Consider the following 144,179-nt stretch of genomic DNA (forward strand, 5'->3'; position numbering starts at 1 on the left):
CTGTCGCCTGAGGCAGTCAGCAGGCCTTCCTCTGTGGCCCCTGGGCCCAGCCACCACCACCTCAGCACTCAGTGCAGGGTGTGCAGGGGGCTCGCTGGGACAGTCACTACAGCCAGCCCCCTCCTGGGCAGAAAACTGGGAACCTGGGTCCCAGGACAGAGTTCCCGGTGGGAGTGGCCCCCTCCCGCTCCTGCGACTCAACGCTCTGTTTTTTCTGGAGATGAAAACGGGAACCTAGAAGGAGCACGTGGGCGGCAGCAGGCCTTTCCAAAAACAGGGTAGAGAACGTGGGCAAACCACTTAGAGTGGCCACCCAGGGCTGAGAGGGGATTTCATCTGTTTTCAGGTGAACAAGCCTTGGAGCTGCTGACCCCTGTGGGCCCCAATTCATACTAAATTCCCCTTTACCCCAGATCCACTTAATACCCAAGTTTTAATGAGATTATTGAACCATTAACAAAGCACTTCTGAGCACCACCCACCTGTCTGCTTCCTGGGTGGGCAACTGCCCTAGACTGGACTGTTATAAATAAATCTGCTGGGCCGCCCGGCTGAGGTAAAACCTGACAGGCTTGGGGTGGGGGCGGCAGGGCATGAAATACTCTAACCCAGATTCATGGGGAAAAAACGTACCACTAGGTAAAACTACTACAAAATCACTGAATGGCAGGCTTGAAATGGGTGAATTTTATGATCCTATAAAGTTTTTTTTAATCTGATATGCTTCCTGCCCTTTAAATTTAGGAATTACAAGCATGAGATAAAAACAAACAGGTGCATATTTCACAAAAAGTCAGAATTATTTGTTGAAACAGGACATTTTACACCAGAATGACCTTAGCTTGCAAAACCCTCACTGCTTGGACCTTCACCCCTACTCCCCCTGGAGCGGCCCGGTGTCCTGAAACCTTTGAAAGCCCTGGCATTCACAGCTCAAGCTTTCGATTTAGACCAAAGACCCACAAGGAATGCTAACCATGTCCCGAATGACTAAGAACAAAAACTGCAGCCAGCGAGTCAGTGGCTCATTCGATAGTAAATCAAACACCTGACACGTGTCGGTCATGGAAACACAGAGATCAGGTGTCCTTCCTTCGCCTGGGCCTGACAAAACGTGGCACAGCATCGCTTAGAGCAAAACAAATTTTTTAGGAGTGAGATCTGGAGGCTGAAGCCACGTGACACCCAGGTTCCAGGGGCTGGATTGAAAATATGTAAAAAAGCATAACTCTGTGGCTACTGTAGCTGCCGAGTCATTTCATCTCACCATGTCCACCTGTCGACGTGAATACGTCTCTTCCACTGTCCGGGAGGCATGCCCTCTTAGTGACGGACACTCGCGGTCCATGCGGCCCTTTCAGGGGCCTGACTGAGCAGGCCGTGGTTCGGGATTGTGTGGCTCAGCGGCAGGAATCAGCCGTACTGAACACAACAGAGGCCACTTTCCTGGGAAAACACCAGCAAGGATTTGTTTGCTGAAATGAACACCTACTCACCACCTTGGGAAGTCCCAGAAGTGGAGTACGGACAGAGACGCACGCATGGCCTGGAGCGAGGGCTGCACGTGACAAAGGCCAGGAGCCAGACCCACCGTGGTCAGATGGCTGGCGCAGTTGTACGGTGGGGGTCCCAGGATACCGTGTGTGGGTGTGCGGTAGTGATAAGGGACTCAAGGGTTAGAAAATTCTAGTTTAAAGTAAGAAGTTAAGAGCCTAGTAAGTAATGTATATGTTACAGCTTTTGTTTCAGAAACTACAGATAAGGCCCGTCCTGGCTCCTGGTAAAGCAGCTGACCTCCGGGGGCACTGCTAGAGATGACCACTTGGGGACAAGTGGAGGCATCCAGGCCTTTGTGTTCCAGGGAGAGGCAGATGACCACCCTCCCCTGGGAACAGCTAACAGGACAGGAATGTTGCAGCTCTGTCACCTAATCCTCCCTGAATTTCAAATCCCTTCACCACACCTTGTTTATTCCCGTTATAAAAACCTTGGCCTGGAAAGAAAAGACCAGATGGTCTTTTAGGATATGAACCACCATTTTCTCAGATGGCTGGCCACCTGCATAAAGCGCCCAGAAAGACTCAGTCGCTGTCTCTGCTTATTGGGTTTGGTATTGACAGGCAGCCAGAATGCCGGTGTCTCTTCCGGTTTCTGTGGGAACAGGAAGTTCAGAGCTGGGAGACATGCCTGGTGGTAGCTGGACCTGATTCGATCTGCTAAGGACCAATGCAAATTTGTCTTTGGCCTACCTTCTTCTAATCTTTTAAATAAAAGAATTTCGGAGGACAGCTGATAATTTTTAAAAAGGCAAATGTTATATCTGTCTTTCAAAAAGTTAATTCTAAACTTTTAGCTATGTGGACACACTCGACCGGAAAGGGCTATAACAATATAGGAAGATATTTGTCATCATGTTGGTCCATGGGGGAGGGAGTTTCCTTCTCTAGGAAGTCGGATCTGAAGATGCCAGCCCCCAGGTCCCCAGCCACCACGGCTGCTGGCTGGCACGTGGGCACACGGCCTAGGCTCTCCAACTGGAGGGCGCTGCCCAGACTCTGCACTGGAAGCTCTTGACTCAGAGGTGCATGGAGTGCACATAATCTATTCTAGAGGGAGGTCCCGCACCCCTTCACCATGCTCCCCTGCAGTCCCACACTTCAGAAGCTGGGCCTGTCCAGTCTGTGCCTTCCTATGCTCCTCTCCGCCTCTAGATGGCGCATGGCAGACTTCTGTGGAGGGATATAGGTGAAGGTCAGTCTTGAAATTTCTTGGAAAACTCTTGCCTCCCTCATACAGTAACCCTTCTGTCTTCTGCCTCGAATGCCAATGTGGCATCTAGGGCTGCAGCAACCTTCTTTCGACCTTGATGGGACCACTGTGAAGATTAAAGCCAACAAGCTCATGGGAATAGAGCAGAGGGGGAAAGCCAGGGTCCCTGGCAGGTTTTTTTTAGATGGCTGAATCCATGCTTGCAACACCTGACTTCCAGATATGTGAAAAATAAGCATTTATTTTTAAACGATTATTGCCAGGTTTTCTGTTCTTCAAAACTGTGTCCATTCCGAACGAATGCTGTGTCCAGCATGGTGTGGTCAGCGGTGTGAACCAGCACGTCCTGGCCAGTATGGGGCTAGTGTTGTCAGACCAGTTCTGCAGCATTATTTCTGGTCACTCCTCCTTCTGAAGTCCTGAAGATTTTATGAGCTACGTAACATGTATTTTAGTACATTCCTTTTCTGCTTAAATTCACCAAAGTTAAAAAAAAAAAAAGATGATGTCATTTAGACTAGGAGAGAACACTGTGAAGATAAAGGCAGAGACTGGGTAAAAAATTAACCAAAGTTTTTTTCTGTTGCTTGCCATCAAGAATCCCAAGAAATCCAGAAACTGACCCCAGGGGTGGTGAGGATTTGAGATTGATTATGTGGTCTGGTTGGATCTAAGGACAATAAAAATTCAGGCAGTATTAAGACAGTTCAGGACACTAATGACCCTGTGGTCACTTGCCGTGAACGTCACCTGCACAGTGAAGTTAGGGCATCAGGAAACCAAGAAAACAGCATGGGGCACCAAGAACCCATGACTGTGGGTGGAGGGGTCACAGATGAGAGTGGTGGAAAGCTTAGGAAGGGAATGGCAGCCTCCTGAAAGGCTTGAGGACTTCTGCAACCACAGCTAAACCAACAGGGAGGTCCGTGGGTTCCTGATCACAGTGTCTGCTCACTTCACAACCTGCTCCTGTCCCATCGACCATTAGGGGACTGACTGGAAACTGAGCATCAGTGACTCTGAGTGGGGACCTAGGGGAATGAGGATGCAGACAGCACACAGCTTCCCTGCTCCCTGGTTAGAGACACTGCTCCCCCCTTGCTTCAAGACCCATAGTGTTTTGACCTCAGGAAGTCACTTTGCAAGGAGGAATGCCAGTCCCTTTGTGCCTCTTTCTTCTGTCTTGAGACTAAAACCCTAGGTAGATACTAACATGTCCTTCATGTTGCAAAACCAAATCTTTGACGAAGGAGATTCTATTCCAAAGGAATGGTAATATTTTTCTCTTTATCTTGGTAAAAGCCTTGGGAACACTCATGGGAACCAATCCTGAGGCTGCTTCACCAGAGAGAGAGGAACAGGACGCTTCCTTCCCAAGACAGTGTAACTCGGTGGAGTGAATCCTGGTGACCCACACCAAGAGAGGTCAAGCTGCCTGAATTTCTTTAACATCACGTAGGAGCAGGAATCCAAGGAACTAGGAACGTCGGTGTGGACATATTGTGCATGACCCACTTGCCAATTCCCTAACCCCGGCCCCCGAGAGGGACCTTTCATCAAGGCACTGAGAAATACATTGGTGAGGGAAGGGCCACCACCTCTCATGAGCACTTTCATGGCTATTTTACATACGGTGCTGTGGCTGACGTTAACCAGACCCCAGGATCCCAGCTGTCAAGGATCCCCGCCAGCGGGCGCAACCACCAGGAGAGGGGAGACCATATCAGCTGAAGTTATGGAAACCACACCCACGTCCAGGGCTTGTCTGGGGATCAGACTGGCCCGCCATTCAGGTATCTTTGACGGAAAGGGATCGATCCTGAGCGCCTAGGACCAAAACAGATGGGCAGCCCTGTGTGGTCTATATAATAGCCCATGTGACGGAAGCAAACTGAAAGTTCTGTAAGTCAACAACAGACAATCTGGTGCCCATACCAATTCTTAGAAGGAGCTTGAATGCCACAGGAGTGACAGATGCCTATAACACGCCCATAATGGTCCAGTTGATGTAGAAGATGCACAGTCATGGAGAGTGGCCACAGGTCATCATAAACTTAATAAGGTGGTGACATCAGTTTAGCCCCTTAAGGAGAACGATTTTTTTTCTCATTCCTAGTAAACAAAAAACCCCAAAAGCTGCTTGGTCCCGTCTGGCAAGGATGCTTTCCACCTCGCTTCAGAGTTACGGCAGCTCTGGTGCCACACATCGTTTCTATCCTGAGGAAACGCCTAAACGAGTGGGGTGACTGACAACATGCAAGGGTGCTCTGTAAGGGCACCTGTAAGTGCACAGGTGGTGCACCTCGCCTAAGCCTGAGTGGGTGGGGGCTGGCCTGGCCCGAGACTTCCTGGAGGAAGTGACACCCTTACAGCAGAGGGCTTGTTGGGTTTTTGGAGGACAGGGTGGAGAGAGTTTTCTTGGCACAGGGAGTTAAGAGGTGTTAACTCTCCCGTTAAGAGAGTTCAGCAGACAAGCTAGGGTAGGAGTTTGGACTTGATCCTCAGAACAAGGGGAAGGTGAGAGGAATGTAAGCCGAGGAATGGCATGGCCAGATTTGTTCTTTAGAAAGAACATTCCAGCCGCTCTGTGCAGAATGGATTGAGGGGGTCAAAATCGGAGATGGGGAGACTAATTCTATATTTTCTCTTTAAACAGTGATAGGGAGAAAAGGAAAGGGTAGTGGAACTAGAAAAGGAACTTGACACGAAAGGTACACTTGCCCCTGATGAAGCACCGGAAGCACTTTGGTAGTGTGTAAACACTAAATAAATAGGAGGAAAAGCAGGGCTGGATTCGGGCTCTGAGGGGCCCCTGTTAGGAAACAGACCACACAGTTAGGTGGGGAGCGGAATACAGGCATACCCCTTTGTCGGGCTTCACGGGTTTTGCGGTTTTTTTTACTATCTGAAGGCAAGACCCTCCGCCAGCAAAAAGATTAGCACTCACTTTATTGTGGTGGTCTGGAACCAAACTGGCAGTATTTCTAAGGTCGGCTTGTAGTAACTTGAGAAGAAACTAAATCACAAGAAATTACCCGCGCTTTGAAGAATCGGGTCCCTCTCTTCTGTATACGGGAACTCCTCGTCTAGACCTGTTTACAGAGGCAGCGGGGCATCCCCTCCTAGCGCAGCGCGCCCTACACCACCCGCGCCCCCAGGATAAGGCTAGAGAGGCGTTCTGAGACAAAAACTTAAGTCCCCTTCACTGCCTCCTGAGCAGCCACTCGCTCAGCCACAGCAGATGTGGGGCTTGCTGGTCAGGCGGAGAGACAGCCGTACTGGGCGGGTTGGATCGCAATGGGAGGCAGGGCCAGAGAGCGGTGCTACTTCTCTCGGAAGTCCTGCGGCTGCTGCGGCCCCCCACCGCCCTACGCTCCCGGGCACCCACTGCACTACTGAGAGGTGAGAGGCGCAACGTCCCCACCGCACGCACTGTGTGCTAGGGCGCACTGCGTGGGGCGCGCGGCGCGGGTCTCCGAGAACAAACGGGCGCCACCGGATCCTTCCTTCCTTCCCAGTTAACAAACTTGACCTCAAAAACAAAAACCGTCTTTGGCATTTCTAGATTTAGAAATAAGCGTCACCCCAGCATGAGCAGGCACGGAGTCATAACGTTTTATTTTTAAAAGAAAAAAAGACATAAAATTTGTTGTTTTTGAAGTAAAAGAATTAACTTCTGCTAAACTAACCATCGGAAAGTGCGAGGCGCGGAGCTCTACCCCAAGAGGGGCATGGGCGGGCAAGCGGTCTTGAGGGTCTTCACTGGCTGGGGGCGCGGCACCTGGGGCTTTGGGGGCGCGCGGGGTGGAAACCAGCAAGGCACAGGGCGGAGCACCTGGGGTAGCGCGGGCGGAGTCGCGCATCGTGGAGGGTCCGGGCTCGGCACCTGTGGGCGCGCAGGGCGGAGACGCGCATGCGGGGCGGGGGCGCAGCACCTGGGGGCGCGCGTGGCAGAGAAGCGCAGTGGCGGAGAGGCGCCGGTGGGCTCCAGAGGCCGAACGTGGGGACGAACGTGGGGCGGGGCACGCAGTGTGGGGCGCTGTGGTGGGCGCACAGGGCTGGCCTTGGAGCGAGCGCACAGTGCGGGGCGCGCGCGTGGAGCGGAGGCGCGCAGGGCGTGCGGGGGCGCGCGCGGGGCGGAGGTGCGGCGCCGCCAATCCCAGACAAAGGCCGCCCCGTAAATCATGTGGTGCCGGGAGGAAGTCGACTTGTTTTCTTTCCTCCAGCTGCCGGCCGGGCGGAGCGATGCGCGGAGACCCCCGTGGGGTCGGCCAGCCCTGATGAGGCCCGAGTCCCCGGCCGCGCCGCAGCGCCCTCGGCCCGATGGCGGCTCCGCGCTGGGACCCACTCCGAAACGACTCGCTGCCGCCCACGCTGACCCCGGCAGTGCCCCCCTACGTGAAGCTCGGCCTCACCAGCGTCTACACCGCCTTCTACTCACTGCTCTTCGTGTTCATCTACTTGCAGCTCTGGCTGGTGCTGCGCTACGGCCACAAACGACTCAGCTACCAGAGCGTCTTCCTCTTCCTCTGCCTCTTCTGGGCCTCCCTGCGGACCGTCCTCTTTTCCTTCTACTTCAGGGACTTTGTGGCGGCTAACGCGCTTAGTCCCTTCGTCTTCTGGCTGCTTTACTGCTTCCCCGTGTGCCTCCAGTTCTTCACCCTCACACTCATGAACTTGTATTTCACGCAGGTGAGTTGGGCGGGCCGGAGACATCTGGCGAGGGCTCACCTGGCAAGTCGCCCCGCACAGCGCTTGGTGCGGGGGTGGGGGCGATGGCAGCGCGGGGGCCAGTCGCGGAACCCCAGGGGCTGAGAGTGCGGGGTCGGGGAGGCACTGGTTCTGGGTCGTCTGAGCCTGCCCTACCTACCTTCAGGCGTTCTCAGGGAACGCCCTCTCATCCCCAAAAGAAGCCAAGGAGGACAGTGAGGGCCGGAAGGCCACCTGTGAGTATGTGCTCTTAGTGAAGCACCATCCAGTGGGTGCCTGGCGCGCAGCATCTTCGTTCACACATCAGAAGAAGTACTAGCAGGTGTGTCCTCTGGGAGATGAACTCTAGAATTTTCCCTCCACCCTCTCACCCCAGCCTGGAAAGGTCATCTGTACTTTTGGACCAGACTGGCTTTTTTGAGGGTGGCAGGTGGGACCGTGCTTGCTTGGGTGACGTTTAGAACCTCCAGGCCAGGAGCCCCACGGACTTAGGACTTACTAACTCACTTCCAGGAGTGCCGAAGAGCAGTCCTGGGTGACGCCCGGCGGCATCAGGCCCCAAGCACAAGCTTACACGTTTGCTGGGGCCCCTTTACAGGAGTCATTTTATGGGGAGCATTGTTAATAAGCTAATGGGAGAACATACATTAGTGAAAGCAGAGTAATTGTAAAGTAGTTCGCAAATGCCGCGTTAAGCGTTGTGTAAAGTTTAATCACACCCACCACCACCGTCGGTGCCATCTCTGATTCTCACTAGCTTTCCAAGCCCCGAAATGTCCGTTCCACCAGGACTGCACTCGGGGAAGGCCCAGGCATGTCACCTGCTGGGGTCATTTACGAGCTGTCTACTGGGCAGAGGCTCGGTGCAGACAAGCACTCCATTCCTTTTAACAGTGTGTATTTCTCTAAAGAAAATGTCATTGATTAAAGAAGATAAGAAAGAGTAGAAAAAAGATTGATTGCTCCGGTGTAGTAGGAGCCCGTGACTAAAAATTTGGAGGAAATACTTACCACTAAAAAATAGCCTATGTACTACTTAGAAGCTATTATAGCAAAATGGATCAACCCCAGAGGTCTCCGTGTACTTCCAGTGGGCAAACGATGTGTGTTATGTCTCCAAACACTACTCTTAAGCCCCCAAACAGTTCAGGCAGCCAGCTCCTCTGCAGACCCTCTGGCTTCTTAATTGGCTCGAAAGGAGTGGTTTCAACACGACACAAAGTCAGGTGGGTTGATGTTACTTCCAGAACTGTGACAAGGGTCGTATTGCGCATGGAGGTCCTCATTGCTGTCCCTTTGTGAGGCTGCCCTGGTAATCACATGCAAAGTCTGTGGGATTAGGGGCAGGTGCTGCACGTTTTTTTCCCCCTCACCATCTGCTGGTTGGGAGTAAACGCTGAGCAAGGGAAAGAGTGACCCGGCAGACAGCCACTCCAGCCCAGAGGCCTGTGGCCACGTCCCTGCCTTCTTTGTGTCTCAGAATCTTTTGTCCCCTTTCTAGGGCGGCTGGCAGGAGCCAGTAGTACCTGAGAGCTGGCATCTCGGACCTGGCAGGGCAAAGCCATTCCCTGGCCACCTGACTAAACTGATGCTCTGGGGAGTCACAGATGGGCCCCCCTTTGGCTCCCAGCTCTGGCACCGCTCTGTCCTGCCCCTCCCCCGACGTCTGCTCCGAGACTGACGCAGGTTTTCAATACACTGGAAGTGTCAGGGGAGCTGAGGAGTCACTGCTGCAGGGGTGAGGGGGCACGTGGCATCTCAGAGCAAGGAACTCAGATTGTGGAGTGGGGGTGGGGTGCAGAAGCAGCCACCCTTTAAGCAGCAGGTGCCGCGTGGTGGGCACAGTTCTAAGGGGTGTGTCTTAATTTTTCTTCCCAGCAACCCTGTGAGGAAAGTACTGACAGGGACCCCATTTCATAGAGGCGGGTCAGACAGGTCAGATGACTCGCTCAAGGTCACAGGGTGAGTGCACGGTGGAGCCATGGTTGCCCATGTTTGCGACATCTGACTGTGAGGCTTATTCCTCATGGTACAGTATTCGAAACCCCTCCCTGTGGAAAACACGCCCTCAGCTAAAATGATTCCCGGTTCTTCCGGAGGCGACTGCCCGGGTGGGGACAAAAAGTGCTCACGACCCAGTTCAGCAGCAACTCCAGGGGTTTGGGGGGGGCAGCTAGGCTTTGGAAGACCTGAGTGGAACCTGGGTCCTCAGAGACAAGGCAGGTTTGCGCCAGCTGCTGAGGCCAGAGGAGAGGGCCTGGAATGAACTGGAAGGGGGTCCCGAGAGGTGAAGGAAGGCTCTTTTCTGTGGCTGTGATGCCCTTTATGCTTCCCAGCGCCTGGCCCTGCCTGCTGACCTCCCCGACTGCCCCACAGGAGGGAGGGTCTCAGCACACACTCCTGAGGTCTGGGGGCCACCCCATGCCCACACGGCAGCCTGAGTGGCACTGCCTGGGGTGGCCGTGCTGCTGCAGTCAGGTCCGGCCAGGTCTGAGGGCTGGGGTGTGTCCTGTGCCCTTGGCCTCTCTCGTTGTCATCTTTGGAATCCGGCTCTTCTGGGGCTGGCCCAGGGAGGGGCAGGCTTGTCTTGTGTGACCCTGTGCCTGTCCACCTCCGGGTCTTGCTCTGCCTGTGTGAGACTCTGCCAGGTGGCTGTGTCCACGTCATGGGGTCACCTTCGTCCTGGCTTCCTCCCTCTGCTCTGTCCCAGTCCTTTCCCTTCTTCCATCCCAGTCCCTTCTTCAGGTGGGACACACAGGTGACGGGCTGCTCCCCACCCACTGCCTCCCTGAGGCCTCCACCTGCCCCGTTTCATTCCCTGCCTGTCCGGGGGCCCTGCTACCTGCAGATCCCAAGTTGCTGGGACCCTCAGACCTGCAGGCACAGGCTGGCCTCTGCCAGGACACTCTCCCCACGGCCACTTCACTCTGGTGTCTGCATCTGCGAGAATCTGTCGGGAGCGGGGCTGGACTCCTTTCTTCCTCACCCCTGAGTAAGGTGCTGTGTCCTCAGTGACCTGGGGTGAGGGCTGGCCTCACCCCGAGCACTGCGCTCCTGGGCACAGGCCGATGACTTCTCTGCTGTCCTCCTTCTCCGACCTCTTCCTCCTCCGACCCTCTGATGGGCTATAAAGGGGCAGGTGCTGGCAGCTGAACTGGTTCTGCCCACTCTCAGCGGCTCTGTGTGTGTGTGTGTGTGTGTGTGTGTGTGTGCTGGGGGGGACACATCTGGCCTGAAGGCTCGAAGCTCTCCTGGGGACTCAGAGCATGGAGGGCCTGGCAGTGCTGGGAGGTCCCCAGCTCCCTCCTGCCCCAGCAGCAGCAGCAGCAGCAGCAGCATCGTGTTCATGGGCCTCTTGGTGGGGTTTCCAGTGGGGCAGGACCCTGAGGCCTAAGTGTTGTGGCGCCTGCTGCCACCCAGCCGGGCAGCTCCTGGGCAAGCAGGTCTGTCTGCAGAGCTGGGCGGAGGGCCGTGGGTGGCAGGTTGGGATGTGGTGGAGGGCCTGGTGACCCCTGCTGTTTTCAGAATGGCCTCAGGCCATCGGGTTCCTGAGTTGGGTTGAGTGGAGCGAGACCCTGCGACAGAGCCCTGTAGTGCGAGGCAGGAAAGGGGAAGTGAACCCTCTGGCCGGGGAGGTGGTGTGACCGATGGATGCTGACGCAGGAGCCCGCACCGCACTGTGCCTCAGAGGGCGACTGGGGAGCCACAAGGGGGTCCTCGTGGGGTCCAGGAGGCATGGGGGGCCTGGTGCATGGGAGGTGTTGGCGCTCTCCGCGAGGCCTGGGTTACGGCGTGCCCCCGAAGACCTGTGACTCAGGAGGCAGCCTTGGAGGGGACGGAGCAGGCACCCTGTGGGCAGAGCCGGGTCCAAATCCAGGCCTGGCCCCCAGGGCACCAGCCTTCCATGCCAGGAAAATGGCAGCTGTGCAGCTCATGGTGGGCGGGGCAGCCGAAGGGGATGCTGCCCCCTCTGCTCTGCTCTGCCCCCTCAGGCAGGCCGCGCCTCCCAGGCCTCAGAGCCTGGACCCAGGCTCCTGAGGGCCAGGCCCCGGTGCTTTGCCCGTACCAGCCCACATGTCAGCTACTTGACTTGTCCAGCAGGCTGCAGCTGACGTGAGTGACCTGGCTGGGACGCTGGCCTTGCCTTAGGGCCTTAGGGAGAACATGTGGGTAGCAGCTGCTCCCAGTGCAGCCCCTCACATCTCAAGCCGAACGCACCTGGAGGCCAGCACATGAGCCTCTGGGCCTGGAGGATTCTAGAGACGGCCCAGCTCATGAGCCCGGCGGGAGGGCAGAGCCCAGCTGGGCTGGCACCCTGCTGCCCACACACCCTGACTCGACAGGCACCGGGGCCCTCACCCTGCTCATTGGGAACCTGGTGGCACCGGACTGCGAAGCCACAGCCCTCCACCCACCAGGAAAGGGGTGTGGGGTCTCGCTGTGGCTCATTTCATCAGGGGTGTTCACCAGACCCCTGTGGTGTGCCCCAGTTGGGGAGCTGGGCAGGGGGAGGCCCTGGGCCTCTTGGGGATTATGGAGACAGAGGCTTAGAAACTCACGGGGCTTGCCAGTCCCCAGGTGCCGACTTCAGAGCTGAGGCCCATGGTCGGTCACTCTGTCCAGCGAATGGGCTTGGCCTCGCCTGTGCACTGCACACTGGCCCTGGTCACTCGGTGGCCTCACAGCCACCAGAGCTGTGTACACAGGGTGGGCAAAAGTAGGTGTACAGCTATTTGTGTGGAAAAGAACACAATAATCAGTCAATAACAACACAAGGATACACTCTGTTTACGCACTCAGTGCCGTGAACCCACCTTTGCCCCACTCTGTGTGCGCACCTGTGAGCGCCCGTGTGAGCCCTGGTGTGTGGCTGTGTGAGCACGCGTGCATGCACCAGGCACATGCCTGTGTGAATTCCTGTGAGCATGGGTGTGACTGCCTGCATACACGTGTGTGAGCGCAGCGGCACATGGGACCAGACACGTTCCCTAGCAGCGCCCTGTCTGCCGTCCCCACTGGCACCCCCAGGAAGCAGCAGCAGCGGCTCCCTAACTCCGACGCACAGCCCGCTTTCCTGGACCTCTGTCCTCTCTGCGCGCGGTTGCTGCTGCAGTGCCTGAGGGGCCCCTGCGGACCTCCGGTGATCAGATGTCTTGAATGCCTTCAGTGCTCCTGGGGACATTGAGACTCTCACGGCGTGACCGAAATGCAGCCTTGCTGACCACAAGGTCTGACTTCCCAGCAGCAGAGGCCAAGCTGGCGTGGCCACGCCATCCTCGTGCCGGGTCCCGCCGGCCCCAAGGAGGCCTGCACTGGGACCCACACTCGCCGGTACCTGCTGGGGTTTGCTCCCAGGCCTGCCCCACAAGCAGGACTAGCGGGAGGGGACGAGCCCTGGGCTAAGGCGGGCTGCGTGCCTGGAGTCGGGGGTTGTTGGGGCTGTGCCCACTGGCAGAGGCCTGTCCCCGCAGGGTGCCCACCACCCAAAGCCGCCAGTCCCAGGAGGGGCTCATCTGGAGGTGACCAGAGAACACGACAGAATGGAAGCCTGCTCCTCCAAAACATCACGAAGATCTTAGGGTTTTAAAACATGTCAGGTGATCCCCAGATTGGCTTTGCCTGTCACCTGGCTCACTGTCACCAGTGAGAGGGGACAGCCCCTTCCTGGTGTGCGGGGCCGCCTGCGCCCCGACAGGCCAGCCTCCTCCAGACAGAAGGTGCCGCAGCAGACAGGTCGGACAGCCCGGCACAGTCCGGCCGTGCAGGGGTCCGTGCGGGCTGCCGGTCTTTCACTTTATATTTAATCCTGTGGCTGGAGTCGAGAGGACAAAGTGCGCTCGTTCCACTGGGCTGGTTTCCTCCAACGGGTGCGTGGGCCTCACAAAGGACACCTGGTCGAGTCGGCTCAGGGTGTCAGGCCTGGGGAGCCATGTACAGCCCTGCTGCATATTTGTGTAACCTCTCCTTAAAAATACAAAAACCGTAAAGTTCACAGCGTGTACAGAAGCAGGCTGCAGGCTGGGCTTGGTCCTCAGGACAAGGAAGCACAGGCCCGGCGCCTGTCTGGAGCTGCCCCTGCCTTTGCTCTGTGATCTGTGCTGGGCGAGTTGGAAACCGGCTTCGGCCTCTGGTCTCGTCCTTAGAGCACCGGTCACGCGGGGAGCACATCTGACCCGTCACCCAGCCCCCATGTCTGGGGTCAGAGACGGTTTCCGTGCTGAAGGGCCACTCGCTATTGGGAAGGACAGGTGCAGGCTGAAACGAGGTGCCACGGGCCACCTGCCCCCGCCCCCCAGCACACAAAGGGAACCTCTCCCCTTGGGAACCAGCGGCTGGGGACATGCAGACCAGGGTGGGCTGGGCGTTTGGGGCCGGACCAAAGCACCGCCCGCCCCCCCCCTCCCAGTGGCAGACACTTGGTAAGCTCTGCAGCCAGCAGAACACCTGATAGATGTCTACATGTGACGAGACCAGCTCCCAGGTGGCACCCTGCCTCCCACTCCACTCTGCCTGCTTCCCACACCTCCCCCAGAGAGTGTCAGGGGCCGTGTTGCCCATCATGCGATGTGACCTGGGGCAGAAAGGGAGAGGCTCAGGCAGCGAGTGAGCCCGGGTCCGGACTGCCCTCCTGTCCTGATGAGACGCACACACCTGTCCCTGCAGAGGTCCTGGTCCTGGCTTTCACACAGTGACACAGGTTTCCCCAGAACAGGGACGTTCATTGCATCCACTCAACAAGCATGTCTTTAAAATTGGGGTAAAACTCTCATCATATAAAGTTAACCTTTTAATATGAACAACTTAGTGGCATTTAGTACACTCCATTATTTTGCAACTATCACTTCTGTTCAGTTCCAGAACGTTTTCGTCAGCCATAACAGATGGCACCCTGCACCCCCCAGAGCCCTCTCTCCCCACCCCCCTCGCCCCAGCCCCTGGCAGCCACCAGCCTGTTGTCTCTGGATTCGCTTTTCCCATCAAGGGGACCACACCTCGCGTGGCTGTAGCGTGTGTCCGCTGTCACTTGGCGTCGTGCCTCGAGGTCCTTCTGTGTTGTACTGCAGGTCCTTCCTTTTCAAGGCTGGGCAGCATTTCCGTGTTGTGTGAAACGCAGCTCGTTCACTCGTCCGCCTCTCCACGGACATTCAGGCTGCTTCCCACGTGGTTTTACGCGCCTTCGCTCTCTGGACGCTGTGCAGACCGGGCTGAGGTCAGGCTTCTGCCCTCATGGCACTTGGCGTCAAACAGGCAGGACAGAGTATATAAATAACGTGTGCTTTGTGCTGTTGGCCTCTGTTACTTGGTGTCAGTCCCTGCCGTGGTGATGGGCGCTGTGGGATGTTTCTAGTTGCAGGTTGGGGGCTTAATTCACCCTCCACTCCTGTGCGCATCTCCCTCTAGGATACTCGTTTTAAAAACAACCAGCGACTTCTGCTGCTGTATCAGCAGGAGTCAAATCCATTTGCCCTGGCTGGTTCGTGGCAGCTCCCTGGGGTCCAGACCAACGTGAGGACGGACGGGTGGTGCCTGGGTTGGCGCGGGTTGACGCCCACTGTCGCCCATCAGGTCTGCCCCTCCTCCACAGCAGCGCACCTTTCACGGATTTGATGGCAAATGCCGTCCCCACCCAAGGCCCCTCTGCTTCGGGTGGCGCTTTCTCAGTTCCTTTTGTTATTTCTGATGGGATGTGGTTTCTCTCTGACCATCCCAGCCCCTGTCCCTAAGGGCCCTGCCCTGTGTCCACAGCGAGTTGGGGGCAGCCCAGGGGCAGACCACCAGAGAGCATTTTCTGTCACCACTCTGGAGGAGGTGTGATGGCTGGCAGGACACCGGGAGGGTTTTTGGGGAGCATCTTCCGACTCGGCCTCAGCAAGCTTGAGTAGCTGCAGCAGCCGACACCCGTTCCTCAATTTCGGAGGCTGGACGGGCGGGGTCGGGGCGTCAGCAGGGCTGGGTTGTGGAGCGCGCCGCTTCCTCTTTGCAGACGGCTGCCCTCCCCTGCTGTCCTCACGCACTGGGACAGAGGCAGGGACAGACAGACAGACAGCTTCCAGCAAGGGCTGGAATTCCAGGCGACCCAGTATTCTCACTTCAGAGGCAGAAAGTTATTTAGGGGGAAAAACAGAGGACTATTCCATGTAACTTTGTGGTTTTTGCGTAATTTAGCACAAAGATCAGGGTGGGCAGTGAGATGACGCCCGTCAAGGGGTCGGGGGCCCTTCCTTCCTGGAGTCTGCACTTGGCTGGCTTGCTCCGCTGTGACACCTCGCTTAAGCCCATTTGGAACAACTGGAGGCAGGGTCCTGGCTGGTAAACCAAAGCGCATTTGTGGTAGGAGCGGCATCAGAAACAAAATAAAGATAATGGTACCGTTGGCCACAGCCCTGGCTGCTCATGAGACCCAGAGGCTGATCCACACGGTCATAGTCCACTCAGGCCAGCGGGCGGGCAGGCACTCACCCCTCAGAGTCAGTGGGGTGGCAGGGGCAGCTCGGGGTCTATGTGACCTGGCTGCTGCCAGGCTGCTGGGCTGTGTCTGCCGGGCATCAGAACTGGAGACTGCCCTCTCAGAAGGCCCTTCCTGGCGTAAGGTTTTCAAAGGAGAGGTGCCTTAGAGAACAAGGTGCTAACCTTTGACCTCACAGATGGACATGGAAGTCAGGGGCAGACAGAGTTCATCAGGGGCAGGTTTGTAGCCGTCTAGCCAGCCACAGCCCCAAATCCAGATGCTCAGATGATAACGTGGAAAAGCAGGAAAAGTGAGACCAGCGGTCTGTGTCTTTCGGTTCGTTTTGGGAGCCTTCACAGGGAGGGGTGTGGCCCTCTGCCCCTCCCGGGCTTCCCAGTGCAGGCCCAGCCCAGGGCAGCCCAGCTGGTGAGCGCACTGAGGGATGGAGGCTCTGGGAGCCATGGAGGGTGGAGGAGAGAGGGGAACTGGAAGCAGGAGGGGCCGTAGGAGGGGAAGCGGTGGAGATGGGTTCACCTATGGGGCCTCTGACGCTTCACCATTTACTGAGTGAGCACAGAGTAGGGTAGACAGGTGGGATGAGTTCCCACTTCGTGGGGCTCCCAGTCTTACTGGGGGTGACACACATGTATAACACATGCATGCACATGGGTATGTGCATGTGTGTACTCACACGTGCTAAAGGGGGGCTTCCCGGGGCTGGGTCAGCTGGGTGACAGGACACTGTAGCTCTCTGGGGCGCTGGGGAAGCCGAGGATATCCTGGGGACGCTGGCCTTCACGGAAGCCCAGAGGAGGGACAATGTCAGCGTCATTGCTGGTCTGAGGCCACACATGAGGAAGTGCCCCCTAAGTTCCCGTGGCTCCGGTGGTTCCATGTTCTGAGGGTCAGCGTGAGACCAGGAAGTGAGTAGGACGCGCTCCATGAACCGTATGCTTGCCAGGCTCCAACACAGGAGCTGGCATGGTGAGGACCTGACACCCTGGACACAGCCCATGTGGCTTTAGGCTGCTGCACACAGAGTCCCGTGGCCGGGACCACACGGACTCCGGTGGCTTTAAGAACATGGACAGTCTGCAGACAGAACCCGCTGCCTCAGAGTGGACCAGAGGAGCTGCACACGGGGAGGAGCCCGCGTGTGGGTTTAGACGGGTGACGGTCGCCGGGATGCCAGGACACCAGGCCCCCTGGTTCGAGTAACTTCTGCATTCTGTCAGGAAGTGGGCAGTACAGAGCGGCCACGGGAGCAAATGGCAAATGTGTCAGTGGGGCCAACTTTCTGAGTGTGGAGGCTCCTTTTATGGTCAAGAAAGCATCTGTGCTCGCGGTTTAGAGTTACGGTTTGAGAACATACACGAGGCGACTGGCAGGGACAAGGGCACCAGACATGGCATCCACATGTCCGGGTCCACCTCACCCCCACAAAACCCATCCACTTTGCAGATGAGGACCTGGGGGCCCAGAGTGGTTAAGGGATGGCCCCACAGTCACAGCTGGTCACTGGTGGAGCCAGGATTCAAAGCCAGGCATGTGAGCTCCCAAGTCCACATTCTTTTGTCCCTGGGCCATGGGCAGATGCAGCCGTGGCCTGCGTATGGTGGGGCTTCACGACTCAGTGTGCAGTGCACGGCCTGGAGCTGGCATTCAGCACCCACACGTGGTGAACACATCATATCATGACGGGTGAGCAGACAAGTTGCAGGCGGGTCTGGTAACAGGCAAGATGGGACGAGATGCGGTCTGTGAATGCACACGTACGTGGCGGGAGAGTGAGCCTGCCTGGTGTGGCAGCACTGGGTTCAGGTCCTGGGGACCTCGGCAGAGCAGCGAGCACTGGAGCCCCGGGGAGGCGTGCTGGGGGCTTTGGTGGTGCCCAGTGTGGCAGTGTTATGCTTTGACCGAGCTGCGTGGCAGGTACGTGAGTATTTGCCATGTTATTTCTTTGTGTAGACTTGACATATTTTATAATAAAGTTTAGTCCTACCATAAATTTGCAACAGACAAATGAATTTGCACATGTACTAATTTACAAACTGTGTGTGTGTCTGAGATACTGGTTTCTTTTTTTCTTATGCTACTCGGTATTCTTTTTATTGTATTAGTTATAGGGAAATGCCCTCCACATCACCTGATCTGTTTTTCCCCGCATCTTCCCACTTCTCTCTGGCAACCCTTGGCTTGTTCTCTGGATCTGTGAATTGGTTTCTGTTCTCTGTTTATTCATTTGTGTTTTTAGATTCCACATCTAAGTGAAATCATACGGTATTTGTCTTTCTCTGTCTGACTTATTTCACTTGGCGTATCCCCTCTAGGTCCATTCATGTTCTCGCAAATGGTAAGATGCTCTTCTTCTTTTGTGGCTGAGTGATAGTCCGTTGTGTACTTGCAGTGCACCTTCCTTACCCACTAGTCCATTGCTGGGCATGTAGGCTGCCTGCATATCTTGTATGTAAATACTGGTTTCTTTAGACTCTGGCCTGTGCTTGACACAGTTTCAGACTGGCTCTGTTATTCCTGGGGTCTCCCTGGGGGCCTCAAGCCCCAGGCTGAACTGTGGCACATGGGATCAGGGGTCTGGCTTCAGGGTCCAAAGCCTCTCTAGGTGGGAGGACTGCGAAGTGGCTAAGGGAGCAGCCCTTCAGGGAGTGGCGCCCCAGGAACGGGGACACGGAGACACGGGCTGCATTTTGTTGGGGTATTTGTAAAGCAAAATATCTACACAGAGGTTTTGAATAAAGTCCATGGATGCACAGTGCTTCATTTGGTTGTCACACACTGCCTCTGGGGACAGAAGTTACTCTTGTTAGTTTGCTGAATGCACAAGGGTCGCTGCCCTGCCCACAAAGAATACTCTGGGGCATTTCTGTCAGCAGCAGCCGACATGACATTAGAAAAATGTCAGACCACGAATGCCAGCTTCAGTAGTAGGAGGAAAAGACAGGAGGTCAGGGTTGGGAACAGAGATGGTGACATCCCGGGACTGTGATTTATTGGGGCAGGGGGGCAGAAGTCAGCAGCTGCTTCTAGCTCCTTCTGCTCAAGTGCGTCACATACTGCTCCCTGGGCCTCCTGCGTCATCTGAAGGGTGGTGTGCAGGGCCTGGGGTCACGGAGGGCTCTGAGCCTGCCCACAGGTGGCCGGGCCCTCGGAGCAGGGAGCAGAGCAGGAACTGGCAGGCTCTGCGGCCTCACCTCAGGCCTTCCTGGAGCTCAGACCTGAAGAGTCAGGAAAGGGAGAGAGTCACCGAGGGAGTCACGTCGAGTCACCAGACTTTGCTTTCATTGGCATTTTTCTAGGTAGGATCTGAAGTGGAAGAAAGGATGCTGGGAACCTAAAGGGCTTTGTGATCTGGAGAAGTGCCTCACTGCTGTGAGACAGTGGGGGTTCCCACAGAAACTGCTGCTTTTCCCCGATGTCATCTTTAGTCCCACTCCCTGCCCATGCTCTCATCCCTTCACTGCCACGTGGGACCCTGGGAAAACTGCTGTTTTCGCAGACAGTGTAGGTGTGGAAGGGAGGGGAGGGGAGAGAGGAGCCTGGACCCTGCCTCACTCACTGTGGGTTCCTGGTCACGTTTCCCTAACAAGCAGCTAGGCCTCTTCTTCCACCTCAGGGTTCTAGCCCGACCTCACCGTCCAGAATCCATGGCCACCTTCTGCTGCTGCCCCCTCCTTCTGGCCTCAGTGTCCAGCCCGTCTGCCTCCCACATGGAGCCCCTCCACCGTACCCCTGCTTCCACTTGTCCCTCTGCTCTGCCATGTTGGGGCCTGGGCTCCTCCGCACAGTGGGTCCCTCAAACCTAAAAACAAGGTCCAGCCCTGGCCAGATGGCTCATTCATTTGGAATGTTGACTCGTACACTAAAAAGGTGGGTTTGATCCCCGGTCAGGACACATACCTAGTTTGTGGGTTCGATCCCTGGTTGAGGTACATATGAGAGTCAGCTGATCGCTATCTCTCTCTCCCTCCCTCCCTCTCTCTCTAAAATCAATAAAACCATATCCTCTGGTGAGGATTAAAGGGAAAAAAAGAAGTAGGTCCAGTGCCCTTGAAGAACCTTTCATTTCGCAAACACATTTTTTAAGTATTTTTTATTAATTATCCTATTAGTTTTCCCAGTTTTCCCCCTTTATTCCCCCCTGCCCTGCCTTCCCAATCCTCCAGCATTGCCCCCCACCCCAGTTCATGTCCAGGGGTTATACATATAAGTTCTCTGTTTCCCATACCATTTTATCTCTCCTCATCTATTTTATGCCTCCTAATTATACTTCTTCCCTGTATTCCCCCCCCATTTCTCCCTTCCCCCTCCAAACTGAAATCCCTCTGTGTGATGTCCATTTCTCTGATTCTGTTCCTGTTCTGGTGGTTTTCTTAGTTTTTGTTTTTGCTGTTTTTCTTTTCTTTTTTTGTTCATTTGTTGATAGTTGTGAGTTTGTTGTCATTTTACTGTTTATATTTTTCCTTAGATAAGTCCCTTTAACGTTCATATAACAAGGGCTTGGTGATGATGAACTCCTTTAACTTGACCTTATCTGAGAAGCATTTTATCTGTCCTTCCATTCTAAATGAAAGCTTTGCTGGATAGATCAATCTTGGTTGTAGGTCTTTGGATTTCATGACTTCAAATACTTCTTTCCACCCCTTCTTGGCTGCAAGATTTCTTTTGAGAAATCAGCTGATATCCTAATAGGTACCCCTTTGTGGGTAACTGTCTTCTTCTTTTAGGATTCTCTCTTTATATTAATCTTGGGCGTAACTTAATGATGATGTGCTTTGGTGTGCTCTTTGGGTCCAACTTCTTTGGGACCCTCTGAAGCTTCCTGGACTTCCTGAAAGTCTATTTCCTTCACCAGATTGGGGGAGTTTTCCTTCATTATTTGTTCAAATAATGAAGGAAATTTGTTCCCTCATTATCTGTTCTTCTCCTTCTGGAACCCATGTAATTCAGATATTGGAATGTTTCAGGTTGTGCCAGAGTTTGTAAGACTGTCTTCACTTTTTTGAATTCTTGTTTCTTCATTTTGTTCTGGATGGATGTTTATTTTTTAAACCTTTTGTTCCAAATCGTTGCTTTGAATCCTGGTTGCCTTCCTGTCACTGTTGGTTCCCTGAATATTTTGCTTTATTTTGCTTTGGGTATCCTTTATTTGTTTTTTTATTTTTCGACCAAGCTCAGTCAGATCTGTGAGCATTTCGATTACCAGGGCTTTAAATTCTCCATCAGATAGGTTGGCAATCTCCTCCTCACTTAGTTTTCTTTCTGAGGTTTTGCTCTATCATTTGGGCCATATTTCTTTGTCTTGGTGCACCTGAGAAGTTGTAAGGGGGTGGGACCTTAGGTGTTCACCCGGGCGGGCAACCTGCCCTCTTTGCTTCCCTGCAGTGCTGCCTGTGGGGGAGGGGTCAGAGAGGGAGCAGTGTAGTTGGTCTCTAGAGCACTCTTCAACAAACCCTTGTGTGAGACTGGGAGTTTCCTTCACAGTGGCAACCCCTGCCATAGTCCACAGACAGCTCTGAGTCTCAGTTTCCCTGAGTTTCCCCTCAGTTTCCGTGTCAGCCGTACAGCCCGCTGTACAGGTCCGCAGCATTGCTGCAGTCGGACCATGTGGTCTACTGTCTTACCAGTCTGGTTGTTCTGGTTGATTTTTTTTCTTTAATTCCTTGGTTGTTGGAGTTCCATGCAGTTTTATTTTCTGGTGCTTTGGTTGTTTATTGATTTTAGATTGATTGTTATCCTCCTTTTCGTTGTACGAGGAAGGGAAGGGTTTCTACCTAGGCCTCCATCTTGGCCGGAACTCTTGCAAACACATTTTTAAAGCACAGCTGATGTTCTGGAAGTGACATAGCACACCCACTTCATCCTGCCACCAGTCTGCATGGGCTCTCTTCTCCTCCATTGGCAAGCTGCCAGGTTCATGCTGTTGACCCCGAGGCAGCATGGACACCCTGACTGTCCTCCACCAAGGCCTCTTTCTGCTGGGGTCTTTGGGGCTTGACCACCAGGCCCTCCCCTGCTGCTGGCTGGTTCCTTGCCTTCCTCTCTCCTTTATAGCATTCAGACCTGATTCACATTCTTTCCAGTTCCCCACCTACGTGTGCTGTGTTCACTGTCACGGTCACCTATTGGGCCCCAGGTACCCTCTTATCCACCTCCCCTCACCTTCTCAAACCTCCTCACACCTCCTCTTTCCTCCCCTTATTTCCTCACACCGTCTCACACTACCCATCACCTCTTCAACCTCTCTCACCTCTCCACACCTCTTCACACCTCCTGACACATCCTCACACCTCCCCTCACTGCCTCACACCCCCCACCTTCTCATACCACAACTCACCCCTCCCCTCACTTCTTCACACATCCCCTCGCCTCCTCACACTTCCCAACACATCACATTTCCCCTGACCTCTATGCACCTCCCTACATATCCTCACATCTCCCCTCACCTCCACACAACTCCTCACATCTCCCCACACATCCACACATCTCCCCATACTTCTCCTCACTCCCTCACACCTACTTGCACCTCTCCTCACGTCCTCACACCTCCCCTCAGCTCCTCACACCTCCCCTCAGCTCCTCACATCGCCATACACCTCACACCACACCACACCTCCTCACATTTCCTCACACCTTCCCTCCTCCTACTTCCACACACCTCTTCACACCGTCACACACCTCCTCACACCTCTCCATACCTCCCTTTATTTCCCCTCACCTCAGCTCCTCATACTCCTTATACACCTCATATATCCCAACACATCTTCACATGTCCTCTCACTTCTACACACCCCACACCTCACCTCCTTACATCTCCTCACCTGTCCCTACACCAACTCACGTCTCACACCTCTCCTCAAATTCTCAAACCTCCCCACAGCTCTTCATACTTACACACACTTCACACCACACCTCATCTCCTTACACCTCCTCACACTACCTCACACCACACTTCACACCTCCTCACACTTCCCAATACATCTCACATCTCCTTTCACTTCCACACATCCCCTCATTCCTACCCACACCTCCTTACACGTCCCCTTACCTCCTCACACCACGTCACAGCTCCACTCTGCTCAGACTGCTGGCATGTCTGTGTCTGTCTGTGAGTTTCTTGAGGGCATGGACCAGCTTTTCTTTATGTTCACAATTCTGGAACCCAGATTTAGCGCTCATTCCAGTTGCACTGTCGTGAACACCACCAGTCTGAATGTGGAACCATTGCATTTTTATCTGGCTGGGCATGCTCCCTCAAGTGCTCCCTCACAGAGTCCTGGTCTCCCTCCACTCCTAGTCTGTGGGCCTGGCTTTCTGCCTGCAGGCCGAGTCCCTGCTGGGATCGGCGGGAGCTGGCACAGACTGCAGGAGGTAGGTAGGCCGATGAGAGGTCCCAGGCCTTGGCCTGGGAGGTTTAGCTGCAGTTCTGGGCCCTCATCAGTGTTAGTGAAGTCTCTTGTCGCCCAGATGGGGGTGGGGTGGGGTGGGCAGGCAAGTTTGGATTTTTTTAACACTTGGTTCAGACATTTACGCCCTTAAATTAGTGAGGACAGAAATTGTACTATAATTAATGTATGTATACTGGTGTATACCTCAGTTTAATATGCCAGAAACTTAAATAAAACTTTTAAGAACTTTAAAGATTAGCTTGAAGCGTAAACAAAGTGTTTCCAAGCACAGCATGAATACACCCAGTTGGATTCAAAGCATGTAATTGTCAGGAACGACCGAGGGTGGATAGAACTTTTACAAATCAGGGTCAAGGTTTGTTTACAGGTTGTCACCTTTGCTCTCAGTGTAGAGAGGATGGAATGATTATTGACTGCCTGATTGTTCCTTTACCTGTGACAACTGTCTTCCTCTGGGCAGGCAGGGATGTGATGGTAATTTGAGTTTGAGTTTTGTGGGGCTTCCCCATCTTTTATGGCACAAGTCATTCTACAGGGTGGGGCTGTGGGTCCTTTTTGGGTTTGCCAACCCCATGGACCCCTCATGCTTGATTGGAGCTCATGTTCACAGGGTAAACACTCAGCATCATTTGAAAGTTTTCATCGCTTCTCATTTGTTGTGGTTATTTTATTATTGCAGTGTCTATTAGAACTACATTGTCATTGTCTAATAGTAGTGACAGTTGTCATTGTCACTACTATTAGAGCTGTAGGGAGCATTCCGTTGGTTCTTGGTGCCCCAGGGCAGTGTTCCCCGGCTGCGTTCCCAGGAACACTCACTACTGGGAAGACCTACAGTGGCCGAATCAGTTTGGAAGCTGCTGCAGCACCATGTTTTGCTTGAAGGTTCACAGCATATGAGCCTTTCACAGGCTCTGGGAGTCGCTGCCAGGAAGAAAAACTGTTTGGCCACGTAGCTCTCCGTAGGCTTGATCACAACACTTATTTCCAGTAACATTTAAAATTTCCAGTTCTGTGGGCACACTATGAGAAGCCTTGCCTCTGAATGATCTCTTACAGGTGGAATTGTTGAGGCAAAGTGTCTGATTGCTTATAGGGCTGGAGTACTGGACCAATTATTGGATGGTGCTGGCTGGAACCGCTGTCCTTTGCAGTGTTCCAGGAGGGTGCTCTGGGGTGCTCTTGACTCCATTCAGCCCACCCAGCACCACCAAACCAGTGGATGGAGCTGCAGGGGTGGGGCTGTGGGAAGTCTAGCAGCGTCTTGTTTTGTTTATAAAGGAAGATGGTTGGAGGAGGGGGGCTACACTTCCAGTTGGGAGTGTCATCTACATTCGCAGCTCTTGGCTAGATTGGTATGTCATCCTGCGGGTTCCACATCCCAGAGACACCCAGCATTGGCCAAGTGGTGGGAGTGAGCTGGGAGCCGAGTAGCCTTCAGCTGACCCTGATACAATCACACACTCATGCTGACCTCTGGTGACCAGGAGCTGCCTGGGCCATCTGGAGCAGCATGTGGCCGAGAAGGGTTGACATCATCACGAGGCTGAGTCTGCGAACTACAGATCAGCTCCGTGAGCTCCCGTGCTCCACGGCTGGAGCCTGCTGGCCGGCCTCTGCTGGTTCTTCCTCTGTCCACGTCTCATCCCTCCACAGCGACTGTGAGCCCATGGAAGGCAGAACCGGTCATATTTTCCTTTGGTTCCTGACAGCACCTTGCACAGAGCTGAGTCCGTGGGTGGGGGATGCTGTGGGTGGTGGCAGGGTTGCTGGGACAGGCTGTGGCTTGTCAGAGTGACTTGTAAGTGACCTGAGTCCCCCTGAGTGTGGCAGAATATTAAACAATAGTTGCGTATTTCCTTGACATGGTCAAACACTTTTAAAAATCCTGTGGTTTCTTCTGCTTTGATGTCTGTGACGACTTTTCTTGGTTACTGAAAGTGATAGCCCTGAACACCAATCAGCAGGAGGGCATATCTCTGAGAGCTTTGTCTGCGGGGCACGAGTTGGTATTAGATTTGTGACAGCACCTTGGAGTCGTGTGTGTCTCTCCTTGGTCCTGAGAGACGCAGAAAGTGATGGGAGCAGCCCGCTGTCAGACAAAGCTGCCTCACGACTCTCAGAAAGTAAGGGCCCTGAATTCATGTCATCCGTTTGTCTGACTAGATATTTTCATTTATTTATGGTGCCATCCCTGCCTCCTACCTGCTTCTCAAAAGGACTTAGGACAGAGATAAAACTCATGTCTGAGTTTGGAATGCTCCTCTGGGAAGCTCTGAAAACGATTTTTTTGAAAGGGGAGGTGGGCGTGCTTTTTGTAAGGTCTGTAGGAAGCTGTGGTTCCTGCCCCAGGCGGGGATTCTGCGGGTCCTCCCTGGGGGTACCCGACTGATAGGTGTGCGTGCGTGCGCGCGCCCGGGTGGGCTGCCCAGGCCCCTCGAGCTCTTCATCTGTGGTCAGCCCCATCCTGCCTCTCTCAGTTTCGTCTTGCACAGTGTGTCCTGGAATCGGCCTGCAGAGTTAGTTAGGCAGAGGGTCTCTACCCCAGTGGCCGCTGCACCAGCAGGTCTGGCTGGACACTTGGGATCCACTGGGTGATTTCTAGGGTTACTTTCCAGGATCCATGCAGGAAACTGATTTCTCATTGCTTCCTCCTCAGACAAGGGGGCAACAATATCTGACCCCCATGTACTCCCAGGGTCCCAGAGCGGTTGTCCCTTCCTCAGCTCTCACCAGAACCAGGCTCCTGCTCCCCACCGTGTTTCTCATTGTCCTTCACGCCCTACGGGGAAATTCCCCCTCAGGCAACATCTTTCTCCCCTTCGATATTTGCAGGTTGAGCAGATCCTGAGGAGTTTTAAGAGAGGGGCCTCCAGCCGAGGTCTTGTTTAGGAACTCCACACAGAAGGCTTTGCTAGAAGGTTCTCACCAGATCTCCTCTGAGAAAGTGGCCCATTCTCTGTCCTTCCAAACCTTTCTCTCCTTCCAAACCTTTCTCTCCTTCTCCCAGTGCCTGCCCCCCACCAGGACCCAGGATGGCGAATGCCTGAGCATATGCTCTGCCACTCCACTGCCCCCCGGCCCCCAGCCAGCCCTCCATTCTGTGACCACCTGGGCAGACCAGCCCTCTTGGCTGGGGCTAGAGCCGACACCTGCCTGTGGTCCCTTCTCCACCTTCTCAAGGCTCCACCAGGTGGTTGCTGCACCTGTGCAACCTGCCGAAGATCTGGAGGACTTCCAACACGCGTTTTTCCTACAGACCACCGTCTAGTTTGACATGTCTGTGGTCCAGGGGCAGTTTGCCTGTGCAGCAAAGCTGGAGGCCTGGGGACGTGCACAGTTGGTCAAACTGGGTTAATTTGGTGCTTGGGAAACTCCCGATAACATGGGAGGAGGGGGTGGGGTTTATCTCTGGGACAAGTACGGATTTGCACATAAACCTTAAAGTTATAGAAGACCCTTCCTTTTTTTTAAACATCGTAACAATTTAACTGCCTTTATTTTAAAATTGTATGCACTGCCTAAAAAGCATTTAGCTTAGCAAACTTCCTCATCTGGCGCCCAGGGAGAGGGGGAGGGGAGTCCAGAGCGTGATGTGAGTGCCTCAGGGTCAGCCTATTGCGTCCCCAAACCACTGTGTTTTTCTGTCATTGCAGGTGATTTTCAAAGCCAAGTCAAAGTATTCTCCAGAATTACTCAAGTACCGGTAAGTACCGGGGCATTCTCCTGAGAAAGCAGGTGAAAGGCTCACACGTGAGCTGTCCCCACAGGCGACAGGTGGCTGAACTTTCTGGGTCCCACAGCACGCCCACCTGGTTTAGGAACGAGAGGCCTGTGCCTCTTGAAACCCAAGAGGAAGGGGAGAGGAGCACACCCGAAGCCCACGTGGGCCCTGAGCGTGTGGGAGGCAGAGGGTCCCTGACGCCCGATGGGCCTGGCACCCCTCCTGTCTTCTCCCCACCCTCCTGCGGTGCAGCTGTGGTAGAGCCTGCCCGCTGCATTCCACCTGGTGGCCTGGCCCCAAGAGTAGCCACCACCTGCATATGGGCTCTGTTCTCCAGAGTTGCAGGGCCTGGGTATGGCAGTGGTCACCCCAGCACCATCCGGCAAATACAGTTTTGACCATTAAGCACTCAGCTGGGTACCCTGAGGCAGGGCGGTAGGCTGGGTCTTGGTGGGGCGGGTGGTAAACACTGAGGGTAAAGGTGTCCTTAACAGCAGAAAAACTTGCAGAGTCAGGCCAAGTGCCATCAGTGATGTGTTGCGTGCATGGGCATCTGTGCTGCGGCCTCTGGGCACTGGGGGGTTATGGGAATGTGGTGGAGGAAGTGAGGTCTGTGCCAGGGTGAACAGGAGGGGCTTGCAGTCCAGAAGGGAAGGCCTGCATGCCGGTGTATGCAGAGGGCTGTGGCTCTTCCCAAGTGTGCACAGTGCTCCGTGACCCCCAGGGGAGAACTGGGGGCTGAGAGAGGTCGGACTCGGGCAGAGGGGAGGGGAGGCCAGGCGTCTGGGGACGTGAGGCAGGTGCAGCATGAGGGACAGAGTCTTGATGTCCCTGCCTGAGAGACCTGCACACCGAGGGCAAACGTTTGAGGAAAGGCGACTTTAGCCACTTACCTCCTTGAATCAAAATGAAAATTTTATTATTTTGTTACTTAAAAATATGCAAAAAGGTATACACATTATATTTTATTTAAATATAAGGTCTATCCAGGAGGTGTCCAGCCATGTAACATGAAAAATAGAGACATTTATTGAAGAAGATAGAAGATACATGAAACGTTGTACGTAGGACAATGACACCTCAGTCCCCTTCAGAGTAGGCACCTTGGGACCTCACACAGTTCTCCCAGTCGCCATCAGCTGCCCCATCATGTTTTCCTGGATCTCATCAGTGGTCTGAAATCTCTTCCCTTTCAAAGGTGATTTTAGTTTTGGCAAAATCCAGAAGTGTCAGGGCCCCAAATCTGGGCTGTTGAGGGGCTGAGCCACCTGGGTAATTTGATTTTTGGCCAAAAAAACTCAGCAGGAGAAGTGATGCATGAGCAAGCACATTGTTGTGGTGATAAAGCTGCCAATCACCAGGTGTCCACAGCTGCGGCTTCCTGAATCATCTGAATAGTTTCCGAGGAGGAATATTCAAGCTCAACGCAAAATTTGATGCAGATTCATTGCTGTACTCTCAGTCATTTTGAATGTGACGGCCACACAGTGCACATGCTCACTCAATGGCATCTACCGCCCCCACTGACTAGTACAGTGAAGTTGTCATTGTTCACGCATGTGCAGTCTGGTCTACTCTCCCTGGCTGCCAGGTTACACTAATGTCACCCAAACCATTCATTATATTAACAATGGCTGGACTTATCTCAGACTGACCTTGTATATATCTTAAACTTATAAAGACTTTAGTTAAAATTCTGAAGGTGTATATTTTATTTCCCATTTTATATCCAAAGAAACTGAAGTTCAGAAAATTGCGTAACAGGATCGGCCAAGGTCCGAGGAAGGAGACTCGTGGTGTGGTGTTGTTTTTCTCTGATCTTGGCGCCGCCTTCGCTGCCTTTCGGGTTGTTTGGTTCATGTTTCTGCCATCCAGCTTGGCTGGTGACGCTGGTCCAGGGCAGGAGTTGAAAGGGTCCAGGTATATGGTCCTCCCATGTCTGATTGTAGGTAGCCTTTCCTCTGAGTCCTTAATCTCATCCTCTCCCTCCCTCCGCCCGCCAGCAGTCCCCACCCCACCCCGGGTGGGCTGGGAGCAGAGAGTGAGTGAAGGGTGGGTTGGGGGAGAATATTCTGGTTGGGTTACAGAGCCTACCTTGTCTTGGGTGCTTGGTTGAGTTTGGGGTGACTCAGTGTGGGAGCTTCCAGAAGAAAACTGAAAGTGCAGGTCAGAAAGAAGGATTTACCTATTTTATACCTCTGCTCTTGAGGGATGGGTTTTTCAGGTGAGAAGCGGGGGCGCTGGGCAGACTTGCTCCTGGAACCGGGTGGGATTGGAGAGGCAGGCTGCGTTGTCGGGGTGGGGTGGCGGCTTTCACTGGGAGGGGTTTGCAGAGCGGGAGGGGAAGTCAAATGGAGTCAGCTGGTGGAGGTGAGGAGTGTGGGCTGAGAAGGGCGTCTGGAAGCCAGGAGGCTGAGGTCCTAGAGTGAGAAGCCTGTCAACTCAGATCAGACCATTCAGTCACCAGGTGCTGAGAACCCCTGAAAGTTCTCCATTTCTCTCAGGCAGGTGCCACTGCAGCATTTCACTCAGGAGAGGCCCTTTGACACATTGGCTTCCCATCCCACGCTACTGCAGCAGCCCCACTGTGTTTGTGAGGCTGATGTAGCCAGCCCCGCCCCGCCCACTTTCTCACTCACGCAGCCGCGAGCTCCCGTGTCGGGCAGATGCTGCCCATTTGAATTGTATTTGCTCTTCGACTTTCTCAGTCTGTGTGTTAGAATCGTTGGCTTAGGAAATACGAACACGGGGCACAGGAGTGCACGAGAGTACTTTGACTTTAAACATTTTTAGCTGTTTTTTCTCCATCGTTGATTTCTTTTTTAAATAAAAAATATAACAAGCCATGCTTTGCTTTTCCCTTTCTGTAAGAAGTCGAAGGTGTTAGAACTTCATCAGTGCCGTCCCCTCACGTTGGGAGGTGGTGAGGCGCTGGCCAAGCTGGAGAGCAAGAGCGAGGGCGAGGGGTGCTGCCTGAGGACTCGCCTCGCTCTGCGCTTGCTGACCTGCCGGGAGCTGCTGCTTCTGCCCTCACAAGCAAGTGCTCATCCCAGATGCCAGCCCCCACTTATTTTCTGTTTCTTTTTACGTGTAATTTATTGATTATGCTATTCCAGTTGTCCCACTTTCCCCCTTCATTCCCCTCTGCACAGCACCTCCCCTCACCAGCATTTCTCCCCCAGTTCATGTCCATGGGTCGTACATACAAGTTCTTTGGCTTCTCCATTCCCACTGGTTTTCTTATCTGTCTCTTCTGTCATCATGGGCTGTTTATTCTGACCCTGTAGTTTGGGTTGAAAAGAAGTCATTTTTAGGCACAAAATACCATTCCCATGGAAACAGCCCTGCTGTTCAGCCCTGCCTGCTCTGATCCCCAGTGGTAAACTCTCCACCCTCCAAATCTCCCCTTTTCTTCTGGAGCCACAGGCCAAGGGGGAAGCGTTATGCTGTATAAGGTACTTTTTTCACTATGAAAGTTGTATAAGTTCACTAGAAAAAATTACGAGACAGAAAGAGAAGTTGCGAATTTACACATGTGGAAAGAAGTAGTAGAGCACGTCTACGGACCGCTCCTCCCAGCATGTTCCCTCGGGGAACGAAGTGATGTGTTTCTTTGTGGGTTCTCAGTGTACGGCTTCCAGGACAGAGCTGGTGTTTTTTCTTTCTCAGTTTTGGTTCCTCAGTTTTATCTTACCGACAGGTCATTAGTACTTTTTCCATGTTGTTTCCATAAGAGGGCAGCAGGCTTTTCTGTAGTAGGTGGTTCTTTAGGCGCCAAGAGTTGGATTTGATAGAAGTCCAGGGGTGGGAAGGTTTCAGGGAGAAAAACGGGCTTGTGTAGACAGGGAGATGGGGACAGCGGGACAGGTTTGGGGACAGTGAGGAGACTGGTTTAATTAGCATGCTGTGCACCCATCGGTTGGTCTGGCTGTGGACTGCAGGGGGTGGGCAGGCATCAATCAGGGCACTGTGGCGTTAGTTCTGGTCAGAGGACACGAGGCCCAGCCGTGGTGGTGAGAATGGGAGAGGGGCAGAGTCGGGGGAGCGGGAGTAAGGAGCCTGTGCAGTTTGACCAGTGATTGAAGGTGTGTGGGGGAGTGAGTGTCTGTAGTGTGTGTGTGTGTGTGTGAATGTTTGTGAGTGTGAAAGTATGTTTAATGTGTGTTCGTGTGTTTGTAAACTGAGTGTGTCTTAGTGTGTATGTTTGTATGTGGAAGTGTGTGAGTGAATGTGAGTATGAATGTGTGTGAATGTGTGTGCATATGTGTTAGTGTGTATGTTCGTGGAAGTGTTTGTGGATGTGAGAATATGTGTGTCTGTGAGCGTGCATGCGTGTTGGAATGTTAGTGTGTTTGCCCGTGTGTGTGCTTGAGTGTGTTAGTGTGTTTTTATGTGGGCGTGTGTGCGAGTGTGTTTGTGAGAGTGAATGTGTGTGTATGTCTGTGACTGTGGGCAAAGAAGCAAGCTCTCTGCAGTCCGAAGCATCAAGGTGGAGATTGTTCACGGTGGGACTGTGGTGGTTCTGAACGCTGGGGGCGGATCATTAGGGAGGAAGCGTGGACATGGAGGTGACCCCAGTGGCAGGCTGGTTGGCACGAGAGTCTGGACGAAGGACAGAGGCGGTGGCCTGAGGTGGCCTTTAGAGCTTGGTTATGCAGAAGCTGTCTCTGAAGAAAGAGGGTGTGGAAGAGAGAGCCCAGGACGTCATTGTCACTTCGGGGAAAGAAGAGGAAGAGGAAGCAGGGGCTCCCCAGGGCCAGGTCAGAAGAGGAGGGGGGCCTGAGGAAGGTTGGGGAGAGGGTGCTCTAAGATTATACCTTTGAGTTAGTGAGTTGGTCATGGGGCCTGGGAGAATGGGGTTGGCATCAGGCCCAGAACCCCTATGAGGAAGTAATTTTCTGGAATTTGCTGTCGACAAAAGGAGGGGCTCTGTGGGGTGAGGACAGAGGGGACAGCAAGAGGTGCAGAGCCCCCAATCCTCGGGCAGGTCTCTGAGGAGGGAAGGAGCGTCATCCACCTCTCACAGCTGAGGACGTGTGGCCCAGCCTGCCGGCAGCCTCGCTCTGATTGTATCCGGCCCCTATCTCCCTGGTCACACCAGGCCAGTGAGGGTGAAGGCCGAGGCTGGGTGATGAGTCACCGCCTATGACAGTCCGAGCTGGGAAGGGCACGGGGGCCACCACAAAGCAGTGGTGGAGCCACTGTGGGGGCAGGGCACGCCTGTTCCCTGGCGCAGCACTGCCCCGGGCCCTGCGTTGACCGCACACCGCTTTCATAGCAGAGGACGAAGACTAAGAACTTCTGTCCACGGTGGCACCTCAGGCCACCCCACGGGCAGCTGTTGGGAAGGCCCGGCGTCCGGAGGGCACTTCCTCCAGAGGCCGTGCCGTTGTGCAGGTGGGAGTGCCCCACATCCACCACAGAGGCACAGCAGATGGTGATAAATCCATGAAAATGGGCTTTCGAGGAACCAGGAGGCAGATTTTCTGTGACTCCCAAAGACCTGCCTTTCTCCCTGTCTCCCTGCCCCCGACTTCCCCACTTGAGACAATGTGGTTTAGAACAGAGGACAGTGCCGGGCCAGCTGCCCATGGGCGCTCTCCCCGGCTGGCTCTCTTGGCAGCCCAGCACGTGGCCCCACCTCATGTCTGTACGTCTGTCTGGGAGGAAGTGAAAGCTTGGCCTGTCAGGGACCTGGCCCATGGTGCCACAGGAATTTCCTAGTTCCCTGGCCCTGACCTACCCTCTTCCCTAAGCCCCACCATGGGGGGAAGATTTCAGGAAGAGAAGAAATACTCCCTTGTCAGAGGGACAGTGTTCCATGTGGCCAGGGTCCTGGTCTTAGCAACGGGAAAGCAAGGGACATAGTCCAGGGCCTGAAGACGAGGGTGGGCGGTGTATTGAGCACTTGCCGTGGGCCCAGCCTGACGTTTTGGCACAGGGGACACAGTGCGGGGGCGGAGGGCCTTCCTGAGCTCAATCTGCTCGGGGAGATGGTGGCACCCAGAACTGAACAGCCATACCGGTGTGCACTCCGTGATGGGGACCGCAGTGGACAGTATGGAGGGCCAGCTGGGGGTGGGGTGACGTGGGCACTCCACCCAGAGGGACCGGCAGGGACATGACAGTTGGTGAGAGTGAGGTGGATTAGAAGGGCCTTGACCAGTGATCCCATGCTATGTTTATTTTTCCAACAAAATTTGTTGCTGCTTGAAAAGCTTTCAGTGTGTAACTGCACATGGAAGTGCGTCTGTGAGACGGCCGAGCCCTGCCCGTCACCGTCCCTGCAGCACCGCTGGGCCCTGGCCCTCCCCCACCTCTCTCAGCTCCTTTTGTGGCATCGCCTGCCCAGGTCTCGCTGGTCACACTCCGTTCTCGGCTCCGGGCCATCGCCTCCTGACTGGAGTCCCGTCATCCTGTCCCGCTCCACTGTCCCTCTGCGTACCCACCCGTGGGCTGCCAGCCCCTGCAGCTTCTCTCCCACCCCATCTGCCCCTGCAGGCTGTCCAGCCCCAGCAGGGCTGTGGTGGGAACAGCCTCCATCCTCTGACTCCATCTTGAAGGATGAGCTGCTCCAGTTCAAGTTGTTTCCCCGAAAGGGCCGGGCTTGTGGTGGCTGCTGGAAAGAAGAGGGACCCGCCTCCCAATTCTGATGCAGACGCACGTCTTCACCTGGACTCACTCGTGTTTCCAGAGCCCCTGCTAGCACGGGGTGACGGGGGTGTGGGGAGCTGACAGAAAGCGCCAAACCTCCACCTCCCTGGGGAGGGCGCGGGTCAGCCCGTCCACATGCTTCCGTGTCAGGGGGACCCTCGTCTGTGAAGCTAAAGCACAGGGACCAGGAAGGCACAGGCAGAGGTGTGCCTGTGTGCATGTGTGTGCATGCATGTGCACACATGTACACACATGTGCCTGTAAGGGGTACAGGAGGCCGGAAAGGCTTCATGGAAGAAGTGATATTCGAGCTGCAATCTGAAGGATGAGGAATAAGGCCCAAAAAGTTCCTTTGACAGAATGTTCTGAAAAATCAGGTGAGGGACTTTGCTAGTGAACAGGAAATTATTATTGCGTTCAAGTTAGCTGGGGGGCCATGGGGTTGATTACAAGGCCCTGTCACCCGCAAGCAGGAACCCAAACTGTAGCTGCTCCTCCATCTCCTCTGTCTCTGTTTTTCTGTCCATTTCTCTGTGCCTGTCCCCCGTACCCTTCACACGGGCTCCTGTCACTGGTGTCTGAGCTGGTACTCAAACCCAGGTCTTTGTGTCCTGGTCTGTGACAGCTTTAGAAACACCGTCACTGTCTGGCACCAAAACCACTTCTGGCTGATGGTCTTTTGCCTTTGGATTTGCGAATGTTCAGCTTGCACCAGCCTGGTTTTGAGCCCAGCAAGCCTGTCTCTCGTTGGTGTGCCTGTTAAGCAGTGTCCACCTGAAGGAAGTGCGAGGTGGACAGGCTGTGGGCTGTGGTGTTAGCAGGTCTGAGAAGTCTTCATAGAGACCTTACACAGGTCACTGAAGAAGTGTGTGGCTCTGAGAAGCTATGAGTTCACAGTGGCTAGAGACCAGGACGGCCGGCAGCATCTGCCCTGGGCAAGCTGGTGTGAGGGCTCCCCGCTACAAGTGAGTGCCCCCCGACTCCCACTTCTTCAGTTACCTTTTAAAATAAACATGACCTCAGCCACCAAAGACTGCGTGCAGGGTATAATTTAGTGTATTTTCGGTTGTTGGCACCAAGGCTCACACAGGCTGACTTTGCCCCAAGTCCCCGGAGCCCAGGATGATGACTGGCTCACTGGAACCCTCTCTGCAGTCCAGCCTGCCCTCCAGACTCCGGACGCTTGGACGCAGTGAGCGCCGGGCGTTCACGCCCCGTTCAATCTTTAGTCTGCCCAGCAACAGGGCAGGTGAGGCTCCGAGAGCTGATGTACTTTCCTGAGGGCATGAGAGGTGGTCAGCCTGCAATTGGAGTCCTCGCCAGCCACCTGCACAGCCTGCCTGTGAAGTGTTTGTTAACGTTGGTGGGTTCCGCACCTAGCAGGTCACCAAAGAAGGTCTGCTTTTTTCTGGATTGATCCAGACCGTGCAGCCACATGCGTGTCGTGGTGCCTCACACGCCGCTCTCGCCGCTTCCAGGTTACCCCTCTACCTGGCCTCGCTCCTCATCAGCCTCGTGTTCCTCTTGGTGAATCTCACCTGTGCCGTGCTGGTGAGGACGGGCAGCTGGGAGAGGAAAGCCATCGTCTCCGTGCGCGTGGCCATCAACGACACGCTCTTCGTGCTGTGTGCCGTCTCGCTCTCCGTCTGCCTCTACAAAATCTCCAAGATGTCCTTGGCCAACATTTACTTGGAGTCCAAGGTAAGGTGGAAACGTGACCGAGAGCCCTCCATTCGGCGTGTTCTAAAAATAGTATCCCGGTTTGCAAACAGACTCAACAGACACCTTTCACAGCTGACCTTCAAATGACCAGGCACACTGGTGGCCAGAACCCAGCAGCACGGGGGTCGAGGAACTTTTCATGCAAGAAGCATTCCATCTGGGCGGCTCTGTGTATCGGAGGGAGGAATTATTCCCTGGTTTGTAGATACGGTGGTTTAACCGCATTTTAAAGGACAGGTGGGGAGATTCTGCTAAAATGTTACTAGAAACACACATCAGTGTTCACTGGGTTCCAGGCACTTTTCTGAGCGCAGGACAAGTGTCACCTCACAACTGGGTGAGTCCATCTTCTCTCCACCTTGTGGATGAGGAAGCTGAGGCACACAAGTCACTAGGCCCCCCCCAGGCGTGTAGCTGTAGGGGCCAGCATCTCCCCGGCCTCCTGGCTGCAGGTCTGCCCTCCCCATCCCGGGTTGCACCGCAGTGGAGACTTGGGTGCAGGTTCTTGTGGATGGGCAAGGCCCTTGAGGGTCTCCAAGGAAGAGGGTCTCCAAGGCAGAGGGAGCTGGCCCTGGAGTTCAGGACGCCTTTGCTGTCGCTGACTGTTCAGGGAGGGAGTCAGACAAGGGCCACACAACCCAGGTGTTCTTTCCTGTCCCAGGATGCAGAGGAGCTGGCAGGCTACTCAGGCTGGGGGCCCAGCACCCCCACCAGTCTGACCCCTGCTCTCCCTCCATTGAGAAGCCTAGTGGAGTGTGGGGGGTGGGGAGCAGATGCTGGGTGTTCCCGGGCTGTGGGACCCCCACCCTCGTCACTCAGCCTCTGGCTTGGTTTTTGCACGAGGACAAGGGTTGAGTGGTCTCTGGTGCCTGTGTTCCTGGAATTCCGTGGCTGAGTGTCCTTGGCTGTCCCTGGGTCCGCCTCCTCTGTGCTGGCCCATCTGGCTGTGGGGCAGCTCTGACTCCCTCAGTGTCTTCAGTGACTGGTTGGTTCAAACCTGTGCTTCTAATGTCAAAATACAAGCCTTAATCAGAGCCCTCTCTGAACTGGCTGAACTCTTGCAAAATCCTGGCAAGAAGTAAGTGTGGCAGACTAGTTTTCCATCTATAAATTTTGATGAGTTTTCATCTTGATTTTGCCTTAATTTTCTGTTAATTGTATTATGTACCACCTAGGGGCCATACACAGCTTTTAACAACAGAATTGTGGTTTTAAGAGGAGGGTTAAGTTTCACATTGTCAGTTACCATTGAGGTCACTTCCATGGCAAACAAGCTAACAAACCTCTGCTGTCAGAACTGAATAGCTTGGGTTGAGTTACTGACTTCCAAATGCAAAACTCAGAAACGAATTTCAGTTTTCTTTACCTGTTTCCAGCTGGGGGTCCTCTAACTGACTTTGGAAATGGACAGTTAATGGACAGTTCATAATCTGGGTCACGGTCACTGATTCCCACCTGCTCCAAGTCCAGAGTCCATCGGAACCCCCTCCTCCCAGCCTGGAAGGTGCTGGGTTTTGAGGAAGCACTCGCTGCCCAGGGCTGCAGGCATCTGCTCGGCTCCCTCTAGGCTGCTGTGCCCCCCGAGCGTATCTGGTTGTCCTTAGATCAGAGGTGGGCACTGGGCTCCCAGGCCCCCCTCGGAGCTGTGTAGTGGCCCTTGGAGACTGCACAAAGAAGCATTCTGACCTTCTTGTTCTTACCAGCCCGGCCTTGGGCACGTGGCCCACATTTTAGACCCATTGGAGGAACCCCCTAATCAAAGCCCAGGCTTCTCTGTGCAGATAGTTTGAGATTTCAGAAGGACTGCGGCATGTGGGTCTGAGGCCTGGGGGTGAGGGTCCTGACGGGCCCTGGGTGGGCACAGGGTGTTTGGGGAGGAGGCCCGTGTCTGCACCAGAGCGGGCGTGCCCCTCACGGCTGTCACTCTTCCAGGGCTCCTCCGTGTGTCAGGTGACCACCGTCGGTGTGACCGTCATCCTGCTGTACACCTCCCGAGCCTGCTACAACCTGTTCACCCTGTCCTTCTCTCAGAGCAGGAGCGTCCACTCCTTTGATTACGACTGGTACAATGTGTCAGACCAGGTCAGTGGGCATGCAAGGTGTCACCGGCACGGCCCCTCTTTGCTTCGTGGCACCTAAGGTGGCAGAGCGTTTGAAGCTCTTTGCTGTTAAAGAGCTGGGTCACCTTCAGAGTCACTCACCTGTGAGGTATCTGCCTCCTTGTCTGTGAAACGGGATCGTAGCACCTGCTGCTCCAGCACAACTGCGATGCACACGTGTGCGCGCACACACATACATCCTTTCTCCTTTGCACCTTCTGGGGGCTCCTGTTAAGCTGCTTAAACATTTTTAAGTGCTTACATATAAATGTAAATGCTCTTACTGAAGGGTGAAATTCACACAGGTAAAACATTATATTTAGGTTTCAGAAAATACATGAAACTACAGAGTTATAAGAATCTTTTTTTTTGATGGAGTGGGGACACTAATGGCATTTGTGAAAGTCCAGAGGAAAGTGCTCGAGGACATGAAAGTGTTGGCAAAAGCTCATTTTACCCGTGGTCTCAATGGGATACTCTATCTCTTCTTAACATATTCAGATGGTCATAAATTATAAAGCAAAAGTACAAAGGTAGTGAAATATTAACTGGCAACCATGTTCACAGAAGCTCAGAATAAAAAGGAATGAGAACGAGCTGGCGTTCTCTCATTTGACAAGCACCGATTCCCCTCTCCCGTCCTGGACAGAGAGCTGGGCCTGCGGAAGTGAGCAGAACCCCTCCCTGCAGAGAGCTGATGTCCCCAAGGAGACATACAGACACCGTTACCATAAGGAAGTAGAACTTGTAGAAGAGAGTCTATTGGATTGTATTGCAAAGGCTTCTTCGCTTTTCCTGGAAAAACACTGACTCCCCACTGCTACACGTCCACTTCTGAAATCCCCAGCAGCGCTCAGAACCTGGACTGGGTTAGGGCTGTGGGGGAGAGAAGGAAATGACCGAGATGGGTTAAACCTGTGAGGACAAGCTGTCTTCAGAAAAGGCCCAGTGAGGTGCTATAATTAGAAAGGATTAAAACAGCAACCAGCCCCCTTCCCCCCCGCCCCCACCAACAGCAGACGCAGGACGAGGGCACTGTGGCAAGGCGCTGATGAAGGTGTACCCAGTGTTGAGAGTATCACGTATGTAAAAATGTAAACTTTAAACATGATACTCATAATACAGAAAGGATCGTTATTGTAGTAAAATATAAAATTTACCTTTTTAACAACTTACTGGCCGTAGCGTGGTGACATTGCTGTGCAGCCATCAACACTGTCCCCTCCAGAAATTTCTCGCCTTCCCAAACTGAAACTCTCAACCAATTACAGAACAGATTTGGTTTTAACAAAATTATTATTTCAATTTTGAGCTTATAACAAATAAAAGCTTATAACAAACTTAAAATATGGTTACAATTTCTAAACTTGTGTTCTTTTTAGTGGACATTTTTACAGACATCTAGGCTGTGTAGGGCAGCCAGTGGAATTCGAGAGCAAGGCTGGGCTGCAGTCGCACGTGCCGTCCGGGAGAATGGCGTGTTGAGACGTGTCACAGGTGGAACTCGAGGTGCAGGTTTTCTGAAGAGTCCATGACTTGTTTTGGTTACCATACATAAATACGCCGTGACAGCGAAGGACCCAGAACCAGCTTAGGTGACCGGCCCCCTACAGCGGGGTCTTGGCGCGCTGGTTTTAAACTGACGGCCTTGCTGGTCAAGTGGCCGAGACACCCCCTGCGCTTCCCCTGCATGCCTTCCGCCCGCCCGCAGGGACAGAGCGTCCACCCGAGGCTGCTCGGCCACCGCTCTGGTCCAGAAGCTTGATGTCCTGGACACAGACTGTTTTCTAGAGGTTCTCACCTGCACAGAGCTTTGAAGAGTAAAGAATGGGACAAGGCTAGTGTGAAGACGTTTGTACACTGGCACGCTTACCCTAGGATGACTCTTACATACTTCCCTTAAGAATTTGGCACAAGACGACACATTCTCATTATTTAGCTGGTGGAGAAAAGACAGTCAACTTTTATCTGGGACTCAATGTGGACGTGAGGAAGAATTTGGAAGGGGAAGTAATGAAACACCAGAGAGTGGCAGGAGCACCTGTGGTTGGGACCATTAGTAGTGGGTTGGCCAAAAAGTGTGTTTGGTTTTTTCTGTACTAAGATGGCTCTAGTAGCACTTAGTTGTCTTTAACTTCATTGGGAACAATTTTATTAGATTGTGTTGTGTCAGCTGTCGTATCAGTGTATGTTTAAAAAAAGGTAATCAAAATTGGTGAATGTTTGTGTAGCCATTTTAATATTAAAGATTGAAGAAAAGAGGCAACATTTTCAGCCTATTATGCTTTATTATTTTTAAATATATTTTTATTTTATTGATTATGCCATTACATTTGTTCTATTTCCCCCTTCATTCACCTCCACCCTGTACACCCCTCCCCCACCATTCCCCCCTTTAGTTCATGAACACGTGTCTCAAGTTCTTTAGATTCTATATTTCCCCTACTATTCTTGCCCTCCCCCTATCTATTTTCTACCTACCATCTATGCTACTTATTTTCTGTACCTTCTCCCCCCTTCTCTTCCTCCCACTCCCCTGTTGCTAACCCTCCATGAGATCTTCATTTCTATGGTTCTGCTCCTGATCTAGCTGTCCTCTTAGTTTGCTTTTGTTTTAGGTGTGGTTCTTAAAACTGTGAGTTTGCTGTCCTTTCACTGTTCATCTTTTTTATCTCCTTTTTCTTAGATAAGTCCCTTTAACATTTCATATAATAAGGGCTTGGTGATGATGAACTCCTTGAATTTGATCTTACCTGAGAAGCACTTTATCTGCCCTTCCATTCTAAACGAAAGGATAGAGCAATCTTGGATGTAGGTCTTTGGTTTTCATGACTTGGAATACTTCTTTCCAGCCCCTTCTTGCCTGTAAGGTCTCTTTTGAGAAATCCGCTGACAATCTGATGGGAGCTCCTTTGTAGGTGACTATCCCCTTATCTCTTGCTGCTTCTAGGATTCTCTCCTTCATTTTAATTTTGGCTAATGGAATTATGAGGTGCCTTGGTTTGTTCCTCCTTGGGTCCAACTTCTTTGGGACTCTCTGAGCTTCCTGGATTTCCTGGAAGTCTATTTCCTTTGCCAGAATGGGGAAGTTCTCTTTTATTATTTATTCAAATAAGGTTTCTACTCGTGACTCTTCCTCTTCCCCTTCTGGTACCCCTATAATTCAGATGTTGGAGAATTTAAAGATGTCCTGGAGGTTCCTTAGCCTCTCCTCATTTTTTTGAATTCTTGTTTCTTCATATTTTTCTGTTTGGTCATTTTTTCCTTCCTTCTGGTCTGCTCCCTTGATTTGAGTACCAGTTTCCTTTCCATTACTATTGGTTTCCTGTGCATTTCCATTCATTTCAATTAGTTTAGCCTTCATATGTCCCTCTAATTTGTGACTAAAATCAACCAGTTCTGTGAGCATCCTGATCACCAGTGTTTTGAACTGTGTGTGCGTCTGAAAGTTTGGCTATTTCTTCATCGATTAGATTTATTGGCTCTGGGGCTCTGAGTTGTTCTTGAGCCATGTTTTGATCTGTTTGTGCCTGTTACATATGAGGAGAGGCGCCTTAAATGTTCACCAGGGCGGGGCCACCCGGGTCGCTGGTTTGTGATGCTGTACGCGGGGGCAGGGTCAGAGAGGGAGCAACGGCAGTCCTCTCAGCTCGCCCAGTCTGCCTCACCGCTCGCCCCCGCCTGTTTATCTGGGCGCAAATGTGTGAGCCCGCCACCCTGCACCAGGGCCTGCGAGATCTGTCTCAATGCGTGTCTCTTCACTGGTTTATCTGCGCACAAATGCACAACCGCAGACAGCCAGCTGCGCCACACCTTGCTTGGGTCCGCCCGTAGCTACCCCACACCTGGGATCCGCGCCCTCGGCTGCCTGCACGCCGCCCTGGGCGGGGGATAGTCTTTGCCCGACCTGCTCCGCTGCTGGCTTCCTCCCTCTCACTGGTTTAGCTGAGCAGTTTGTTGTTTTCAGACTCCGTATTGTTTTTGTAGTTTGGTTGCATTTATTGTTGTTTTTAGATTTGGTTGTGCGAGGAAGCAAAGTGTTTCCACCTACGCCTTCATCTTGGCGGAAGTCTGTCTGCTTTATTATTTTGAGTAAGATAAAAATGCAACTGAAATGCAAAAATAAAAAGGTTTCTGCAGTGTATGGAGGTGGTGCTATGACTGATCGAACGTGTCAAACGTGGTTTGTGAAGTTTTGTGCTGGAGCTTTCTAGCTGGTTGATGCTCCATGGTCGGGCAAACCAGCTGAAGTTGATCGTGATTAAATGGAGACATTAATTGAGAGCAATCAACATTCCACCACGTGGGAGACAGCTGACACATTCAAAATACCCAAATCAAAAAGTTGTTGGTGAAAATAAAAAACGTGTCTTATTTTACAGAAAAAACTAAACAGATTTTTTGGCCCAACCCTGTGTTGCCTGGCTTCAGCCTGCACATTTTAGGGGAATGGATCGCACTAGATCGGAGGTGCTCTCAGTTCGAGGTAGGAGGAACGCGTCCAGCCGAGTCCCTCCGCCCTCAGCCCTGACCCTGCCGCCTCTCTCCCCACAGGCAGACCTGAAGAACCAGCTGGGAGATGCCGGCTACGTGGTATTCGGAGTCGTCCTTTTCGTGTGGGAGCTCCTGCCTACCACCTTAGTCGTCTACTTTTTCCGAGTTAGGAATCCTGCAAGGGACCTTGTGAGTAAACCATTTTATACTTACAGAGGATACTGCCTGATTCTAATCACAAACACACACGGTCGGAATTTTTTTCTTCGATTTTTTTGTTCAAGAGCCTCTTCCGTCCTGTTGTGATAGAAAAAGTTCCCATATTTAATTGAAACTGTTATCCGCCCTGGCTGGCGTAGCTCAGTGGATTGAGCACGGGCCTGCAAACCACAGGATTGTGGTTCGATTCCCAGTCAGGGCACATGCCTGGGCTGCAGGGCAATTCCTAGCAGGGGACGCAGGAGAGGCAACCATACATTGATAGTTCTTTCCCACTCTCCTTCCCTTCCCCTCTAAAGATAAATAAAATCTTAAAAAAAAAAGAAAAGAATCTGTTATCCCCCTTGATTCTTTTTTGAGAAAATGTGTTTTACAATGTAGTTGCATATTTACAATGAAATTGTAAATGAAAGTGAGTCGCATCTCAGGGCCTAGAGAGAGTGATTAACTACTTTTCCTAATGCAACAACAGCCTTGATAGTATTTGAGCCTTGACTTGCCAGGAACTGAATCTATAAGCTTCTATTTTAGCAAAGGAAAATGGGAAATTCAGTTCTTTATTCCTATCTCCTGCCGAATGGGATGATAGGGAATTAAAAACATTGTGGGAAAAAATACTGCTAAAGCCACTCCCCTAGTCTGGTCACATTTCTACTCACCGACTTTACATAAATGTGTTTATGAGGGCAGAGAGAAAATGCAAAACCCAGCAGTGAGGATGCCCAGGAAGCTTTGCTCCATAAATTATTCCAGGCACACTAACTAGTGGTAGAATTTTGAATCACTGGTGTAGGAAACCCATGGGAAAGTATAACGAAACGTAATTTTTTGTCCAATGTGAGCAAAATGTGAGTGGTAAGGAAAGCAAATATGTAATAACCAGTCTGTGGTGCTTTGTTTTGTGTTTTTCTTATTCATCTCTGCATAGTCACTAATGAGCCAGGAATAGAAGAAGGTAAGTGAGACTGGAGTGGGCAGGTGGTGGGCCGGCCTTGAGAGACAATGGGCCCCTCTTTAAATGTTTGGTAAAATTCATCTGCGAATGTCTAGGGCAACATTTTCTAGATCGGAAGACCTGTTCTTGCCCTTTCATTTTCATTATCTGACCTTGGTGTGCTTTAGGAACACTCAGAGGCTTCTGTCCCATCAGACCCTAAACACTTCCTCATTGGATCAGTAGATTGTTTTCCACAGTGTGCAAACATTTTGATGTTGTTAATGTTTTCTATCCACCGGCATGGTATATGCTTCCATTTATTTGTATCTTCAATTTCTTTCTTCAGTGTGTTACAGTTTTCTGGGTACAGGTTTTTGGTTAACTGTATTCCTAGGTACCTTGTCTTTGATGCAATTATAAAGGATATTGTTTTCTTAATTTCTCTTTTTGATAGTTTATTATTGGTATATAAAAATGCAACCTATATCTGAATATGAATTTTGCATCCTGCTACTTTGTTGAATTTATCAGTTCTGAAGTTTTTGGTGGAATATTTAGGGTTCTCTCTATATAGTATCACATCATCTTCAAATACTGAGTTTTACTTCTTCCTTTCCAATTTGCCTTTTCTTTTTTTTTTGTCTAATTGCTGTGGCTAGGATTCCCAGTACTATGTTAAATAAGAGAGGTGAAAGTGGACATCCCTGTCTTATTCCCTATCTCGGGGAAAAACACTTTCAGCTTTTTCCCATTGAATGTGATGTTGGCTGTGGGTTTGTCATACATGGCCTTTATTATGTTGGGGTATGATCCTTCCCTCTATTCCCACTTTGCTGGGAGTTTTAATCATAAATGGATGTTGGATTTTGTCAAATGATTTTTTGTATCATTGATATGATCATATGATTTACCATATTTTGCCGTGTATAATGTGCACTTTTTTGGCCCAAATTTTTGAGGGAAAAATAACGATGTGCTTTATATGTGGGTAGTACTAATTCTCTATTTATATAAATGTTCTTAATTCTTTTATTTGTACTCACGTGTTGAAACTGTAACTTGAGGAAGCAATAACGATATCTGTATGCAAAATAATGCCCTTGAATACGATCGTCAGTTTTGTTTCTAAACAGAAATAAATAATTGAATTTAAAAATTAAAATGAAAGATTTTTTTTTCTGAAAGTTTGGGCCAAAAATGTGGGTGTGCACTATACACTGAAGCGCATTATACATGGCAAAATACGGTATATGCTTGCTTTTTGTTTATGTTGTTATCATGTTAATTGACTTGGAAAGAGTGTACCAACCTTGCCTCCCAGAAATAAATTCCATTTGATTATGGTGTATGATCTTATAATGTATTATTGCTGGATTCATTCTGATAATATTTTGCTGAAGATTTTTGCATCTATGTTCATCAGGATATTGGCCTACAATTTTCTTTCTTTGTAACGTCCTTGTCTGGTTTTGCTATCAGGGTGACAGTGGCCTCTTAAAATGAGCCTGGGAGCCTTCCCTCCTCCAGAAATTTTTGGAGTAGTTTTAGTAGATAGGTATTAATTCTTTGAATGTTTGGTAAAACTCCTGTGAAGCCATCTGGTCCAGGACTTTTGTTGGTTGGGAGTTTTTGATTACTGCTTCAGTTTCGTTAGCAGTCACCAGTCTGTTCAGATTTTCTGTTTCTAATTCAGCCTTGGAAGATTTTATGTTTCTAGGAATTTATCCATGTTATTTTATTGCCATATAATTGTAGTATTTTCTGACAGTCCTTTTGTTTCTGACAATCCTTTGTTTCTACAACTAATATCCTTAGTTGTAGGACTTCTTATCCCTAGTCTTCAGGTGGCCCTCAGTGATGGTGGTTCTGCAGTTTTGTTCAGGGGTTCCCAAGCCCCAGGCCTCAGACTGGCACTGTTCCATGGCCTTTTAGGAACCAGGCTGCACAGCAGGTGGTGAGCTGTGAGTGAGCAAAGGTTCTGTTCCCCTTCCCAGCACCCACTACAGTCTGTGGAAAAACTGTCATCCACAAAACCGGTCCCTGGTGCCAAAAAGGTTGGGGACCGCTAGTGGTAATTTTGATGTGTTTTGATGAGAGGAGGTGAGGTCAGCATTTACCTACTCCACCATCTTGACTCTGCCTCCTTTTTACGCTCATTCTTAGATCAGGAAACTGAGGCTTGAGGCAGCATGGCAAGTAGGAGACAGAGCCAGGATTCTAACCGAGTCGGTCTGGCTCTTAAGTCCATGATTTTAATTATTGCACTACCCTGTGGCTTTCCTTGGCATAGTAAGGTTTGGAAAAGAAACTAAATTCCTAACACAGTAAGTCCTCAATTAAGGTTTCAGATAGCTTCTGGGACTTTTTACATGGAACGATGTATAACAAACCCATTTTAACCACTGGCTGCCTGACATAAACCAAAGGGAACCTCCTGTGGCCTCTCAGCAACATTATGATGAAACGTCATTGCAGGACCTGCTGTACACATGTCTTGATAATAATGCTGTTACTGTACATCTGTACTGCTTGGAGGAAAGTCGTCTAATATCTTTGGGGGAAATTTACAACTTAACTCATGCTCATCAATCTTAAAAGGGCACACTACAGGTGTGCTTTTAGGGAAAAGACACCACAGGTGGGGCATTTCTGTAGAATGTGATTTACTGTTTGTGTCCATAATTCAGCAGGTGCAAACCAGCCTCTACACTTGACGTTGTACTCAAAGTGTGGCTGTGCTGTCCCATCAGATTACCAAGGTGCTAGGTGTATAGTTCTCAGGCCCTGTCCTGGCCCCAGGTCAGCATCTCTGGGGTAGAGTTTGAGAATCTCTCGCCATAATTTTTTTGTGTATAAATAGCGTGATATAATTCCCATACCATACAATTCACCCATTAAATATGTACAATTCAGTGGGTTTTTGTATATTCAGATATGTACAACCATAGCCAGTTTTTAGAACATTTTTATCACCTCACAAAGAAACCTTGTACCCTTTATATAGCACTCCCCTCAATCTACTTTCTGTCTATGGATTTCCCATTTGTAACTTTCATGAAAATGGGGTCATGTCATGTGTAATTTTCTATGACTGGCTTCTTTCACTTGGCATAATGTTTCAGAGTTCATCCATGATGTAGCATGTATCAGGACTTTATTCCTTTTCATGGCCGAGTAATATTCCACTATACAACTATACTGTCTCTTGTTAGCCCTTCATCCATTGATCGACACTTGGGTTGTCTCCATGTTTTGACTTGTGAATAATGGTGCTGTGAACATTCATGTGCTAGTTTCTGCCTGAACACATCTTCATTTCTCTTGGGAATATAGCTCAGAGTATAGTTGCTGAAAATAATGTTTAACTCTTTGACAAGGTGCCAGACTCCTCCCCACAGAGGGTGTACCACTTCACACTCAGTGGTAGTGTGTTCTGGGTCCTGCACATCCTCTCCAGCACCTATTACCTGACACTTTGCTGTTAAATGTCCTGATGGCCATGCAGGGCTATCTTACATGGCTTTCCCTGGTGACCAAAGATGCCATGCACCTTTCCATGTGCTCAGTGGCTTTCTTGAAGAAATGTCTCTTCAGCTCCTTTGCTCATTTTTAAATTGAGTCATCTGTTTTTGAGTTGTAAGAGTTCTTCACATTATTTCAGATGTGACTCCTTGTCAGGTATATGATTTGCAAACATTTTCTCCTATTTTGTGGGCTGTCATTTAAATTTCTTGGTGGTGTCCTTCGAAGCACAAAAGTTTTAAATTTTGATGAAGTCCAACTGACTTGTTTTTTCTTTTGTTGCTCATGCTTTTTATCTCATAGCTAAGAATTCTTAGCCAGATTCTAGGTCATGAAGATTTGCCCCTGTGTTTTCTTGTAAGAGTTTTGTGGTTTTTACTCTTACATTAAGGTCTTTGGTCCATTTTGAGTTACTTTTTATAAGAGGTAAGGTCCAACTTCATTCTTTTGCATAGGTATTCCTGATCTGCTACAATAGTAAATTATAAGGTATCACACCTTGTGTAAGTTCTACTTTGCTCCCCACATTTGGTGGATTTGTCGTAGAGAAGCAGGGATTCACATATGGATACCTTCCATAACAACTTGGGTTCATTCTCTGTTGGTTAACTTTTAAATGGGCCACTGTGCATATACAAGGATGTCAGACAACTGCTGGTTTCTATGCCACACTTGGTTTGCCATATCGTATAGTCCTGACCTACCTACTCGGAACCAGTCTTTTGAAATTCTTTGAGAGGTAAACTCGGCTTGGGAACAGAAACAGGATGAAATAATTAGAGAGGCAGGGTATGGAAGGCAATAAGGAACATTTTCAGAATTATTTCACCATCATTATTTCATTATTTTAAATTGTAAATGCTCGCTTTATTATACAGGTTTAGATCCAAAGTGGGACTGTCTGGTCTGGCTGGTTTAGGCATTGTCTGTTTTTTCATTAAGGGATTGATACTTGGAGAATTCATTGTTGTCAGCAGAGATCTGAAAGATTTTGTCCACACTAAGTAAAGAAATAGAGCCTCTTATAATAAAAGCGAGTGAAACGGACACGACCGTGGACAGAGGGCCTCTGTCTGGAGGAGCAGAGCATCCTGTGTCTCCCGCAAGAGGTCTTGTTGTTCTTTGCCTGGTGGGATGCCCAGTGTGTGAACATGCACTAACCTAGCAGCTATCTTTCTAGACCAGTCCTGGGATGGTCCCCAGCCATGGATTCAGCCCCAGATCCTACTTCTTTGACAACCCCCGAAGATATGACAGTGATGATGATCTTGCCTGGAACATTGCCCCCCAGGGACTCCAGGGAAGGTAAGCCCCTCCCCCGTGTGAGAGGCATGGTGAGGGCTGCCCCAGTGAAATGGACTGCAGCAGGAAAAACCGCCTGCACGGGAGCCCTGAAACCAGGGCTGAGTGAGAAACCTGCACGCGAGGCAACCTGTAGCCAGAGCACAGCCCCTCCCACAGTCATGTACTTCTTACCTGGGCCAGGTCACAGGCACATTCTGCAGACAGGAGGGTGGCAGCCCCTGGGGCTCCTGTCTCCTTTCCTCAGCCACACACCACTGCCCAGTAATTGTCATGTCCCTCTTCCAAACTGTGCCTCTGGGACTTTGAGGCCCCTAGGATGAGGAGGGGAGGACAACTGCCAACCCAGTGCTTGGTGTCCCCAGGACCTCGCACTGTTCTTGTGGAAGGGAAGCTTCAGGCCACTTAGAAGTAAAAGCTGATTGTAGGCAGTCCTTTATGGGTTTAAAGACCTATCATTAACATTTTATGTAAAACCCTTCCTGTCCCCTCCTTCCAGGAGGAAATGAAAAAGAAGATGTAGAAGCCCTGAGAAAACCATAAAAGAGCTCTGAAGAAAAGGGCCAGTGTTTTAGGGACTGGGGAGTGGAGTGAGAACCTGGGAGAACACACTGCTTCCTAAGTGGGCCGGGTAGCAGAAGGCCTGGTCAGATGGAACAAAAAATGGTGCTTGGGCAAAAGCAAAGCAGACCCATCCAAGATGTAGGGGATATGGGTCATCCGGAAGTGAGTCCATAATGGAGAGCCCATGTCCAAAGTTGTCCTGACCTTCTTCCTGTAACACTGTTCCCTTACCCAGTCACCCGGCTGCACTTCCTGCTTGCCATGTATGTTCCTCTGTGTGCACCCTCACCTGCCAGGAGCAGCAGAGCTGAGCGAGTCCTCACTACCTACGTGGAGGAAAAAAAAGACCCCTGTCCCTCCACAGAAGGAAATAACAACAATTGCACATTATCGAGTGCTCATTGTATATTAAAATACTGTTCTAAGCATTTTATAGGTATTAACTTAAAAAAGCCCGACAAGATAGTCACAGGTGATAAAACTGAAAGTTACCTGTCCAAAGGCACAACAGTTAGAGAACCATTTGCCCTCTGTGTTGGGATTCAGATGCGGTTTGTTGCTAACATTTTGTTATACACTGTGATTGGTTTATGGTCCAGTAACACTGTACTGGTGAGCTCTGAAGAGCTCAGTAGACTGTTGTGAGTGGACTTCTAGCTACTGCACAAAGCACTGTCTGGTGGAAAAATGGGCGACAAGAAGCTGCCTTTAAAAACCTTGAAATTGCCAGGAGTTCACACAGAATCCCAGTGCTATTTACCTAAAGCAGACATGTCATTGGTAATAAGCACAGTGTTTCACTGAAATACCTCTTTCTTTTTAAGTTTTGCTCCAGACTACTATGACTGGGGACACCAAGCCAACAGCTTCCTGGTTCCAGCAGGAACTCTGCCACCAGACTCAAGTTTGGATCCTGACAAGCCCAGCCATGGGCAGCACCAGTGAACGGTTTCGTGGACAATTCCTCGGGTGGAAAACTTCAGGAAGACTAACTTAATGACAGCTCACTCTTTAGGGCACTTTTCCTTAAGAAGTAGGACTTGATTTTTATTTGTTATAGGTTTCTAAGGGCTCCACAGGACTAAGCAATAACTTAGAATCTAAATTTTAGATTGACAAAACCTTAGTTTAGTACTAAAAAGGGAGCCTGGCTGCCTATTTCAGTGGGTATAATTTAAACTTCAAAAATTCCATACTTTTATAAAAATGTATTTTATATAACTTAAATAGTAGTGCTAAAATATAGCAGGGGGTTTTGAGAATGTTACTGCAATGTTACAGTTTGCACAGACTTTTATGCATAACTCACTTTAAAAGTAAACAGTATATGGTCTGAGGGCTTTTTTAGGCTTTTGGACTAAAGCATTCCTCGAATCCTTACCTCTTCACTCGGATCCTGGCCTCCGCGCTGGCAGCCTCTATGCACGGCTCCAGTGGCGAGGGTGACACTCTAGCAGAATGTCAACAGGCCAAGTATGAGCTCCCTGGCTCCTTACGGTTTAAGACCCAGATAGTTGGTCCCTCCAAGAAAACCAATTTTGCCAAAAGTCTGGTACTCTTCAGGAGGGCGCTAGTGGGTACACTCAGATGATGATGTCGAAGGTGTTGGTAGTGCTGACTCACACCCGTAAACCTCCTCCGCTCCCCTCAGAGGTGTACAGCCTTTCTTCAGCTCTGTGAAGCGGAATTACCTCAGGACCACAGCAGGGGCGCGCCTTTCCCGCGCACGGAACGCCCCTGCCGCTGCAGGAACTCCAAGGGGCTCTCATAGGGGGTCAGTAAGAAAGACCCCGGGGCCCTTGAGCCGGAAGGCAGCATGGAACCCTAACTGGTTCCCTTAATCTCCACCCACATTTAAAACAACACCCTTTATTTTTCAGTAGCTGGCTCCGCGGCGCTTCACGTGGGAGAAGCGCGGGCTCCCTCACGTGACTTCCGCCTCCACCACGTGAAGGGCACTCCGGGTTGGCTGCTGCTGTGTTCTCTAATTGGAGAGCAACACCAGGAAATACTAGTTCTCCAACCACAAGTGCCATTCCAAAATCTCACATATATGCTCGTATTCTGCAGTTGTAAAACTGCCTGTGATAGGAGATTGTGGCTCTTTACGGAGGCTACACAGAAACGAGGTGCGAAAGGAAGTGGTGTTGGCAGAGGGGCAGACTCTGCTCTGACCGGAGTCTCGCCGCTTGGGGAGGTGAAAGGAACTCGGTCTTGCCCGAAAGTCCCGCCTCCACGAGGAAACCCCGTTTTGCCCTTCAGGAATAATTCATCTCTGGGCACTGATTGCACAGACACCAAGCCCACCTTCTCTCATCTCGAAGGGATTTACAACTGGATCTATCTCCAGTTTTAAACAGGCCACGACTGGGTTTTCATTTGTGCAGAGCATCTCTTCCCTGCATTTAACCCTCTTTCTCGCCTTTCAGTTTGTGGAAGAGTCATACATCATGTAAAATAGTTACTTCAGGGGAAGTTCTGCACTGAAGCAAATTTGCACTGATTATTCAGGTCACCCTAAGATAGAAGTTGTTAATAGCTCTAAGAACACCCCTGCCATTTGTCACCCATCTTTGTGACTGATCCTTAGGGGAATTTACAAGCAGAGCTGGCATATGCTTGGAGCTCCTTTAAATCAGGCTTTTGGGACATGCTGCCCATTCAAGGATAGAGATGTTTTTAAAGAATACAGTGATTAAAATATCACTAAAACTATGTAGTTATTACATCTATCCTATGATACTTTATTATTCTGTTATTACTGGCAAGAAAATTGAAATACCTAGCATTTACTGGTAAAAACCATAATCTGTTTTTGTGATGAAGCTACTAGTATTTATTTGAACTATTCTTTTTTCATTAGAAAGGATAAAAATGTTCTAAGTGCCCATTTTTCTCTTTTTAAAAATAACGCTAAAGCACATCTAGAGTATTAAACACATCTAGAATATTAAAAACTATGTATCAAACTATTTTTCTCTTGTAATACATGGTCATATACACCCTGTGAATATGGGGCAGATTTGGATGGAAAGGAAAACCAAAACTTCCTTTAGTTTCTTGTGCTGCTAAGTACACTAACAAACAAAGCAACTCCTTACGTGGAATGGTTAAAGGCTAAGAAAAGGCAAGGAATGGCGATTTCCGTCCTGAAAGCACCCAAATGTCTTGATTTTTAAGGACACATGAGGAAATTAAAGGGAAGAATGTACGGAGAAGAGCCAGTATCCTCGTGCATTTTGTACCATCACCCATCTCTCCTGATTCCCCACGAATTCCAACGCCTGTCAGGTTTCTGAGCAGCTGTTGGAATTCTGTGGAACAGCCAACTGCAGAGTGGACATCTTCAACTCTTTCTCATTTTTACAATTAACCCATTTAATTGAGCTGATGATTAAAATGTCCAGGGTGTGTTACCCACAGGGCTGTGGACTCTTAAATTTTATCTTACAATATACACAGCAGTCACAGGACACTTCCCACTTGGGCATGTCAGGCACGTGGTTAACTGCAAGTTACCATGTTCAGCTGCAAAGGTCAGGCAGTCTCTAGGACACTGTCAGGGGTTTCCTGTTTTACAGAAATCCCCAAGAACTGCTTTCAGTGGCCTTGAGCGCTCAACCCCTACTGAGAGGAGAGGACTAAGCATTAGTGCACCCAAGAGTGAGAAGTGCTTTGAGAAAAGGGTTCCCACTTATAGTTAGTTACCCAATGGATATCACTACAATATTGTTTTTATTTTTGACGATAAAGGTGAACTTACATTAGAAATAAATGGATCTAAATATTTGAAACTTTATCAAGATTTCCAGTGGAAGAGACTTGGTTAAAAAAAAACACCTTGCGCCCCTTCAGACTGCAGCATGGTAAAATGTAGACTCATGGGATCTGACTGAAAACACAGCTAATACACATTTCCATCTTTCACTCCACATGAGGGAGAATTTTACTTATCAAAAACATTTCTAACTGTGCATAGGGCTACTTCAGACCTCTCACAGTCCACAGGGAGGAGCTTTTGGAAAGCTTCAGGCAAACAGTGGAATTCTCATCAAAGACTATCAATGAGCCCTGGCTGGCGTAGCTCAGTGGATTGAGCGCGGGCCTGCGAACCAGAGTATCGCGGTTCGATTCCCAGTTAGGGCACATGCCTGGGTTGCAGGCCAGTTCCCGGCAGGGGACGCATGAGAGGAAACCACACATTGATATTTCTCTCCCACTCTTTCTCCTTCCCTTCCCCTCTCTTGAAAAATAAATAAAGAAAATATTTAAAAAAAAAAAAAAAAAGACTATCAATGAGCTGATTAAGTGAGGAAACATTTATTTAGAAAGGGACACCGAGGACGAGGGAGTGGAATTCAGTTATTGTCTACCAAGTGCATATTATATGATGGACACCGGGCTTGGGACTTGCCATGTGCCCCGGGTCCAGTCTGCAAACTCAGCAATACCCTGAGGGCAGCCCTCCTCTTGGCCCTTAGCAGAGATGTGGGAAAAGCCCTTGCACCAAATACCTTGAAATCCTCTGTTGCTTTCCCATACCTGTCCCCAGCTCCTCTGGGCCTGGGCACTGATGGCATCCATCCAGTGTGGAGTTCTGAGACTTGCTGCCCAGGTCATCTAGTTGGGCTTCAGAGTCCTCAGATCCAAATGCAGTGACTCAGCAAACCCTAAGGGTGTCTGCCCAGTTCCCCCAAAGCTGGACTCCTTGGCCTGTGGCTGGGGCCTGTCCTTTGTTTTCCTGGAAATAATTACACCTTGCCAATGTTAATCCTGTAGCCTGCAAACCTGGCCTGCCCTTTGGACCTTGGCTGCTCTACCACTCAGAACATTAGACCCTGTCTCCAGGACAGATCTTCTGCCGCCGAACTTGAATGTGGTCAGAACAGGAGCCCCGAGGGCTGCTCTCTTCAGCTAGATCTGTGGCCTTCCTTGGCTCTGAGCCTCAATTTCCCAGGAACCTGGTCCCCTACAACACAGCTCCTCCATCTCTTTACAATTCCAAGTCAAGGTGGTCCTGGAGGGCATTAACTAAGGTATAAAAGGGCATATTTAGGATAAACTGACCAGGACCATCTGGTGTCAAGTACTCTTGGTGAGTTCACTGGCCCAGGGTCTGGGCATCAGGTTTGCTGACTAAAACCTGTCCATGGGAGCAGCACACTTCCCCATTTGGGGGGATATGGGGTGAAGGAAATCCATGTAGAAAATTAAATTATATCAGAAGGTGAATGCTCATTTTGCACTGACCAGGGGCGTTACATGGACAATTTCAATCCATCTGCGACACCTGGATGGCGCCATCAAGCAGACACTAAGCCGTTCAGATGGAGGGCACCTCCACTGGACCTGCTTCTGTGTGAGCTGTTCCCCCTCAGTCGATACTCTTCTCTGGGTGCATCTCTCTAAACGAGATGGGACCTAGTCTGGCTGCAGAATTCCCCTGTTTCACACTGGCAGGAATCCCTGTCTGTTTTTTTTCACATCCCCAACTCCTAGAACAGTGCGTGTAGTCAGACCCTGTTCTTCCAGTGACATCGTCTAAGCTAACTCCTTGTACCTGCACTTGCAGCCACCTGTGCTGACTTAACGGGTATAATATTTATAAATACCCAACTTTTGGACAAAATTCATACTGGAATAAAAAAGGAAATAAGGATTCTACATGTAGTTCTCAAATTAGAAGCTAAATCTTAGAAGCAATGAGGTAAAATTCTATCTATATAGACATGCCATGTCTTGCCTCTCCCCTCACCTCTTGGGAAATAACACAACAGGCAGTAAAAAGAAAATATCTAGTAAAGTATCAAATTAAAAGAACAGGGACACATTAAGTGGTTAAAAATGCAACCCTAGTGAGAAGACACTGAGTAGGGCGGAGTTTTAGCATGATCCATAATGTTAAAGGGTTTTTTAAAACCCATGTGGAATAAACAAGAACAACTAAAGAAAACTGTAAAAGAAAATGGAGGGGGAATGAGTTGGGACCAATGAACCAGATATTAGAACACAGACCCCGAGTAATGAAAACAGTGAAGTGCATCAGTAAATAGACCAGTGAAATAGAAAGAACCCAAATACAGAGCCAAGTCCTCATGGGACTTTGGGTATGATAAATGCAGCATCTCACACAGGTAAGGAAAGGAAAACAGTCCAATAAGTGATACTGAAGTAGCTGGGTAACCATCTGGGATACACTCCAAAGGAATAAAAATTTAGATCAAACAAACTAAGTGGTAAAAGTTCCAGAAGAAAATATAGGTACATTATTGCTGTGGAGTGAAAGGGCATTCTAAGTATGACTTACAGTCCAGAAATCACTAAAGCAAAGTCCAAAGATGATACATTGGAAACATTTTTAGCTCATTACAGTGACAGGACTAACATCCCTAACCCGAGAAAGCACTCCTGCGAGTTCATGAATCGATCAACCACACCGTATGAAAATGAGTGAAAGAAAAGAACGCAAAGGAAATACCAAGGGCTCAAAGATTAATGGGAGCCAACCTTGTAATAAAAATACAAACTAAAGTACACGGGTGTGTAATTTGCATATATCACAATGGCAAATATCAGAGTTTTGAACAACACCTGTGTTGTAAGTTGGTGGGTGAGCAGGCATTGTCTGAATTACAGGTGGGTGTGGGGATGGGCTGCTTCCACCCATGGAGGGCAATGTTCTAAAGTCTTTCAAACCTACAAATGCAGATGGTCTTTTATCCCCAAATCCTACAAGTGCATAATTATATGCATGTGAAATGATATGTAAGAGATTTGGGAAATACCCAAATTCCCATTAATAGGGGACTGGTTAAATGATTACATGTTCATATAATGGAATACCAAGCAGTTATAGAAAAAAAGAAAATGCGAGTAAGCTATCTAGTGACATGGAATTCTGCCAAGAAAACTTAAGTGGGGGAAAAAAGCAAACAGTATATACATGATACCACTCTGTGTAAAAACTAGGGAAAAAATAAGACTTCACGTTCCTATTTGTTTATATATGTCTAAAACAGTATGAATGAAGTCATAAGGAACCAAGACCAGAGGTTATTTTTGGAGAAGCAGGGGTAAGGTGCGCAGTATTGGATACAAAGAAAACATTCTACCACAGAGCTTTTCTATTTTTTGGTTTTTGAATCATGCGAATGTATTACCTGTTCAAAAACTTAAATATACTTAAAAAGCCTGATAACTCAATACAATTCAAAAGACGCTCATTTTGCACTGACCAGGGGCGTGCAAAATGCTGAAAGTCCCCAATAGTTAGTGGAATGGTAATAGACCAACTTATAAAATGACACAGATGTAGCGCATTCTGAGGAGGCCTTAGAGTCAGACTTCCTGGTTCCAGATTCCGGTCCCACAACCACCCAGGGATTTGTGAGTGTAGATGCAGGACTTAGCCTCTCTTACCCTCAGCATTCGTGTCTGTGAGCAGAAGTGATCATATCTGTCCACTGCGCAGCTGTGAGGGTGGAATCCTCCATGTAGAGCCCCTCACCTGCGGGCTGCCATCATGATGAGAAGGGACAGCCTCAGACTACTCAAGATTTCCTCCTTTCTCCACAAATTATAATAAAATCCTCATCTCAAAAAAGGAAACATTGAAAAAGGAGGAAAAAAAACCAAAAAAAGACGACAGAAACATTTACTTTAATTCACATTTTCTACTATATGGTGGGTACGAGAGGACATTACTTACAATTCTGTTCAAAATCAAAGGTGCACCTGTAGCTATTACTTAAAATAAAGCACCCATAACTTGCATGTGTGTCTGGGTTTTGTTTTACCGAGTAACTTCCACAATCCCACATGCCCAGTCTGCTCTGGTGAGCATCTATGGTTTCTGCAGGCACCTGAGCTTGCAAACTGCGGAGAGGTTTATGGTGTAGCCCAAGTTCCTAGCTGAGGCAGTGCTCACGAAGACCAAACCAGCTGTCCTTTCTGAGACCCAATGAATGGCCTCTAGGTAAAGATGGACAACATGGCGCAGGGTTTTGGGTACACAGAGACTGCAAGTACTGAGTAATTCACAATGTCAAAATGTTTGACTTAACCAGATTTCAAAACTGAAAGCTATCTGATCCTCCTCATAGTCTAAGAATCAACACAGGAGAAATGTTCAAACTTTACCAATTTTAATATATAGTATTTCTAACTTACATAAATGCCACTTAAAAAAATCAAAAAACTCATGCCATGGAAGGAAGGGTTCTTTTCCTTTTCTTCATTTTCATTACTTCATCCACTGGTACAATCATTTCTGTCATTATATTGTCAAGTGCTGGATGTTCAAACTAGGTGGTGAGATAAAGATTAGATGCCAAGAGGCATTACCAGCCAAGCGTTTTTACAAAGCAATCAATACTCTTACGACCACTTCACAACAAAAGGTGCTCAGACTGGAAAAACAGGTGCTGTCACATGAACAATAAAACATCAACAGGCTCACAAAACAGAGTTTCTTAGAGCTTACACAATTACTTAAGAAATACAGAGACACAAAAATGTAGGCTGCACCCCATTGTCTAATTTATGGTAAAATAGTAAAATAAAGTTAATATAAATTTCAGCTTAACATACTTCATTTGTTTATTTTTTTTGGTAGTGAAAAAATTTGTGTAAATTTTGAAAAGAACTTAACTAGACTTTTGGATTTCCTAGAACTCACTCTAATACACAATTTTTTCCTAAAGGGGCTTGAAGCAAATCAAAGTAAAAGGGGGAAAAAAGCAATAAATGGGAATGGCCAAGGGTTTTTTCTAGTAAGAGTTTAAATAAATAATAGGCTTTACCTTTAACCAAGGGAACAGTGAAGAAACACTACCAAAAAGATTTTTAAACTTACAGTAAAAACAGACAAAGTACAAAACTCACATTTTTTTAAACTGTGAAGGAACACTAAGAAGAATTCTTATTAATTTACCAGCAATTTTACTTATTCACTTCACATCTACCTGAAGGTTCCCCTCTCCCAGCATATACTTGCATCTTAAAAATGGAAAGAAAAAGTGGAGAAGGCTCTAATCAAGCCAGCCCATTTTATTTGACTTAAAAAAAAAACCACCATCACCATCAACAATAAAACCCCAGCTCTATAAAGATTAGAAATTGGGTAAGAAAATAATTAGCTAGTGAGACCTTCCTCTGTCCAACCACATCTCTCCCTCCAAGGGTGACTACATATTTTTAAAAGAGGGGCGAGCCAACTAAACAGTTAAAAAACACACCGCTACACAACGAACACACTTCAGACTTTTGCAGGAGAAGAGAATGGGTTTAAGAGCACTTATTTACTTCATAAGACTGAAGAGTCTAGGGAAAAACTCTATTTTGCACCCACATCACTTCCACATAGATGCAACCTTCCAAATTAACCACCCTGCATCTACTAGCATCTTTAACGTTGCATCTGCTGACATATTTTTAAAGAATCAGTACTTTAAATATTGAGGATATTTAAATCCAGGTTTAGAAAATGACTGTTCAGGAGAAATGCGTCATCTGTTGGTACAAATCACTTGAAGTACCATTTATGTACTAGGGCTACAGAGACATAGTAGGGGGAGGGGTGCTTAAGAGTCTCAAACTGCTCTACCTGCTTACACCCCCACCAATGAAAATCAGATTGTGGGGATTGCATAGATTGTGTTCTAAAATAAAATCCTTCACAAATGCTTACTTTAATTTAAAGTAGTAAATGTTGTGCATACTATGTTTTAAATTGGCAGTATAAACCCATAAAATCCCATTCAAATTTTATCAAGATGGAAACTTAAATATTTATGCATTTTCTTGTTTTGTTTTTAGAGTAAATGAGAATGTCTGAAATTGGAGTAGAAACAAAGAAACACAAAATCAAAAGAAACTCATGTCCAGGTTCCGAGTAAAGAGCTCTCCCTGCCCTGTCCACACAGGAAATTGGTCTTGGTGGCACAGGGGACAGCACTTACTTACCTTTGCTGCAGCAGGTCCTTTAGACCAAACCAAAACTACAACAGCCACTAAAAACTGAGATAATAGCCAATGAAATTGAAGCTGAAGTCCTGAGGCTTCTTCAGTAACTTCTGAAACCACACACTGGAAGGGCCAGTCATCACCCAAATAACCTGCACATCCTCCAAGGTGACACGGAGCCAGGCAAGGCTGCCCACACGTCAGAGCCGTGTCACCCGGAGACCGGCCCTAAACGACGCTTGTTCCCTGGATCCCCTTTTCCCTAACAGACAGTTGACAGTGTTACTAGGATGCAGACACAGTCATTTCAGTTTGACAACTGGAAATAAAGCATAATAAAACAAGAGCAAAACCAATTCTAAACAAACAGCAGAATATTCAACAGATGGAAACATGAAATTAAACACAGAATTAGCATAACTTACATGTTTTAAAAGTATATACTTCTTTTATAAATACCTTTAATGGACAGTCTATTAAGAATCATAAATATTCAAGTGAACATTTGAATTTTCTCTTTACGAGTTCAGAATTCTTGAAGCCTCTGAAGATTAGTCTCCTTTTGCTGAATGTCCAGGAGTAAAAGTTCTGACGTAGTCTCTTTATGTCTCTAATTAGACATATAATAAGCCTTTATTACCTACTGTGTTGTAATAAGACTTTAAAATTCTGTAACTCTCTTATACTTGTAGAAAGCCTATTGGAGGAAAAAAACATATTAGTACAGCTAATATGATATGCATAGCTAATATGATATTTCGAATGATCGATATTGTACATGAGCTATAATTCAAAAGCAAAATCCAGAATAAAAGAATGCATTCAACACTGAACACTGAAGCTTTCATTTTAAATTAAGTAGGCTATAATTACTTATTAAGCATTAATAAAACACAGGGCTATGGTTCTTCAGTCTTGGTTAAGAAGGGGCAAAGGAAGCCAGTTATTTCTTATTTTTAATACATTAATGAGAGGAACAGTGACAAGAGTAATTTATTATCAGAAAGAATCTTAAAACATGTACACTTAGTCCATAAATTCATTTTGCGCATTTCTCACCAGATGTCTGCTCCTTTCTTGCTGCTCCCCAAACACACTAATTTGTTTTATACTGTTAGTTCCCAAATCTTTCAAGGTAAAGATTCTGTTTGTATTGCCCACTGCTGAATCCCACATTTATGGTGTTCGATAAACAAATAAGGATGAATGAATAAAATGCTTCAGGTCCCAGGTCCAGCAGGAAAACTCTGGAATGGGAACCACAAAATAATTCTATAAGCTCAATTATCCTTATGTACAAGTCAGGGTGGATACAACAAATATCTAATGTCTTCTTTCTATAACTGAAGATGATATAGTATGCAGTAGTCAGCTCCTTTCTTTACTCTAAATACTTAATAAATGATAACTTTTCCTATACCGAGAGCTTAGGTTATGCCAGGCAATGTTCTAGCTAGCACGTCAACACATAACCTCATTAACTGTTAAAAAAAACCCTACAAGGTGGATAAAATTAACTCTGATTTTATATTTCAGGAGGGCAGAGGCTCAAACAGATCAAGTTACTTCCCAGCCGCGGCCAGCTGGTGGGTGCATTCCAACCAGTTCATCAGATCCAGTACCATATGGCTGCTCAACAAACTCAGGCTCTCTGAGGTCTCAAAACCATTCATTGTCTCTATATTCTGACAGGTTGTGGGATTCATAGAAAATGAATTCTTACTGTAACCATCAGAATATTAAAGGACTGAAACAGATTTTAATTATTAGGAAAACACAATATGGTTATTAAACAAAATAAATGTCTAAAATCATATGCTGTACCTCAACACATCAGCTGTTTAAAAAAAAAACCTACCAAAATATACATGAAGATGCAGCAAAGAGCCCAAGGCCTAACTCACTAAAGAAGAGAGCTTAGTAAATAGCAGATGGGCTCAGAATGTGGAGACTACACTCCACGTCTGGTTTAGGCAGAGAGAGGATCAGGGAACCCGACGGTTACCTTAACTACGGGTGTCCCCTCTCCTGGGACCACAAGCTGCCCCGCACTGCAGTGCAGTGTCTGGGGAGGTGCCGTCCAGACCTCCCAGTTTATCACCCAAAAGATGTTTCCACCTTCTCCAGTATTATTCTAATAGACACAGGAAGGCATGCGTCTACCTATTACTTTACCCTTTTAGAGAGGCACTAAAATACACTAATATCCAGTCGGTATATTTATGCCATATGTCTATTCCCGGGAAAATAAACCATTTGATATAAACAATGAAACTATCAAAAAGGGCTGCTAGTATAGGAAAGACCCTTGTAGTCGAGATAAAGAAACCACATTCTGGCCCTGGCTGGTGTAGCTCAGTGGATTGAGCGCGGGCCTGAGAGCCACACAATCGCGGTTCGATTCCCAGCCAGGGCACATGCCTGGGTTGCAGGCCAGTTCCCAGCAGGGGGACTCACGAGAGGCAACCATACATTGGTGTTTCTCTCCTTCTCTCCTTCCCTTCCTCTCTAAAGATAAATAAATAAAATCTTTAAAAAAAGAAACCACATTCTCCAGGACTCAGTGGCCAGAACCAAAGGCAATGCTCATTGTATGTCTCTGCCCACTAGCATCACATGATAAAGCCACGTTGTGCTGGGCGCCCTGAGGTATTAATTAAACAGATATTAACTGTATTAAACAGGTTATCAGACAGAGAAAACCACCAGCATACTTAAGAAAGACTAGTGCATATACTCCCCAAAGTTAACATTAATTTTGTGCGTCAGCATGGCCAAAATTCATTATTTAAATGGTATGATAATTAAGTGGAACATAGAAGGAAGTTAATGGATCCCATTAATTATTAAGAACTGTAACATTCATTAAGGGAGAAGTAAGAAATGTATAGACTCTATATGGAGGAAACAATACAGCTCAACTGAATGTAAAAGAAGAATGGCAGGCACTCTTTGTTTTTCCCTGGGGAGGAAAAGATTAAATTAGGCTGTACCTCTGTGTGACCAGCCCACCCTCAGTGTCATCAACCCTAAGAGAAGACAGGTTTCTCCTATCTCGTCTAGTCAGAAAAATAAGAAGCGCTCTAACCACCCAGTGGTGTTTGTGAATCACCCCCACCAACACCCACACTGCCACGGGATTCAGGCAGCACCTTGGAGTTTAAGAGGTGCTGTCATATATAACCACCTTGTACCTTCAGGGGGAACTCTGTGAGGGAGGTTTGCGTCTGCCTCACTTTGCAGAATGAGCAGACAGCAGACAGAGGCAGGTGATTTGTGGGTGCTCACACTCTGGATGGAGCACAGGGTGCAGCAGGGTCCAGGGCGCCCACAGCCCTGGCTCTGAGTCCAGCGCCCTCTAGAGAACAACAGAGGCAAGACCGGCTGTCCAGTAGAACTAGAGCAGGAAGATGAGAAATTCTGAGAAAGTTAACATCTGCATCTTTCTCAATTTAATTGTATTTGGTTGAAAGTGTTCAAGTTGTTAAAAAGTCTTTTTCAATTAAATTAAATTTTAAATTAATTTTCTCCTGTTTTATCTTACTGTAGGCCTCATAAGTGGGTGGACTGAATTTTTCATGAAATGCCAATTACAGATGGACATTCTATGTCTATTTTATTTGAAACCTCCGCTTACACAGTCGTCTTCAAATATAGGGAGCCAACAAATGAAATCTTTGCTATTAAGACAAGGAATGAGCAACTAATTTATTTTTAATTTAACTGCCTTTTTTTAGCTTAAAAATGCATTTTAAGGAAACATAAGAAATAATCTCTGCATCACTTGGTTCTCTACTTATTAAAAAATTCTTTCTGAAGTTGAATTTTTTGTATTTTTTCCCATGGTAGCTTAGTATTATTTTTCTCTAATTCTGTTCCTTCTGTTCTGCATTACTCAGTTGGTACTGCATGTATCTCTACCGGCAAATTCAAATTATTTTTGAAACCATCTGTGGTATAAACAGAAAGTAAACTATATATCTGTGTACAGAAAAAGTGGGGTAAGAATGAGTGAAAGAAAAATGCCTCCTTAGCCCTGGATGGTGTAGCTCTGTGGACTGAGCACAGGCCTGCAAACCAAAGAGGCGTGGTTCGATTCCCAGTCAGGGCACATGCCTGGGTTGCAGGCCAGTTCCCAACAGGGGACATACGAGAGGCAACCACACATTGATATTTCTCTCCCTCTCTCCTTCCCTTCCCCTCTAGAGATAAATAAACAAAATTTTTTTTAAAAAAATGAAAAATGCCTCCTCAGTTGAAGAAATGAAGCAGCTGAAAGGTGTCATCTCTCTTTCCTTCGGCACCCTTCCCCCAAGCTCTCCAACAGCCATCGTTCTTGAACAAAGGACATGTGAGATGGTCAGTTAAGGAGCATAATATCAGGGGAGAATTTCTTCCCCAAACAACTGAAAGGCAAACTGGGAAACAGTGGTGAACAAGTGTGGTGAGCTATAGAGAAATTGGCTTTTGAGTACAGCCATAATAATATTTGATAAAAATTTTCTCTTTGTCCGCAAAACACACTACCTCAGCAGAGAGGACCTTGCATTTGGCTGGAAGCAGCAGAGAAACCAGTCCCACCTTACCTTCCAAAAGCATTTAAAAGAGCAACTATCTCCTGACGAGTGAGTTGGAAGCCTTTCGACGGGCTGTTCTCTGGAAGCTTCTGGATTTCTTTTTCAGAGAATAGTATCTTCAGGGCAGTTCCTAAACCCTGAGTCTAAAGCAAATAGCGATAAACTTACAGTCAAAATCACACCATGACCACTGTGAAGGCTGACAGGAATACTCAGTTACTAAGATGAGAGTCCGGAAACGCAGAGGAACTGAACTTCACCATGTTACTAAACTATGCAAAATGCAGTTTCTACTTCCTCACGGACCGTGCACGTGATAAATTTATATACACCGTGCACGGCATATAAAATACTGACATACTCTATTTATAACCACCAACTTCAGAAATGAATTTGAGATTATATCAATAGAAACAGATGCTCTGACCCAAAATCATTAACATAGAGTAACAGGAAAAATGCCCTTACACATACACATATAAGCCACGGAGTTTCATATTAACTTTTTTCATCAATAATACAGAAAAACCACACTTCAGATCTCTAATTCAGTGAACAGTGAGAGCCTTTAACAAAAAGTTTCTGCTCCTCAGTGGGAAGATGTGAGGTGAGTAAGAGTTCCAAACAGAAGACGACACACACCTGTAACTTCCCCCACAGCCTGCATTTGTCGCATCCAACGCAGTCCATTATACGGGAGATGTTCTTGAAGTGTAACCGGAATTCCTCCTAATGTGCAGAAAATATTTGTGTTCTAATTACACATTTAAAATGACACTGCCTGTGTCTGAATTATAGGAAGGAAAAGTTTTGAAGTTTTGGCGAATGAGTTGTTTTTCAACAGTGATGAAGAAAACTATTTGAAACTGTACAGCATAAAACATGAATGAAAATTTAGAAAATTCAGTCCACGTATTAATTCAACAAACTTCGCCGAGGGGCAACTCTATGCAAAGCATCAACACGAAAGTAAGTAATACCCAGTCTTTACTTTCAGGACTTCACAGCTGCCTCCACTTACTTACTATGTGCGTACGACCAGCGGTAAATGGCTACACTATGCTTCACTTACTTTTGACGGATTGCCTTGTGTGAGTCTAAATTGGAAAACTCACCCTAGAACAATGCTGATCCCTGCCTCTCTCCCTAGTACCACACTGCTTGTAACACCAGCACGGGTGATCACAGGCTGAATGCGGGTGGGTGGGGGGGCAGAGTCTCACAGCCCCAGATCCACTAGGGTGGCCCCTCAGGAAAGGGCCCTGGGGTTGTGTCACACGGGGAGGCTCCTGCCTGTGGGCACCTGTACGTGTTCTTGTGACTAAGGGCAGGCTCATGTTACTTGAGGACAACACTAGTTAAGAGAAAGTTTCTTTATCTTTTTCACATGGCAAATTTGGAAATAAAAATCATTTTACTGAACCGAGGTGAACATTTTGTTGCATGCAGCTAGACATGCGTCACCTGAAAACTGGCTACCACAAGCCCGGAGGAACCAGTACCCTGGCCAAACCAAGACGATATAAGTACAACACAAAAACTCCTTTGCTCTGCAGCCTCATGCATTTCATGTTTTTTGAAGCAGATGGAAAAATAAACTTAAGTTCTACTATGCACGTCTTCAGAAAATAGCAAACAAAATTTCCAGCATTTTGTAGCTGACAGCTAGCCGTACCTTAGTGCTTTATCAGCCTCACCTTCCTCATCTATAAAATGATACCTAATTATGGTGGTCATATCTTTTACACAAGGGCGTTCTGAAGGTCAAAAGTATAATATTTGTATAAATATGTAGAAAATAGGAAGCATTACAAAAATGAATTAACCACTTTAGATTAAAAAATGAATTATCATATTAAATGCCAAAATAGCAATATACCTCTAAAACAACCATGAAACAAAGCAGCCTTCCCAAACTAAAATGTCATGTGGCTAAATTATTTCATTTCAAAATACCAAGAAACTCTTTCCAATGGAGACCACTCAGTGCTAACTTTTTAGTTCATGTAGTATATCTACATCTAAAATATCTTGGGGATGAATGTGTTTCAGAATTTTTCAGATTTCAAAAGCAGCACATTCACTATTTATTAAGAAACACTTCTCCAGAGTATGTGGCAACACCCCATAATCAAATATATTAAAGCTTCTGTAAGAATATTTACACAACATCAAAGAATATTTACAAAGCAGAGTTTTTTTAAAAGACTATAAATATTCTTACATCAATTCAAGTTATGTTTTGTTACCTAATTTACACCAAAAACAAGAAACATGATTCAGTTTTTGGAGCCTTCTGGATTTTGGAATTGCATAAAAAGGCTGTGAACCTGTACTAGAGGACTACTTGCCACCCTGTTTCAAATACTTTCATAACATTCTAAGGGTACAATGTATTCCTTAATGTACTGACTGTAAGCCCAGGAAAACAAAGACCTCCTCACATGAAGCTTTATAATGTTCCTAAAATATATTCTCCTTCTTACATCTCAGGTTATAGGAAATCTTTGCCTTTTATGTTAGTCCACAAGGACAAAAACCTAAGAATTTCATAAATTATTAACATTCCATAAAAGAAACTTTAGAAAAATATGCTATTTATTGCGTTCAATGGGGATTAAAGACAATATGATTTTGAAGTAAGAAAACTCTTGGACCACTGCCCTCGGAGGCATTTACAAAGGCGCCTCACTCATTGGTTGCAGCGGTGCCCGCCAAGCAGTTGGTCAAACAAGAGAGGAACTGAGAAGCAAGTGTGGAGAAGGGGACGTTGTATGATTCACAGGGTACCCAATCAGACCAGCTCCAACAAGGTGGGCCGGGGAAAGACAGTGCAGGCGAATGGGGTTAAAACATAGCCAGTGAACTTCCCCACACCCTGTCCCCCAGTCAGTTTTACCTTCAATGACTTGGCCCCCTTTTTGTCACCTGCAAACATGGACTTCTCGTCAAAGTGCATGGGAAAGGACCTGATGGGAGGAGAACATTGTTAAGTTGCGGACAAAATTCAACTGCTGTGTATTAGTGCTCTGGTAGAATTTTTTAGCCATATATTTAAATTAATAATTTATTCATATGTAAGGTTTATAACAGCAAAATGACAAACAGTTCACATATAAACCATTCAATAATAGACTAAAGCAAGATAAAGACAGCTTTGTAATGTATAAGCTTGTAATGTTTTAAGAAAGTATGTGAAAAATAATCTAAAAAATAACTAAAAACAATTTATGTGAAAAATGTACATCCCTGTTAATATTTTAAAGCACCTTTTAAAACATAATCCATAGTTTACATTAAGCACTTTTAATCCAACATTCCTCCATGCTCATTTTAACGGCAGTAAGCTCAAGCTTTAGACCCGGCAGTTTTTAAAGGGTCATATTGTAGAAGGCAAGGCTAATGGTGTTCCCTCAGAGATCTACAGACACGGTAACATACGCTGCCATCTGAACTTGAAGAGCGACCAGAAGAGTATGAAATTGGCAGAAAGAGCATTAAAGTGGCGTTCAACTTAAAGCTACATTTTAAAGTATAGCCCATTCGCAAGTGTGGAACTGCAATGCTACGTTACAGATGATTTTCAGCAGACATTTTTAGAAAAAAAACCTTGAAGACTGCGGTTCTGTCGACCGCTCCCTTCTCCATTCTAACCCTCTCTCTTCTAGTAACTGTGAGAAGCCAGCTGCTGTTGCGTTTCAAGCGCTGCCTCATTCAAACCCGCGCACAGCCTGGATCCTTACTTTGTGTCCTGGAAGATGCTCAGGAGGAGGGATTTTGTGTCGGCATCGTCCTCCACGTTTCCTGTGTAAAGATCTACGATCGAGCGCTCAAAATACGGGGCCACCTTTGACAAAGCTCGCAGCTCAATTAAGTATAAGAAGTACAGATTCTTTAACCTTCTTGGTCCTTCTCCCTTGGTTTCCACGGGGTCAAAACGGCGTTTAAATTCTTTGATATTAGGTCCCCAGCTAGGTTTACCCCAGGTTTCTAAAGAGAGAGAAATACATGATATACTTTTAATAGATAGGACTTTTTTCTCTATAGAAAATATATATTCACCCCCAACAATTTTCACACTAATAGAGGGCAAAATCTCCATGTAAAAATCTGATTACCTTCCAAAAGATAATTTGCGCAGAGATGTAAGTTGATACTAGCATGAAGTCCTGATATAAGCTTATAGAAGACTCTTTTCTCCAGACACAAACCTATTCAGAAAAATATTGATAAAGATATCACATCCATTTAGATAACAGAAATACTGAAGATTACGTACACAGGCTTATTTTTAAAGTTCAGATTCAAGGACATTATGAGTAAATCAAAGAATATTATGAAAAAACCGGATCAAGATTCTCTCACTAGGTGAGAATATAAGCTTCTGACTTCCAAATGGAGTGGACAGAATGATAACTGGACACAGAATAAGACAGAAAGTGTGGGTTCCTGGGGGTTCAACACTCTGGATGCACTTGGCAGGTCCCAGGTTACTCAAAAGGCAACAGCACAGGTTTTTCATGGTTTAGGTTAAACTAAAGCAAATGTAATTATCAAGTCTTGTTTGGCTTAACAACAGCTTGAGATCTCATTCCCTAATTCAGAAATTTTGCTAAAATATTCCCATTGTTATGGATGGAGACCAAAATGTAAAAATTAAATTGTTTTGTAGCTTCCTCCTAAAAGTATATGGCCAGTTTGGAATGTTTAGGGTAACTATCTGACTTAATTTGGTACAGTATTAGGTGTTAACTTCTCCTCCAGTACAACCTCTAATCTCTGTTATCAGAGAGCAAAACGATCGATTTGACATTGTTCACCTTCTTTTCCTCCCCACACCTCTGTGTGCAGCACTGACTTGTATCCAGGAAAATGTCTAAAGTCTAGGGAAGGGAGAGCAGAGAAAAGCAAAGCTTGTAAAGATGCAGAGGCCCCAAAATGAGACCAGGTAGCCTAGAAGGCAACTCTAACTGGCAAAGCCCACAAAGGCCCTGAGTGGGGATGGGGGACAAGTGAGAAGGGAGGAGTGGAAATGTACTTCCATATACATGAAAATCAGGCAACTCCAAGCAAAATGGTAACAGTAAAAGGTCCTCCAGCCAGTCACACAACACACTTAGGCAGCTCTGGCTGGACAGCTTCTCCCACTTGCAGGCTGCTGGGCCCAAGCAGCCACTTCACTCCCATGTTTAAGTAAAAAGACAAATTCTCACAATGCAGAGCAAATTCACTACCCTGTTTTGAAAGTGGTTCTTTTTTTTTCTGCATTTGATTTCATTCAAATTCATTTTCAGCAACTGGACTGATTAGAGGACACTGATTTTTCTTTTCACAAAAGGATGAGGTTTTCTGTGTAGTTTGGCACATGGACACACAGTACCTGGCAGCTAAAGGAAGATCTACAGGCTCAACCCACACTCACAGTTGGATGGCTATGGCCGCTTTCATTCCCCAGACGAAGAAACTGAACCTCAGAAAATGTGAGTCAGTTGCCTGGAAACAGGAGTCCTTTCCACAGGGACTCCCGTCAGTCAGATTCGACAAGAGCAGTTGGTACAGTACACCCCAAAACCCAGTACTGCCCATAAACATCATTCTCATCCCTCATCATCAACATTCAGAATCTCTGACCACCTCTTATAGCCTAAATGTTACTTTTTCACAACTTATATCTTTAGAATAAAACTAATTGAACAGAGCTAAGCATCTTCTCCTACATAAGCATTTATCAATACGACTCCTAGCTGTACCTACGCATTTATAACAGTTACCTTAACAATGGCCAATATGTGTACATAGTTCGGTGAAAGCAAAGGTACAACAGAATTAACTACTTAGTTTAACTCTACAGTTCCTGTCAGGTTATGGCTATAAAATATCAGTTTTCCTATTTCATTCAACTTACTTATCTTTCATTATTATATTTTAACTTTTGGCTTTGTAAATTAATGGTAATTTGATAATTTTTTAAAAAGCATCATATATCCAATTGTTAAAATCCTACAGTGTTTCAGCTCTCTATTAATAACATCTTACATTCCTAATATCTTCAATATTAGAAAATATAATAATACAAAAGTATATGGTACAGTGGGATCTATATGGCTAATCCATTAAATAGACAAGTTTAGACTGTATTAACATGTATAAAAAAAACATGTTTAAAACCTTATGAATTCAACTTTGCCCTTCGTATGTAAAAAGTCCCACTGGAAATGCTGGGTCTGCGTGGTGGCTGTTAGACGTGGCTGGGAAGAGGGGGTTGGGGGGGCATCCTGGGGAGGAAGGGGTTGGGGGGTGTCCTGGGGACCCAGTGACAGTGTCTGCTCTGTGTTTCCATAATGCTGACTTTTGGCTTCAACATTTTCAAATAACTGCGTCCCGAAATATAATAACCTAAAACATGTCACTTCCTTTCAAACACTGTCAAAATTAGTTGTCTAGGCAATGACTCCTAAAATTTACAAAAATACGTTCAACAACTCAAGACATTTCTTGCGAAAATTTAATTTATAACATAGACACAGTTTACCTTCTAGCCATGTGTAGAATGATTCTCCTTAAAAAAAGAACACACATACACACAGAATCAGGTTAAAATATTTAAAGTCATTTATATATTAGAATAAATTATCTATAAATATTTTTATGACAGATTAAGGAATATCTTTAGAAATTTCCATTGTTTCATGTGAAAATAAATCCCAAAAGTAACTGAAGCATTAGAAGAATGCTCTTATAAATGATATTTTGACTAGTAAAATTTCTGAGAAAACACTTTAGTCAAAATGTTACATAAATGTTATTCACTAGAAGGCTTAAACATCCATAAGTCTGGGGGGAGACTTTAATAATCTTAAATTTGCTTTTGATGATAACTATGGCACTCTTAGAATTTCAGAAAAAAAAAACAGTGAATTATAATTAATACAAAAATCTTATTATTATTCCATTTTTTCCTGATCCAGTAAAGCTAGGTATATTTCCTCAATTATCTAAGACTACTGACTTTCAAGGGACAATTTTTAAATCCCTTCATCTTTAAGATAATTACTAAGCAAAGCCCACAACTTAAACATGCAGGGCCCCAGCTGATCTGAGTACTCACGATAAGAGAACAGTTTCTAGACCAACGTATCACTTTGAGAGATGAGGCGACAGTTGGCAAGACGAAAAGAGTTAATGCACTTCCTGGGTTACTGACCCTTATTTTGTTTGATTTTAACTGAGAAAAGCAAAGTGTGGTAAGAAACCCAGCACACAGAGGAGCTGAGTGGGAATCTAGGGGTACATTAGATGAGGGGGAGTGACTGTGCCTCCTGGGAGTCGGTCCACTGCAAAACTCCAACATCTTCCTACAGATTCATTCATTCAATAGCCTCTTACTAAGGATCATTCATCATCATATCTCTTTTTTATTCAAACAACCCTAACAGCTAACGTTCCTATTAGCTCCCGAGATTCTCAATAATCTGGCCTCTACTCACCTTTCTAATTTACCCCTATATAAAGTCTTTCCTACTGCTCACAGGGTGTCTGCCCACACATGCTCCATTTTTCCCTTCTTGGTTCCTAGGTCCATGCCATTTCTCCAAATAGCACATCCTATCCACTTCTAGCACCTCGGCTTTCCCAGATCACTCCAGTGAAATACAATTTTGGCACCTCTACAGAGCTATATTAATGGACTATTTGTGCTATGTATGTGTAGTACTTCTTTTTTTAAAAAATTAGAGAGAGAGAGGAGCACTGATTTGTTGTTCCACTTATTTATGCATCTATTGTTGATTCTTGTATGTGCCCTGACTGGGGATTGAACCTGCAACCTTAGTACTTCTTTATCATCATTTATAGAGCTTATCCTTCTTGCTATATAATGTCAGCTCCTAGAGGGAAGGCATCACTTTTTACACATCTTTCTATCCTGCACAACATCACTATGAACAATATGCCCTTGAATGTAGATTTAAAATAACTATTCATTTGAAGTAAGTATTTAGGCAATTTGGAGGCATCTTATGACCAATAGTCATTTAGTAACCTTGAGTAACCCACAGCTGATAAATTAGTATTATTCATCAGAGTAAATATGATAATATCTGAGGCTGTAAATTTCAAAGTCAATAAGAAAATAAAAAAGTCACAAGACATATTATCTGGTCAGACTATCCTAATTTCTGTTCCTTCAGAGCACATCTAAGTAGATTATAACAACCAGAAAACGGAGAGGTTGTCATGTGGTCATGGTTCCCATTCTAAACATTAAAGGAAAATGATCTATATATTTTTTTAACATAGGGTAACTTTCTACTACTAAAACTACTCAATTTTTGTCATTATTTATTGGTAGGTATTTTCTAAAAAAATAAGATAAGTGCTTTCTTTTGAATCAGGGGAAAAACCAAACTTTGATCTTTAAAAACACTCCCTCTACTTGAAACAAAAACACAAGCGTTCAACTCACCGTCATCTTCTCCTGAAAGAGAAAACAGTAGACGAGATTTTAGAGAATGTCTTACACAGTTCAGCTTCTAATCCTGTTCATTTTAACGTGGGGTTAAAACTTTCTTGTGTGCTCAACTGCTACTTACACCGTGAACCCCGGTCCAAGTGCAGTCACCCGCAAGTGAGACTTCTTAGTGAGGGTACAGCCCCCAAAGCACAACTTTCACTTTTCACACAGTAAATCATATCAGAAAGCAACTACAAATAATCACAAAGGCCACTGGTGTCAACCAGTGACTAACAGGAGGTCACCCACGTCATCACCCCGTGCAGGACATCATCCCGCGCTTTCTCGGACACCATCCTTTCCCTGCTGGGACACTTCCTCCTTTCAATTCCTGCTCCCAGGCCCACACGCCTTGACAGAAGTTCTTCCCAAACTGTAACCAGTGAAACCCCACTGCCTATCATTTTTGTAAAAAAAAAAAAAAAAAGGTTCAGTTGTTCACAAGCTGTTGGAAAGCCAGCTGCAGAAGCCCAGAGGTTGTGGCTCAGGAACAGTTCACAATGTGAGAGCTGTGGTCGACAGTCAGCAGTTCCCATGGAGACAGTGCTCTGCACTCACAGCAGGTGGGCAAGAGCCACTTCCGTACTCCAGGGGGCCCACCTTCTCCCTCACCTGGCCTCTTCTCCCTCCTTCATACTTCCTTCTCCTCCTCCTCTCTTCTGCCCCCTCCTTCTTTATATAGCACTTGCCCTCCCCCCTCAATTCTCCGGCAGTCTCATAGCTCTGATTTATCATAACAAATAATTACTAAGTGAAGGGTTTCTTAGGATTTAATGGTTTTATTAAACAAACAATTACATTTGCTGCTTTAAAAGTAAGTGATATTACTCAGCCATCAATAAAGAATGAAATCTTGCTATTTGTGACAACATGGACAAACCCTGAGGGCATTATACTAAGTGAAATAAGTCAGACAGAGAAAGACAAATATACCATGGTTTCAGATATGCGCGGAATCTAAAAACCAAACTCTTAGATACAGAGAACAGATGGCTGGTTGCTAAAGGTGGGGGTGAAATGGGTGAAGAAGATCAAAAGACACAAACTTCAGTACAAAATAAGTACATCCCGGGCATATAACGTACAGCAAGGTGACTATAGGTAATAAGACTGTGCTACACCTTGCAGAGTTGCTAGGAGAGTAGACTTTAAAAGTCCTCATCTCAGGAAAAACAGATTTCTAACTGTGGTGCTCGCTGTGGTGATCACATTGCAACAGAAACAGCAAACCACCGTGCTGTGTCCCTGAAACTAACATAGTAATACATCGCCTACACCTCAGTGGAAGAAATTTTAAAAGTTCCAATCCTCAAAAAAAGGAAGTGATCACAGGAAACCTGTCCAAGAGTGTCGCAAGCTGCCCTGTGGAACAGAATGTGGAGGCGGGGGGGGGGGGCATTCCCTTTTTAGTTTATGTAACTTTTGTATTGTTGTAAGTTTTGTAAATCTTATGTAATAAAAACATTTAAGCTGAAAATAGAAAAGTTCCGAAGTAACAGAGGCAAAGGCGAGAAGCCATGCACGCCTGCCCTGACCGGGTGCCCTCTGCAGGCAGCGTGAGGACGAACTGGGGACGAGTGCCCGTCACGCTGTGATGCAGGGCGCGTCCAGGAGCAGTCCGCTCGCTCAGCCTTCCTAAGTCTCCTTGGTTCTCAGAAGTACCTGAACATATAAACCTAGACCAGGAAGTTCAAGTTCTTACCACCCTGGTCTGCAGAAAACAGTGGAAGGGCAAGTCAGTTACAGGGCTGCTTGCCAGGGCTGGCTCCTCTTGAGAAGAGACTGAGGAGGTACCCCCAGTTTTATACTGAGTAACCCCAACTGTCTACAGCTATGCTGTCCCACAGAAATACACACCAGCCACACATGCAGTTTTAAATTTTTTCTAGTAAAGTTTTCTAATAAAATGTTTCCTAATACCACATTGCAAAAAGCAAGCGGTACACATGCCCTGCAACACAGGAGTTTAAGCAGCTCTACCAAAACAACAAAGTTCTGTTTAATAGCAGATGTGTCTTACATTGCTTCTGTGTTTAAGTTTAAATGAACTAAAATGAAGTAAACTGTAAAGTTTAATTTTATGTGCTCAGCAGCCTGAAGCGGCAAATGGCTGCCTTCTCAGATGGTGCAGGGGGCAGGCAACCTAATGTACTGAAGCTGGGGCCTTGCCCAAGACCTAGAGAATCAGAACCTGCATTTAACAAGGCTCCTTGGCGACTGGCACGCACACTAAGTCTGTGAAGCACACATCAGCCCTTGGTTCTTAAACTTGGCTGCATACTGGAATCCGTTGGACAGTAAAAGAATACCGATGCCCAGGTGTAAATTTGGGCTCAGTTGGCATGGGATAGGGCCTGAGCTTCCAGGTTTCTATGAGCTTCCTGGGAAACTGCTAATATATGGATTAGCCACATAGTAGACTAATTTTACATAAAGCTCCTCATCAGAGCCTGGCACATTGTGGGTGCTCAATAAAAACACGCAGTAATCTTGAGACTTAACTAAGAGCATTTAATATACTTTTGAATATTCAAATTAAACGACATATAAAACAGCTGAAACCTTTCTCAAATTAAGTTTAGTTATAATAAAGACATTTTGTAAACAATCTCTAAAAGCATAAAAATGTATTTTTAAAAAAACCCACCTCGGCTGGGTGCCAGGGGATTTAAAGGACGATAAACAGATCTAGGCCTGAAAAAAAAAAACATCCCACAAAACTCAAACATGAAGCAAATTGAGTTTGTTCTGTAATTTTTCCCAACAGACACAAACGTGCTCCTTCCCCTCCCCGCACCCCCCCCCCCCGCCCCAGTTACTTGAAACAGTTCTCCTCATAGATGCTGTTCCACACTCGCCACGCGGACGGCCCTTTGTAGCCGGTATAGCGCTCTGGGTTCAGCAGCAGGTCCACGTACTGGGCGGCTGGAGACCTCTCATCTAAAACAGAGACAATCCATAAGCCATCCCTGTTTCACAATTTTCTCAACTTTAGCACCACAAAGCAAACAGGACTGCTGGAAGATCAAAGAAATGCTACACTTTTTAAATAATCTCCAAGTGAATCGGCAGAGTGCTAAATGCACTTGTGACTGTACTTGACCCAGGATTCAGGATTCATAGTCACTTGGACTTGAAAGAGGCAAAACCGCCCCTCCCTCTCCTCTGGACCGTGGTGCTCTGAAGTAGGGCAGGGCCCTCACCTTGTTGGAGGCGTTCACTGTGTCTTCACTTTGACCACCAGGACTGAAAAGACCTAGCAGAATCATCACCTGTTTTAATGTTTTATTTGATTTCTTCCCAATATGTACACTTACCTAAGCACAAATTTGGAACATTTACTTGTTAGCATGTGTTGTATTGAAAATACAGACAGATCCTGTGACTCTGCCTCCAACTCAGGAAGTGGATGGTTCGGTAACTTTGTGATTCAAAATCAATCATTCCTAAACTTACACAACAGTCTAGCTTTTAAAAACATCACCAATTTATTTTTACCAATGTTAACATATCAAAGTGCTTTTTTCTCTTCTCAAATCAATACAATAGGCACAATTACAAGGACTTGTTAAGACATTTAAAATTAAATAACCACTTCCTTTGTGTCAAAACCTAAATGGGCATTTACTAGATCTCCACTATTTGGACAACATTTCAGTAGAGACCACTGAGGGACACAAAAGATAAAGAAAAGTGGTCCTTACTCTTGAGGCTCACAGTCTAGGGAGACAGGGACACACTCACTTCATGCCTGTAGGAAGACTGTAACGACAATGCTCACAAATGTCTGTTCATGATACACACCCGCTGAAGTGCTACCCATGGAGACACTGATGTGCTCCTTCATCTACGTGCTTCCTACTTCTTGGACACATGACAGTAATCAGTAGTATGCAGACACCAGAATTAAAATAGTGGTCAAATACAGTCATTAAAATATGGCCCCTCTTCTTTTCATGACCTGATAAGTGCACCTTCTTGTTGGTCAACATGCACTGGCCATTCAGAGGCCACAGACTGAGATTACCCACAACCACAAGGGCAAACAGCACCCCAACCCATGCTTTGCAAGAACTATCTGGCACTTACGTGAAACAGGAAGAGCACAAAGATAATTACAACTGCTCGTTCCTCAATGAGTTGTGTCAAACTTAGAGTCAATGGAACCTGATCTTGGAGAATACTGACTCTATTTCTAGTCCTAACATTGTACGGATCTTCCAGTTTACAAGGCACTGAAAACTGTTAATTTGTAGATGGACGAACAGAAACTACCTAAGGTCACAAACTGACTCAAGACTTAAAAACCAATAATGTAATTTTTTAAGTCTAAATTTAAAAGCAAAGATTCAAATTAAAAAGTTAATAATAAAAGTATGGCTTTTATATACAGTAAAATTCCAATGAAAGTTTTACAATTCACTAGCTTTTGTTATACATTTTTAATTTCTTTGAGCTCTTCTTATGTAAATTCACTGGCAAAATTAATTCAATTATGTACATAAGCTTTACAAATATTATTCAGCATACATATACCTTTACTGACTGAGATGTGTGCAGGTGTACACGCATAAGGAATGCGTGTGTGCATGTAAACCTGTGCCTTTGTAGGGTCACCTGTGAATGTGCAGACTGGCCTGGTATCATTCTCTTTGTCCAACAAAAGCAACTAAGCAACCAGATTCAAATATTAAAGTATAAAGATTTAAAATATATTTTAAAGGAGCAGAAGAACACAGGAGCAAAAATCAATTACATCAATTTTTAATTACATTCTTAAGTAAAACTTACTTTCTTAAGGTTCTTAACATGTATTCCCTCACTTCAATCAAAACTTGAATAATTTTTAGTACTTTTTCAAAACATGAAGAAAGTGGGTTTTGTTTACCAGGGGGAGGGGTCAGCACACCACAGCCCAGGGAGCTGGTCTGGTCTGCGGCGCAGTTTTGTGAAGAAGGTTTTATGGGAGGATGAGTCATGCCATCTGCTCGGGGCTGCTCACTCTGTCATGGCAGAGCTGAATGGCTGCGATAAGGACCATACAGGCCCCAGCCTCATGTGCTATTTGTCCATGTACAGAAGTGAGGCTCGTCGATCCCTGACCCATACTGACAGGACCTCACCACACCCAGAGGGAGCACTGTGTGGGGGAGAAAGCCTGTCCACACGCCAGCGCTGGTACCCATCCTTACCCCTGGGCCACCCATGACATGATTTTACCTCATTTGTTCCTAAACTGTAACTTCTTCCCATTCGTTCAGCAGTTATCAGTCACTCCACCAGTTCTCTAAGGATCCTGATTCCTCCTGAAGGGTTTTCTCTTCTGCCTCCCTCAGCAAAACTGTTCTATTTGCCATACTAATAACCATTCCTCAATATTCAAAGAACTTCCACTGAATCAAAATACATAATTCTGGGAATTCATCAACTTGAACCATGTTTTTCCTCCTTCTCGAGTACACCTTCTTTCCCCAGCTGGATTTTCTTCTCATTGTCTTAATTTAATGCCAGTGTTACAAGGCTACGCTGCATTTCCTAGGATGCTATGCACTTCTTCCCGCCTCCTAAACCAAATCTCTTTGAAAACAGTGGCAGCGCAGGCCAGCGCAGTGTGCAGGCTTCGCTTCTGGACACAGATCACAGATGGTGGGATAGAGACTCAGGGCTGAGCCTACAACCCTCCACCGCCAGCCCCACCCCTGCTGGAACATGACGGGCTCAGGAGAGCCTACAGTTTGTGAAGCGCCCACATCCTTTTTGATGCACAGCCTGATTTAAAAACTACTGTGTTAAAGAATACTGTTAGGCGTAAAAGTAAAAACATCTATCACACTCTGTAGGTTATTTATGAGCCAACTACTTAATTCAGCAAATGTCCTACCACTGTCCTAGGCACGGGGCATACAGTAGTGAGCCAAAAAGGCTGGGTCCCTTTCCTCACAGGGAGCCCAGTCGGGCTGGAACAGAAAGACACAGCCAGATAAACTAGGTACGTGCCCGGCACTCCCAGGCAGTTCTCTGGGTGAGCAGGCCGCACTGCACAGAGACAGGGAGCGGCAGTGGTTGCTTTTGTGCAGGGAGTGGCAGCAGGCTTTGGTGAGGTGACATTCGAGCGGTAACCTGAAGCAAAGGAAGGAGCAAGCCACGCATAAAGACAATAAGAATAGAAAAATGGAGAGGGGTAGGGGCAGCAGCTTACCTTAAACTGCTAAATTATTTAAAAACCTTCTACTTGATCTGTGGGGATCACCTTCCTTTCAAACAATGACAGATCAACAAAAGAGTAGAGAGCAGGGCTGTATGGATATGATCCAACAAACTGGGGTGAGTTGTTTAGATTTCTCCTTTAATCCAATGATTTCAGACAACTGAGATAACCACAGAATGACTCTGAACTGCTCTGAGAGCATCTTTTAAAGCTGTAGGTCTACGTCGTGGCCACAAACAAACATTACCACTCAGAGGAAGAATGGTAATCCAATTAGTAGTGTGCTTTTACGTTTAGGAACTACATGAAATATAAAAGTTACTTATTATTATATAAGAAGCTAATGTTAAAAAATTAGTTAACACCAGTTATACTGATGACAAGTAACGAGCACATCACTTAATTACAGCAGCTGATCCCTCAGTAGCATTTTTATTAAATACCTATAAGAGAAATATATATCCACATTTACTATAAGGAGAATATATATGGCCATAATATCCTTTTATTTGAAAAGCTGCTAAATAAACACTATTAAAATGTTTTCTTTTTAATCAAAGAACAGGTAAAATGAAAAGTTGGGCAGAAATGACTATATGTGTTAAACACTCAAATATAATCAGAATGAGAACCAAAGGGCAAAGAAAGAGTAAGCAATGGTGTGTGTACCTAACCTAGGTACAACAGCTTGCTTTGCCAATTCTAAATACCATTACAGGGGTATTTTATTAGTTGCACGTTGTTATATCCAGATAACCCAAAGAAACTCTGCTCAGATTTCCTTGCGGAACCTTGTAAACCGTGGTAGTAACACTGCACCCCTCAGTGTCCTCTCCCTTCCCAAGACTACCACGGCAGCTCACTGTGAACTGTCCCCCTGCAGCCTGCACTGGCAGCGTCACTGCCCACGAGTCTTTAGAAACCTTGAGAACGCAGTATGACCACTCCAGATGCTCTGGGATTCAGGAGAACATCTGCTGTCTGTACCAGCTATGCCTGCTTGAACTCCAAATTCTTTTCCATCACCAAAAATATAACAATGCTAAGGTAGAGGTAAAGACAGAAGCCCAATGAATAATTTAAGCCTCCTTAACACAATTCTTGGGACTATTCTCCTATAGATAAAAAAACTCTGAGTCACCTTCAGTTAAGAAGAGGGGTAGTGACTACCGAGCAGCGGCCTGTCTTTGTACCATGCCAGGGAAGAGGGCTGCAGGGAAGCAGTCCGTCAGCCTTCCGCCTTCCCCAACACTGGAAGGTGTGACCTTGTCTATAATAATGTGCACAGATCTGTAACTGAACGGCCTGACTGGAAGTCTATACGAGATGGACTTTATAATGGACAGAATACAGGCTTTGGATTCAGTCAGATCTGGGGGGAAATCCTGCCTCAGCCTCCTGCTCCTGGGTCATCTCGAGCAAGTTACTTAGTCTTTCTGAGACTCAGTTTGCTCAGACATGAAATAATACACAGGCATGAGGTAGCTGTAAAGATCAGAATATACTTAAGGTAATCAGTATGGGGCGACACACCTGGTGCTTAAAGCCCTGTTGACATTTTAATTGATTTCAGTGTCTTATAAAAGGTTGAAAGTAGAAGTAAATTAATTATGATAGTTTCTTTTATTACCATCAAGTTCACAAAAGTGATCCTGTGAGTCATCATATCTTGCCCAGTCAATGAAAGCTTCTTTGCTTTGATTGCTATGGGAAGGAGGAATAAAGAGGAAAATGATTAAGTCTGGAGTTGCGAATTTTGACAGAGTATTTTAGTATAATTAAAAATAGGATAACCTGCAGTCACTTCTTTATTAATTACATGGTGCCACAAATTCACTTAATGGTTACATGAAGGAATGATGAAGACACATTACAGGAATATGAAAAACACAGATATTAACTTCCGTTGGTATCTTCCTTTTAGTGTACAGCAACAAAACACTATCGAGGATGTTCAAGGTAGCACAGTTTGTAGAAGCAAAAAATTTGAGACAACCTAAATGTCCATCAGTAGGGGAATAGATAAGTAAAATGTAGTATATTTACATCAGGAAAACTATTCATTGGTTAAAAGAAAGAGACAAATCTCTGTTTTAACAGGAACAGATCTGGAAAGCAAATATGCAGTATAAAAAGTTGCAGAATGTTAAATACAGTATTATATCATTTACATAAAGGAAAAGTAAAATTGTATGCACAAAACTATACCCATGTGTGTGTAATAAAGGCAAAAACATGGCCTGGATATACACTACATTCACGACAGTCATGACCTCTGAGAAACAAGGAAAGAAAACAGGATTGAGGAACAGAACATGGGGGATTTAAATTTCATCTTCGATACTCCTCTTTTCTTAAAAAAAAAAAAATTGCAAGAGGTAGAAAATGTTAACATTTATTCATTTGGAATGGAGAATATAAGAGTATTTATTATCCATTCTCTTTTTCTAAATTAAAATTTTTTTCAATAAATAAGATAAATAAAACTAACATCATTAAGTTTATAACAATTATAGTACAGAAATACAAATCTAAGCAAATAGGGAAATGAAAAAGAATTTCTGTAATATTCCATTCCCCACTCACTGATATGTTCAGTCATTTTATACTGCATAATCCGAGACCATCTACAAATTATTTATGTTAGCCTTCAAAGGCAGGTTTGTCCTTAGAGCAAATAAGGAAAACTCCAACAAGGAGGGTATCAGGGCCTCCACAAGTAAGTGCAATAGTGAAAACTGCATGTGTACTGTTATGTGAATAGTAACTTTTATTCAAAATGTAACAGATAAATTGAATTACTATTTATAAAAGACTTATAGATTCAAGTTCCTTTTCCCATAATAATCAGAAAAGACAGACCCATACATCCTGCAAAAGCTGAGCAGTCTTCTAAATTTTTACTTTTTGATAGAGGCACTATTGATGAGTTAGAAATTTAGGAACGAATCAGCCAACAAGAGGAAGCCCAGCTCTCACAGTCTGCAGGATAAAGAGTAACTTCTTCCTTTGAAAAATTAGTTGAAACTTTAATGTTTTAAAATTGCAAGAAAAACAGGAGATTTCTGATATAAACAACAGAATTTTCTAAATATTACTAAAACAAAACTTACCTTAATGTGCTGTTAATTGCCCCCAGCTTATTAGCTTGCTCACAGTCTTCTAGCTCCCTGGTACTGTTTGCCACTTTCAAGTACTGAAAGGAAGTTCACAACAGACAAGTCTGAGTAGTAATCATTACCTTCCTTTTCATTTCAGGCTCAACTGGCAGGACAGGCAGTCTGTCAATGATAATATACACGAAATATAGACACCTCCAATTATTAACAAATATGAGAAATACAAGTGAAATGAATCACAGAGTTTTACTAATAAACAGGTTATGATTAAAAACATAATCAGCATGTTGATGATGATATAAACTCAACCTTCTTAGGGACGTCACTTCACAACATTTATTGAGAGCTGTAAAAATGCATAAACCCTTGAACCAGCAGCCTCACTATGGAATCCAAATCCAGAGCAATACTTAAAAACAGAAACTAAATGATGTGCGACCACTTTCCAAAGTTCTCTGGTACCGGCTCATGAGGCGGAGGTAGGCATACCCCATGGCCCGGCAATCTTATTTCTACTCCTACACCCAGAGGAACGCACATGTGTGCACAGTGAGACAGAGACAGAGATGCCAGGGCCGCCTGCTTGGGAGAGCAACACCAAAGACAGCTGAAATGCCCATGGATACGGGACATGGAATATGGTCGTACAATCGAACACTACACTACTGTCAGAATTAACTAAATCGACCTGTGAACAGAGACAAAACCCAAAAAACATAATATGCAGTAAAAATACACACTGAAAAAGTTTTAACTGGAATAAACACAAAACTATAGTCTTCAAATTTTTAAAAATTTCACAGAAAAGATCTATATACACTGTGGATGCTTATACAATAACGTGTAAAAGCAGAAAGTGTATCACAGCACACACACATGGACTTCAGAAAACGCCTCGCTTTGGGGAGGGAGGACACAGAATGGGGTTGGGGAGGAGTCCAGAAGAGACTGCGACTGTCTTTACACTGTTTATTTGTCTACTGGAGACCTGAAGCAAGAATAAATAAAAGGGAGCGAATGCAAACCAGAGGCCACTCGGGGAGAGAGCAATAGTGAAGAACAGCTGATGCCTCACAGTGAGGGAGGGCATAAGGACCTTCGCATGTATGCACGATGGCAAAAACTACATGTGTACTACGATCTAAAAACACGGGAATGACACAGTAAATTACAGCATATTCAGAAGAGGAAAGGCGTAATCTTTAGTAAAAAAAAAAAAAATAGCTTCATTCCATTTAAAAGTAGTAGGCTCAAAATATCTTGATAACTGTTTACCAGGCACAACATAATCCTGAATATGACAGACTGACTAGTTGAAACAGAAGACTAAAAATACGTACACGGTAACACACCTGTTGGGGAGGCCACCTGCTTTTGTAGCAACACTTCGTAATTCTTCTAGAGTTTCCAAAAACAGAACTGAAGCTATGTAATTTTAATTGTAAGAATATACAACGTCCATGCTTGCTGCAAAAATTAGGAGTTAGGGAGTTTCGGATAAAATGTGGCCGTTCTCAATCAACCATATTACCATTCCCTTCTGCAACCCCCGGGGAACCAGTGAATGGTGGGCTTCACCACACAAAGCAGAAGTACTCAAGGAAGAAAAGTGACTCACCTTTTTAGCACTCCCAGCTTTAATTCCGACAGGAATTTTGCTCTTAAAAGAACAACAACAAAAAAATTTTAAGCAATCTTCATTTTTTAAGACTTCTTCACAAAGTAGAATGCTATTGCTCTAACACAAAGGCTATTTTATTCCATGAGGAGAAAATGTACATTCATTCAAATTCTGTAATCATACTACCTCTCTGAGGTCAAAGGTAAAGAGTTACACCAATTCAGACCTGTAAATCACAGGACAGAAAATTGAATGACATACACAAAACCGCAGCATCAAACTCAGCTCTAATTTAAACTCCCAATGCAGTATTTAATAGTTTATATAATTTTTAGGTTTTTAAGATGACTAAATCACTTTTTCCATAAACTTCCTTACCACAGAAACAGAAGTTTTAAAATCTTCAAGATTATTTGAAATATGTTATGCTCGATTCATTTTTAATTTCTGCTCTAAACTGACATTTAAAGTTTAGGCAATTTTGCATTAATGTAGGCAGCAAGAGTAAGTTCTTTGGCCCTTATGATTGACCTAGGATCTACCACAGAAGAACTACATGTAGGTTCAACTTTTTTCCCTCCAAAGTCAATAATTCATTTTAGACTTAAATCTATGAATTATTACACTTAGTTTATCTTAATTTTAAACAGAAATCATATCTGAAAGCAGACAATCACAGGCTGATCCTCTGATCAACCAAGAGAACTGATTTTTGATGCCTGAATGTATGAGTTAGCAAATTAATAGAAAATTAACAAAAAATTTTTCATTTTTCATAAATTTTCAGAATATTTCAGAATATTCAGAATAAATATTTTCCTGGCAGGCTGAAGAATTTAAATAATAATTATCATTATAATAAAAGATTTTTTTCCTAGTCAATAAAAATGACCACATATACGATAACAAGGTTACTCGCTGCTGGCACTTCACCATTCCAGTGTTTCCTACCAGAGCCTCCAACAGAGGGCAGGAGAGAGAAAGCTATGAAACCCAAATCCACCAAGAACAGCTGTTAAGACCCCAAACTTAAATAGGGAATAAATACTAGCCAAAAGTACCCTCTGACCACTGTAGCGTAGTACGGTATGATAAAATCAAAATCTGCAGCAGCTTTTTAAAAGGTTTGATGCTAAATGCAATAATTTGCCTGAAACAAATCTTAACACAAGCCATCTGAAAATATGGCGGTAGACACTATAGATGAGCATCATGAATAATACACAAATCACAAAAAAGAATGAAAAGTAATTAGAAATATAAAGTTAATAACTAAAACCAAGCATGAAGCAACCCTGTCTGTTGCCACTAACACAAGCAATAAGTAGCAGTCTGAGAAGTACAAAATGAGGCAACCATCACAAATTCGACTTTGGATTATGGGATGCAAAATTTCACTCTGTATCATGACAAGTTTGGGTTCAATATGAAATGCCTACTACATTTCCCCCCAAAGACAGAGAAATACAAATATGGTCACATCACCTAAAATGACCAACAAAAAGCAACCAATTTTATCTCTGGGGCAAAAAAGGGAGGGAGTGGGATTGGAAAGGGAATAGACAGAAATTTTTTAATGCATCTAAATGTTATATGTCTTGTGTCCAGGATTCATATATAAATAAACATTTTCATTTATTCTTAGTAGAAACTTAAGACTAAAAAGGGTAACCTACCATAAACAATAAACATTTTAATGTAAAACAATTTAGAAATATATTCTGTATAAAGCCAAATAACTCTTGCAATTCAGCGAAAAAAAGGTAACTCAAGGCCTGGCTGGTATAGCTCAGTAGATTGAGCGCAGGCCTGCAAACCAAGGGATCACAGTTCGATTCCCAGTCAGGACACATGCCTGGGTTGTGGACCAGTTCCCAGCAGGGAATGCACGAGAGGCAACCATACATTGATGTTTCTCTCCCTCTCTCCTTTTCTCCCCTCCCCTCTCTAAAGATAAATAAAATCTTAAAAAAAAAAAAAAGGTAACTCAATTTAAAAATGAGCAAAGGTTTAAGAAGACATTTCGCCAAAGATGGCCAATAAGTAGCCATCAGGGAAATGCAAATCAAAACCAAATGAGATACCATTCCCAAGGATGGCGCAAATAAAAAAGACAGATGATATAACCACGGCTGACAAGTGCGTACAGAAATCAGAACTATCGTACACTGCTGGTGGGAAGGGAAAGTGGTGCAGTCACACTGGAAACAGCTTGGCAGTTCCTCAGTCAGAGTTACAATGTGATCCAGCAATTCCGCTCCAAGGTGTACGTTCAAGAGAACTGAAAATATATGTCCACACAAAAACCTGTAGCTGCATGTTCACAGCGGCATTATTCCCAGCAGCCAAATAGTGGAAACAACCCAAATGCCCATCAACAGATGAACAAACAAGACGAGGTGTATCCCTACAATGGAAGGTCGCTCTGCAACAGGAAGGTTGTGCTGTACACGCCAAAGTGCAGAGGAACCTTGAAAATGTTACACTAAGCGAAAGAAGCCAGCCACAAAAGGCCACATACTGTATGATTTTACTGACGCGAAGCGCCCATGGTGAGCTTGGAGACAGAGTGGATCCATGCTTTCCAGCAGGGAGAGGGACAGGGAAACGGTGATCGGCTGCTAAGAAGCCGGGGATTCTTTTCGGGGTGGTAACAACGTTTATGAATGGTGATGGCTGCGCAATTCTGTGACTGCTCTAAAAACCACTGAAAAACATTTTGGAAAGAGTTAATTTTATGGTATATGAGTTGTCCAATAAAGCTGTTACAAAAAATAAAATGTTAAATAACTAATTCAAGTTCATACTGAAATAAATAGCCAGAAAAATCTCTTGCTTATGGTAGAATACCAACTGATAAGCATGGAGGAAATGGAATAAGAAAATCACTATTTGGCAAACAGCACATAAGTAATTATTTCAGGCAGGAGTCATTGATGAATGCTAAAACTATAATGGTAAATATATAATGAAAAGTAGGAAATTTTCACAGGCCCAAAGACTTTTCCTACTTGATGGTGAAGAAATCTGGCAAACAGCACCTTAACCCAGTGATGAAGATGACATCGTATGACTCCCAACATGACACACTGAGGACACACCACCACAGCTATGGCATGCCCACTGAAAGTGTGTGGCCTGGGTCCAATCATTAGAAAAGACCAGAAAAGCCAAAATAAGGGGCGTTTTACCAAACAACTGGTGACCTGGAAGGGAGGGAGGGGGGCGCAGGAGGGAGAGAAGGAGGGAGGGAAGGAGGGAGAGAAGGAGGGAGAGAAGGAGGGAGGGAAAAGCCGAGCCGCGGGGAGACAGAGAGCTCCCGAGGGACTACTCCAGGTGGAGAGAGAGCTAGAGACACGGCATCCAAATGCCGCACGTGCTTTCGGGTCAGGAACTTTTTCCCTCTAAAGCACATTATTAAGCCAGTTGGCAATATATGATCAAGGTCTACAGATTAGAAATCAGTATTCCATTAACGCTAATTTCCTGATTTTGTTAATCATGCTGTGCTTAGGTGAGAGAATAATCTTGTTTTTAATGACATACACACTGAAATATTTAGGGGTAAAGGACCATGTTGGTAACTTACACCTAAGTGGTTCGGAACATAATGTTACTAAATATGTCATAGAGAGAGAATAACAAAGCAAATGTGATTAACATTTAGGGAATCTGGATAAAAAGTATATGGGAATTGTTTGTACCATTTTTGCAAATTTTCTCTAGGCCTGCAATCATTTCAAACTAAAAACTTAAAAAACACTATATTCTTAAAGGGAAATGAAAATAATATATTTTTGAAAACTTTCCCATTAGGAAAGACATTCATTCAGATGGGTTTTTCATATTTTTAAGACAACAAACTAGGCTAACTGGGTAGGTAACAAAACCAAAAAGTAATGTGAAAATATAGCTAGTAACTAAGTACTAATGAAAAAGAATATAATTAACTATGCTAGATGTCAGAAAACAACACCTAAAATGTAAACATTGCAGCCTTTTTTCCCTCACTGTAAGAAGATGAATTGGAGACCTAAGTCCAAGCCTGAAATTTCCCCACTTTATGTACTTTAATTCTCACTCTGAATTTTACATTTAAAGTCCAGCAGTGCTTTTTGTTGGTTTTCTTGCCTACGACATACGACACGGATCCCTGAAGCGTGGATAAGAGTAAGCCAGCCGCAGACCCATCCGAGCGCAGGCCCGATTCAGTGCCTTACCTCCGGACAAGGCTCCACGTGGCAGTCTTTGATGGAGCAGTGGCCGTCCTCGGCCCAGAAAGGACACGGTCGCTTCAGATTGACCTTGAGAGAGAGAATGAGTTAACGTGAGTACACCCGTGTCACAGCCCTGCAGCGCTCTCTTCAGTGTCCCCGCACTGGGCACCGGGGACGTGGGGCGAATGAGCAGAAGCTTCCTGTCCCCAGGTCAGAATTTAAATGGCTGCTATTCTCTAGACACCCAGATAAAATACCAATTTTTAAAATTAAGCGATGCCATTAGTCCTCTGACACTTCAGAAAAAGAAGAAAGCCAAGTGCACAGCTCATCTGGAGAAGTGGAAAGCATTTGTGGACTCCACACCTCAACGTCTCCCAAGGTCCCCGATGCCCCCATCACTGAATTGAGTGTGTCTGAGCCCCGCCATGGTCAGGGCTGGTGGGCTCTGGGGGGAAAGGCAGAAAAAGCACTCCCCTCCCCCCAAAACCCTCACCATCTGCTGGAGGGCACAAAATTTATATATTCGTATGTTTCTTTAATAACAAATTGTGCGGAAAATCTTGACTTTCTGATGGAAACCGCTGGGCTGGTGGCTGCAGACCACGGAGGAGGCATTGTTTCAGGACAGAGGGACGTTGGAGGGACAAATGTGTCTGGCTAAGGTGACAGACCTCAGACACTTCTGAGAAGTCACTGAAGTTTGGTGGGGGTGGGGTGGGTAGAGTGGCAGGGACTGAGGGAGGCACAGGCAAGGGACAGGTCAGGCAGGCCATTTTAACCACCGTGACAACCGTTCTAACCATGACGGGAAGACAGCAATTCAACAGGACTTGCAGAGGGAACGCCCAAGTCCAAGAGCAGTTTTAAGTCTTGTTTCCTCCCTTTCCACCCCCTTCACACAGCTCACAATCTGCTCCTCACCACCACCACCACCCCCCCCACTCATTTCTTGCCCAGACTGCTGCAAGTCTCTCTGCTCCCACCGCCTTCGATTCCCAAACAGCAGCCATAACCACCTCTCTAAAAAACATCATTCAGATGATATCCCCACTCCAGACTCTCCTGTGGCTCCCCAAAGTCTGCAGCCAGCTCACCCCGCCCTTGTCTCCTGCCATGAACCTCCCGGCCCTCCTGCTGGGCACCCATCCGGGGCTCCTTTCTGTCCCCAGGTGGTTACAGAGGCTGTTGGATCCTCCAGGTCCACTCCCCTCCTCTCATTCTGCTCTCCCACAGGATATTCACTGCCGAATTACTAATATGACCATATCTGTGCTCTTCCCTCCAGTGATTCTTGCCATCGCAGTAAATAGTCATTATTCCCGTTCCTTAAGCTAAAATCTTGTTGGCATCATCCTTATCTCTTCTCACCCCACATACACCACCTCTGAAAATAGGGTCAGGTCAAACTCCAAGTTCCTCCCTGGCCGAGAAGGCCCTGCAGGGTCTGCCCCGCCGCTCTCTGCCCTTGTTCACTGGCATCCTGGGGGTTCCTCAACCACAGGAGGCACCCTGTGGCCTCAGGGCCTTTGCTCCTGCTGCTCCCTCTGCCTGAAAGATCTGCAGATAGCTTGCTTTCTCACTCCCTTTAGGTCTTCTTCAAATACCACCTCTCAGTCTGCTATTTTAAGTTGCTAAATTTCAGGCTAATTTTTAATGCAGCAATAGATAATGAACACAGTGCAAGGAGAGGACTGCCGGAGACACTGTAGCACGCTGCTCAGGTCACCCCTCAGGAATGTTGCAGGCGGCCAGCCTGAAGAGAGCCACTTTGCCCAAGGCCCCCCACCCTGCCTGTGATGGCCTTCATCCAATGACTGGCGTGGGGATAAAAAGGCCCAGACCCGTGCCCTGGCCAGCATGATTCAGTTGGTTGATCATCCCCTAACTGAAAGGTCACTGGTTCAATTCTCAATAGGGGCATGTGCCTGGGTTGTGGGTTCCATCCCCAGTCCAGAAGCATGTGATTCCTGGTCTGGGCACATAAGGGAGGCAACCTATGGATGTCTTTCTCTGGCATCGATGTTCCTCTCTCTTCCTCTCTCTCCAAACAAGCAATAAAAAAGTATCCTCGGGAGAGGATAAAGATAAAAATAAAAATAAAAATAAAAATAAAGGCCCAGACCCTCCCTCAGGTGGTCACAGCTCCGGAAGGTCACAGAGGTGCCCACTGCGGCGGCACCACAGCTTTCCTTCTCCCTCCCCCACCCTGACTTCCTCCCTCCCTTGCCCTTCCCTCCCCTGGACGCAAGGGCAGTCCCTAATTAACTTCTCACACACTAATATGTCTCGGAATTGGCTCCCCATGGGATTTAGCCTGTGGCAACTTGTCCAGCTCCTGAAAAAAAACAACTACTGATATTTTAATAGGATCATATTAAAATGTATATATTAACTCGGGGGAGAATTAACATCTTTATACTACAAAGACTACCTGTCCATTTGGTCAGACTATTTTGTGCCTTTCAGGAGGCTCTGGAGTGTGCTTCTTGCCTCAGATTTTACACATTTCTTCCTATATATTTTATCCTCATTCATTGCTAATATAAATGGGGACTTGTCTTCTAGTATATTTTCTAACTTGTTATTGTTTGTAATTATGAACATACTGATTTTTACTGTTTATATCCTGCTATACATTTTTTTATTGTGTTAATTTTATTATTTCCTTTGACTTTTCTAGATTTACTTTTGTTATTTATAAGTGGAGATAGTTTTACTTACTCTTGAAACATTTTTGTCTCTAAAAATGCTTGCTTTTTCTTGTTTGGTTATCCAGGCCAATGCCTCCAACAGCTGAGGAGAGCGTGCTTCCTCTTAGTTCCTTAGTTCACTTAGTTCCTTAGTTCTAAGTGAAAATTCCCTCAGCGGCTTCCTGTAAGAAGCTGGCAATACTAATGTGAGGGCTCAAATGATCGTGTTAAGGGAGTACCCATCATTCTTAATTTATTAAATTTTCTAAAAATCAGGAATAGGTGTTGAAAATCTAAAGGCCTCATCCTTGCTCTTTTGGAATAAAATCCTCTTGGACACAATATGTTGTTAGTAATATGCTCAAAACCAATGTCATTAGATACCACTTCTAATCTCACATTCAGCCCCTAAGGCTCACTGGAGTTACCCTTCATACACAACAGGAAGTTGACTGTTTTCCTCCTCCTCCAACTCTACTACCCAGCCCCGCCTCCATGCCTCCTCTTCTCCTGGCTGATGCAACAGCCTCCTCAGTGGTTCCTGTATTGCCTGTCTCACACCATTATGGTCGGTCTGCTTCGTACAACTGTGCAGTAGCTCCTCATCACACCTAGAAAGAGCCTCTACATCCTCATGTTTACTAAGACCCCTGCTTGTTTTCCTCTGGCCCCAGCGCCTCTTCAGCTGGGTCTCCCTAGCTTTCCTCCAGCCACACCAGTCGCCGTCTCATTCCTCAAACACTGAACCCTTCCCACCTGCAGCTCTAGTCCCCTTCCCTGCTTGTTCTCCCAGGGACTGCCACGCCCACCCTTTCACATCAGGAAGCTCCCTGCCTAAGCTGCACAGCATGAATACCTTCAATACCGTCCTTCCTTGACCAACCTCTTTTACATAGGCTACTGACATTCCCCAACTCCATTATGCTCTATCCCCTACTCTGCTTTATTTTTCTCCATGGTAGTTATCCTATAGCCACATACAATTATATTTTATTCTTTACTCGTTTATTGTCTCCCTAATCAGAATAAAAGGTCCACAACGTCAGAGTCTTCGTCTTACTCTGTTCTGGACCCCCACCACCCAGAGTACAGCTAAATCAATGAATATGGGGTGAATAAAGAAACGGAATGGATACTGCAAGACAGAATTATACCTGCCAGTTTCAACAGCCAACTGACGAGCCAACAGAGGTATATAGTGTTGCTTCTGCCTGTATTTCCCTGCAGCATAAATATCTAAATGTGTTTAAAATTCACCTCTTCTCTTAGCTTTCCCTTTCTGCCCCTGTGATATTTAGAGAATACTGGTTAAATTTCCTTAGACCTGGAGCTGAATACGTTAACCAGATGGCTGCATTCTCCTCCTTGGGGAGAGGATATGAGTACATTCCGGTTACACAGGGAGGAATTTCATTACGTTGGTAAGAACATTTTAAAAAGTTCATGTATAAGGATACATTGTATGTTGGCTGGCCAAGGACCACGTTGTACAATAATTTTTACCTGTCCAACTTTCATTTTTTTTTTCTTCTGTAACATCCTGTAATTTCCCATTCATAAACAATTACTTCCTTTATATTAATGCAAATAGGACAGTTGTGGACCGCTCTGCCTGGTCCTAGGAATTGTATCTCGACCCTTTGTGGCTAAGGACGACCTCTGGAATGCCAGCTGCAGGAGACAAAGCTTATCTCTGGTAGCAAAGGCTGCCTCAGTTTCTCTCCCTGCCCCCAAAGCTTGGTTGGAAGTCAATGATGCGTAAGACCCCTCACAGCGGGGGGCAACCTAAGCCAGACTCTATCACGTGGGAGGCCTTCATGGAAGGACTGGGGTGGGGGGGGTGCTGCAACAAAGAGCAATGGACTCTAGCCCCCCTTCCCAGGCTTTGACAAAGCCTGAGTCCCCTTGTTCTCTGGGAGAAGTGCTTCCTGGCTGTAATCCCCTTAATCCTGAATACCTGATAGGGAGGGGTGCAGCTCCTTGCCTTGCTAGAGGTGTCCTGGGGAAAAATCTGGCACCACAAAGACTTGCTGATAAACCTGTGAAATCTGCTCTGCTAAGAGTGCTTTCATTCATATGTCAAGGGTTCGAGCAAGAAACCCTAAAACTCTGTTCCTGACAGACTGACTCATACTGAGATTTCTTTGAAATGTTATCCACTGTGTGATCCTTGCCGCCCTGTATTCCTGTGTATTAGAACCCAGTAAAAGGCCCTAGAGGAGGGGGCTCGAGGCCTTTTTCTCCCAGGAGAAACTGGCCGCTGCTGGCCTTTTTTCCCTGAGAAACTGGCCACTGCCCACGGCCTTTTTCCTCTGGGAAAATGGCCACTTCTCCTCCCCAAGCAGATTATATCATGTCTCAGTCATGATTACTCTCATCCGTGGTGGCTGGGGGGACTTGTGAGGAAAGTCCACATAGGACGGTTAGCCAAAGTGTCTTTCCCTCTTTTGGTCAAGGGATCACATGACCCTACCTAGACCACTGGGACCCTTTCTCCCAGGAATCTGACCCTTATATGAAGTGGTGGATTTGACCCAAAACTGTGGTGGTACCACAGAGAGTCATAGTCAGTAGCTCCTGCTCTCATTTCTGTCTTTTCTCAAGTACGCTGCTTCAGCGTGTCTTTCAATTTTGTGAGCTGCTCCATGCCTTTTTATAATGAAACTTCTACGCACAACACCAAAACAACTGTTGCTTCATTTGTAAAGCGCAGCTAATACTGACCCAACAGTGCTCAGTACAAATAGCGAGATACTCATTCATTTAGTCAAATATGTGAGTGCCTACTATTGACCAGGCCCGTGGGGACACAGAAAGAGAAGATACGACCCCAACAGAGAGGAGTGAATAAGCGAGGGTGACGACAGACTGCGCAGATATGGGATCTGGGTGTTCTGTGAAGGGGTGACCTTCGGTAGAAGTGACACTTCCTCCACTGCACGGGACTGAACCGTATGTCATTGGCGACAGTCAACTGCTGTGATCTGTAACAACTCCATGTGGTTAAACCTAACTGTAGAAAGAAAACAGGAGAAAGCAGCTACAAATGCAGATAGATTTATGGCATTAGGGTGAGAATCAGAAGAAGCCATTCTGAACTACCTTATTTGCATGGAAAATGCCCAGAACCCTGGACACTCTATTAAATACAGTTTCTTTAGGCATCCGTTACTCTCAGAAGTGTCTGTGGAATCTGTGTTCCTAAGGCACTGTGTGTAGAGGAGAAACAGTTACCTACTCTGGATACTGTTGGTGCTGATGGGAAAAAAAGGATGCATTCCCTAATTTTTAATTCTCTAACTTGTTATCCTTCTGCACAACTTAAAACCACCAAAATATTGGATTTTTTAATCCTCAGAAATATATTATTTTTAAAGATTTTATTTATTTATCTTTAGAGAGGAAGGGAAGGAGAGAAGGAAACATCAATGTATGGTTGCCTCTCGTGTGTCCCCTGCTGGGAACTGGCTCTGACTGGGAAACAAACCGCGATCTTTTGGTTCACAGGCCCGCGCTCAATCCAATGAGCTGCACCAGCCAGGGCAATCCTCAGAAATATTTAAAGAACTAAAGCCTATATAGAATCAGGATAAAAGAGAAAAATCATGCTCAATTTTTAAAATACACTAAAAATTAAAGAACTTATAAACCTAATCAAACACTTAGAACAAGAGCACAGGCAAGGCCTGAGAGCAGCTTTTAAATAAACTACTCTTCTTAAATCTAACCTACTGTTCTTACACTTTGACTACTGTCCTGAAGTTTAAACTGCTGTTCTCTCCCATGCTGCCTCGCGGCTGCTGCCTTTGCGCGGTCTCTCCGTACAGAGTAGACTGCCATTGGATTTAAGAACCAGTCCTGCAGTATCACGGGGGGCCCCGTTCGGCCTGCATCCTCAGCCGGGTCGGTGCCTCCCGGGGAGCCACCAGTGAACGTCTACTGTGCTGGTCCCTTACACAGGGAATGGCACTGGCACGTGACACTGCGGTCAGCTCAGCTCAGAGCCCGGGCAGGTGTGTGTGAATGGCAGAACCTCAGTTACAAGGCTGCCAACCGGGTCAGTCTGTGGCATTTCAGCTTCTGTGGAGGCTGGAGTCTCTGCCTCACAGTCCAAAGTGAAGATGAAGAATTTCCCAAACATAGGGAGAGGGTTCAGATTCTAAGCATTCCAAAAAGACTAATAGGTTTTCTTTTATATATATATATATTTTTTTTAAATTTTATTTATTTATCTTTAGAGAGGAAGAGAAGGAGAGAAGGAGAGAAATATCAATGTATGGTTGCCTCTCCTGAGTCCCCTATACCGGGAACTGGCCTGCAACCCTGACTGGGAATCGAACCGCAAACATGTGGTTCGCAGGACCGCGCTCAATCCACTGAGCTACACCAGCCACAGCTTCTTTTTAATATATTTTTAAATATTTTATTTATTTATTTTTAGAGAATGGGTGGGAGAACGAGAGGAGAGACTAACAGGTTTTCAGTATAAGGCTTAATACATTCCAAGAGCAGATATATGGAGTTGGCCGAGAAGTTCATTGGGTTTTTCCCACGATGACTCTAGTAGCACTTAGTTGTCTTTAACCTCACTGGAAACAATTTGGTTAGATTGTATTGTGACAACTATCATATCAGTGTGCACTGAAAAAACTTGCCAAAACTGGAGAATTTTTGTGTAGCCATTTTAATATTGAAGATGGAAGAAAATACATAACATTTCTGGCATATTATGCTTTATTATTTCAAGAAAGGTATAAACACAACAGAAATGCACAAAAAGATTTGTGCAGTGTACAGAGAAGGTGCTGTAACTGATCAAATGTGTCAAAAGTGGTTTGCAAAGTTTCATGTTGGATATTTCTCACTGGACAATGCTCCACGGTCGGGCAGACCAGTTGAAGTTGACAGTGATCAAACTGAGACATTAATCGAGAATAATCAACGTTATACCATGAGGAAGAGCACCAACATACTCAAAATATCCAAATCAATCAAGCTATTGGTGATAATGAAAATTGAATTTTTTATTTTATGGAAAAAACTATATGGACTTTTTGGCCAACCCAATACATACGGTGCTGAGGAGAGTCAAAAATGCATTTTCAAAAGGGTAATAAAAGTCACATGAGTAGACGGGTATATAAAAATCTTTGGTAGCAACAGAATAAAAAATTATAGCCATACCTTGTAATAACGGAAGTAGTCTCGCTCTTGCAATTTTTTTATTTTGGGGAAGATTTTGAAGGTGTTAAAGTTATCGATGCTATCAATATCACACAAGCAATCATCCAGGACTCCAACGACCTAGAAAGAATATACATACATATAAGTTAAAATAAATAAATGATGTTTGAATCTGACAAATCCATACTATTACATAAAAAGATAATTTGTTCATTCAAATTAGCTAGGAATTGCTAATTAAGATACATAATGAAGTAGTCACTTACTTTTTACTATGGTCAAGTCAATAAAACACAACAGAAGGATTAGATGCACCCATTCTGAAGAACTAAACATTTTTGTTTAGTGGTCAGCTTAACAATAACCCACAACCTTTGGACCAACTTGCTTAGTGGTAAAAAAGAAAGATATTGAATGAGTTTTTCCTTTGCTCACACACGCATCAAATCCAAGCAGTTGTTGGAGTGCCACAGCAATTTCTTCCAAAACTAACCTACAAGTCACGGACCAAGCGACGTGGCTGTGGTGACCCTGGCTTTCTTTCAGACGGCCGCTTACAGAACACCGATGCGGCAGGCACGGTGCCAAGAGCAGTACGTACGTCATCACGTTCTCTAAATACCCAGTGAATAAGCATATCCCCATTTTACATTTAGGGAAATTAAGGCTTAGCAGGGTTAAAATAATTTTTCCAAAGTAGGAATGAGACTTAGTCCCAAGTCATTACACTTTAAAACACATGCTCTTGTCCACTACTCAAAGTATCCATTCATGAAAGAAAAACTGGGTTTTACAAAGTAGTTCAGAGTCCGAAAATTCCATAAAACATTCTTCAGCTTATTTTAAAATGAGACTCACTGAGAAGCACGGCTTACATGAGACTTCAAGAATTATGCTAAATAAAAAATGCTAATCCCAAAAGGTTCCACACTGTATAGTTTCATTTCCATAACATTTCTGAAATGACAAAATTCTAGAAAGGGAGCACAGATTACTGGCTGGCAGAGCTTAGGGCTGGAGTAGTGGATGGGGCTGGAGTGGGGACAGGGGCAGGAGGGCTCCATGCGATGGACTTGCCTCTTACCAGCACCGCGGTGGTGGGTACACAAACCCACATGTGATGAAGGTCTGTGGAACCCATATATACACACACCAATGAGACAAGAACAACGGGAATACAAATGTAAAGGCCCCGAGGCAGTAAGCTGGCCCAATGGTGTTGAGGAACAAAGAAGAGGACTATGTAGTAAGTAAAAAAGAATTAGGAGACCACTGTAAGATTTTGGCTTTCACAAAGTCATGTTTTCTCACACCAGCCACCTCCCCAACACTGACTGGGTGCCCATTCAGCTCTGCAGGCATTAGGCATGAGCAGAGTAGAACCACAGGCCTGGGTGCCAGAGGTCACTGGGCCAAGCCTAGCAGCAGACAACTGTAGGGTGGGACCTCAGCCCCAGGAAGACCTTTCCTCCCCCAGCATCTCTCCGGTCAGGTGTTGCGGACCCCCGACCTTTCACATCCAGACTGGTCTGGACCCTCCCCTGACCTTTCCTCCCCTAGTCATTCGGTAGACCACCTTAGAGGAGGAACAAAGGGGCTGGAGAACAGCCTCACTCCACTCCCACACAAGCCCTCGCACCACTCACTCCCTTAAGCATTAAGCTGTCAAGATGATGAGGTTCTGACTGGCATCAAATAATCTGACTAACAAAAGCCTCGGGTCTGCTGACCACAGAGTCAGAGTTCTGGTCCAACTGGAGATGACGGTTAGGCCTCGGCTGTGTTTCAGCTCCAGGCCCAGAAAGGCAGCCCGGCCAGGCAGGACGATGCCATGGCTGACCTCAGGACCGGCTGCCCTGGTGCCGACCAATCAGTAGAGACCACGACCACGAAAGGACACACCTGGAAAGCTGATGGACTCTGCTACTGGGATCCTCCCCTGGGACCTCCCCTAAAGTCCCCACTTTTAGAAAACAGATAAAAACACTCAGGACAGAGGACCCAGCATGGCTGTCATGCCTGTGCCTTTCCCCCACTTCCTTCCCCCAGGCTTGGTCTCTACCTCTCTTTTTCTTAAACTTCGAGGGCCTTTCTTTTGCCTCTGGAACTTGTTTCCCGATTCCACGCAGCCCAGCTGGCTCACTTCTTCCACAACTCACTTCTTCTACCTCTGTGACTTTCTAAAATAAACTTTTACTTGTATTTGAGTCTTGGCTCCAAATTCTTAGCTGGAACTCAAGTACCAAGGTTGCTGAACCAACATCCAACCACCAGTACCATTCTGGTGCTATTCTGCTGCTAATAATACATACTATCTGCATTTCGAGCAAAGCCCACAGACCAGAGGCTCAGTCACGCAGGGCTTCCTCTAACTTAAAGGCTGGTCTCAAACCTCAGGCCACCCACACTAGAGGACTGTAAACCCAAGTTTCCCGTGACTCCCTTCTCAGGTTTGATAATATGCTAGAGTGGCCTACAGAACTGAGAACACTTTACTAATGTTCTCTGGCTTATTGTGAAGAATGTAAGTCCAGAACAGCCAAGTGGAAGAGATGCACAGGGCAAGGTACTTGGAGGTGCAAGGCAGCGATTCTGTGTCTGTGAGCCACCCTCCCACCAAGTATCTGTACTACCAACCTGGAGGCTCCTTAAAACTCATGTTTTTTCCCCAGCTGGTGTGGCTCAGTGGACTGAGAGCCATCCTGCAAACCTAATGGCTGCTGGTTCAATTCCCAGTCAGGGCACATACCTGGGTTGCAGGCCAGGTCCCCAGTTGGGGGTGTGCAAGAGGCAGTTGATCAATGTACCTCTCACACATTGACATTTCTCTCCCTCTTTCTCCCTCCCTTCCACACTCTCTAAAAGTAAATACACAAAATCTTTAAAAATATATATTGTCCTGAAACAGGAGTCTCTTCATGTCATTTCTCTGAATAAAAAACAATTTTTTTAACTTGTGTTTTTAAGAGCTTTTACAGAACTCCATCTCCAGCAGGCCTGCCCCATCCTGGAGGTTAAAAGTCCCCGCTTTCTCATCACTTAGTCTTTCCAGAGCAGTCCCGCCCTGAGGCTACCCAGGGGTACTCCACCTAAACCACCAGCATTAGCATTAACTGATTAAAAGGGGCTTTTATGAATAACAAAAGGCACTCCTATCCCTCAGGAAATTCCAAGGGTTTTAGGATCTCTGTGCCAGAACAGGTGACAAGGACCTAATACATTAGCGGATTACACCGCACTGAGTGACACAGGAAGCTACTACTGTCTGTTTAAGCAGACTGTAAAAGGAACATGAAGGACAAGGCAAGGAAGGAAGGTTTCTCTTTTATTCTGTATGATCAAGCAAGATAACAATTCACATAAGTGAACAAGTGTGATAACATGACACTTTAACAGAGACCGAAGTGAGCCAGTGAGCCACAAAAATGCATGAGAAGACTATGCTAGGCATCCAGGCCTCGAAACAAGAACACACGTGCCTTGTTTGAGAACAGCATGTTTAGTGGGAAGACTGGAAGGAGCAAATTTGAGGGAAAAGATCAGGAATTTGGTTTCTGGTACATCCAGTATGAGAGATCTAGTAATCATCCAAGTGGAGACAGTGAAAGGTAGTTGGATATTCGGATCTAGAGCTAAGACTCCTAATGTGGAGATTCTGAAAATCAATATATCTATCTATCTATCTATCTATATATCTATGTAGATATATAGATAGATAGATAGATACCAATTAATTTATATGTAATATAATCAATATATAATCATTTATATATATATATATAAATCAGTTTTATAACACACGCACGCGTGTGTTACAAGGGAGGAACATGCAAGGGATAATGAGAACGACTGGACTGCAAGAATGGAGGAAAATCAGAACCGTATCCCGAAGTGAAAAGAACAGAGAATTTCAGGGAGAGGGGTGAGAATCTGCTGCTGACACATAAGCCAATGTGTGAAAACTATGGGCTTTGGGAAGACGTTCCTGCAGCCCTGACAAGGGCAGCCCCGGGGAGCGGCAGGGGCAACAGTCTGCCTGGCGTGGGCTGAAGACAGGGCCAGCACAGGAGAGACGGAAGCAGCTCTTTCAGGTTTTTTCTACAGAAGGGCCTAGAAGAATATACCAGTCAGAAGAAATGGGTAGGTCAAGAGAGAACTTTAAAACAGTAGAAGGAACAGCACGTCTTATAATGACAGTAATTGTCCATTAGAGAAGGAAAAATTGATTATCCAGGAGAACGAGGACAGACTTGCTTGAGCCGGGTCTCTGAGATGGGAAAGGGGGATTGGCCTGTGAGCATGAACTGTTCTCTACAGAAATAATCGACAGAAGTCGAAATAGGTGGGCACAGAGACCGCAGATGCACAGATGGGGTCACTCCGTTACTCCAATTCGGTTAGTGATGTCTAAAGCGGACAGTGAGAATGAACCACGTGCTGCAGGCAGGCTACGTAGAAGGAACGAACAGCAAATGCTGTCTAGTTCAATAACCCTGTCTTCTGCCAGATATACTCGGCTATTTAATCCATCCACTGAGTCTTTCATTTCATTTCTAGAACTCTTTCATTGTTGTCATCTTTTTGGTCATTCTTTAATGTGGTCTCTTATTGCCTTTTTATACTTTCAAATCTCTTATTTATACACATCGAACAATTTAAAATTACATCTTATATTTTCAGAACCTAGGTCATTATGGGTCTACTTTTTTTTAAAGATTTTATTCATTTATCTTTAGAGGGGAAAGGAAGGAGAGAGGGAGAGAAATGTCAATGTATGGTTGCTTCTCGTGTGTCCCCTGCTGGGAACTGGCCTGCAACCCAGGCATGTGCCCTGACTGGGGATCGAACCTTGATCCCTAAGTTCACAGGCCCACACTCAATCCACTGAGCTACACCAGCCAGGGCCTCTACTTTTATAATCTATATTTCTAATACCTCATTAGTGGTGCCTGTATGTTTTGTGATTTTTGACTGTCAGCTGCTACCCTTCCCAGCACTTTACCTCCAATAATTCTTTAGGACCATGGTTGAAAATAAACTCCTCCAGAGAGAATGGATATTTTTTTGCCAGTAAGCTAGGGGCATACCAACCTGAGCCTGCTAGAAATTAAATTTTCTACCTGAACCCTTTCCCAGCACAGGCGGCATGGATTTGGCCTGCAAACCTGTGTAAGTAGTTCCTGGTTACAAATTCTCAGGGAGCTTTTCCTCCCTCCCCAAGCAACTTTCCTTCCTGTTCCCTTACTCCCAGTGGGAATCATTTCTCACTCATCCATATGTTGAGGATGTAGCCCTTTGGAGTCCAGGCTTTAGGGTAAGGTCTCCTTTTAGTTTCCTCTCCCTGAACAGATATGGCCTTAGGTCTTGTTCATTCCACCCCACACAGCTGTTAAAGCAGAAGCTGGAGGTCTTCGGGGTTGGGGAAAATCCCCAGGGTAATGGACTAGAACGACAGTGGCTGAGTCCCAAGGTTATATATGGCTTTCCTTCCGGGGCAGGGGTGGGGTGCTCTGTGTATTTCTGGATTTCATGCCACCTCAGAAGTGCATGTAGAAAGATTTTAAAATACATCCAACTGAAACTACTTCTTTACAGGAAGACTAACTTGTTGTACCACCTGTCTGCACTGTCTTTGCTTCCTAGGGCTTTGCCACACACAAAACACATTTGCATTTATAAGAAAACGGGGTTGAGATATACAAATCCCTATTATTTTGTGTGCTTGAAAATAATTTTACGCTTTTATTGCCAAAGTACATCTCAGTAATTTTTTGTGAATAAAAGTATTTTTTTAATCTACTCTTCCCTTTACGCTTTACTGTTCTGCTTCCAACTTAGCATATGGAACAAGAGTAAAAGAGCTGTCTCGGTTCCCCTTTTTCATTTTCCTGGGTTTCCTGTACGTTATTGCTATACCAAAGCAGCAAGCACACTGGGATGTGCTGTGCGGATCAGAAAGGGCCCACTGGGACTCTGCTTCCCCTTGTTCACTGACTTAGTAAGTGTGATGTTTTGTCATGTGAGCTCCTTGAACTTCAGTCACCTCAAGAGCCCCATTTCTGAGACATATCAAATAAAATGAGAGAATGTATATTGTAACTTGTTACAGACTAAAGTACTATCTAAAATATGACCAAACGGTATATCAGAAAGTACCACCAGAAACAAAAACCAAATGTATTCGTGTTTGAAGATTGTTTGGCACAATGCCATTGTGAATATGCACAACTCTTTAATTTCATTGGGTGAATGAAATGAAAATTACATGTTAACTTGTATACAATAAAAATGAAAGGTCAGATGCAATTATGAAGCCTTAATGTACATAATTAGTGATATGTGGAGAAACCAAAGAGAGAGAGAAAATGAGAAAATTTCATGTTAAAAAAATATCTGAATGTAAATTCCACTCAAAAACAAACATCCAACTAGTAACTAGAAAGTAATTTTGCCCAAGTCTGCTTTTCATAAGTCTGGTAGGTATGTCCACATTTCCACTATCTCTATTTCAGTATTTCCCAAGTGGGCTTGGACAGGTAGTTTGAAGGATAACTGTGCTGTAGTTACCCGCAAGGCTGTTTTAAAATGCTGACTCCTGGGGTCAGTCACATCTGGAGCCACTAAATCAAGATATCTGGCAGAGGGGCCAGAGAACGTGCATTTTTAACATATTCCCCCAAACCAAAAGTTTGTCCCTTTTGTTTTTATCAAATCATTTATTAAAAAGTATTCAAACATGGGCACAAGTAGAATATTCAGGCATTCTGGGAGTTAGTGCAGAGCATCAAGGGCCATGAAAAAAGTGTCTGAATAAAGTCAGAAAAACATGTTTACACGGTTACAGTCAGTTACCTGGAATTTTTCTTAACAATGAGATTTAATTGCTTCAAATCACATCTCCCCTGGTTATCGGGCCACCTGAGCCACCTTGTTCCTCTCTCAGTTCTGCCACTTTGCTGCAGGTGCAAACAGCAGCACCTGGCACCAGTCTACCCAAACTCGACTGTGTAACCCAAAGCAAACATGCCTCTTAAGGACAAAGATCTGGTCACTAACCCTCCGATTTCCAGCATGTTGGGAACACCTGTAATGTAAGCTTCGCAAAGGAAGCCCCGAACTCTGCTCTGGGGCCACTGCCGCCCTGCTGAGACCGCAGGCCGACCCAGACCCCGGCTAGCACATGGGTGCACCTGGGTGTCGCCAGGCAGAACGCACAAGTTGATGTGACACGGTGGTCCTTAGCGGGGGTGACAGCCAAGAGACGCTCTAATTCGGCGGGACGGGAGTCCCGTCCCCTCCCGGTCCCCTGGGCTCCCGCAGGCCACCGGCCTCTGTCTTCCAGTCCCCTCAACTCTCCAAGGGCGAGGGGGGCGTTTCAGCGCGGATGTTTTCGCTCCGGTCCCTCCCGCCTCTCTCGCCGTACTCTAGCGGCGCCACAAATCAGCTCCAAACGCACACCTCCCGGCCCTCATCCTCTTCCCCTTCCCTGCCCGAGTGTCGCCGCCCCGCGCAGCGGCGCTTCCTGGACTCCTGTCAGGTCGCCCGCTACCCAAAGGCCGCCCGGCCTCCCCACCATCGCCGGCTCACCTGGGCCTCGACGACGCCCCGGAGGAGGCTCAGGGTGACCAGCAGCCGCACCGCGGCCGCCCCCCGCTCCGCGCCGGCCCGCCGGGTCCCCCGGCTCATGCTGCCCGCTCCCTGCACCGCGGCCGGCTGGGCCCCGAAGGGCTGGGGAACCGTGAGCGGCCCGAGGGACGACCCGCGAGGGCTGCGGCCGCCGGCGGCTAGTGTCCAGGGTCAGAGGTCCACGAACCCCGCAGCTGCGAGTGAGGCGGCGAACCCAGCGCACGCACCACATCCCCAGGGGCCCCGCCCCTCGCCGGGCCCCGCCTCGCTCCAGGCCCCGCCTCCTCCCGGCCCCCGCCCCGAGCGCGGGGCCTTGTGGGAATTGTGGTCCGAGCATAAGGCGGGATCGCGGAGGTACAAACCGGCCTGTGCCGGTGCGGAGTCGCTCCGCCTCCTGGGGCGGCCTCCTCGGCGGCCAATGAGGCAAGACCACGTGAGCTCCAAAACACAAGGGGCGAAGGCCAGGATTTTAGGAGGGACGTCCTTCCCCTTGAGGTTGTCCTGGAAACAGGGCCTGGTCCACGGTGTCGTCTAGCCCGACCCCGGGTTCGGCTAGTACCCACGTACGTTAGCGACTTCGACTTTGAACCCGAGGCGCTTTCTCTGACGCTGGCCCGTGGCCTCATCCAATCCTGGGGCCTGGTGAGGCCCCGCGGCTCCGGCCCCTCTTTCATTTGATGCGCCCCCCCCCCCCCCCCCCCCCCCCCCCCCCCCCGTCATCCTCTGCCTGTCCGGCTCCCATTCCTAACAGGAAGCACGTTAGAGAGTGAAAACGAACCCCAATGTTCAGAACGTAGTGTGGGAAGAGGGACAAACGCACAGAAAAACTTGTGATGTAGACAGTGCTCGGCACCCACCTGTAAATATTCTAGCTTATCATGTGATTCTACACAAGTTACTTAATATCTGGATGCCCCAGTTTCCCTGTCTTTATGTGAATACGATGACCCCATTCTCAAAAGTTGTTGCAGGATGACATAACAGAAGGGTTCAATCAATGATAGGTGCTATTAATTTTATTAATAGGCTTGACCTCCAGAGAACTAGAAATACAGCACCTTTAGTGTGTATTAGGTACCCATCACTTCTGTAACGAATTACACAAATTTATAGGTTTAAAACAAATTTATTATCTTACATTTCTGGAGGTCAGAAGTCCAAACTGGATCAGCAGGGGCTGCCTTCCTTCTAGACACTTTAGAGGACAATATATTTCCTCGACTCTTCCTGCTTCGAGAGGTCACCTGCATTCCCTAGCTCGGTCCGCTCCTGCTCCCTCTGCTGCCACTGCCACACGCGGCCTCTTTCTGAGCCTCACTCCACTGCCTGCCTCTTATCAAGACCCTTGTGGTCGCATAGGGTCCACCCAGAAATCCAGGATAATCTCCCCACATCAAAATCGTTGATTTAGTTCCCTCTGCAAAGTCCCTTGTGCTGCATGAAGTAACAGACACACAGGTTCTGGGGATTATGGCGTGGGCATCTTTGGAGAGGCAGCAGTCAGCTACACGCAGTACTTGGTTCTGTTCAGAGCACTTTCATAATTCACGGGGCTCAGTGAAAAATGAAAATGCAGCGTCCTGGCTCCAAAAATATAAAGAATTTCAACACAGTGACAGCAGAGCATAAACGCAAGTGCAGGGCCCTAGCTGAAAACAAAAAGAATTTTTTGTTTAACTACTTTTCTACCTCTCCTCTTCTTTTCTTTGCCAAACCTCTATTTTCTCTCCTCCCAGTCCCCTTTCCCTCATATGAATGCGGTCTGTCCCTATCATTCTACTAAAGCGTTTCTCTTGTCAAATCTAGTGGACCTTTCCCAAGATTCCTGTCTCTGTGCTGCATTTCATGTTATTGGTTACCCATACTCTCTGGGGTTATATTCTAAAACGCCCCAGGTATTTTCTGTTGTTGCTTAAGTGACTTAAAAATTTTCTTTTTATAAAAATCTCAGATCCTTTAGCGGACCTTTAATCTCAGGTCCTCTCCTGCTTCCGAACTCAAGTGTAGAATCTATGGCCTGTAGGTAGAACCCCTCTAGCTTTGTTATTGAGTGGTCAGTTGGTAGAAAGGGGACAGCAGGCACAGAACTCCAGTGCAGGGATCAAAGAGTTTTTGTCTTCTTGGTGACCTAACCCAGAAAATAACAGCAACAAGGATACTGCCCGCCCCTCCTTACATTCCACCATTTATTTTTCAGCCTAGAAGCCAGACACACTCATCTCTTGGGAACCAGTTTTTTTCTTGGGGGGTGAATTTTGAAATTCCGAGGGTTTACCAGCAGATACACTGTAGCCAGATTCATTCATAATGATGCCTGCGGGGATCTGTTTTAGTGTTCATGCTGCAATGAGTGGTGTGAAAGGTAGTTCCTTAGGGAGCAGATGGCCACCTTCTTTGTTCTCTCACCCTGACCTCTTTGTTCACTATCCCTAAAATCAGCGGCACTCACTGAAAGCAGCACCAGGAGGCATTGATGATGTCACCTCTGCATCCTGCAGGCACAATGTTTGAACCTTTCCATCCCTAACACTGCGGTTGGCAGTTGTAACAGAGAGAGGAAAGTGTATACTTTAATCCCCTTTTTGGTTGCCAGCCACAAAAAATCACCTCTAGCTAAATTCTTTTTTAAAAGAATAGCAACAGAAAAAAACTGGAATAGCTTATAGCAGCGATTTTCACTGGGTGTGTCAAAAGAATTTTTAAAACATGCAATACCTGACTGCTTAGTCAGAGCCACTAACCTCTTTTCCCTTAGGTTGTCAAATAAAAAAAAGACAACAGCCAACACAATGATAGCTGTCTGGTGTGAATGACTCAAAATTATACCTTTTTTTTGTCAGATTGGCAAATATTTTTGGTGTGCCACAGAATTTTAGTAATTAGTTGATGTATATGCCAAGAGGTGAAAAAGGGTGAAGATCCCTGGCTTCCAGTATCAAGGAAGATGTCACCGCTCCTACCTCAGGGAGGGCAAACGCATTAGGACAGCATTCAGGGACTCTAAGCGGAGTCTTTCTCAGGTACTGCCCTTGGACAGATCAATTCCAATCTCCTTTAGCCCTTTGTACATTTGTTCAGAATTCAAATTCCTTCCAGAGCTTAGCTTGTGGGGAGAGAGCAAGACTGCATGGAGTGAGCAAGAGGTAGACAGTGAGCACTCTGCCCTCCGCCGTTGACGGCGGGGTGGGAGCTGCTGGGGCTGAAGCAGCAGCTGTGGCCTCCAGGAAGTCGTGTTGTACCTCGGGCACTCTGCCCCCACTTTTTCTTCACCTTGGCTTATAGCCACAGGTTCATTAAGTTGTCACAGATGTCCTGAGCATGGAATACCAAAAGGCACACGTCAGAAAGAGCCATGGTATGCCTACTGTAATTTACATAATTTATAACTTACAGACACCACTCGGGTTAGACGAACTTAACTATCTGGAACTAAGGTATAGAAAAATTGACTACATTTTTCGAATGGAAGAATTTATGAATTAACCCCAGACCTATTCAGTTGAGAAGGGTCAGCACAAGCAATAAAGTCTATCAGTATCATCTGCCCTACCCCAAAGACAAGCAGTGATAACTTGGAATTGATGTGGATGGGACAGCTTACAGGAAGGGGTTAACCTGGAGAAACAATATTATGTGAAATGTTAAAGGGACTTACCTAAGAAAAAGAAGACAGTGAAAGGACAGCAAACTCACAGTTATTAAGAACCACACCTAAAACAAAAGCAAACTAAGAGGACAGCCAGATCAGGAGTGAACCATAGAAATGAAGATCACATGGAGAGTTAGCAACAGGGGAGTGGGAGGAGGAGAAGAGGGGAGAAGGTACAGAAAATAAGTAGCATAGATGGTAGGTAGAAAAGAGAGGGGAGGGCAAGAATAGTAGGGGAAATATAGAATCTAAAGAACTTGAGACACATGGTCATAAACTAAAGGGGATGGAATGGTGGGGGAGGGGGTGTGCAGGGTGGAGGGGAATGGGGGGGAAATAGAACAACTGTAATGGCATAATTAATAAAATGTATTTTAAAAAAAAGAAATTCCACTGGGGCCAGCCAGGACTATCTGTTTCCCATGATTCTTAGGGAGCCAAACAGGATCAGTGTGGGCGACCTCAGTGTGCTTCATCTCTTCAAATGAATAGCATCAGAATGGGCTTAAGTCATTCTGATGTTATTCATTTAATGAGTTAACCAATCTTAGTCGCATTTGCAATGCAGGCACACTAACTCATGCACAAAAACACAGGTTTATATCTGTCGCAGATTCACTTCATTTTGCTCAATGTGAACAATGCCCTCACCCTTTTTATTCCTTTGTTCCCCCACCACCCTCCTCTCCACGCATCTCTGCCTCTTCTGTCAGAGACTGGCCTCACTACCTCATCCCCTTGTTCAGACTGACTTGTCTAGACTCTGACAGAGGTCCTTCCCGCGACCTTCGTTGAGCCCTAGCAGTCTGCTCTCTGTTACAAGTATGTGTGTGTATATTATAGACATCCATGCAGCCATCCAGAGTATGAAGTTTTAGAGGACTGTGTTCTCCTACCAAATTCTCTTCAGTGGGTATTTAGTCCAGTGAACAAACAGTCACCAAGTATCTGTCAACTGACTGCTGTTCATTCATTAATGTTATTTAGGATCTCAGTTTATCTGAGAAACACCACTCTCCAAACCAAGCCCTGAGCGTCTGCTGCGGACAGCTGGGAAGCAGCTGCCTGGAGCAGGAACGTCCTTGCGGAAGGCAGCAAGACGAGACTTTCATAAAGGCAGGAGATTACTGCTCCTGAAAGAGAGGTTTGGGGACCATCAAAAAGACAGGGTGTACCACACTTGTCAGACGACTGGTTAAGACCCGTAACTGGAAACACATTACTTCAGGAGTTTGGGGTTTTCCTTTTGTCAAGCACAATTTGAAATGTCTACAACTATTTTGAATTCAGTTGCTTTTTCCTGGGTTTGAATCAAAGGCTTGAGAATGGTCTTAAGTAGATTACTGGAATGCTTCAGTGACTTTGTGAAGTAACAAAATTGAACTAAGTATTTACATTTCCAAGACATCATTGTGTTTCTGTGATTTTATGGCTTGGTTAACTTGTGACTTCTAATGAAGGAGAAACTCATTGATGAACATTTCTAAATAAAAGTCAAGGTAATGGGGTGGAAATTTAATAACACTGGTAATTTTCAAGCCGAGTTGCGATCAGTGAACCTGCTGAGTCCTGACAATCTGTTGTGTTTGAACAACTGTATTTGCAGGTAGTGCTGGTGCGCTAACCAACTGGCCACAGCAATTTTTTAAAAAGTGGGTTTCTACCTGTAACTTAGTCATAAGGGGAATTTTTGTGTGATGGTAGGATTTCTGAATCATTCTGAGAGAAGTTTTCCCCCTTTTCTTTGACAAGTAATAGGGATTAAAAGTAACTAAAGCAAAAGCACTTGGCTGGCTTGTGGCTTGTTATTAGTTATCTTCCTAAAGTATTTGTGATTTTCTTTAATATTTACTCAGCTGTGACACTGTCAAGCATTTTCACTTAACAGCATTAAAGCTAATAATCTTAAACTTAGATTTATTTCCATTTCTAAGGAAGCAGTTTCAACAAAAGCTTCATTTGCATAACAAACACATTGAGGTATGCGAGAAGTTAATATGTGAAGGGGGAATCTATTAAAATACCTATTGTATTTCCACCAGTTAATATGTGATGGGGAATCTATTGTTCCTAATCTGAACAATTAGGAAAACTGGAATCATAATTCCGCCAATTTCTTCCTCCCTCCTAATTTCTACAACACAAAACACTTCTCATAACCCCGAAGTTCTGACTAAACTGCCTGAGGGTTGGGGTGGTCCTGTCCCAGCCCCTCCAGACGGCGTCAGTGAGGACAGCACCAAGAATGTTTGGAAGACAGAAAAATCCACGTCACAGGGCGCAGAGACGCGCAAGGTTATGGACACAGTGACTGCAGGCAAGGGAAGGCAGGAAGGCCACAGGAGGTCCTAAGTGGAGGCTGGGGTGTTCCTGTGAGGCACTGACTTCCGCCCTCCTGTCAATTTCTACTCCTGGTCCCTGGGACCTCAAGAAGTTCGTTTCTCCAAATTCAGTTGCTTTTTCCTGGGTTGGAGCTGTGTGTCAACTGCGCCCCGTCAGTGGCTTTGTGCTGCTGTGTCTTCTCTGAGGGTCATGCCCACACTTCCTGCCCCACTACCGTCCCCTCCTGCCCACCCCTGCCCGGAGGAGGCTGGTGTTTACCGTGCAGTCCCAGCAAGCGGGACCGGCCTCCGGTGCCCCATTCTCTCTGACTTGCCACAGTCCTGACTGAGATTTGGACTCCATTGGCCCTGACAGAATCGCACACAGTCTGGCTTCCATCTTGTACTCTTTCCTTTGTTCCCTTCAGGGACTTGTCTTCCCCCTGCGCTCCAGCAGGACGGCCTCTTGCATTTAGAATGTGACATAAACACCCTGCGTTCTTCTCTGGAAAAAAGACAATCACAGCACACACTCCGCCATGCGCTGTAGGGCCTCTTAGCTAATGTCTCCTTGTCTGTCTCTGTCCACAGTCCCCCCCAGAGCAGCACAGCCACTGTATTAAATGACATTCTTGGGACTTTTCTAGTCCCCCCAAGAAGAAAGCAGGTCATCTGTGCCTCCCCTTTCTTCCATGATTCCAAAGGTTCACTTTTTGTTTTGCTATACAATAAAATCAACTGGCTCTTTCTTAGAAAATAGTAGCTATTGTGTTTCCACCAGCCCATAATTGCCACCAGTTTATAAAGCAATCAGGAAGCCCAAAAGAAATATTCAGTCATTTCAGATTACTTTAAATTACTTGAGAGAACCCCCCCCGCCCCCAGTTTTCAGGTTGTTTTTTAAAATGTCTTAAAATCTGAAGCTTCTAGCCCTGGCCGTGTGGCCCAGTGGATTGAGTGCCAGCCTGCAAGCTGAAAGGTCACTGGTTCAGTTCCCCATCTAGACACAGGCCTGGGTTGTTTCTCTTACACATTGATGTTTCTCTCCCTCTCTTTATCCCTCTCTTTCTCTCTTTCTAAAAAACAAACAAAAAAAAAAAATCTGAAGCTTCTAGTCCGCGGTGCTGTTTTCAGACATCCCTGAACTAATTAGAGTGATACTTTACGTACAAAACAATCTATCAATGAATGCCTTCATTGTAGTTTTTTAGTTGCCATGTGTAAAATTTTATTAATTTATCAAAAAAATTTCTCCAAGTTTGTTAATAACTAAAGGCCATTTTGGATGTTAGTAGTTGTATTTATTTTAAAAACTTACATTTATATCTGAAAGCTTTGTGAAGTCATTTTAAAAATATGTCTTTTGCTTTTAGAGAAAGAGGAAAGGGAAGAGAAAGAGACAGAAAACATCAGTGTGAGAGAGAAACATTGATCAGTTGCCTCCCACACGTGCCCGACCGAGGATCAAACCTGCAACCTGGGTACGTGCCCAGATTGGGAGTCAAACCCCCAGCCTTTTGGCGTACGGAACGATGCTCCAAGCAACTGAGCCACACCAGCCAGGGCTGAAGTCAGTTTTTAATAGACTGTTTTTTAGACAAGTTTTAGGTTCACAGCAAAAGTGAACAGAACAGATAGTTAGTTCCCAGTTACCCCTGCACATGCCAGCCTCCCCCATGGCCAACATCCCCACCAGGGTGGGACGCTGTTATAGTCAGTGGACCCACACCGACACGTCATTGTCACCCAAAGCCCATCCTTCACATCAGAGGTCACCTGGGCCACTGTCCAGTCTGTGAGCTCTGACAGATGTATAATGACATGTGTCTACCACGGACGGCCCTGTCACACAGAATGGTTTCACCGTCCTTAACGGGCCCCGTGCTCCACCTGTTCATCCCTCCCTTCCACTGAAATCATTTTTTATTTTCTCAATGTTTTTATCAGTATAGAAGTCTTTTATTTTTTCACACTTATCATGACATGAATCTGAAATCATTTTTCAGTAAACTTCCACCCTGACATCTATGTTCCAAATGGAAAAGTCCATATCAACTGGAATTGATTCTAACCACACAGATGAAAACAAAATCAAACAACAGATTCATTCACTTAAAGTGGTTTCTCCTCACTCTGTGTGCATCCTCTGCTTTCAAGAGAAAAAAAAATGAGGAGTATTCATGTCCAGATCATCCACTTAATCTTCCAACCAAAATTACGGCCCAGGAGGGTCAGCTCTGAAACCGCAGCACTGCAGGCTCCCCAAGCCAGGCCAGAGGCGAGCATCTGCCCCAGTCACGGTCAAGGCTGCAGGAGAACGGCACAGGGACCTGCCTTGAGTGGCACCCTGGAGCTCCAGCCTCTCACCTCCCTCTGTGGCCTCACCTGTGAAGGGAGCCGCGCCTCACAACACAGTTAGCTTGGGGTTCTCTGCACCTCAGCCTGCTGCACGGGGTATGCATGGCACCTGCACAGCCCCATTTTGCATCCATGCAAAAGGCATAGCTCTGATTTGCATTTTTTGTGTAACAACTGAAAAGTCTCTCAGCTGTCCTGAGAAGTGACATACAACTTATAATAATTTAAAATGGAAACCTACTAGTGTGTCCTGGCCGGACAATTTCTATGACACGGAGAAATGAAGCGGGCACTCCCCTGGACTGCAGCTAAGTGAGCACAGTGGACAGCCCTCAGCAGGAATGTTAAAAGGGGAGTTTGAGCATCAAATGAACGAATGGGCCACATGGTCTTTTATGATGTTTTAAAATAAAGAGTGTGTTTATTTATTTTTAGAGAAAGGGGAGGAGAGGGAGAAAGAGAAACATTAATGTGTGCTTGCCTCTCACACATCCCCTACTGGGCACCTGCCCCGCAACCCAGCCCTGGGTCCTAACTGGGTATTGAACCTATGACCCTTTCATTCACAAACCGGCACTCAGTCCACTAACCCACATCAGCCAGGGCCATGAGTTTTTCAATCCTGACTTTCAATAGCTCTACCTAAAAAGCAGAGAGCTGTACCAAGCCTTTTTCAACCAAGAAGTCTTTTTCTAATGTAGTAAAACATTTGAAAATGATCTCTTCCCACTCTCAGGGTGAGCACCAATCTCAGCAAGTCAACGAACAGCCTGTCACCCTGTGTTCCCACAGGTAAGGGCTCAAACTGGAAAGCAGCTGTCAATGTTGGGTGAATGGAGCAACTGGCGGGCACATTTCACCACTTTCTCAGGCAGACCAGACTATGTGTAATAATTCCCAGGAAACAGGAATAGAGTCTACTTTAAGGAACAACATAGCAAGAAAAACTTTCTGACTCAAAAATCCAAGCTACCGCCCTGGCTGGTGTAGCTCAGTGGATTGAGCACACAGGTCTGTGACCCAGAGGATCACGGTTCAATTCCCAGGCAGGGCACATGCCTGGGTTGCAGGCCAGTTCCCAGCAGGGGGTGCACTAGAGGCAACCATACATTGATGTTCCTCTCCCTCTCTCCTTCCCCTCTAAAGATAAATAAATAAATAAATAAATAAATATTTTTTAAAAAATTCAAGCTACCAAACAACTAGGGTTTAATGAAGGCGACTATTGTAAAGTTGTCTTCATAGAGTTAGTTATTAAGGAAACACTTTAACGTACCCAGATAGCAGGGTCAGAAGGAACTATTGGGAGAGCAGTTGCCGGACCATCTTGGAACATCAGTTTACCGAGTCTCTGGATTTCACAGCAGCAGCAGCAGCAGCAGAACTGGGACTTCCCAGGCTTTAAAGAGAACCTCTCATCCCAAAGTGAGTATCTTGACCAGCACTGTCATTCTATTTAAAATATAACTATGGCCCTGGCTGGTGTAGCTTGGTGGATTGAGCGTGGGCCTGCAGACCAAACAACTGTGGTTTGATTCCCAGTCAGGGTACATGCCTGGGTTGCAGGCCAGCTCCCAGCGGGGGACGCATGAGAGGCAAGCATACATTGATATTTCTCTCCCTCTCTCCTCCCCTTCCCCTCCCCTCTAAAGAGAAATAAATAAAACCTTTAAAAATAAAAGAGAAATATAACTATGTTCACCAAAAATTTTATTTCATTGGCCAAAAGCATACAGAACCCAAAGCCCAGCCCTAGGTCTCCCACCGCCCACCGGTGCGCCAAGCTGCACGCGCCACCCCATCCTACAACCGGGGCGTTCTCTAGCGCTTCTTCCACCTCTTTCCTACACGACCAGTTTCCCCTCTACAGACTTATTCCATCAACATGCAGAAACACGTTGCAGCTCTGCCAGGCCTCTGCCTTCACGCAACACTCCCTGACACAGCTATCTGCATTTGCTGCCTCCACTTCTCTCCTGGCCTCTCTGGAACCTGCTCCAGTCAAGTGTTTGCCTCGCTGCTCCACTCAAACTGCTCTCACCAGGTTCCCCGCTGCCCCGGCACGCACCGCTGCATTACAAGGCCAAGTCTCCGTCCTCACTGACTTGACCTATAGCAGCATTTGGCACAGCCGATCACCGTCTGCGTGAGAGGCTTTCTTCACTTAACTTCCAGAACCTGCTCCCCTGGTCCTCCTCCAGCCTAGGGTCTTCAGTCTCCTTCGCTGGTTCTGTCTCATCTCCAAACCCCTAGACAGGCTCTTCTGTTTTGTCACCTTCACTCCTTTGGTTACATCTTCCAAACTTCCCTCTTTAACTGCCATCCTGTGTTAGCGACCCCAAAATGTATACCTTCAGCCTTGACCTCTGCATTCAACCCCAGACCCGTGTCCACCTGCCTAGTGGACACGTTCACTTTGATGCCCACGCGCTGCTCTTGCCGTCTCCCCTGGTTCAGTAAATGGCAGCTCCCTTTCCTGGCTATTTAGGCCCAAATCCTTGGCCTTTTGCTGTCTTCTCTCCTCTCTCACCCCAGTCTCATCCAATCCTGCCAGCTCTTTCTTCCAAATACACCCAGAATCTGATAACTTCTCACCGTGCCTGTTATGCCTGCCCCCATTTGTGTGAATTACTGCCACAGCCTCCTCGCTGGTCTTCCCACTTCTTTCCTCACCTGTCTTTAATTTTTTTGGCAGCAAACCAGCCATAGAGCTTTTGTTAAAACACATCATCCATCTGCTCATAGCCCTTCACTGGCTCCCGCCAGGCTGGTCCCCAAAGCCGGGGTGTTTACAGGGACCTGTGGGGCCTTCTGCAGTCTGACTCCCAGGACTCCCTAACCTTGCCTCCCGCCGCTCTCTCCTGGGCTCATTCACCTTCAGCCCTATTTCCCGCCTTGCTGTCCTTCGGACACACTGAGCAAGCCTCGGCAGGGCCCCTGCCAGCACGCTCCCCTCCAACCGTCCCTCCGCGGCCACCCTCTTCAGATGGTCACTAGGAACTCCACTTCAGCACTGTGATCCCTCTTGCCCGGTGCTTCCCCTCTTGTTTCTCCGCTCTGTTTTCTCCTTGGCACATTTAAACACACCACACATTTTACTTGTCTTCTTTCCTTTCTTTCCCACCACAATGTAAGTTCTGTGGGGTGAGGACAGTGGTTCGATATGTCCTCTGCCGTATCCTCAGCACGCCGAACAGCCCCCGACACGCAGTGGTCATTCAGTGACTCGCTGTCGAATAAGCCCGTGCTCCCCAACCTTTTTGGCACCAGGGACCAGTCTTGTGAGAGATCATGTTTCCACAGACCAGGGGGCAGGGTAGGGGATGGTTTCAGGATGATTCAAATGCATTACATTTATTGTGCACTTTATTTCTATTATTATTACATTGTGATATATAATGAAATAATTATATAACTCACCGTAATGCTGAATCAGTGGGAGTCCTGAGCTTGTTTTCCTGCAACTGGACGGTCCCATCTGGGGGTGATGGGAGACGGTGGCACCTGAAGTGTGTTGCTTATGTCCCTCTACTCCTGATCTCCCTCTGGGGCTGCCACTGCAGAAAGCCCCGCTTCCCAAAGACAGGATGTTGGAACTGAAGCAGGCTTTTTAGTGCTCTTGTGGCAACCTCAGGATATTCCACCTTGCCTTTAATCCAGAACTGTATGGAGGTCTGAAGTTGTCTCAAACGTCCTTTTAAGGCCACCGTCATCTGCGATCTCCAGCAGCTGGTCCTCTTCCAGCCCGGACAAAGTCCACTCACCCGGCTTATTCACACGTGGGTCGCTGGTTCATTCCTTCCCATTTTGGGGTTTTTTTGTGGTTGGAAAGGAATGCCCAGACTCTTTTGAAAGCTGAGATAGGGGACCATGCACCAGCTGGGAGAAAGAAGGCCCTGGCTCGGTCTCTTTCAAAATCTCTGCTAATGCTTGAAACGTGTCAGAAATCCCAATGTTCACTTGTCATGCCACAATGTCCAGTTTGGCTTTGAATGCAACCACTTTAGTGGTCAACTTGAACAAAGTTGTTGCTCTCCCCTGAAGGGACAGATTGAGTTCACTGAGCAGGTTGAATCTGTCACACAACTAGGCAAATGTTGGGGACCACGCTGTGTGGCTTCAGTCACTGTAGCCCCGCAGGAGCAGGCCTTGGAAAAGGCCAGTAAGTCTCACTGGGAATCCAGGAAATGCAGGTGGCAGGCACGACCCAACCCTAATGCCAAGGATTCCTGTGCGAGATCAGGCCTGATAAATACATTGTATCCTTAGAAGCTTGCTTTGTTTTGTATAGCCCTGTTGATATAAACCGTACGTTCAAGTTCAAGGCATAAAGAGTAAACTCCTCATTTCATGAATCACGTCTTAAAGACCCTCTGGAATCAGCATGACTAACAGACGCAGACCCTGAGGCAGATCTCTGTGTTCTTTCAATTATTATCTATAGACAATACCTGTTGGCATTGACCGATGAGCTGTGCATGCATACTGTATGCCCCTGCACATTCCAACCCCAAGAAAAGCCATTTTGGGGAAGGGCTCAGTGGGGCATTCCCCACCAGAGAGAATCACCACCCCCTTTCCTACCGGAACAACCAGAGTGTGCCTGGGACAACTTATTTCTCATCCGCAGCAGCTGGGAGAGCTGCACGGGACAGAGATCATCCCACAGGAAAGTTCTGTGACCCACTATGTGTCCCTGAAACGTGCTGCCAGCGGTGACGGTTCTTTTAAAAGAAACCTCTGGAGTGAGTGGCTCTTGTAACTCAGAAACTCTGGGCTCGATCCACCTTTAGTAACGCACCTCACTTCTGTGTGGAAGGGAAGGCGTGTGTGTTCTGTGTCCATCTCCTCACAGAGCCGTGAACGGACGTTAGTCAAGGGCATGCACTTTATTTAATGCGGTTGATCATTCTGATTGCGTCCTGCAAAACGTTGTTAAGTTCAGGTGACAGTTTTGGGCTAGCCAGGACTTCTGTATCTATGACACAGTGTGTAGACTCCCATTCAGAAGCAACCTCTTTGACCCGAGTAGTGAAACCAGAAAGCTGTCCAGTCATGGCAGTTGCTCCATCCCTGTGGAGATACTGACACAAAATGACCCATTGTTTTCCTATAGTTCTGCAGCTGTGGTGTTGGTTGACAACAGAGGTGCACATAACATATCCTCACGCACACCCTCCCCAAAAACACATCTCAACAAGCATCATTGCCTTGCCAACGTCGGTAGACTCGCCAGCCTGGACTGCATACCACGGTGACTCATTACTCCTCTCTAACAGTTGTACCTCCGTATCCTCTCCTCTTTCATCAGTTCGTCTAGTTATGGTGCTGGCCAAAAGAGGAACACATGTCACCTTTTGAACTGCAGCCTCTCCTAAAAGTTCACACCAAGAGTCCTTAGTAGAAGGCAGGATCAACTCTTCACCAATAGTAAAGGACTTCTTAGCTTTAGCAATGTGGTCAGCCAGTAAGAGTGATGCTCTCAGTGCAGACACATTTGATGAAGTGGTGGCCTTCAATATTGCTTCTGCTCTTCATGTGCACGTTTTTTCTTTTGGAAAACTCCAAAGGCTTGTCTTGTAATGCCACTCGAACAGGGTGTTTGGTCTCCATGTGGCAAAGCAGTTCTGAAGGTTTCATGGCTGCATTGCATAGCTGGCCATCACATGTTATACAAAGCAGGCTTGGAGAACGTGAATCACATATTGCAATAATTTAAGTAGGACTCTTGGTATTTTCTTTACATGCAGCTTTCTTTTTGTTGGCAGTCTTAGTCTTCTGCTCTCTCATTATTGGATCTTCCCCCCTTTTCAAAGGAGCTCTCTGGGAACATTTGTTTGGTGCTCATTCTGACTGGGGTTAGCTTGTGGGCTCACCAAAACTGTGACCTAGACAAGTGCGCAGTGCAGGAAAGAGGCGAGGAAAGAAGTGGCAAATAAAATAATGGACGGGCCAGGCATGGACTAAAATTGTCAGATTTTGTCTTAAAGACTGCCACCAGATGCAGCTTAATTGTCACTTGTCACTCAGTGACAGGATTTGATAGGAGTCTACGAGCAATCCATTTGTTACAGTCTCTGTGCAGTCAAACATCTCTGCTAACGATAATCTGCATTGGTAGCTGCTCTCCAGCGCTAGCATCCCTGCTTCGGCTCTACTTCAGATCCTCAGGCATTCATGCTCAGAAGGAGTGCAACCCAGATCCCTCACCGCGGTTCACAGCAGGTTTTGTGCTCTGACGAGAATCTATGAGAATCTAATGCTGATCCATAGGAGGTGGAGCTCCGACAGTAATGTGAGCAATGGGAGCAGCTGTAAATACAGGTAGAGCTTCGCTTGCCCACCTGCCGCTCACCTCCTGCCGTGCAGCCTGGTTCCTAACAGGCCACGGACCAGTACAGAATAACAGTGTAGTCTGCTGGCCAACTGCTTTCTCACCCACAGTGCATAAACACCCTACAACCCTCAATTACAAAAGTAACATGTGACCGGATGGGCTAATAGAACCGCCCTGGCTGAGGATGGGACCGGGGTCCCTCTTCGGAACAGCTGAAACAGTGTCCCAGAGGCAAATTGCAAGGGATCCACGACTGGTTTTCCCAGTGCTGCACACGGAGGGCAAGCCCGCGGGAGGCGGTGGGGGTGGGGGCGGCCCTCTCCGGGACACTGACACTGCCGCAGGTGCAGACGCAGCCACAGCCTGCAACGTGAGCACGATCAGCCCAATGCCGTCCTTTCTTATCTGAGAAAGGATGAACGACTCCCTGCTGCACTGGTCTGCATTCTCTCAGAAGAGGGATCCACCCAGTGGGCTTACAATGGAACAAGGATGAAAAGGGACAGTCGCAAAAGTCCAAGTGACCCATGAAGCTTAGTGACTTTTGCCAAAACTACGAAGCCCGCGAATCATTCTTAGACAGCCCATAAGCACACTTTCTGTCTCAGTGCAAAACTAATGCAAGTCTACCCAAACTAGTTCAAAGTTCAAGTGGAAAGAGAGAATGTACTGTAAGCTGCAGGAATGACTCGTGGGCCACAAGGGCAAGGAGGCAGCCTGGCTGCAGAATAATCTGGAGGCAGGGGCTCCAGTCCCGCAGGAATCTCCGTGTTCTTCATCTTGCTGCCCCTTGGGGGCTGTTAGCTTTTCTTGTTGGCTGCACAGCAGCTTTCCCTGCTTCTCGGTTGTGTAAGCAAACACGGCAGCCCCTTTCTTCCCCTAGGATTTCCTTCCCTTTCTTTCTAGAACGAAAATGTAATCTCTTGGTCCCAAGTCCAAATTCTCAGGACCAGTTTGAGCCTGGTGCCCACGCCGGGATCACCGTGTTTGTGTGAACGCGGATGCTTTCATTTGAACTGCGATGTGGGCAGTTGCCAGAACGCTTGGCTGTGGGTTGGGGAGCAGGTTGATCAAGACGGCCCAGCAAATACCTACTGTTCTTGGGCATCCTGGAAACTCATAATAAAAAGGTGGCATTTGTAACACCACCTTTTCTCTTACACCGCAGGTGAGGGCCAGCTTTTGCATTCTCAAGGAAGGCAGTATCTCAGAGTCAGAATGTGGCAGGCAGCTGTCCTGAGTTTGAGTGCCCCTAGTGAGGTTCAGTAAGAGAATGGCACTGTCCAAAAGTAGAAACGGCTTTAAGCTCAAAGAGGATAAGGAAGGATCATGCCTATTTGTTCACTACTAACTCCCAATTCATAGTACCAAGCCGAAGGACTCTGTTACTGTTAGCTGTTTCTGTTATAGTAAAGACTCAGCAAAACTCATCGAGTCTGTTGATGTGGAGGGACAAGGGTTATAAGAGAGGAGGGAACAGTGTCCTCAACAACAGTCTTACATGATGCAGAAATTTCATCAATATTTTCGTCTGTTTTATAGAACCAAAACACGTTGTGTCATAGTAATGACAATACCCAGGAGCACTTAATGTTATTAGGGTCATTGCAGAAGAACAAGAGAAGTTCACAAAGACAAGTAAGTAAATAGCCAGATAAAGAGCATCCGTATTACATAAGCCATGGTGTATTTCAACGATCCTAAATAAATTTGTCAACTCCCAGTCCCTCGAATCCCTTAAATCCCATCCCCAGAGACCCCAAGGGTGTCAATTCCTTGCAATTCTTTGAGCGGATGTTTGCAGTGGGGGATAGCATTTCCATTGCCACTAATCTCGAATGCATCCTTATCACAATAAACAGACATCTGAAACAAAAGATCAAATATCCCCAATGGTTTCCTTGGCTCAATTTCCCTCTCATGTTGCCACATTCACAGAACAGTAACAAAAACAACCCACTGTTGTTTCACTGGAGGGCAGGAGTTACCACCAGGAATTAACACAAATCTACTGCGGTTGTCTCACCTCCCACATTCTGAACAGCGGCCTCCTGAAGCTCTGAAGGCGCTTTAGCAGACTGGGTTATAACCAGGGGAGGGATTTTAGCCTTGTTCCACTTTGAGATTTTCTATCAACATACTCTCTCTATGCTTCTATCGAGATACCTCTGGGGCCCTGCCTAACCTTTCCTCAGTACTCCACCTTCCCGACAGGCCCCCTCTTCTGCAGAGGAAAGGGGAAGTGGCCTCTCTAACTCCAGGTGGGAGAACTATGATGTACTCTCAACAAAACAAGACAACGACTCATACTGTGAGGCAGAGGAAGCTGTCCTGTATTTTATATTGTCAGGAAGTCATTCCAACCAAATCGACTGGGAACCAGGGGAAGTGAAGATAGTAAACGGGCTAGTGGGTTGAAAGCTGGTTGATGAGTAGAAAGCAAACAAAAAAAGTTGTGTTCTCCCCAGGTCACACCAGGTCGACGTCTGACGGCAGTCGGGGTCGGCCCGGACCCACGTCCCATCAAACCTCTCCCAGAAATGAGAGCAAAATAAGGGCATATTCATAGGAACTGAACACACTGTCTCCTACTGGTACTGAAAGAACTCACAGACAATACACTGTCGGAGGAAGAAGACGTCTCAGACACAGGAATGAATAGTGAGTGAAGAAGTCAGAAAACACAAATTAACAAAAATACGCCATGTGTATTTTTAAAAATAACACTGATATCTAATAAAAAGTTAAAAAGACAGCCAGTAGCAAACACCTTGGGAAGGACTGATAGGTTATGTTCTATTTCTTGACCAATGCAGTGAGTATATGAGTCGAGTTACTTTGTGAAAATCGAGGTACACTTTCATGTCTTTCGCACTCTTGTGGGTGTATACGATACTTCAGTAAACATACACACAGATATGTATACATAGAGATACCTGTGTTATATATACATTTTTTTAAGCAAAAGAAAAACACCTACATCTGGCCAGGTTAAAAGCAAGTTTAAAGTTGAAAGGAAGAGATTGTTCCAAACTAAGAAAACCTCCTCTGGAAGATAAAGACAGAGGAGATGGTCTTCAATTCCTTCTGTTAGATTATAAGACGTTAATAGTAAACCAGACAAGAACACCAGGAACATGACCGGCCAGTCCCACCCACGAGTCAAATGTCTCAAATCTCAAACCAAACAATAGCAGACTGAATTAGCATGAACACCACATGAAGAAGATGACAAAACAGAGTTTATTCCAAGTATATAAGAGTGGAATAACACTAAACAATTAATGAATACATGTCAGATGGGAGGAGAAAAACTTCATGGTCAGTAGATGCAGAAAATAATTAAAACTCAATAGCTGTTTATGATTAAGGGGAAAAACTCTTAGCAAATTAAGGATGAAAGGGAACACCCTTTACTCAATAAAGTTTATACACCAGAAAAACTGCCAACATCATGCTGAACGAGGGAACCTGTCAGCCCTCGGTCAGTACCTGTGTCGGCCGATGCCAGCCCCAGCACTGCTGTCCTCACAGTGCCTGCGACCCAAGCTTCCCACTCACGGCAAGGGAGGGATTAAAAGGATGAGTTCTAAATAGGAGGAAAGACATCCCATGGTTTGGCATAAAGTATCTTTCAATTGTAAAAAATATCAATTATCTACAAATTAATCTCCGATCTAGTGCCATACCAAACAAAACTCCAGTTGGATTTTTCTTGAAAAAGTCAGTAAACTTGTTCTAAACTGTACATACAAACATAAATAGGAGGTTCATAAATAATGAAGTCAGTCTTTAAAAAGAAAAGAGGGAGAATTTATTTGCCCATCATTTACTGACATGTTTAGAAATTAATTCTAAAACGGTGATCGGGGCCAAAGAAGAGAAAAATAGCCTGATGGAACAGAAGAGAGAATTCTGAGGTGCACTTGTGTGCAGATGGGAACCACATACACCACAAAACCAGTCTCATAAATCAGCGGAGGAAGGACAAATTGCTCAAAATGACACTGTTGGAAAGAAAGCAGTTTACTGATAAAGGAAAACTAAATTATTTCTGCATAGTACTATACAACAGGGTTCTGGATAGATTAAATATCTAAATTGGAAAGACAAAACTATAAAGTTCATAGAAATGATGTAGAAGAACATCTTTGGACCTAAAAGGTAGGAAAGACATTATTAAACAGAACTTCAAAAACAGAAACCGAATTGGTAAAGTTTGTTACAACAAAATCGAGCATTTCCGATCCTTGCAGGAAGCCATTGACAAAGTCATGGTCTCTAACAAGGCTGGCCCATTGTCCTCAGAGGCCCTGCAGTGTGTGAAAAGTGAGATGTATCAGACAAGATCGGTTACATCCTGTACACGCTCCTTTGTTGGCTTGGCTTTATTCAGCCGGCCCACTGTGCAGCCATTCAATAGCCCCGCAGTTACTCCGTCACACGGCCAGGCCCTGCTTTACCAGCAGCTGGGAGCCTTTTCACTGCAGATGCCGTGCAGACACTTCCTCAGGCCAGGGACAGCAGGCACTGGTCCAGCTCGGCCATGCGGTGCGACAGAGGCCAAAAACAACAGCCAACCCTGGGCAAGGCGCATGGGATGAAGTGAATCCCGCCCTGGCTCCCTTTGGTGGGGCCTCTGCTGGGCTCCTGGTTCACAGAGACTCAGGCAGTCGTAGCTGCATCACTGGTCAACCGAGAAGCACCTGGGAAGGCTGGCGCCCTAGGCCAGCGCTCCCATCCGGCGGGACACGGGACTTCCCTGGTTTGTGAACCTTCTTCTCAGTTTCGGTCACTGTTAAATGGAATTGCCTTGTACAAAGTTAGTGTGAGGTAGACAGGGACTAACATGGAAACTGCTGGGAAAAGAGCCTTTCGACCCCACAGGCCACTGGTAAAAAGGGGCCTTGGGCCTGGAGCACTTCCTTATGGGGAGGAAACAGCCCTCACGGCAGGTGGGGACTTGTCCCTTGTGTGGACAGTGTATCTTCCCCGCTTTCAGAAGCGGTACGCAGTCTCCTATGTTCTGCTAAAGCGGTGCCTCTTCTGGCATCTGGCCCCACTGTGGTGTCTGTCCCCTGTTGGGGCTGGGGTGGCAGTGGGTCCTTCTGTTGCAGCTCCAGAGGGCACCGGAGAGCCAGGGAGCCACTCACTGAAGCTGCCCTGGCTCCGCCTCTCCTCTGTGCCAGTAGAGCTCTTCCCCCAGGGCCTGTGCTGTGTTTTGTTCAGCAACTCCAAGACGCAGCAGCAGTGGGCAGAGGTGTTCGGACTTCCCCCGACAGTAAGCAACTGATGATACTTGCTCATCAAAAACTTAAACAAAACCTAAGACACACACGTTATGCAAAGCACGGACAAATTCGGAATTGTAAACAGTGACCTCCAGACTGCTGCGTGGAGAACACTGTTGCCGGGAAGTTTGGAGTTATTATTGCTATCGGATTAGGGTCGGGCCTTTCTCTTTGTCAGACGCACGTTAGCCCCTGTGTTTAATTTGCTCTAAGTACAGACCAACATGAAACGATACCAAGTCTGACAAAGTCCCTCGCATATGTGTCTCTGTTCAGAAAAATCAAGGAAGGATCCTGCCACGGGCCTGGGAGCTACTGGCCCAAAGCCGCCAGACAGCGAATCCTAAGACACTCGGATGTGTTTGGCTGTCAGGCTCTGGACTCCGACGAGCAGTCGGTCACTAGGAACCTTGTGACAGGACAGGCCCCGACTCAGGAGGCCTGCGGTGAGCCTAAGATTCTGCATTTCTAGGAGCTCCCGGGCTGCCAAGGCCGCAGTCCCTGACTACACTCTCCCAGCGAGGTTCTTACCAGTCCTACAACTCTGTTTGACCAGTCCTGGTCTTGAGTGGGCGGAGGGCTGGGAAGAGGCTCAGCATGGAATGATTAATATCCAGTCTCTGAAGAGCACATGGAAATCCCATGCCCTCCAGACTGCAGCGAGGGCGTGAGTTACAGCTGCCGAGTGAGCACAGAAGTGACGCCCCGGGGGCCTTTCTCCTCCTCACCACGAGATCGTGAGACTGTTTCCTGGGGAAGGGTTAGCCTCCGACAGTTCAGGGCACGCGCTTTGCCAGCGCCAACCTGTGTGACGTCTCTCAAATTTACGCCTTTTCTTAACAAAAGATTTTATTTATTTATTTTTAGAGAAAGGGAATAGGAGGGAGAAAGAGAGGGAGAGAAACATTAATGTGCCAGAGAAATGTCTATCGGTTACCTCTCATACACTTCTGTTTGAGAAGCAAACCTACAACCCAGGCACATGCCCTGACCAGGAATTGAACCAGTGACCTTTCAGTTTGTTGGATGATGCCCAACCAACTGAGCCACACCAGTCAGAACTATTTCTTTTTTCTTTAACACTAACTTCTGGGCCCTGACCAGGTAGCTCAGTTAGTTAGAGCATTGTCCTGGTACACCAAGGTTGTGGTGGGTTCAACTCCCGGTCAGGGCACGTAGAAGAAACAAGAACAAATAAGTAAGTGGAACAACAAATCAATGTTTCCCTCTCTCTCTTCTCCCCTCCCCTTCTATTCCCCTCTCTCTAGAATCAATTTTATAAAACTAAACAATAGTTTTTATAATTTGTCTACCATCAGTTTCAAGTGTACAACATCAAGACTCAGTATCTGCACAAATTGTGAAACGGTCAGCTTGTCACACTTGTGACACTTGGAGCCTACGTCACACTTGTCCCTTGGAGTTGCATCTGATCTAAGCCTCTGGAAGGAATGAATGGTCAGCTGGAACCGCAGGGAAACCCGGTGACGCAGGTGGATTGCGATGACATCACAGCGCCTGGTGTCCTGGTATCTTTTCACGTAAAGCAAGCCTTTTTCTGTTAAAATAGCTATTTCTATCACGGAGCTGCACAGGTAATTTGGTACAAGATCACACATATTCAAAGTATATTTTTGATGAAAATAACAACTCTACTGTATTTGCCATTTTTATTATCAGTGTTCTAAGAGAGCGCGCAAATCAACCTTTCCTTTTTTTAAAATTTTAGGTTAATTTTAATGGGTCATTTATTGCCTCTCTTCCCCAAGGATTTTTTTTCCTCGTTCTATTCTTCTGCCTCACGTAACCTCACCTCGAGGTACCTCCCACAGGTAAATGCAGAACAGTGCCCACCTGCCTTCCGTGGCCTCTGACCCATGAAGGAAGGAATTTCCTACAAAGACTTCATTCTTCAGCTCGGTGTTCAAGTACAGAGCAATGGTCTTTGATTTCCCTTCCTTAAATCAATCCTAAATCTTTTAAGTGAATAAAATGAGTGTTTGAACCACCTAGGGCATTATTATTTACACACATTTTTAAAAATCAAGGTTAAATCATGAATTAAAACAGCACAGGGCATTTGTACACACCTGGATAAGATCTGGGCAGAAAACATACACAAATGAAAGCAGTTTGATATGCTTACGAGTATGTAAATTTAAATGTTTTATTTAAATTTATGTTCATGCATCTACCTTACATATAAAATAAATTTGTAAAAATACTAAACTTAGCAGTGACTCTCAGGATCTACTGAGGAGGGGGAAGGCGAGGCTGGGGGCGGGTGGGTGTGCAGCCTGCTGGCAGGGGGACACCTGCCCGGCAGTCTCAGCCGGCGAGGCTGTGGAATCAGTGTTCTGAGCACCTCAAAGGGCCAGAGAAACCTTCCTCCAGCTGCCAGAAGCCCTAGTGAAGGCTGAAAAGTCAGTGCCTTCACTCATCCCTCAGCCACACCCCTCCAGGGTCCTTGCACCTTGGGGTTGGAGTTCTACCCAGGGTCTCCAGGTCCTGCAGCACAGCAGAGGATTCATGGGGAAAAGAAGCCATCTGGGGAGCAGGCAGAGGGGCGCCTGGGACCCGCACACATAGAGGGAGGCACCTGGGGACCTGGGCACACAGAGGGAAGGACCCTGGGAGGCTAAGCCAGAGGATGAGGTGGCCACTGCTGCTGCCCCTGCTGGCTTTTCCCCGCTCCCCCTCCCAAAGGAGGTGAGCATGTCAGCACCAGTGTGCGCAGATTTGTCTGTGCACAGAGTCAGACTACCCACCAGACCCATGTTCGCCACCCACTCTTCATGGATGGAGTGAGCCTGACCCGGGAGAATCTCACCCAAGCAGGCCAGGTGAAGCCCAGCAGGTGGGCCTGCCCGGGCTTCCGGGCTTCTGCAGCTGCTCTGAGTTGACCTGGGTGGGAAGAAAAGCTCTGGAAGTCCCTTTCTTTCTACATCAGCCTAATTAAACAGTAGGTTGGGGCCATTCTTTCCTGATGGCTGGCGCGTGACTGTGTAGCCAACAGCAACAGTAACAACAGCAACAACACTACGTGCCAGGCTTTCCAAGGACCCATTGTTTCTCTGACAACTGCGTGAGGCCAGTGCTGCTCTTCCTCCTGATGCTCCAAAACTGTCCATAGCTCCCCAAATCCATAGAGAGGTGAAGAGGTGACACAGGACTCTGTTCTTGCGATCTGAGTCCCAGGCCATGGTCCTAACCACGACACACCTGTGCCTGGAGCCTGGTTGGCATTCTGCCACAACTCCTGGTGGGACCTTGTACCCGCTGTTCCTCTGCGCAGGTCTAGCTCTCCTTATCTGCTTTGAAGCTGCTCCCGAGCTGAGGTCTTTAGACTATTATCTGAGCACGTGCTCTTTGGAAGGGCTTGGCAGAGGGAGGACTCGGAGAGAGACCTGTTTGGGGAAGTTAATTCTGCAAGGCCACTCAGCTCTTTACTGCCTGGTCCACTACGCGGCCTGAGCGACCTACTGCATCCGCAGCGAGCATCAGAGATATGCTTCTCATTTTCTCTGCCTTTGGCCCAAGCTTTTGACTTGGAGCCCACAGTCTGCGGAGACTTTTCTCCTCTGCCCTCTGGTCTATAGAACTCATGACAGCTCTGTCTTGTGAAACTTCCCTTATTGCCTCCAACTCAAACTGAAACTTCGATCATGTACAAGGCTACTTGCCTAGAAGTACCACCATCAACTCCTATGACACACTGCCTTCCAGTGCAACCAGAGTTGGCAGCAAATCATTTACGTTAACCAATCAGACAAACCCAACATCCTAATGAGAAAGTGCGGGGTGAGGCAAACAGACCAAAGTACTGTATTTGGAATTAGAGAGAGTGGGGTCCGTATCTCAGCACCTCCTTTTTTTTAAGTAGTGTGACTTCAGACAAGTCGACTGGCTTCTCTGAGCCCCAGTTTCCTGTATTTCCAAAGTAACATTTTTCCTATAACAGCAAAAACTGTATGGCACACTAAGCACTAACTCATTTAATCTTCACAACCACCTCATAGACAGGAATTTTATTGCCCGCATTTCACAGCTGGGTAGAGCTCAGTGGTGACGTGAGTGGGGGGTCCAAGTTTGAGGGGGGCAGCGGGCCAGCTATGTGGCTCTCCGACCGCAGCAGGGCCTCGCCGGTGCTGCTCCCGGCTCCTGGGCCTGACTCTCACTCCGCTCTCCCAGGGACCCATCACTTAAGAAGCCAAGCCCTGCTCAGTGTACAGGAGCAAAGAGGAGTGCGGGGGAATATCCAGTGACTTTCCTGCTCTCGGACCCCTGGCAGAAGTCCACTGCAGCACCCCCAGGCTGGTATTTCACTCCAAAGTTTCTCCAGCGACTCTGGGGAAGGACGGCCCTGCTTGTTCTAGAAGCTCAAGGACTTGAGTGTTGTCATCAAACTCCACATTCAGGGAGCGAGCTGGCCAAGCCCATAAGATGCACCGCGTGCAGAGTAATCAGGGGTCGTCCACAGGGGGCAGAGGAAAGTGACCACCCTCTGTCTTCAGACGCTTCCGCTTTGGGTATCAAACTGGTGTCCTGTGGCCTCACATTAGAACTAAGCTGTTAGGCTTGCAGATTGTTGATCTACAGACTTTTTAAAAAATGTAATTAGCTGTCAATATTTAGCAATGAGAAGAGTTTACATTTATATCAAGTTGCTGACCTACTGAAAAACCTGAAGGTCTGAGAACAATTTCACATGTCAAGCGTCAGCTGGGGCTCAGCAGATGCTGCTACCTCGGGAAGGGCATGTGCCCCCCTCCCCTACAGCCCCACCCCAGCGCGGCCCTTGCAGCCCATTTCACTAATGTCATACCCCCCGGACTCCTATTAGCGACTGAAACTGCAGCCCCCCTTCTAGCCTCTTCCGGCTCCTCCCTGACTTCTGCCCCATCACAGCTGCCTAGCACCCTGCTGGTGGAAAGCTGCCCCCATCAGCTGATTAGGGACTATTTCCAGGTTAAACAATAACCTAGCCTTTCTCCAACGCAAACATCTCCTTAGAGGCCATTAAGGACATGGTGTTAATAATGAGGGTTTCAGGCATCCAGAATGTCCATTTATTCGGAGAGCCTTTTGGTGGGGCTTGCTTGATAATAAATCATCTTCAGAGCATAAAATATATACATGTTAAGACTATAGATTTTTTAAAATATATTTTACTTATTATGCCATTACAGTTGTTCTATTTCCCCCTTCATTTCCCTCCACCCTGCACACCCCTCCCCCACCTATCCCCCCTTTAGTTTATGACCACGTGTCTCAAGTTCTTTAGATTCTATATTTCCCATACTATTCTTGCCCTCCCCCATCTATTTTCTATCTACTGTCTATGCTACTTATTTTCTGTACCTTCTCCCCTCTTCTCCTCCTCCCACTCCCCTGTTGCTAACCCTCCACGTGATCTTCATTTCTATGTTTCCGCTCCTGATCTAGCTGTCCTTTTAGTTTGCTTTTGTTTTAGGTGTGGTTGTTAATAACTGTGAGTTTGCTGTCCTTTCACTGTTCATGTTTTTTTATCTTCTTTTTCTTAGGTAAGTTCCTTTAACATTTCATATAATAAGGGCTTGGTGATGATGAACTCCTTGAATTTGATCTTATCTGAGAAGCACTTTATCTGCCCTTCCATTCTAAATGAAAGTTTTGCTGAATAAAGTAATCTTGGATGTAGGTCTTTGGATTTCATGACTTGGAATACCTCTTTCCAGCCCCTTCTTGCCTGTAAGGTCTCTTTTGAGAAATCCGCTGACAGTTTGATGGGAACTCCTTTGTAGGTGACTGTCCCCTTATCTCTTGCTGCTTCTAGGATTCTCTCCTTCATTTTAATCTTGGCTAATGTAATGATGATGTGCCTTGGTGTGTTCCTTCTTGGGTCCAACGTCTTTGGTACTCTCTGAGCTTCCTGGATTTCCTGGACGTCTATTTCCTTTGCCAGATTGGGGAAGTTCTCCTTTGTTCAAATAAGTTTTCCACTTGTGGCTGTTCCTCTTCCCCTTCTGGTACCCCTATAATTCAGATGTTGGAACATTTAAAGATGTCCTGAAGGAGCCCTGGCTGGTGTAGCTCAGTGGATTGAACACGGGCCTGCAAACCAAAAGATCGCGCTTCGATTCCCAGTCAGGGCACATGCCTGGGTTGCAGGCCAGTTCCCAGCAGGGGCCAGTTCCCAGCAGGGGTCGCATGAGAAGCAACCATACAGTGATATTTCTTTCCCCTCTCCTTCCCTTCCCCTCTAAAGATAAATAAATAAAATCTAAAATAAATAAATAAACAAATAAAGATGTCCTGAAGGTTCCTGAGCCTCTCCTTATTTTTTTGAATTCTTGTTTCTTCATCTTTTTCTGTTTAATCATTTGTTTCCTCCTTCTGATCCACTCCTTTGATTTGAGTCCCAGTTTCCTTTCTATTACTATTGGTTTCCTGTGTATTTCCCTTCATTTAAATTAGTTTAGCTTCCATGTGTTCCTCTAATTTGTGACTAAAATCAACCAGTTCTGTGAGCATCCTGATCACCAGTGTTTTGAACTGTGCATCTAAAAGTTTGGCTATTTCTTCATTGCTTAAATTTATCGGCTCTTGGGCTCTGAGTCATTCTTGAGCCATGTTTTGATCTGTTCATGCCTGTTACATATGAGGAGCAGAGCCTTAGTTGTTCACCAGGGTGGGGCCACCCAGGTCGCTGTTTTGTGGCGCTGTATGTGGGGGCGGGGTCAGAGATGGACAGTGGCGGTTCTTTCTGCCACTTTCCGCTGCTGGGGCCTGCGTGCGTCTGCCTCACCACCACTAGCTCCTTCACCGGTTTATCTGTGTGCGAATGTGTGACCACGGTCCGCCCTCAGTGGGTCCACCAGCTTCTGCACACCTGGGATCCGCACACGGCTGCTGGCGCACCTGGGTAGTGCACCTGGGTTGGTCCGGTGGATCTTTCCTGCCTGACCCCGCTCTGCTGCTGGTTCTGCCCCTCTTACCGGTTTGGCTGAAGGGTTCGTTGTTGTCAGACTTCTGTGTAGTTCAATTTTGTGTGATTTGGCTGTGTTTTTGTTGCTAAAACTTTGTTGTTTTTAAACTTGGTTGTGTGAGAAGGTGAAGTGCTTCCACCTATGCCTCCATCTTGGCGGAACTTCTAAGACTATAGATTTTTTAAAGATTTATTTCATAAATGAACCTTTTGAAAAATGAATGCCAAAATACCTGAATTTCCTAGTTAATATGCTCTAAATGTCATGTCTTCAAAAAGTAAAATGAGGATCAGCTTATAGCTAACTTTGGAAGGCACTGCTTCTTGACAACTCTTGAAATCATATGTTCACACAGGAACAAAACAGAATCTTTCATAGAGAGGATTTTCTTCATGATAAATTTTTCTTGAGAAAATTTTCAAACCTCTGAATTAGGATATGTGGTCTGAGATTCTTTTATGACTTACCACTTTCTAAGAGACTACCCTACTCTGGATCACTTTTAGACATCACTACGCACTATTCTGGACAATAGTTAAAACATGCGGAATCAAGATCTCTGGAGAATCTGGGACTACAGTCCCACATACAGTGAAAGTCCATTCGGATGTAAGTGGGTGGGAACCAACATAGCAGTGCCATCAAAGCCACTGCTGGGAATACGGCTTCTCCAACTATCGACCAGTAATTATAAGCTCATGTCAAGCGTCTCTTGGTGCACACAGTGCGCAGTACAGGAAGCAGTATGAGTTATGTTTCCAGTAGGAGCAAGAAAGCACTGCTGACAAGAAAGAAGTGTACATGGTAGTCTGAAGTCTTATATTCTCTACGTTAGTCCTCATTGTGCAACATTTGACACAATTAAGAGTATTCTCTGTCCTTTTAATATTTATACAGCAATCCCTGGTCTCTGTTTACCTTTAATCTTTACAAAATAGCCACAGTGCACCAGAAGGAAGGAGGGTGGTCATCCACTGATGTTTCAGAGAACACTTGACATCAGTGGGATTTGAGGGCCCCAGAGGCACAGCTGTCTGGAAGACACAGGGCCACCTCTCTTGCCTTGGTGTCATTTCAATTCCTAACATAACACGTCCACAAAATACAACATCCACTCATGATAAAAATATCAGTAAAGTGGGAATAGAGGGGACATATCGCAACATCATAAAGGCTTTAGATAAAAATCCCAGAGCCAATATCACAGTCAATGGTGGGGAGCTAAAAACATTTCCTCTAAGATCAGGAACAAGACAGGGATGGCCACTCTCACCACTTCTATTCAATATAGTACTGGAAGTCCTAGCCATGGCAATCAGAGAAGAAAAAGAAATAAAACCCATCAAAATTAAAAGGTAAAGGTAAAACACTCACTATTTGCAGATGACATGATACTATATAGAGAAAACCCTAAAGTAGTTTTCCACCAAAAACTACTAGAACTAATATATGAATTCAGTAATGTTGCAGGATACAAATTAATATATATAAACCAGTGGTGCTCTATATACTAATAACTAACTATCAGAAAGAGGAATGAATAAAAAAGTCTCACTTACAATTAATTTTTAAAAAACCACTATAGGAATAAATTTAACCAAGTAAGTAAAGGCCTTTACTAAAAAAAAAACAACAACACACACACAACTATGACATTGATAAAAGAAACTGAAGAATATACAAATAAATGGGAGCCTCTATTATAATCATGGATAGGAAGAGTTAATATCATTAAAATGTCCATATTACCCAAAGCAATCTACAGATTCAGTGCAATCATTATCAAAAGTCCAACAAATAATCCTAAAATGTATGTGGAACCACCAAAACCCCAAACATTAAGAAGCAAAATACCCAAATTAATATTGAGAAAAAAGAATAAAAGTAGAGGTATCATGCTCCCTGATTATAAGCTATACTATAAGGCTATAGTAATCGAAAGAGCATGGTACTGGCATGAAAAGAAACACATAGATCAATAAACCAGAAATGGGATAGAGATAATCTCTTCAATAAATGATCTTAGGAAAACTGGACACATACAAGCAAAAAAATGAAGCTGGACCACTTTATTATACCATATATGAAAATAAACTGAAAATAAATTAAAAATTAACTGTAAGAACTCAAACCATAAAACTCCTAGAAGAAATCATAGGCCGTAAACTCTGATATCAGTCTTAGCAATATTTTTTTTTCAGATATGTCTCATCAGGCAAGGGTAACAAAAGCCAAAAAAAAACCCCCAAAACAAAAATGGGACTATATCAAACAAAAAAGCTTTTGCACAGTGAAGAAAATCATCAACAAAATGAAAAGACAACTTACTGAATGGGAGAAGTTATCTGCAAATGACATATCTGATAAAGGGTTAATATCCAACAATAAAGAAATCATGAAATTTAACACCAAGAAAACAAACAATCCAGTTAAAAAATGGGCAGAGAACCTGAATAGACATTTCTCTGAAAAAAGACATACACATGGCCAACAGACATGTGAAAATGTTACCGAACAAGAGGAGGTCCGAGGGAGGGGCAATACAATATTTGGCCCATCCAGGGATGCCCAAAACTGCTATACAACAGGGGCCCCTCCCGAAAACCAAAATACTAAAATCTACTGGGCCCTTCTGTCCGCCGCCAATTGGAAAGACATCTCTTAATGCCAGAGATTTGTGAAAAGGAAACAAAATGTTTATTTAATGCTATTCAGGCCTAATGCCACCACTAAAATATCAAAGTCCTTTCGGTTGTACACCTACACCCACACAGCGCTCCCTTCTCCCACTGTCCCAACTCCGGGTACCGTAAATCAGGAAAAGAGCACACGTCTGTGTTGCAGGCCGCTGGCACCGTCAGCTGTGTCACCGTGCAGGCAGGATCTCGAGTTAATCCAAAGTACTATGGTACCCTCTCATGGTCCACTGGCAAGAGTCCTTTGTACCCAGTTCCAGTCAAAGTCTCTCTTGCTTTTCAGGCCACGTGGCCAAAGGGGGCACCCCAAAGCCGTGTGGGCCTCTTCTACCAAAGCTGCAGGAGTCCGCACTCCACCAAAAGCATGTGGCTTTCTTCTTCACCTGGCTGCAGGGATCTCCATTCTGGCAAAGCTGCGTGGTTTTTCCCTTTCACCTGGGAAAGAGGGGGGTCCACACCCTGCCAAAACCACGTGGCTCCCTCTTTCACCTCACCAAGAGGGGGTCCTCACTCTGCTGAAACCGCGTGGCTCTCTCTCACAGGCCTTCCACTCAGGGACGCAGCCCCTCGTTACATTCTGAGTCTCTGCTCGTTCCTTCTTGAGTCCCCATCCTCAGTCCTTGCTAGTTCCTTCTCTCTGGCCCCAAACTTGGCCACTGCTATTTAACATATCTATGAAACCAGTTAAAGGTTATAGATATGTTAAATAACCATTCCTCCAGAGGTTAGCTCCAAAACTGTTGCTATGCAAAATAGCTCTCAATGGCCTGGATCCATTCATCCCTTCCCCCTGGGGGGGGGGGGGGGGGAGGCGGTGAGGACATCTTATATGTGTCTCCAATATTTCTATACACTTTGAATTCTGGACACCTTTCTAAATCTTTTTTTTGGGGCCCCCCCCCGGCTGCACCCTGTATCAAAAAGATGCTCAACTTTATGAATCATTAGGGAAATGCAAATCAAAACTACAATGAGATGTCACTTCACACCTGTCAGAATGGCTATCATCAATAAATCAACAAACAACAAGTGTTAGTGTGGATGTGGAGAAAAGGCAACATTCATGCACTGTGGTTGGGAATACAGACTGGTGCACCCACCATGGAAAACAGTATAGAGGTTCCTCCAAAATTAAAAGTAGAACAGTCATATGACCCAGGAAATTCCACGTCTGGGTATTTATCCAAAGAAACCTAAAACATCAATTTGAAAGAATATATGCACCCCTCTGTTCATTGCAGTGGTATTTACAATTGCCAAGATACAGAGGCACCTAAATGCCATTGATAGATGAATAGATAAAGAAAAAGTACTACATACATACAATGGAATATTCATTGTCCATTAAAAAGAATTAAATTTGCCATTTGCAACAATATGAATGGACCTACAGGGTATTATGCTAAATGAAATAAATCAGACAGAGAAAGACTAATATCACATGATTTCACTTAGATGTAGAATCTAAAAATAAAAACTGAATAAGAAAATCCAAAACAGAAACGGACACATAGATACAGAGAACAAATAGATGGTTGACAGAGGTGAAGGGGGTAGGGGAATGGGAGGAAAAGGTAAAGGGATTAAGTGAAAATTCCAGTTTTTAAAATAACTAAGTCACAGGGGTGTAATGTACAGCATAGGGAATATAGTCAATAATACCTTAACAGCAGCACGGTGACAGATGGTTACTAGATTTATCATGGTGATTACACCGTAAGATATAGAAATGTCTAATTGACGTGGGCCCCGGCTCCTGGGGTCCACCACATTGTGGATGAGGCACGAGAAATTCACATGGCCTACTGAGTCCTGTGGAGGAAAAGGGATGGAACAGCCACTCTCTCAAGAGGAGAGCACCCATACACTTGCCTGGGTAAGCTTTTACTGGGTTCAATATGCACAAAAATAAAGCTCATCAATCATTGCCAGGCAGAAATGATTAAACAATAGATAACATTCAAAGAACTCTGAGGGCTTATTCTGAATCAGGGTCAGATAGTTAAAGGGCCATAAAACTTTGGGGAACAAACTCACTTCCTGCTTTGTCCCTTATTATTTAAATTGAGGGTATTAGCAAAGTAGGTTTCACAGGATTTTATGTATTCTTTCTTAGGCCTGATCACCCTAGGAAACTGCTCTTTCCAACACAGGGCTACACCGCCCTCTGGCATTGTTTCAGGCTTAAGTCAGTCAGGGGAAGTAAGGCAGCCAAATGATTAGGAGACTTCTTATAGACAGAATGAAGACCCAGGCTTCGTTAAAGCTGAGGGGTGAGGGTCCATCATCCCCTTTTTCTATAGCTCCCAAGTCCTTCTCTGTGGTCCCCTGAGATTGTGCCTGTCTTAGGTTGTCCCTCCTTGAGGAATCTTACCTGTCATTGGCTAACCAATCAAACACTGAAGGCCAGGCAGGGTGAAGTAAAAGGAGCAGAGGCGGCACCCCTGCCAGGGAGATAAGTGGCTTATGGATCCAAGTGGCTTATGGTCCCAAGGTCGGTCACTCAGCCTTAGCCATTTGGGTGTTACAGCTCCTGAAACCAGGCAGGGTGGTTCCCAACATCTAATCACTATGCCATACACCTGAACCTACTATAATGCTGTGTGTCAAATATACTTTAATAAATAATAAAAAATGTTAAGTCTGCAGGCACAGTCACATTGAGAACCACTGCTCTGTAATGTAAAAGGATTTCTTATTTATTTGTATAACTTAACAGGGCACCACTGGGTCCAAGTTAGCAATGACTAACCCAGAAAACTGTTGACATATATGACCAACTATTAGGGTTGGCCTACTGAGTGCAGGCTACAGTGATAATACTGATAGCTACTCATTTCTCTGCACTCAAAATTAATCCTCTTGGTAAAACACCTTAAAAATTCAACAGATATTCCCCCAATTTTTGAGAAATAAAGTAGTAAATTCTTGCAGCTCCTTTTCTCCTATTCCTACCCTGCACTTCTGCAAACCTTCACCACGCCAGGGCCGTACTGAGACTGAAACTGGTTTGCATAGTAGCCACCACTTCAGTCGCTGCTGCCACTGGTCCTGCCACAAGCAAGGTGCTGTCCTTTTCTCTTTACAAGTATTAACTCACTGAATTCTCCCAACACCCTATGGGGTTAGTCGGACATACCAAGAAATGAAGCAAATTGCCCCAGATCACCTCAAAAATGAGCGGCAATGCAGGGAGTGAGGCACCCTCTGCCTTGTCTGGTGAAACAGGCAACTCCTGGGCTGACACACAGGGTGGGGTGACAGTGACAGGGAGCTGTTCTCTGTCGCCTGCATCCTCAACCAAGAGGAGCAGTGAGGCTTTGCGAATAGGCAGACGCTTGTGTAATGTTTCCCAGCATCCTTTAATTTGATTTTTAAAAAAATTTCTGGAGCCCTGTGCACTCCTTGTCCCAGCCTGGTGGTTAAGATCACAGGTGAATTCTGAGACAGCAGGTCTCTCACTGGCAGTCGTTAGGGGAAGATTCCAAAGTAAAAATGACCATTCGTTGACCCAGGGAGCATTGGGAGAGAAAGTTCTGAGCAGCGAGCCACAGTTCACAAGACTGTTAACTAGATGGAGGCCAGGATTTGAGACTGGCTGAGAGGAAGGTCGGACATCCTGATGTACACTGAAACACAGCACTGGACATGGGGCAAGGGGCAGCCTGGTCATCTGGGACAGGAAAGAGACTGGGGGTGGGGTGACCTCACTACGGCCATGTCCCCTGCCCTGTGGCTCTGGATGGGGCTAGGAGATCAACCGTGTATGCTTCACCTTTTCAAAGGGATATTGTGAAAATGTGCAGATCACTCTATTTAAAATTTATTCAGATCTAATTTCCCACCTACTAATGCATATGCAGATTCACTGCAGATCCTTTAGCTGGAATACCACCCTTTTTCCCCCTTCAACGTTTGCTGTTCTCTTCCCTCTATCCCACCTGACCCTTGAACTCTAGTCCTTCAAGGCCCACTGTTACCCTGAGATGTAGCCAACCCCTGGACCACAGGCCAAGCACTGTCTTTCTCTCCTTTGAAGGCCAGTGACGACTAGAGTGCACAGCATGCACGGTGCGGCTCCGGAACACATGTCATCTTTCATGTGGGTGCACCGAGCCTGTCCAGACGGGGGCGTCCTGGCAGAGAGAACGCCTCACTCAGCGAATAGCCCCCTGATTATTTTTCACGGAACACAGACACAGCAGCCAGTAAACATTCATTGACTGAATCGTTAATATTGTTTGAATTTTCCATATAATCCCAAAGGATATCCCAAATGACCATCTTAGAATTGTGCCCCTTCTGGAAAGAGAAAATTACAAATCCTAAATACTTGATTTCACTCTTATTAAACTTGAAGCCATAGGCAAACAAAAAAAATCAGTACAATATTTCTTTGAGAGGATAAGAGGAGTAATGCTGCACGTTTTTTTTAAAAAAAATATTTTATTTATTTATCTTTAGAAGGGAAGGGAAGGAGAGAGGGAGAGAAACATCAATGTATGGTTCCCTCTCATGCATCCCCTGCTGGCAACTGACCTGCAACCCAGGCATGTGCTCTGACTGGGAATTGAACCACAAACCTTTGGTTCTCAGGCCTGCACTCAATCCACTGAGCTACACTAGCCAGAGTCAATGCTGCAACTTTTGAGGAAGCAACATTGAACTTATTATCACCCGTGGACAGAGAAAAAGGAGAAGGCTGAACAATATTCACTCATCAGTCACCATCTCGACACAAAGAGCATTAGCCAGTGGAATGAAAGGCTGAATGTATTCTGATTTTTAGCTATGAAGCTGAGTTCTTGGCTAGTTTTTTCTCTATGAAGGGCAAAATACTCTCCTATAATAATCTAGTTTTAAGTGCACTTGTATTTTTTCCCCTCTCTATGGAATTTAACCCTTAACCTTGATTTCAGGGTTATAAGTTGGTTGTAAGATATGCATTTATTACATGTTCTTGATAAGAAAATAGAATTTTACATTCATTTGTTGTAGAAATTTAATTAACTCATATTATACACCGAGCTTTATGTATACACCACGGCAAAGCTGGTTAGTTAGTTTACCTTATATGTTGTTCTGTAACTTCACCACAATATATATATATATATATATATATATATATATATATATATATATATATATATATATCACATAAATTCACCTTCTAGGCAGAAAGCGCTAAGACACTTTGTCTTGACATACTTTTTCAGGCCTGTTCAGAAAAAATACATTTTATGATTTTAACAGACTTATTGAAGTAAAATGTGATTCTTGTTTCTCCAATATCCTGAAAATTTATTTGTTTAAGTATATTTTATTGATTATGTTGTTACAGTTGTCCCAATTTTTCTCCCCTTTATGCCCCTCCACCCTGCACCCCCACTCCCTTAGTTCATGTCCATTCCTCCTCCCTTAGTTCATGTCCATGGGTTGTACATGTAAGTTCTTTAGCTTCTCCACTTCCTATACTATTCTTAACTACCCCCTGCCTATTTTGTGCCTACATATTATGCTTCTTATTCCCTGTACCTTTCCCTTCATTCTCCTCCTCCTGCTCCCTACTGAGAATCTTCCACGTGACCTCCATTTCTGTTATTCTGTTCCTGTTCTAGTTGTTTGCTTAGTTTTTGTTTTTTAGGTTCAGTTGTTGGTTGATAGTTGTGAGTTTGTTGTCATTCTACTGTCCATAGTTTTGATCTTCTTTTTCTTAGATAAGTCCCTTTAACATTCCATATAAGAAGGGCTTGGTGATGATGAATTTCTTTACCTTGACCTTATCTGGGAAGCACTTTATCTGCCCTTCCATTCTAAATGAAAGCTTTTCTGGATAGAACAATCTTGGATGTAGGTCCTTGCCTTTCATGATTTTGAATGCTTCTTTCCAGCTCCTTCTTGCCTGCAAGGTCTCTTTTGAGAAGTCAGCTGACAGTCTTGTGAGGACTCCTTTGTAGGTAGCTGTCTCCTTTTCTCTTGCTGCTTTCAAGATTCTCTCCTTAACTTTAATCCTGGGTAACTTAATTATGATGTGCCTTGGTGTGTTTCTTCTTGGATCCAACTTCTTTGGGACTTTCTGAGCATCCTGGACTTGCATGTCTAGTTACTTCACCAGACTGGGGAAGTTTTCCTTCATTATTTTTTTTCAAATAAGTTTTCCATTGCTTGCTTTTCCTCTTCTCCTTATGGCACCCCTATGGTTCAGATGTTGGAATGTTTAAAGTTGTCCCCGTGGTTCCTAAGCCTCTCCTCATTTTTTGGAATTCTTGTTTCTTTATTCTGTTCCGGTTGGATGTTTATTTCTTCCTTCTGCTCCAAACTGTTGATCTGAGTACCGGTTTCCTTCCCATCACTGTTGTTTCCCTGTATATTTTCCTGTATTTCTCCTTGTATAGCCTTCATTTCTTCCTTCATTTTAACTGAACTCAATCAATTCTGTGAGCATCCAGATTACCAGTGTTTTGAACTCTACATCTGATAGGTTGGCTATTTCCTTGTCACTTAGTTCTTTTTCTGGTGTTTTGATCTATTCTTTCATTTGGGCCATATTTCTTTGTCTCAGTGCATCTGTTACATTGTACAGAATGGAGCCTTAGGTATTCACCAGGGCAGGGTAATCCACGTTAGTGCAGTTGTGATGCTGTCTGTGGGGGAGGGGGTCTGAGAGGGAACAATGATGCTTGCGCAGCTCTCGGCCAGCTTTCAGTCACTTTCCCCCTCTATCCACAGGCAAGTTGGGCCCTTCTGGTGCTAATTCCTGGAGGGGGGAGGGTGTACATTGCAGGACCCTGTGGGTCTCTCCAACAAACTCCTGTGAGGCTGGGGGTTTCTCCCACAGTGGCAAGCCCTACAGGTTCTTACAGCCAGAGGTTTTGATGCTTTAGTTCCCCACGCTGGGACAGTGGGCTACGTGATCTACCTTGCTCCCCAGTGTTCCTCCCGGCTTATCCACCCATGAATGTGGGAACTCCCAGCCACCTTACCGCCGCACATCCTCCCTGCCCATCTCCGCCCCTCCTACCAGTCCGGATAAATGTTTCTTCTCTAACTGCTTGGTTGTTACACTTCCATGCAGTTTGATTTTCTGGCAGTTCTGGTTGTTTTTTGTTTTTAAATTGGTTGTTATCCTTCTTTTGATTGTGCAAGGAAGTGAAGTGGTTCGACCTATGCCTCCATCTTGGCTGGAACTTAATTTCTGTTTTTAAAATAATTCTGCATGCAGTCTTTTAAAAAAGATTTTATTTACTTATTTTCAGAGAAAGGGAAAGGGTGGGAGAAAAAGAGGAAGAGAAACATCAACGTGCCAGAGAAATATAGATTGGTTGCCTCTCCCTCGCCCTGCACTGGGAACCTGGCTTACAACTCATGTGCCCTGCCTGGGAATCAAACTGGCCACCTTTCGGTTTGTGGAATGCCGCTGAACCCACTGAGCTACACCAATCAGAGCCTGAAAATTTCTTTCAGATGGCTTAAACATGGCGTTATTTGAAAAGGCAGTAAGACACAAAATGATGTTTCATTAACAAAGGATATTATGGCTTCTTCCAAAAAGGTCATGAGTCAAATGTCTGAATCATCACCCTGCATGTTGGCACCAGTGCCTCGAATCCCCTCAGCGCCAGGTTTTCTCTGCAGCACTATTTTTGAAAAATATTTTTAATTTATTTTTAGAGAGAGGGGGAACAGAAGGAGAGAGAGAGAAACATCAATGCGTGGTTGCCCCACACTGGGGGCTGGACCTGGCCCTTAATCCAGGCATGTGCCCTGACGAGGAATCGAACCAGCGACCCTTTGGTGTGCAGGATGGCACTCAATCCACTGAGCCACACCAGTCAGGGCTCTGCAGCACTATTTTTAATGACTAAGGGTGTTTTTGTAACAAGGCTTCAGAGCTCCCCGTGAGCTTCTTGGGTGATAAGAGATGGTGAGAGTTAAATTGCCTGTTTACATTTCCATGACGCCAGCCAGGGGACTGCCATTTGACCATGACTGTTTGGGTTGACTTGTCACTGTAACAAATGAGGAAAAAGCTGATGAACAGTCTGTGTCAACCCAAGGTGTTGTGAAGTGTAATAACATACTTTGTATTTTTAACAGCAAGATGAACTTGTACTAATGAGCCAGCTGAATACTGGGGCTTCCAGTACTGTATATAGAGGAGATACCAGGGATTTGTTCCTTAGACTTATATCGGTGACTTATATGAATGCAGTTTTGCTTGACATTAGGTTTTCTGGCCTTTTCTGAAGATACTTCTCGTTCTTTTGAAAAGGAACAAGAACAAAAAGTTACCAAAGTGAAAGAGGCCCTTTCCCTCCTGAAATATTTCTTTTAAAAAAAAATTCTTATTTATTCTATCACAGTTGTCCCAATTTTCCCCCCTTTGCCCTTCGCTGTCTAGGCCCCACCTCCCCACCGCCACCTCCAACCCCTGGCTCCCACAGTCTGTCCGCACACCATTGTCCATGTCCAAGGGTCATTCATGCATATCCTTTGACTAATCTATTCCCCTTCTTTTCAACATTGTCCCCCACCCTATTTCCTCTGGCAGCCGTCAGTCTGTCCCTTGTTTCCATGTCTCTGGTTCTGTTTTGTTGGTTAGTTTAGTTCGCTCATTAGATTCCTCTTGAAAGTGAGATCATATGGTATTTGCCTTTCACCGACTGGCTTTTTTCACTTAGTTAATAGTTTCCAGTTCCATCCATGCTATTGCAAAGGGTAGAATGTCCTACTTCTTTCTTTGTGCTGCATGGTATTCCATTGTGTAAATGTACCACAGTTTTTTAATCCATTCATCTGCCGATGGGCACTTAGGCTGTTCCCAGCACTTGGCTATTGTAAATTGTGCTGTTAGATAACAAGAGCACCCCAGTTCTTTGGAACTGGTGTTTCAGGGTCCTTCAGTGTATTCCCAGCAGTAGAATTGGTATGTCAAAAGGCAGTTCCATTTTAAATCTTTTAAGGAAATTCCATCCTGATTTCCACAGTGGCTGCACCAGTCTGCATTCCCACCAACAGTGCACACTCCAGCACTTGCTGTTTGTTGATTTATTGGATGTGGGAAGCTTTGGAAAACCTTTGCTCACCCAAACCCCAGGCGCTCTGGGACAGTGATAAGGCCGTCTGGGAAAAGCAAACAGCAGGATAGTCACAAGGACTGGGACTAGCACCCCCGCTGATAGAACTAATTTTCACATTTAGCCTTTGTACTCTGCTTCTGCCCCATAGATAGAACTAATTACCGCATTCTGCTTCTGTATCTCGCTTTGCTACGTAGACAGGAAGACCCCATAGGCTATATAAACCCCAAGAATCCTTTGTTCGGGGCTCAGAATTTGGAGACTGACTCCTCTGGGCCCATGCACGTTAATAATAAACCTCGTACTCCAGAATCCCTCGGTGTCTGGTTGCTTCGTTTTCCTATAACGTTTGGTTCCCTGACCGGGAAGCCACCTCACACAAATTCGGGTCGACTTGTCACCAACTGGATAACCGGGGAGGTGGCTGGAGGTCCAATTGGGGAAGCGGGGGTGCAAGTGCCCTGAGATTTCTCAGGCCCCATCTGGTTGGGGCGACGGCAGCCAGCCTGCACTCTAGGTGGGAAGTGAGGGTTTCAGACTACTACTGACCTGACCCGAGACCAGACGTGCCAAATTGGTAAGAGCCCCGGGGACTTGATCCGAGACGGGAAAGAGGCTGATCACCTCAAATCAGAAGTTTGGGTCGGATTCATGCTGAGTCCGACCGCTTGACCCTCACCCGGGGAGGGATTGTTTAAACTCGGAGTGCTTGAGAGTGAAAGTGTGAGTGACTGTGTTTGTGGCTCCACGGGCTGGTCCTACCGAGCAAGAGTGGGCCCCAACCTGCGGTTCCTGTGTCAGGTCATACGGCATAATGGTTGGCAGCTAACCCCGAATTCTGCTGGGGCAACCTTAGCCAAAACCGACTTCGTCCCGCGAGGGAGCAGGCCAGGCGGGGGAAATGAAACCCCCTTCCCTTTGTTTGTCTGCGTCGTTCTGGGAGGATCACCATGGGCGGGGGACCTTCCACTGTGTTAGATTGCATGCTGCAGAACTCTGACTGATTCCGGGGCCAGGAACCGAGCATAGATGCCGGTCAGTTAGAGGTCTTTTGCATCTCTGAGTAGCCAACATTTGGAGTAGGCTGGCCCCCTGAAGGAACACTGAACTTAGGTATAATTAGAACAGTCCACCTCATAGTAACAGGCAAGCCAGGACACCCCAATCAGTGTGTTTATATAGACCGCTGGCAGGAATTAGTGCAGGACATGCTGTCAGGGTGCAGGTCAGAAGCCTAAGACAATGGGAAAGGCTGGCGGTAGGCGAAAAGTGGCGCAATCCAGTGTTTTAGTCTCCCGGTCAAGAGGAACACGCTGCCCCCCATTTTCAAAGGAGAGCCAGAGGAAGAGCCGCTTATCAGTCTGCCTCCCCTATATGCTCTGGAAACTCTCAGCCAGAGACAGGAAGCAAAGACCCTCATCGGCGACCAAGTTTCCAGCTCCTGCTGGTCACTGATAGCAGAGTAGAGACCCTGTTCAAAGGGGTCAGCCTCTCTAAAATATGCCCCAGTATAACAGAGCAGTGAGGCAGAGGCAGTGACACCCCCCCCTCTGCTGGAGGGACAAGAGGTGGCTGAGGCCCACATGGCCCCCTGCACCTGGTCCTGCTAAAGGACTTGCCAGGGAGACAAGCAGGGCTGCCCCAGCCAAGCCCCGTGATCGAGCCAGGAGCGAGCTGTGAAGACCTGTGCTGACGACCCTGGCAGTGGGTCCTTTACGAAACCAGATACCTCCCGGGAGGAGGGAGCCACCAGATTGCCTACGAAAAGAAATAGACCGGCACACTGGAGCACGGAAGGAGACCAGTGCGCCTACTGCAGAGAGAAGGGGTACTAGAAAAGAGAATGCCCCAAAAGAAAAAAAGAAAAGCCCACTGGCGGGTGACAAAGACCAGGGTTACGAGCACCTACAGTCCTCAGGTTAGCTGGCTTACACCCAGACCAGACTGCCACAGGGCTTCAGAAACTCTCCCACTCCCCTAGGAGAGGCCCTGGCCAGAGATCTAAAATCATTTACCGAGAAGGAGACTGACCCAGTGTTATCGGTGTGTAGATAACCTCCTTTCAGCCGCACCAACCCGAGACCGGTGCTGGGAAGGCCCTTGCCAGCTGTTTGAACTGCTAATGAAGACAGGGTGCCGGGTGCCCATGAAGAAGGGGTGCAGGTCGGGGCAGGGTGGGCACACTGCATGCTGACCCCAGAGCTCGGGAAGGCTGGAGCACATGGACCGGACCCTCAGGGAAGCTCTGGCTGGGTTCCACTGGGAGGCTAGATTGTCTTGGACTGATTTGCTGCCGCTGGCGCTGCTTAGGGTTGGGAGTGCCCCTAGCCCTTTGGGCTGTGCCCCATGTGGATTAGTCTTTGGGAAACCTCCTCCCATCCTCAGAATAGATAATGGGGGACCCCAGAGGGCAGTAACTCGCGTGGTGACACTGCTTTCTAGGGAGGTGAGGCCCACTATGGCTTCTCCTGCCCTGCAAGTGGGAGAAGTCTCTACCATAGATTTGCAGCCTCTGCAAGTAGGCTCTGCTCACCCACCACAGCAGGGGTTGCCAGGAGCTGCTTTGGCTCCTGAAAACAGAGCCGCAGGGCCCCCACCTTCAGAGGCGGGGGAGACCTCTGCCCACATCCACTGGTGACTGCAGCCTCTGTAAACCACCCCAATGGGTGGAGGGTGGCTTTGTGGTGCCTCCACACCGAAAGGTGGAAGGGGCCTTGGTGGCTTCTGGGGTTCCTGAAACTGGAGCCCTGGGACCTTCGCAGGTGGGCAGAACCAGAGTCGGAGTACTGCCATTGTAGGTAAAATAGATGAGCCACATGAGTGTCCTACCTGGAGGACAGAGCATGCACGGGCTTTGCCATCTTGGACCTGGATAAGGCTTCTCTTTAGATTATAGGCTGCATGCTACTGCTGTGTGGGCACTGCAGCAGTCAGGTTCTCTGTGTAACTGGTTCTAATAGTAATGGCTCTGGTTTTGAAAGTCATGAACTGAGGTCCAAGAGTGACCACCTGATTTACAGGGTATTTACAACGTCTAAGCTTCAGAAAGGTGCAAAATGTCCCTGTGAATCAAGGGACTTTTAGCAGAAGATACTTAAAGTGCTAGGGACTTTTAGCTGCCACATACTGAGTTTAAGCACTGAGTTTAAGTATAGTCTTTCCCAGTGTGG

General features: G+C 46.5%; 2 protein-coding genes across 5 annotated transcripts; one reads left to right on the forward strand and one right to left on the reverse strand.

Annotated features, from left to right (window-relative positions):
- The first annotated feature begins 6,898 nt into the window (after positions 1–6,898).
- Positions 6,899–52,653, forward strand: GPR137B (G protein-coupled receptor 137B). The gene is made up of 7 exons (XM_037168160.2): positions 6,899–7,461; positions 27,009–27,058; positions 35,209–35,431; positions 37,385–37,534; positions 42,106–42,234; positions 47,904–48,028; positions 49,414–52,653. The coding sequence occupies exons 1-7, from the start codon at positions 7,093–7,095 to the stop codon at positions 49,532–49,534; spliced, it is 1,167 nt and encodes a 388-aa protein (XP_037024055.2). The 5' UTR covers positions 6,899–7,092; the 3' UTR covers positions 49,535–52,653.
- Positions 52,654–56,716: 4,063 nt separating this feature from the next.
- Positions 56,717–102,551, reverse strand: ERO1B (endoplasmic reticulum oxidoreductase 1 beta). 4 transcript variants are annotated; one of them, XM_037168159.2, is made up of 16 exons: positions 102,271–102,550; positions 94,684–94,803; positions 86,810–86,893; positions 82,587–82,628; positions 80,963–81,045; positions 79,480–79,553; positions 74,461–74,581; positions 74,289–74,335; positions 71,594–71,605; positions 69,662–69,688; positions 67,248–67,340; positions 66,873–67,119; positions 66,029–66,098; positions 63,772–63,858; positions 63,139–63,272; positions 56,717–59,249 (listed from the first exon to the last, which is right to left on the reverse strand). In XM_037168159.2, exons 1-16 carry the CDS (start codon positions 102,367–102,369, stop codon positions 59,189–59,191), a joined length of 1,401 nt encoding a protein of 466 aa, XP_037024054.2. In that variant the 5' UTR covers positions 102,370–102,550; the 3' UTR covers positions 56,717–59,188. The 4 variants fall into 4 exon arrangements, with proteins under 4 accessions (XP_037024054.2, XP_053523851.1, XP_037024053.2 ...); XM_037168158.2 differs by lacking the exon at positions 56,717–59,249 and adding an exon at positions 59,296–59,799 and having other exon boundaries at positions 102,271–102,551; XM_053667876.1 differs by lacking the exon at positions 71,594–71,605.
- Positions 102,552–144,179: the final 41,628 nt, after the last annotated feature.

This window comes from Artibeus jamaicensis, unplaced genomic scaffold (assembly GCF_021234435.1).
Source record: "Artibeus jamaicensis isolate MK-2021 breed Jamaican fruit bat unplaced genomic scaffold, CSHL_Jam_final contig_473, whole genome shotgun sequence".
Lineage (NCBI taxonomy): Eukaryota > Metazoa > Chordata > Mammalia > Chiroptera > Phyllostomidae > Artibeus > Artibeus jamaicensis.

Bases quoted from the DNA above. Each gene is read 5' to 3' on its own strand.
- GPR137B (XM_037168160.2), top strand. From the start codon at position 7,093: ATGGCGGCTCCGCGCTGGGACCCACTCCGAAACGACTCGCTGCCGCCC. The intron at 37,535-42,105 runs GTCAGTGGGCAT...CTCTCCCCACAG, and splicing joins GGTACAATGTGTCAGACCAG to GCAGACCTGAAGAACCAGCT. The intron at 42,235-47,903 runs GTGAGTAAACCA...CTATCTTTCTAG, and splicing joins GGAATCCTGCAAGGGACCTT to ACCAGTCCTGGGATGGTCCC.
- ERO1B (XM_037168158.2), bottom strand. From the start codon at position 102,369: ATGAGCCGGGGGACCCGGCGGGCCGGCGCGGAGCGGGGGGCGGCCGCG. The intron at 94,804-102,270 runs GTGAGCCGGCGA...TATTCTTTCTAG, and splicing joins GGGGCGTCGTCGAGGCCCAG to GTCGTTGGAGTCCTGGATGA. The intron at 74,336-74,460 runs GTAACTGGGGCG...TTTTTTTTTCAG, and splicing joins TATGAGGAGAACTGTTTCAA to GCCTAGATCTGTTTATCGTC.